At 41.0% G+C, this 143,038-nt stretch overlaps 10 protein-coding genes and 1 pseudogene across 10 annotated transcripts in view; 10 read left to right on the top strand and 1 right to left on the bottom strand.

Annotated features, from left to right (window-relative positions):
• LOC114582071 (vomeronasal type-2 receptor 26-like) overlaps positions 1-582 on the bottom strand; it is a 12,097-nt gene extending 11,515 nt beyond the window's left edge. The window contains exon 1 of the mRNA XM_028702849.2: positions 292-582. Coding sequence (XP_028558682.2) covers positions 292-582 — 291 coding nt within the window. The remainder of the gene's footprint in view (positions 1-291) is intronic.
• Positions 583-13,223: 12,641 nt separating this feature from the next.
• LOC114583667 (vomeronasal type-2 receptor 26-like) lies at positions 13,224-17,819 on the top strand. The gene is made up of 4 exons (XM_077917985.1): positions 13,224-14,012; positions 14,382-14,609; positions 15,655-15,781; positions 16,918-17,819. Exons 1-4 carry the CDS (start codon positions 13,224-13,226, stop codon positions 17,817-17,819), a joined length of 2,046 nt encoding a protein of 681 aa, XP_077774111.1.
• A 4,279-nt stretch (positions 17,820-22,098) lies between these two features.
• Positions 22,099-27,401, top strand: LOC114583590 (vomeronasal type-2 receptor 26-like). Its single transcript, XM_028704882.2, has 5 exons — positions 22,099-22,389; positions 23,540-24,397; positions 24,815-25,042; positions 25,650-25,776; positions 26,500-27,401. The coding sequence occupies exons 1-5, from the start codon at positions 22,099-22,101 to the stop codon at positions 27,399-27,401; spliced, it is 2,406 nt and encodes an 801-aa protein (XP_028560715.2).
• An 11,263-nt stretch (positions 27,402-38,664) lies between these two features.
• Positions 38,665-48,092, top strand: LOC114583591 (vomeronasal type-2 receptor 26-like). The gene is made up of 5 exons (XM_077917374.1): positions 38,665-38,955; positions 39,390-40,235; positions 40,944-41,171; positions 41,487-41,613; positions 47,191-48,092. The coding sequence occupies exons 1-5, from the start codon at positions 38,665-38,667 to the stop codon at positions 48,090-48,092; spliced, it is 2,394 nt and encodes a 797-aa protein (XP_077773500.1).
• Positions 48,093-58,236: 10,144 nt separating this feature from the next.
• On the top strand, positions 58,237-64,985 carry LOC114608059 (vomeronasal type-2 receptor 116-like). Its single transcript, XM_077917972.1, has 4 exons — positions 58,237-58,527; positions 60,392-60,619; positions 63,213-63,339; positions 64,084-64,985. Exons 1-4 carry the CDS (start codon positions 58,237-58,239, stop codon positions 64,983-64,985), a joined length of 1,548 nt encoding a protein of 515 aa, XP_077774098.1.
• A 4,019-nt stretch (positions 64,986-69,004) lies between these two features.
• LOC114583592 (vomeronasal type-2 receptor 26-like) lies at positions 69,005-79,131 on the top strand. Its single transcript, XM_077917821.1, has 7 exons — positions 69,005-69,084; positions 69,237-69,354; positions 71,724-72,053; positions 72,708-73,562; positions 73,954-74,181; positions 75,861-75,987; positions 78,230-79,131. Exons 1-7 carry the CDS (start codon positions 69,005-69,007, stop codon positions 79,129-79,131), a joined length of 2,640 nt encoding a protein of 879 aa, XP_077773947.1.
• Positions 79,132-87,866: 8,735 nt separating this feature from the next.
• LOC114581460 (vomeronasal type-2 receptor 26-like) lies at positions 87,867-93,214 on the top strand. Its single transcript, XM_077916941.1, has 4 exons — positions 87,867-88,157; positions 90,254-90,481; positions 91,086-91,212; positions 92,313-93,214. The coding sequence occupies exons 1-4, from the start codon at positions 87,867-87,869 to the stop codon at positions 93,212-93,214; spliced, it is 1,548 nt and encodes a 515-aa protein (XP_077773067.1).
• Positions 93,215-97,090: 3,876 nt separating this feature from the next.
• On the top strand, positions 97,091-103,138 carry LOC114583596 (vomeronasal type-2 receptor 26-like). The gene is made up of 6 exons (XM_077917971.1): positions 97,091-97,381; positions 98,017-98,034; positions 98,411-99,235; positions 99,680-99,907; positions 101,398-101,524; positions 102,237-103,138. The coding sequence occupies exons 1-6, from the start codon at positions 97,091-97,093 to the stop codon at positions 103,136-103,138; spliced, it is 2,391 nt and encodes a 796-aa protein (XP_077774097.1).
• Positions 103,139-107,587: 4,449 nt separating this feature from the next.
• LOC114583597 (vomeronasal type-2 receptor 26-like) lies at positions 107,588-112,753 on the top strand (annotated as a pseudogene).
• A 3,898-nt stretch (positions 112,754-116,651) lies between these two features.
• Positions 116,652-121,807, top strand: LOC144325218 (vomeronasal type-2 receptor 26-like). The gene is made up of 5 exons (XM_077917820.1): positions 116,652-116,942; positions 117,738-118,595; positions 118,824-119,051; positions 119,849-119,975; positions 120,906-121,807. Exons 1-5 carry the CDS (start codon positions 116,652-116,654, stop codon positions 121,805-121,807), a joined length of 2,406 nt encoding a protein of 801 aa, XP_077773946.1.
• Positions 121,808-125,631: 3,824 nt separating this feature from the next.
• LOC114608068 (vomeronasal type-2 receptor 26-like) lies at positions 125,632-131,435 on the top strand. The gene is made up of 5 exons (XM_077917819.1): positions 125,632-125,922; positions 126,740-127,597; positions 127,836-128,063; positions 128,855-128,981; positions 130,534-131,435. Exons 1-5 carry the CDS (start codon positions 125,632-125,634, stop codon positions 131,433-131,435), a joined length of 2,406 nt encoding a protein of 801 aa, XP_077773945.1.
• Positions 131,436-143,038: the final 11,603 nt, after the last annotated feature.

Below are 143,038 nucleotides of genomic sequence, written 5' to 3'. Positions count from 1 at the left end.
ATCACATGTCTGTGGCCACAGCATGAAGCACAAAAATGATACATCCACTGTTTCATTCAGAATGTTTTTTCCCTTGTTTTCCTCCTCTAAAAACGATGTGCGTGTTATGGTCAGGTGCGTGTTATAGAGCGAAAAATACGGTAATATTCCAAAAGGAATCCCAGCCAGTAATCTTGCTGCTATATTGATGTTTAAGTCTTCTTCCTAGGGAGCCTCAGTGACAGCCTTATTGGCAATGCAAGAATGTAAAATATGAAAATCCATATATCTCCCCCCGTTCATAGCTCCTACCTGTGGAATTTTGTAGAGGCCTATGGTGTCGGCAATAAAAAAGGAGGTAACAGAGCTAAGTCCTCCAATGATGGCTACGAGGTTTTTTTGAGTGTCACATATATAGTTGGGGACAAATCTGCGTGATTTGAAAAGTAGGTCCAGAGTAGTCCGATAGGTCATCATTGCATTGTAATAACTATCATAGATGTGGAATCCAAGGGTGATATTTGGCAAGATCTTTTGATTCTTGTTGATTTCTTTTACAGCAAATGCCAAGGCAAGGGTATGCTGATAGAATTTTGTCACCATGCTGCAAAGAAAGTTATATTTTCAAAATTTCAAGTGGAAATTGTGGGTTTCTGGGTTAGCCAGAAATACACCCTGCAGCTTTGTCCCAGGTGGCCAATGTGCCCCTTTAAACACTCTGATGGTTTTTGGAGTAGGCTTGAGATCCCCCAAGTATGTTGCAATCACCATTCCTTGACCTGGATAGAGTCAGAGGATATTTATTTATTTATTTATTAAAAAAGAAAGTACACTGTCACAGAAACAGTGAGGTATTTACTGCAAATTTCCCATACAAGAAGAAGAGTTTTAGCTTTAATGGAAGCTGAAAAGAAAACTGATTTAAATGAGACTCTGGCAGCATTGAAAATGATCCTGGGACCAACACCAGTGCACTGCCTCAGCTTTCTTTAAATATACAGGGGTTAAGAAAAAGACCAGTCTCTGTTGAGGAGACAGTCAAAAAATGGGGTGAGAAGAATTACCAAGTTAAGAAAAAAAACTGGATATTATAGCATTGAAAGGTGTAAAAGAAAAACCAAAATATCAAATAGTGGTTCTTGAAATGCCTCAAAAAGTATTCTTCCTAAAAAAAATATTGGAAATCCAAGAACAACATGAAGACAACTTAAATCGAGATTAGCATAAGAAGTTCAAATTTCTTGAGATGGAGGAAACTTGATGCCCTCATTGACAGTCTTCCATATTAAGTCAGAAAATGCCAAAGCAAAAAACTGTCAGGATATGGTTTGGTACAATTTACATCAAGGGCTATAAAGGATAGAATTTTACAAACTCTTCAAAAACAACCTACACATTGAAGGACATATAATTACAAGTCTGAAAGAAACTCCTTGAAGAATTTTAAAGAAAAAGGATTATATCTGTCCAGCAACTACTCTCAAAAATAAAGGATTGGTCTGTTAATCTTTTTAAGTTTATTTAAATGCTGAAAATAACTTTCTGTCTCCACTTAAATTATGTACAATACATAATACTTTAAGAAAGACTTGAAATCAGTTAGACATAACACGAAAGAAATGGGGATTTGAAGGGATAAGTGGGGAGACACTTACTATGGAGCTTTGAACATATTCTGTGAAGGCTGTTCTTCGAACAAAACTTCATCAAATACATAAAAGATTTGAGAAGAAATCCCACCAATGATGAGGTCACCTGGCTGGTACCACTCATGGGGAACAGGAACAGGATAACTGGTGGGACACCTGGTAGTATTTGCTTTGTAGACAAAAGCCACTTGCAAAAGCAGCAACAGAAATAGATCAAGCATCCTTGCAGTGCAGCTTATTTCCTCTTCCCACAAGCCTCTTAAGAAGTGGCTGCTGGAAAGTCTCATGAGTTTTGCTTAATTGGACAAATTATAATAAATTGGATAATTGCATGGAGAGATAATAACTTTTTCAGAGTTTTAACTCATAGTGACACTTTTTAAAAATCACCATCATCATAATGACTCCATGTTGCCTCTGCCCCTGAGTGGCCCACAAAGTGGCAATTGGCATGAAATCTTCTGTGGTAAGTGAAAATCAGCCAAAAAAATACGAGTGAAGTCATTTGTGGATGCAAAGCAACAAATCTTGCAACAAAGACCACTTCTGAAACTTTAGTTTAATGAAAGGACTGGGAAACCAACATTTCTCTACACAATAAATCTGTGGCAACACGCTTCTCCAAACACCCCCCCCTCCCCTCCCAGATTCATCTACAAGAGAAGAATTAATCAATTGCTTTCTCAAACTTTCTTTCATTTTTCTAACTCCCCCCCCCCCCCCCGATTTTTATGTTAATATTTCCATACATGCCAAACATTTCCCACATATACAAAACTGGGATTATACAAACCCCTCAGACTTCCCCCTGTCCCACCCTGGTTTCCATATTTTACCCTCTTTTCTTGCATATAATTATCCATTCTATTTCATCTCCTTATTTACTACTTTAATTCATTTTACTTCATAAATGTTATATCAAGCCTGCTAATGTTTCTAAATAGCTACAGTGGATTTTAAGGTACTCAACCAAATTGTCCCATTCTTGTTTAAAAACTTTATCATCTTGATGTCTGATCTTCACGGTCATCTTTGCTCATTCAGCATAATCCATCATTTTGGTAATCCACTCTTATTTTGTTGGGACCTTCTCTTCCTTCCACATGCTTTTCCAGGCCTTCAAGCCCTTCGGATAGTGTTTCATTTGCACTGGTAGCCTTCAGAATGAATTGCTCCTGCAATGCACATTTTGTGGGGCTGCCCCTGAGGCTGGCTTTTGCAGCTAGTGCAAAAGGCAGTGGCTCAGTTCCTGACTGGGGCAGAATTTCACCACCATGTTATGGCACTGTTGATGAAAGAACTGAACTGCCTGCAAATAAGGTCAAGGTGCAGCTTGGGATCGGAATACATAAAAGATGCTCTTCCCAAAGTGAACAATGGAACTTAAGGATTGAATTTTCTGTCAAATGGTTTTCACCAAACTCCTCTCAAAAATTACCACAGAGGCCAAAAGAAACAGCCTTCATGTCTCTTCTGCAACCATCTCTCATTTTCAATATAATGTACAACTATGTTGCTGTTTAGTCGTTTAGTCGTGTCCGACTCTTCGTGACCCCCTGGACCAGAACACGCCAGGCACTCCTGTCCTCCACTGCCTCCTGCAGTTTGGTCAGACTCATGTTTGTAGCTTCGAGAACACTGTCCAACCATCTCGTCCTCTGTCGTCCCCTTCTCCTTGTGCCCTCCATCTTTCCCAGCATCAGGGTCTTTTCTAGGGAATCTTCTCTTCTCATGAGGTGGCCAAAGTATTGGAGCCTCAGCTTCAAGATCTGTCCTTCCAGTGAGGGAAGCCCATGGGACTCTCAAGAGTCTCCTCCAGCACCATAATTCAAAAGCATCAATTCTTCGGCGATCAGCCTTCTTTATGGTCCAGCTTTCACTTCCATACATCACTACTGGGAAAACCATGGCTTTAATTATACAGACCTTTGTTGGTAAGGTGATGTCTCTGCTTTTTAAGATGCTATCTAGGTTTGCCATCGCCTTTCTCCCAAGGAGCAGGCGTCTTTTAATTTCGTGACTGCTGTCACAATCTGCAGTGATCATGGAGCCCAAGAAAGTAAAATCTCTCACTGCCTCCATTTCTTCCCCTTCTATTTGCCAGGAGGTGATGGGACCAGTGGCCATGATCTTCGTTTTTTTGTGTGTTTTTTTATGTTGAGCTTCAGACCATATTTTGCGCTCTCCTCTTTCACCCTCATTAAAAGGTTCTTTAATTCCTCCTCACTTTCTGCCATCAAGGTTGTGTTATCTGCATATCTGAGGTTGTTGATATTTCTTCCGGTGATCTTAATTCTGGCTTGGGATTCATCTAGCCCAGCCTTTTGCATGATGAATTCTGCATATAAGTTAAATAAGCAGGGAGACATTATACAGCCTTGCCGTACTCCTTTCCCAATTTTGAACCAGTCAGTTGTTCCATATCCAGTTCTAACTGTAGCTTCTTGTCCCACATAGAGATTTCTCAGGAGACAGATGAGGTGATCAGGCACTCCCATTTCTTTAAGAACTTGCCATAGTTTGCTGTGGTCAACACAGTCAAAGGCTTTTGCATAGTCAATGAAGCAGAAGTAGATGTCTTTCTGGAACTCTCTAGCTTTCTCCATAATCCAGCACATGTTTGCAATTTGGTCTCTGGTTCCTCTGCCTCTTCTGAATCCAGCTTGCACTTCTGGGAGTTCTCGGTCCACATACTGCTTAAGCCTGCCTTGTAGAATTTTAAGCATAACCTTGCTAGCATGTGAAATGAGTGCAATTGTGCAGTAGTTGGAGCATTCTTTGGCACTTCCCTTCTTTGGGATTGGGATGTAGACTGATCTTCTCCAATCCTCTGGCCACTGCTGAGTTTTCCAAATTTGCTGGCATATTGAGTGTAGCACCTTAAAAGCATCATCTTTTAAAATTTTAAATAGTTCAGCTGGAATATCATCACTTCCACTGGCCTTGTTATTAGCAATGCTTTCTGTTATGTACTGAAGTTCTCACCCTGGGCCAGCAGGGGGATACTGTAGATAGTTTTCACTCAGGTCCACGTCAGTTATTTTAGGCGGGAAACCCTGGGTTGTTGTTGCTACAATGTTGACAGCTGGCTGCCTATAAAAGCAGGCCGGCTGAGCTGTTTGCTGTTCAGTTTCTGTTCCAGCTTACAAAATAAAGAGCTGCTTTGGAGAAATCGCTGTGTCGTCTGCCATGTCTACCCACTATTCAACACTTTCTAAGGCCCATTTGACTTCACTCTCCAGGATGTCTGGCTCAAGGTCAGCAACCACACTACCTGGGGTATACGAGACATCCATTTCTTTCTGGTATAGTTCCTCTGTGTATTCTTGCCACCTCTTCTTGATGTCTTCTGCTTCTGTTAGGTCCTTTCCACTTTTGTCTTTTATTATGGAAATCTTTGTACGAAATGTTCCTTTCATATCTCCAATTTTCTTGAACAGATCTCTGGTTTTTCCCATTCTATTGTTTTCCTCTATTTCTTTGCATTGCTCGTTTAAGAAGGCCTTCTTGTCTCTCCTTGCTATTTTTTGGAAATCTGCATTCAATTTCCTGTATCTTTCACTATCTCCCTCGCATTTTGCTTGCCTTCACTCCCCTGCTATTTGTAAGGCCTCGGTGGACAGCCACTTTGCTTTCTTGCATTTCCTTTTCATTGGGATGGTTTTAGTTGCTGCCTCCTGTATAATGTTACGAGCCTCCATCCATAGCTCTTCAGGCACTCTGTCCACCAAATCTAAATCCTTAAACCTGTTCCTCACTTCCACTGTGTATTCATAAGGGATTTGACTTAGATTGTATCTTACCGGCCCAGTGGTTTTTCCTACTTTCTTCAGTTTAAGCTTGAATTTTGCTATAAGAAGCTGATGATCTGAGCCACAGTCAGCTCCAGGTCTTGTTTTTGCTGACTGTATAGAGCTTCTCCATCTTTGGCTGCAGAGAATATAATCAATCTGATTTCGATGCTGCCCATCTGGTGATGTCCATGTGTAGAGTCGTCTCTTGTGTTGTTGGAAAAGAGTGTTTGTGATGACCAGCTTGTTCTCTTGGCAGAACTCTATTACCCTTTGCCCTGCTTCGTTTTGAACTCCAAGGCCAAACTTGCCAGTTGTTCCTTTTATCTCTTGACTCCCTACTTTAGCATTCCAATCCCCTATAATGAGAAGAACATCCTTCTTTGGTGTCATTTCTATAAGGTGTTGTAAGTCTTCATAGAATTGGTCAATTTCAGTTTCTTCAGCACCAGTGGTTGGTGCATAAACTTGGATTACTGTGATGTTAAAAGGTCTGCCTTGGATTCGTATCGAGATCATTCTATCATTTTTGAGATTGCATCCCAGTACAGCTTTCGCCACTCTTTTGTTGACTATGAGGGCCACTCCATTTCTTTTACAGGATTCTTGCCCACAGTAGTAGATTTGATGGTCATTCAAACTGAATTCACCCATTCCCGTCCATTTTAGTTCACTGATGCCCAGGATGTCAATATTTATTCTTGCCATCTCATTTTTGACCACATCCAGCTTACCAAGGTTCATGGTTCTTACATTCCAGGTTCCTATGTGTCAGGGAACTGACATCGGAGCCAGAGGCGGAGGCAAGGCTCCCAAGCGATGCTGGAGAAGGGCCAAGCAGGGAGAGAGGCAGCTCATCAGCTGGGGAAGGAAATGAGCGTAACACCAGGGATAAAGGGGGGCAGATGGGAGAATCGGCGAGGGGGCTCCAGGACTCCTCGCCAGAGACCAGCGAGGAGAGCACGGGTCCTCCGCTACCCACACCCTCTCTGCGCAGAAGACTTCCGCGCAGAGAGAGTAGGAGGAGACTTGGAGTCAAACAGCTTTTATGCTGGAAAAGGTTTAAGAAACGCCCACTGACGGATTCTGCTAGCGACTGAAACAGCCACGAAGTGAAGGGCTGTCCAGACAGAAAAGGCTTAACCAGGCACACTAGCCAGGAGTGGCGGCAACTTACGCACGAGCAACCCCCTATAATCATTACACTATGCAATATTTTTCTTTACAGCATTGGACTTTCCTTTCGCTTCCAGGCATATCCGCAACTGAGCGTCCTTTCAGCTTTGGCACAGCCGCTTCATCAGCTCTGAATCTACTTGTACTTGTCCTCCGCTCTTCCTCAGTAGCATGTTGGATGTCTTCCGACCTGAGGGGCTCATCTTCCAGCGTCATAACTTTTATATGCCTGTTGTCTTTGTCCATGGAGCTTTCTTGGCAGGGATACTGGAGTGGCTTGCTGGTTCCTGCTCCAGGTGGATCACGTTTGGTCAAAACTCTCCACTATGACCTGTCCATCTTGGGTGGCCCTGCACGGCATAACTCATAGGTCTCTGAGTTATTCAAGCCCCTTCGCCACGGCAAGGCAGTGATCCATGAAGGGGATGTACAACTATAGTTTAAACAATTTCCTCCTTCATTTTTATTCAGCTCTTAGAAAGGAGACTTTAACCTTTATAATGCAATGACAGAAGAGTAAAATGATTTTCATGACTGATGTGCAAAAATATCTGTGAATCCCTCCCAAAAGAATCATGGGGAGAATTGTGGCATTTCATAAGATGAAATCTGGGGAAAAAATCAGATTTTATGGAGCAATGTAGAGCTGAGTTTCTAATAGTAGTACAGCACACCATAAGATCACCATCAAGCTTGCAGATCCTGAAATCCAAAACTTTCTTCCCCCTCAGTTGCCCTGTACTTTTATCTGGACTAGTAAATGGGATGCAAAGCATGTGCCACAACATAGACACCCTTGTAGATCTTCTATCTGTTGCCAGTCATGAGCAGTTCAAACTGAGGTCCAGTAAGGCTTTCCAGCCTCTTCTCTCCAGAACACACTTTATTATCTTCCATTGGCACATGAAGATTTGGATATACAGTCAAATGCAAAGGGGGGCTGTATATGGCTGTTTCCCCTGGAGCTCAGGCCAGAGAGCTCCAAACGGACTCTTCCTCATTCTTTGGTATGCCACACCCCCACCACTGCAAGGCCATAATTCAGTGGTAGAACATCTGCTCTGCATGCAGAAGCCCCAGATTCAATCCCATGCATCCCCAGGTAGGGTTAGGTGGGACCTTGTCTGAGGCCTTGGAGTGTTGCTGCCAACTCAAGAGAAGGAAATACAGAGCTAGAAGAAAAAACAGATCTGTTTCAGTGTAAGGTGGCTTCTCTTGTTAACCGCCGGCCATGGTGGATATTGTGGTCTAACAAAAAAAGAAGAAATGGAATTGGGCAGGGTCAGCATAGTATAGGGGGCTGTAACCAGTCTGAGACGCATTTAAAGTGAAAGGTCAGACCCAACTCTTTTCTTCTGGGTTCTGCGGCCTGTTGACTGAATGCAGATTACCTTTGGAGCTAACCTTCTTAGAGTTGCGGGGCCCCATTATGAGGTGGGCCAGCAAGGCCTCCCTGCCCCCTTAGGTGGGAACAGATGGAAATAGGTGGAGTTAAATCCAACCCTGTCTAGGTGGCAGTGTGTGACTTGACTGAGTAGTTAGCAGCTGAATTCCAACACAATCAAATTGAAGATAATTTAAACAATTTACATAAAAACGCCCTGACTTCACTTGTGTCACACACCTTTATTTCATGTTTACTGTTGCAATAGTATAATTTTCCTCTTATGGATGACGCATCTGTTTCTTTGTCGCAAATTTATTGTGGAGAGAAATAATAGCTGTCAGGTCATGCGGTGAAACGGGCATTGGGTAGTGATCTTTCTTTCAACTTTTGCTGCTTTGATTTACAAAACAAAATAGATTCACTTTGACTTTCTTGCTGGTGTCCACTTATCATGGAAGACTTCAAGCTAAATGCCACTTTTTGTGCCTCTAATGGGTAGAGGTAACATGTAGGTCTTTTTGAGAATAAACTCACAACTCAACATGTTGTTTTTTAAAAAATGACCCTTGGAACTAAAACTAAATCTTTTACTAATTTTTCAACCTACAATTATTCAAATCACTATATAATTTGTGCACCTGGTCGGAACTCCAGAGGCATTTCTTTCTCCCATTTTATATATATATATTTATAATATTGCTCAGATTAGCAATCAGAGTGTTGGAAATCTCACCTATTGGCCAAAGCATGTGCTTATACTGCTTTGATTCTAAAATAAGGTGTGCCAATTGTTCTTATCTTATTCACTTATCTTATCTTATTCACTTATCATGGAAGACTTTTAACTAAATGCCACTTTTTGTGCCACAAAGGGGCAGAGGTAGCATGTAGGAAGATTTGAGAATAAACACAGAACTCAACATGATAAAAAAAAAAAACCTCATTGGAACTAAAATATTTTAAAAGTTATTAAGTCACTGTACAATTATCCAAATCACCATAATTTGCGCACCTAGTCAGAACACCAGAGAAATAAGAAAACTGTCAATAAACAGCCATAAAAGATATTATATTAATGCACATCTGTATCATAAGGAGATAGAAATAGTGGCAAGAAGCAGCCAGGGCTCTCAATTTCTTTTCTCCCATTTTGTATTTTCTTCATATTATTGGTCTGTCTTCAAATCAGAGTGTTGAAAATCTCACTTAGCATGCAAAGCATGTGTTTATACTGCTTTGCTTTTTAAATAAGGTGTGCCTATCTCTCTTGTTATGCTCTATTGACAGAGACAGGTATCATGAAATCTAGTTTGCTTAAGTCATTCTGCAGGGACTGATAGGCAAAGAGCATCCAAGATTTCAAAGAAGCTTGCCTACAAGGATGCTGTGGTCATTCACTTTGCTTTTTCTGCTGCCTCCTGTTTTGTGCAAAGCAGCTATGAGTTGCCCTGGGACTGATACATTTCCTGTTCCACATGAGTGGTACCAGTCAGGTGGCCTCATCATCGGTGGGATTGCTTCTCAATTCTATTATTCCTTCTCTGAAGATTTATTCAAGGAAAACCCTTCACATAAGCTTTTTGATGATGATCCACAGTAAGAGACTCTCCCTCCCCTTTCATTTTTAATCATTCCAGCATTTTTTAATAGTATTGTGTATTCTACTAAGCTGATTAGCAATAAATAATGGCTTTGCTCTCAGTGATAATAATATGTTCAATTTTGAGAAACAATGTGGAGAAAGGGTGGGAGACTTTGTATACCTTGTTTTAACTCCACCACAAGGACCAACAAGAGGGTTATGGAGGGGTTAGTGCTTTACATGTTCTTGGGGCACCTAATCTGAAAGTGTCTACTCTTCCTACAACAAATGTCATGAATCAGACACTGTTTGAGTCTGCTTTGTGAGATATTGACCTCATGGTTTGAGAATTGCTTTGTGAGATATAAACCTGTTTCAATATATTTCATTCATCTATGAAGTGATACATGGCACTGGCTGATAAGTGAAACAGAGAAATCTAGAAATTTTAACAAAATGTAGTGTGTGTTGGGAGTCTGTTAAACTGATTGTAGCAGCAGCAAGTTGATGGGAGATTAATTCCTATTCCAAGGCATGAGTGACAAAAAGGTATGAGCTTTGCTGTAGATAGCATGATGTATAAATAATAAATAATCAAGATATGCTCTTCGAGCATGCTACTTGCAGGTATTTGCAAGCACTAATATGGATGTTTCCTTTATTCTAATACCCATTCTAATACTCTAATACTTTTACCTTCACCTTTTTAAAAAATACCCCAAATTCCCATTTTTTGTTTGAATTAAAATGCTTTAATTATATGAACTTGTTTTCAAAAACATTTGCTTTCTCCATCTTCCTTGAACTGCAAATGCAAGCTGCAAAAATCTTTGAACCCTGTGGAGGTTTTGTGGTTTAACAACTCAGCCATTAAATTAGTGAAATATAGAGCAGTATGCTCAGTATGCATTTCTGACCATGGTATAGTGATAGAGAAGTGAAGATAAGATAAGTCTAGAGGAGTTAGTTTATTCTTCTAGTAAGTTTAGAACTGAATATATTTGATAGTTGTGATGGAAAGCTGAAGAACCTTAAAACTGAGATTAAAAGAAAACATTTCACCCCGTTTTTCTATGCCTGACTTACATAGCAATCTAAGAGGTGACTTCTGGTATGTTAAAAGTGATTGATTGCACCTAAACCAAGTCTGCAATTTTATACAAAAACATTGGAAGTTATTCCCATTGAACTCATTTGGACTTGCATTTGAGTAGAAATGAATGAATGAATAAAACTTTATTTGTGTCAGCCACCAGCCATAGCAACAAAAGAACATTGTGGTATAGATAGAATAAAATAAAAAGTCAGTTATATAAAACACAGTTTAGAGTCCTGAATCAGCAGTCAAATAGTGGAGCTTATTCTTAAATCCCCCAGCTAAAAACCTTGCAACCTTTGCTGTCATCTGCTCCTCTTGATCTGCCAGGAGAAAAGAGACTGTGGCAGGGGTGGGCGGCCTGGAATAGACAATAAAAGAGGGTGATAATGTCATTCCTCAGGCCTTTGTAAAGAGTGCAAACCAGGAGGACATGCGCCACTGATTCGGTGTTGCCGTCTCCGCAAGGACATAAGGGATTTTCGTATGGAATCTGTTGGAATCATCCCTCAGTCCAATAAATGAATACCAGAAACTGCCTTGTATAAGGATGGTAGTAACTGTAACTAATTCAAAGAAGCATTGATGCTTTCCTGGGCTAGATGCATAGAATTGTCACCTTCATGGCCAGTTTGAGTATAAAGAGAAACAAGTGGACATTGTTGTAGTCTTTTTTGGGGGGGGGGGGATGAATATTAAAGATCACACAAGGATTAACTAAAAGATGGTCAAAGTAATATAGAAATGGCAGGATAAGTAATTCATTTCATTTAGGCAGAAGAGTTTGATATTTATTATTTCAGAGCCACCATAAAAGATAACAAAGTTGTAGTTCAATATGTATCAGTTTGAGACATACAAGGCAATTTGTTTTGCTAACTTTCTGCATTGTAGAACTCTCCTCTGAAATTTTAAACTAATCTCATTTGCAGCATGATAACAAAATTCTACCAGCATATCCTTGCCCTGGCATTTGCGGTAAAAGTGATAAATGAGAATTCCAACATCTTGCCCAATGTCACACTGGGGTTCCACATCTATGACAGCTATTATGATGCAAGGATTACTTATCGTAACACTCTGAACCTGCTCTTTAAAATGCGTAGATTTGCTCCCAACTACAAATGTGACTCGCAGAGAAACCTCATAGCAGTAATTGGAGGACTTAGCTCTGATACCTCCTTCCATTTGGCTGATACCTTAAGCCTCTACAAGATTCCACAGGTAGGTTTTATGAGTAGGGACATGCATATTTGTCCCACAAATCACACTCATCTCTTCCCATTCTGAAAATGATTTTAAGACTCAGAAAGTGAATATGACTGATGTTGAAGCATTAAAAGCTAGACTGTCTATCAGAAATGTAGATTACTTCTTACTAGTAGAGATTGCTACACCAGTGAAAGTCTGAGTCAAGCAGAGAGCAATCAGCACCTTGGACACTTCCAACACCACCACCATGTGCCTCACATCAACTACAAGAGAAGTTGTTTCTGCAAGGAACCGGGTTAAACTGAAGACTTACAAAGCTCAATTATTTTGCACAATTAGACATCTGCAGGGTTAGAGAGGTTCTGTATGTTACTCATAATCTGACTCAGATGACTATAAGGAGATGTATCATCCAGCTAATGTAGCTCTGAATTAGATGTTGGTAGTTCTGCTGCATTACCAACAAAGGTCCGTATAGTTAAAGCCATGGTTTTCCCAGTAGTGATGTATGGAAGTGAGAGCTGGACCATAAAGAAGGCTGATCGCCGAAGAATTGATGCTTTTGAATTATGGTGTTGGAGGAGACTCTTGAGAGTCCCATGGACTGCAAGAAGATCAAACCTATCCATTCTTCAGGAAATCAGCCCTGAGTGCTCACTGGAAGGACAGATCGTGAAGCTGAGGCTCCAATACTTTGGCCACCTCATGAGAAGAGAAGACTCCCTGGAAAAGACCCTGATGTTGGGAAAGACGGAGGGCACAAGGAGAAGGGGATGACAGAGGACAAGATGGTTGGACAGTGTTCTCGAAGCTACAAACATGAGTCTGACCAAACTGCAGGAGGCAGTGGAAGACAGGAGTGCCTGGTGTGCTCTGGTCCATGGGGTCACGAAGAGTCGGACATGACTAAATGACTAAACAACAACAACAGTTCTCCTGCAATGAAAATAGTACATTTTAAGCCACGTTTCCTGCCATGCACTCTATTTCCCCATTCATAGATCATTCTCCTTTGAAGAGACCCCAGGGAGCTGGCATGTACCCTGGCATCCACAAAACAACCACCACAAACACACACAACACCTTAAACATGCAAACCACAGGTCTTCCATAGATAAGTATCACCACAACTGTAGAAACTGGAAGCATCCTGAAACTCGAAGCATCCATCAATTTAACTGTCTGGAAAACTATCAGATGTGTCAAGAAACATTTGCTGAATTAACAGCCAAATGCTAAAAGTAATTGTTTATACTTATCTTTATCATGTCTGTTCTTTTCCTGTTAGCTTGCATATGGCTCATTTCCCCAAGAGGAGGGTGATAAAAATCACTTCCTTTCCTTGTACCGCATGGTGCCCAATGAAGCCCATCAGTATATGGCGATTATCAGTTTGCTTCAGCATTTTGGCTGGACATGGGTTGGACTCTTTGTTACGGATGATTACGGAGGAGAAAAATTCTTGCAGGTACTGGAGCACTTGTTCTACCAGCATGGGATCTGTTCAGCCTTCACACAAAGAATGGAAAAAGCAGCTCATTCCGATATGCTCATTGAACTTTATGGCATACTTGAAAGTTATTATGTGGGTCTCACAAATGACAAAGCCAATGCATTCATTGTCTATGGAGATTCTCAGACATTGACCTGGCTGAGAACTGTTATATTTCTACGAGATCCTGGAAATAAGGAAAGCACATCATTTAGAAAGGTGTGGATCATGACAACACAAATTGATTTTGTATTGCCGAGTTATCAAAAGGTTTGGGGTCTTGAGCTCTTTCAAGGTGCCATTTCCTTCACCATTCACTCAAAAGAGCTTCTCAAGTTCAATGACTTTCTTCAGATCATAAAACCTTACTGGAACCCAGCAGATGGTTTTCTCAAGGACTTCTGGGAGCAAGCATTTGACTGTACATTTCCAGATCTGCTCATGCAAGATATTGAAACATGTACAGGGGAGGAAAAGTTAGAGTGTCTTCCTGGGCATCTGTTCGAAATGGGCATGACTGGCCACAGCTACAGTATCCACAATGCTGTCTTTGTTGTGGCTCATGCTTTGCATGCTATTTATTCATTCAGATCAAAGCACAGAGCAGGAGACAAAAGGTTTCAGCTGCAAGATCTGCAGCCTTGGCAGGTAACACGTACTTTAATATTTTAATATCATAAAATGGTATTTTAATATTTTGCTGGAAGCTGCCCAGAGTGGCTAGGGAAACACAGCCAGGTGGATGGGGTATAAATTATTATTATTATTATTATTATTATTATTATTATTATTATTATTATTATTTTGCAAGCAGTGAGGCAATTTCTTCAAGACCAATTATCAAGTGATTACATTTTGTGAGTGTCCCCCTTTCCTGTATATCTACCATGTACAGAATTTTTGCCATCTATTGCTGTGTTATAACTTTTCCATCTGCTATATGAAAATAGCTCATTGTTTAGAATTGGTCTTCATTATATATATTTTTCTTATTTTTCCTTTTTCTCTTTGAATCAGCTCCACTATTTTCTGCAAGGCATTTTATTTAACAACTCAGAAGGAGAAACAGTGTCCTTTAATGAAAAAAGGGAACTGAGAGGTGGATTTGACATCACAAACATGATCACATTCCAAAACAAGTCCTTCCTTCAAATGAAAGTTGGACGAGTTGATCCTGATGCTCTTGAAGGAGAAGCATTTGTCATTCATGAGGATTTGCTTGTATGGCACAGAGGTTTTAATCAGGTCTGCGTCCTTGGAATCCTCCTGTTACTCGCTGTTCTTATGACGTGTTCTTCAGATGTCGGAAATTCAATTTTGTTTAAAAATGTTGTTTCCATCTGATATTGCCAAGGAAAAATGTGGCTGCCTAGCACATTCAAAGTGGATACCGCTTAGAAATGCCAAGGGGGAAAAAACAGTGTACAGTGGTACCTCGGGTTAAGAACTTAATTCGTTCTGGAGATCTGTTCTTAACCTGAAACTGTTCTTAACCTGAAGCACCACTTTAGCTAATGGGGCCTCCTGCTGCCGCCGTGCTGTCGCCACGCAATTTCTGTTCTCATCCTGAAGCAAAGTTCTTAACCCAAGGTACTATTTCTGGGTTAGCAGAGTCTGTATCCTGAAGCGTCTGTAACCTGAAGCGTTTCTAACCCGAGGTACAACTGTATAACTATATCTTCCATATACATAAAGCAAAGCGTTGGAGTATCTAAATGAAATTTCGATGTAGACGCCTATTCGGTAACTTCTTTTTATAATGTATAGAGACAAAAACTCAGTAATAGAACACATACAGCTTGCAAAAGGTCTCAGGTTCAATCCATTGCATCTCCAAGCAGGGTTAAAATGAAGTCCTGGTGAACTGTTTTTCAATTGTTTTGCAGCATTTTGCAAAAGAAACTTTGCATTTTATTGAGCCCTAAAACTGTGTGGCTGACCTGCCAAACCGAGGACCCTACAAGTCACCCCCAATCAACTAATACAATATTTTGGCACAGGTTTGGTGTGAATTGAACAATATTGGAATTGGGGTGACCAGTATAGCACCATGTTGGGGAAGTCAGACACTATTTTGGGACACCTCGGAATGTGGGGGTTTTTCATGATTGCAAACTTCGGAATAGGTTTGGAGGGGATCCCAAATAATGTGACCCATAGTTAATGCAACTGCATAATGCAGCTTTTTTTATATTAAACCTTTGTCTGCTGTGTAGTGAACTTCATTAATAGAAGTCAAATAAGCAATTAGTTTCTCTGATCTCCTAAACTGCTTTTCTGCTATGGATAGGTGATTCCCCTTTCTCTGTGTAATGACCACTGCCACCCTGGGAATCAGAAGAAAAAGAAAGAAGGGGAAAAGTTTTGCTGCTATGGTTGTGCTCCATGTCCAGAAGGGGAAATTTCAAACCAGGATGGTGAGTTATGTAGCACTCATATTTGTCAACCTGTGAGGAAACTGGTAAGGCTAGATAGTAGCATTTGAGGGAGTTCTTTTAGTGCAAAAAGGAGTAAGGAGTGACATGATAAAAAATTGATAAAATTGTTCAATGCATTGGAAATTAGGGTAAACATAATACAAGATCTCAGGGACGCGGGTGGTGCTGTGGGTAAAAGCCTCAGCGCCTAGGGCTTGCCGATCGAAAGGTCAGCGGTTTGAATCCCCGCGGCGGGGTGCACTCCCGCTGCTCGGTCCCAGCGCCTGCCAACCTAGCAGTTCGAAAGCACCCCCGGGTGCAAGTAGATAAATAGGGACCGCTTACCAGCGGGAAGGTAAACGGCGTTCCGTGTGCTGCGCTGGCTCGCCAGATGCAGCTTTGTCACGCTGGCCACGTGACCCGGAAGTGTCTCCGGACAGCGCTGGCCCCCGGCCTCTTGAGTGAGATGGGCGCACAACCCCAGAGTCTGTCAAGACTGGCCCATACGGGCAGGGGTACCTTTACCTTTACCTTAATACAAGATCTCAGGGATATCAGAGGAAACTGAGTGTCCGATAATTCAGAACAGGTAAAAGAAAACTAACATCTTCATGAATTACATGATTAATCTGTGGAATTTGTTCCCTCAAGAGGCATCGATGGGCACATATTTTGAAGCCTTCAAAGGAGGATTACACAAACTCATGGAGAATATCAGTGGCTATTATCTCTTATGGCTTTGCTGTGCCTACATGGACAGAAGCTGAATTCTTCCAAATACGAATTGCTGGGAAGTGTGGGGGTCGGGGGAGACTTCTGTTTCACTCAGGTCCTGCTTGCAGGCTTCCCATAGATATCTGGTTGGCCACTGTGAAATCAGGAAGCTGGATGAGACGGATCCAGCAGGCTCTTATGTTCTTATCCAAAAGAGGAAATAAATTAGAAGGCAAAATGCTGTTTAAAAGTAAGAAGGGAATCAGTATAATGGCTTTCAGAATAAGTGATATCAAAGCATTTATATCTGAACATTAAAACACATGGAACCAATAGGTTTAATTTCATGTCAGTGAAGCAGTCACATAGAAGACAAAGTACTGTTTAAGCACTATTGAAATTTGACCTTGTTTATTTTTCAGATATGAATGACTGCTTCAGATGCCCAAAAGCTCAGTATCCAAACAAGAACAAAACTGCCTGCATTGAGAAAACGATGACCTTCCTTTCTTATGAAGAACCTTTAGGAATTAGTTTAGCATCAGTTGCCCTTTCTTTCTTCCTCATCACAGCTTTGGTGCTAGGAATATTCATTAAGTACAGAGACACTCCCATAGTCAAGGCCAACAACCGGGACCTCACCTACTCTCTCCTTGTCTCTCTCCTGCTCTGCTTCCTCTCTTCATTGTTATTTCTGGGTGAACCTAGCAAAGTCTCCTGCCTCCTCCGGCAACCAACGTTTGGCATCATCTTCTCTGTAGCCGTTTCTTGTGTGTTGGCCAAAACTATCACTGTAGTTCTAGCTTTCTTGGCCACCAAGCCAGGGTCCAGCATGAGGAAGTGGGTAGGGAAAAGACTGACAAATTCCATTGTATTTTCCTGTTCTCTTATTCAAACAATTATTTGTACTGTGTGGTTAATGACATGTCCACCATTCCCTGATTTGGACATGCACTCTTTAACAGAAGAAATCATTGTGCAATGTAATGAAGGCTCAGTCACCATGTTCTACTGTGTCCTGGGCTACATGGGCCTCCTGGCCATTTCCAGCTTCATTGCCGCATTTGCGGCCCGCAAATTACCTGACAGTTTTAACGAAGCCAAATTCATTACCTTCAGCATGTTGCTCTTTTGCAGTGTTTGGCTGTCTTTTTTTCCAGCCTACCTGAGCACAAGTGGAAAATACATGGTGGCTGTGGAGATCTTCTCCATCTTGGCCTCCAGTGCTGGGTTATTGGGCTGCATCTTTGCCCCTAAATGCTACATCATTATTCTGAGGCCAGAACTGAACAACAGGGAGCAACTTATAAGAAAAAAGAATTAAACAATCCCCCCTATGTGATAGGTAAGAGTTGAAAACCAAAATCTCTCTCTCTCTCTCTCTCTCTCTCTCTCTCTTCCAGCAGCAAAAGTACTTTTTGACATTTGTTTAATTTTATTTTATACATGCAAGTCCCAGTATCCAAATGTTTTTATACGAAAATTCACTTACTCCAACATGGGTAATTAGTACCCAAACCTTGTTGTATACACCACAGATTCAGATAGCCAAGCCGTTGGAACTGTGTTTAATACTTTAACAAATAAGCAGAGTTTTCTTCCTTGTTTGCCTTTTACAAGGCTTCAGTAGGTTTTTCTGGGTTTTTCACCCTTTGGGGCATCAAAATTTTGAGGCTGAGAACACATTGGAAATATTTCCATAGGAATTAATGGAAATTGTTTACTTGTTATTCAAATGGCCACCTAACAAATGATTTTCTAAGAATGCATTGTGTTTGGATAGTGATATTTGTGAGGATACAAATGAAATAGCTCAGGAGTGTTAAGTACCACAGCTGTATGTTCGTATTTGGCTTTAGTCTAGTTCAAAGTTACCCTTTAAGTTATTTTTTTGAAATAAACATTTTTAATTGTTTTTCTTCCAACATGAAACCCTTTGTAATTTCAGACAGCACATTCTTTTCTTCTTGGTATGTTTTATTATTGACTTAGATTATCACTTAGCTATATCCAAATTTCTTTATTGCCAATTGTGACAGTTTATTCTCTCCCCCCCCCCCTTTTCTTTAAAAGCTAATTTCTTTTTCTTTTCTTTTCTTTTTATGTATCTTTTTCGTGTTACTAAAATTTAATAAAAAAATTTTTTGGAAAAAGACAAACACATTTTGGAATGTGAATTATTTATTTTAGAAGCCAAACTTATTCAACCTTTTTGCTCATAGTTTGCTCCGACATTTTGCCAGATGTACGGCAGCCCTATTGTACCACCTCTGGTGGCCCCACAACTTTAAGAAGGTGTTACATGTCAGCTGTAAAGGACTCCCCTTGGAACAAAAACTTTAAAAATGTTATTAAATCACCCTACAATTATCAAAATCACTATGATTTGTTCACCAGGTCAGAACTCCAGAGGCATTTCAGAAGACACCAGAAGGCACCAGATAACAGCCAATAAACGGCTTTGAAAGTGATTTTTTAAATATTTATTTATGTTATTGTTTAGACTTTCTTAGAGTGCTTTTTTATTTCAAACTTTACAGAGACAGGCCATAGAACCCAGCCTCTTGGATAATGGTGTTGCTCCATGTGAATCTCCCCTCCCCCATCTCTCCCACTTCCTCATTCGTAATCATCATCACCTCCTCTATGGGTGCCGCTAAGTGCTCTCCAGCCTCTTCCCTCCAGTACACACGTTATTGTCTTCCATTGGCACATGGAGATTTGGATATACAGTAAAATGCAAAGGGTGCGGGGGGGGGGGACTGTATATGGCTGTTTTCCCTGGAGCTCAGGCCAGAGAGCTCCAGGCGGACTCTTCCTCATTATTTGGTATGCTACACCCCCACCAATGCCAGGGCATAATTCAGGGGTAGAACATCTGCTATGAATGCAGAAGGCACCCGGTTCAGTCCCTGGCATCCCCAGGTAGGGTTAGGTGGGACCTTGTCTGAGGCCCTGGAGTGTTGCTGCCAACTCAGTAGAAGGAAATACAGAGCTAGAAAGACAGTTAGGTCTGATTCAGTGTAAGGTGGATTCTCCTGTGAAAAAGGCAACCATTCAATAAAATAAATTAAAAAATTAAAAGAAAATAATGAATTAAAAAATATTTCCACCCATTTTGTAGTTGTGTGGGTAACTGGCTGCTGAGTGAGAGGGCAAATAGCGCCTTATTAAGCTGGCCACATGTTCGCTCCTCAGCCTCACAGTTGGAATTCTTTCTTTCTCCCCCGTTGCATTTGTATTTAGCAACTCTTAATGACTTAAAGGACGCGGGTGGCGCTGTGGGTTAAAGCCTCAGCGCCTAGGACTTGCCAATCGAAAGGTCGGTGGTTCGAATCCCCACGGCGGGGTGCGCTCCCGTCGTTCGGTCCCAGCGCCTGCCAACCTAGCAGTTCGAAAGCACCTTCGGGTGCAAGTAGATAAATAGGGACCGCTTACCAGCGGGAAGGTAAACGGCGTTCCGTGTGCTGCGCTGGCTCGCCAGATGCAGCTTCGTCACGCTGGCCACGTGACCCGGAAGTGTCTGCGGACAGCGCTGGCTCCCGGCCTATAGAGTGAGATGAGCGCACAACCCTAGAGTCTGGCAAGACTGGCCCGTACGGGCAGGGGTACCTTTACCTTTACCTAATGACTTAAAGGGACACTGGTGGCGCTGTAGTCTAAACCACTGAGCCTAGGGCTTTCCAACTGGAAGGTCGGCAGCGATGGCGTATGTTCCCATTGATCAGTCCCTGCTTCTGCCAACCTAGCAGTTCGAAAACACATCAAAGTGCAAGTAGATAAATAGGTATCTCTCTGGCGGGAAGGTAAATGGAGTTTCCATGCACAGCTCTGGTTTCGCCAGACACGGCTTAGTCATGCTGGCCCCATGACCTGGAAAAAACTGTCTGTGGACAAACTAACCCTGTCTAGGTGGGACAGTGTAATTTGACTGAGTTGTTAGCAGCTAAGTTCCAACACAATCAAATCGAAGATTATTTGCACAGTTTACACAAACACCCTGACTTCACATCATTTCATTTCATGTTTATTGTTGCAATAGTATAGTTTTCCTCTTATGTACAATGCATCTGTTTTTTTGCCACAAATTTTTTGTGGAGAGACATAATAGTTGTCAGGTCATGTGGTAAAACGGGCACTGAGTAGTGACCTATCTTTCAACATTTGCTGCTTTGAGTCACAAAACAAAACATATTCACTTTGACTTTCCTGCTGGTCTTCACTTACCATGGATGACTTCAAGCTAATTGCCACGTTTTGTGCCACTAAGGAGTAGAACAAGCCCATAGGAAGATTTGAGAATAAACACACAACTCAACATGTTAAAAAAAAAGAACATCCATTGGAACGCAAATTAAACCTTTTAATAACTTTACAATTATTCAAATCACTATAATTTGTTCACCTGGTCGGAACTCCAGAAGCATTTCAGAAGGCACTAGAAAGCTGTCAATGAACAGCTATGAAAGTGGTTATATTTGATGAAACTCTGTACAATCTCCCATTTTATTTTATTTTATATTATTGGTCAGACATGAAATCAGAGTGTTGGAAATCCCACCTATCGGCCAAAGCATGTGGTTATACTGCTCTGATTCTAAAATAAGGTGTGCCTATCTCTCTTGTTGTGCTGTATTGACAGAGCCAGGCATCATGTACTCTAGTTTGCTGAAGTAATTCTGCAGGTGCTGATGGGCACAAGAGCAACCACGTTTTCAGAGATGCTTGACTACAAGGATGCTGTGGTCATTCACTTTGCTTTTTCTGCTGCCTCCTGTTGTGTGCAAAGCAGCTATGAGGTGCCCTGGGATTGATACATTTCCTGTTCCACATGAGTGGTACCAGTCAGGGAGCCTCATCATCGGTGGGATAGCTTCTCAGTTCTATTATTCCATTATTGAAGATTTATTCAAGGAAAACCCTTCACAGAATCTGTTTGATGATAATCCACAGTAAGAGACTCTCCCTCCCCCTTCATTTTTGGGATTAATCCTTCCCAGTACTTTATTTAGTATTGTGCAGCCTACTAAGCTGGCAGGCTGTAAATGATGGCTTTGTCCTTTGTGAGAATGAGAATCCTTTCTATTTTGAAAAGCAATATGTAGATGTAGTTCGTATGCTTAGTTTTAATTGCACCAAATGGATGTGTAATAAGGACCAACAAGAGGAGGATTGAGATGATACTGCTGCACCTAGTCTTGGGGCACAGACTGTTTAATCTTCCTTGATCATATATCATGAATCAGGGACTGTTTGAGGGAATTTCTTTGATATGTTTTTGCTTTCCTGGGCTACATGCATAGAATGGTCACCTGTATGGCCAGTTTGAGTACAAAGAAAGAGAGGGAGAGATTGTTGTTGCCTTTTGAGGGGGGCGGGCAACTGAGATTAAAGGTCAAACAAGACATAATACAGAGATGGCACGGTGAATGATATATATTTTATTTGGGCTGAGGAGTTTAATATTTATTATTTTAGAACCACCATAAAAGACAAGGTTAGTTCAGTATGTATCTGTTTGAGACAGAAATGGCAATTTGTTTTGTCTACTTCCTGCATTGTAGAATTCTCCTCTGAAATTTTAAACTAACCTCATTTGCAGCATGATAACAAAATTCTACCAGCACATCCTGGCCCTGGCATTTGCTGTAAAAGTGATAAATGAGAATCCCAACATCTTGCCCAATGTCACACTGGGTTTCCACATCTACGACAGCTATTATGATGCAAGGGTGACCTATCGTAACACTTTGGACCTGCTCTTTAAAATGCATAGATTTGCTCCAAACTACAAATGTGACTCGCAGAAAAACCTCATAGCCGTAATCGGAGGACTTAACTCTGATACCTCTTTCCATATGGCTGATACCTTAAGGCTCTACAAAATTCCACAAGTAGGTTTTATGCATGTGGATAAGAATTTTTATCTCACAAATCTCACTTTTCTATTACCATTACAAAAATGATTTTGAGATTCAGAATGTGAATATGACTGATGCTGAAGCATTACAAGCTAGAATGTCTATCAGAAACATAGATTACTCCTTAACAGTAGAGATTGCTAGACCAGTGAAAGCAGAGAGCATTCAGCATCTTGGACACTTCCAACACAACCATCCTGTACCAGCCATCAACTGCAAGTGAAGTTGTCTTTGCAAGGAGCCAGGACCACGTGAAGACTTACCAAGTTGACCTTAGGCTCTGCCTCCCTGGAGAGCCTGGATGACTGATAAAACGGCCCTACTTTATCTTGTACTATTTGAGTTCTGCAAGTCTGGAGAGCCAGACATTTTTGCACAGTACTCATCACCATCTGACTCAGAGGACTACGGGGAGATGTATCCTCCAAGCAATGTGGCTCTGAATTAGACAATGGTAGTTCTCTTGCCAAGGAAATAGTCTGTGCTCAAGCAATAGTCCGTCCTCCGCCATGCATTCCATTGCAGCAGTCATAGGTCATGACAACTCTCCAACTTTGAAGAGACCCCGGAGAGACTAGCTGGAAGGAGCACAGGGCACCAACATACCAACATGCATGGAAGTACACTGGCATCCACAAAATATCTGCCACACATAAATACAGCACTTTGAGTATGTGAACCACAGTTTTCAACCCATGCAGATCAAAGATAACTGTTATATCTTCCTCTGCCATGTGCATCTTATACATGATTTACCACAGTTGAACTAGAGTAGCATTCTGCTGGTGCACTGAAGAATTTTGCCAGCCTATCTGACATGTGTGACTAGTGTGGTTTCTCCCAAATCCTAAATTTCCACAGAGTAATTACACAATAGGATTGCACTCTACAAATGAAACAAAGGGACATTTCTGACAAGACATAAATACTTTATGAAATAAAATATCCAGAAATTGGAAAATGTCGCCACAACTCTAGAATATTCAGCTGGCAGCATCCTTCAGTTTAACTGTCTGGAAACTGCAAAATTGCTTCAACAAACATTTCTTGAATGAAGACCCACATGCTCAAAATAATTGTTTATACTTAGGTACCCTTATTATGTCTGTTCTTTTCCTTGTAGCTTGCATATGGATCGTTTCCCCCAGAGGAGAATGATATAGATCACTTCCTTTCCTTGTACCGCATGGTGCCCAATGAAGCTCATCAGTATATGGCAATTATCAATTTGCTTCAGCATTTTGGATGGACATGGGTTGGACTCTTTGTTACAGATGACAATGGAGGAGAAAATTTCTTGCAGACTATGGAGCCATTGCTTTACCAACATGGAATCTGTTCAGCCTTCACAAGAAGAATGGAAAAAGTAGCTCATTTTGATTTGGTGGCTGAAATTTTCGACATGCTCAATGAATATTATGTGGATGTCACAAATGATAAAGCCAATGCATTCATTGTCTATGGAGATTCTCTGACACTGGCCTGGCTGAGATCTGTTATATTTCTACGAGATCCTGGAAATAAGAAAAGCACATCATTTAGAAAGGTGTGGATCATGACAACACAGATTGATTTCGTATTATTGAGTTTTCAAAAGTCTTGGGATCTTGATCTCTTTCAAGGTGCCATTTCCTTCACCATTCACGCAAAAGACCTTCTCAATTTCCATGAATTTCATCAGATCATAAAACCTTACTGGAACCCAGCAGATGGTTTTCTCAAGGACTTCTGGGAGCAAGCATTTGACTGTACATTTCCAGATCTCCTCATGCAAGATACTGAAACTTGTACAGGGGAGGAGAACTTAGAGTGTCTTCCTGGGCATCTGTTTGAAATGGGCATGACGGGCCACAGCTACAATGTCTACAATGCTGTCTTTCTTGTGGCTCATGCTTTACATGCTATTTATTCATACAGATCAAAGCACAGAACAATGGCAAGAGACAAAAGGTTTAAACTTCAAGATCTGCAGCCTTGGCAGGTAACATGTTGCAGAATATTAAAGCCCGAACTTTATGAAATAGGACATCTTTAGAGTGATACCATTTTGTAACTTTTCTATCTGCTACATGAAAATAGCTCATTTTTTATACTCGTTCTGTGTTAGGGGCAGATCCATAAGCAATATTCATAAAGAAGGGAGTAACACAATGCAAAAAGATAGTATTTCAGTTAGCCAATTACTCCAAGGCCACACATCATGAAATGTGATGTTTTTATAGAGATAACATTTTGAGATTGCCCCTTTTCCTGTATGTTTAGCATGCCCAGTATTTTAGCCTTCTGTTGCTTTCTTATAACTTTTCCATCAACTAGACTGAAATAGCTCATTTTTTATATTTGGCCTTCACTATATGTATATATGTTTCTTTTTCCCCCTTTCCCCCCTTTGAATCAGCTCCACTATTTTCTGCAAGACATTTTATTTAACAACTCAGCAGGGGAAACAATGTCCTTTAATGATAAAAGGGAAATGAGAGGTGGATTTGACATCACAAACATGATCACATTCCCAAACAAGTCTATCTTTCGAAAGAAAGTTGGTTGTGTTGATCCTGAAGCTCCTGAAGGAGAAGCATTCATCATTCATGAAGATATGATTGTGTGGCACAGAGGTTTTAATCAGGTCTGATTTCACCATGGGGAGAGTGGACCCTGAATTTATGTAGAAGTAATTTATTTATTTATATTTACTATACCTTCCATATATAAAAAAGCAAAGCTTTGGCATATCCAAATGAAATTGCTTCATAGCTGCCCATTCGCTAATCTCCTTTTCTATTGTATAGAGACAATAACTCAGTAAGAGATCCCATATTTCTGGTGAACGGTCCTGGTTCAATCCCTTGCATCTCCAGGCATGGTTAAAATGAAGTCATGGTGAGCTGTTTTTCAGCATTTTGCAGAACAAACTGCATTTTGGTGAGCCCTCAAACAGTGAGGCTTACCTGCCAAACCAGGGGCATTACTGGTCACCCAAATCCACAAATGCAAAACTTTGGCACAAGTTTGGAGTAGATTGAACAGTATTGCATTTGGGGTGACCAGTGTACCACCTTGTTGGGGAAATCAGGCAGTGTTTGGAGGGCACTGCAAAAAGTGGAGTTTGTTCAGCAAAATGATTGCAAAGTTTGTCATAGATTTTTTAGGGGATCCCAAATAATGGGGTTCATAGAAGTCAAATAAGCAATTACCTTCTCCGATCTCCTTAACTGCTTTTCTGCTATGCATAGGTGATTCCCCTTTCTCTGTGTAATGACCACTGCCACCCTGGGAATCAGAAGAAAAAGAAAGAAGGGGGAAAGTTTTGCTGCTATGGTTGTGTTCCATGTCCAGAAGGGGAAATTTCAAACCAGGATGGTGAGTTCTGTAGAAATCATATTTTTTATCCTACAGGGACACTGGCCGGAATGGTTTGTGTGAGTTGGGGCACATGATAAAAATGCATAAAATCATGCAAGGCATTGAGAAATCAGATAAAAAAGTTCTCATAACACTATAGCATGGGGGCATCTAAGGAATTTGGGTGTTGGATGATACAGAACGGGCAAAAGAAAACTAACTTCTTCATGAAGTACTTGATAAAGCTATGGAATTTCTTCCCTAAAGAGTCAGTGATGGGCACAAATTTTGAAGGCTTCAAAGGAGGATTAGACAAACTCATGTAGGATAAGGTTATCAGTGGCTATGACCTCAGATTACTTTGCGGGGCCTTCATGCTCAAAGGCTGTATTTCCCCAAATACCAGTTTTTGGGAAGTGTTGGGGTCGGGAAAGACTTCTGTTTCACTCAGGTCCTGCTTGCAGGATTCCCATAGGTACCTGATTGTCCACTGAGAGATCAGGAAGCTGGATGAGGTGGGTCATTGAATCTTATGTACTTATTCCAAAGACAGTTTGAAGGATTTCTACTCAGATATTATCAACTTATAATAACCTTAAGAATAAGTGAGAACAAAGCATTTATATATAAACACTAAAACACATGGATCCAATAGATTGAATTTCATGTCAGCAAAGCGGTCACATGCAAGACAAAGTACTGTTGAATCAATACTGAAATTTGACCTTGTTTATTTTTCAGATATGAATGACTGCTTCAGATGCCCAAAAGCTCAGTATCCAAACAAGAACAAAACTGCCTGCATTGAGAAAATTATAACCTTCCTTTCTTATGAAGAACCTTTAGGGATTAGTTTAGCATCAGTTGCCCTTTCTCTCTTCCTCATCACAGCTCTGGTGCTAGGAACATTCATTAAGTATGGAGACACTCCCATAGTCAAAGCCAACAATCGGGACCTCACCTATTCTCTCCTTCTCTCTCTCCTGCTCTGCTTCCTTTCTTCATTGTTATTTCTGGGTGAACCTAGCACAGTCTCCTGCCTCCTCCGGCAACCAACTTTTGGCATCATCTTCTCTGTAGCCGTTTCTTGTGTGTTGGCCAAAACTATCACTGTAGTTGTAGCTTTCATGGCCACCAGGCCAGGGTCCAGCATAAGGAAGTGGGTAGGGAAAAGACTGGCCTACTCAGTTGTGATTCCCTGTTCTCTTATTCAATCAACTATCTGTACTGTGTGGTTGATGACATCTCCCCCATTTCCTGATCTGGACATGCACTCTTTAACAGAAGAAATCATTGTGCAATGTAATGAAGGGTCAGTCATCATGTTTTATTGTGTCCTTGGCTACATGGGCCTCCTGGCTTTCTTCAGCTTCCTGGCAGCATTCCTGGCCCGCAAATTACCTGACACTTTCAATGAAGCCAAGTTCATTACCTTCAGCATGTTGCTCTTTTGCAGTGTTTGGTTGTCATTTGTCCCAACCTACCTGAGCACCAAAGGGAAACACATGGTGGCTGTGGAGATCTTCTCCATCTTGTCCTCCAGTGCTGGGTTGCTGGGCTGTATCTTTGCCCCTAAATACTACATCATTATTCTGAGGCCCGAGCTGAACAACAGAGAACAACTTATTAAAAAAAGGTATTAAACTATTGTTTCCCCCCTCACTCTGATAAATTTTAAATATGTGATAAATAAGAGTTCAATACCAAACACTCTCTCCACACACACCCTATGTATTACAGTAGCGAACGTACTTGAGATTCCTTTTTCGCCACTTGCTTATTTTTATTTTATGCACACATATCCCAGTATCCAAATGCTTTTTATACAAATATTCACTTACTTTACCGTGAGTAATTAGTACCCAAATCTTGTTATATACACCATAGATTCAGCTCTCCAAACAATTGGACCTGTGCTTAGTACTGTTTACAAATACGCAGTATTTTCTTCCTTCTTCAGAGGGTTTTCCTTTGTTTTTCACCCTTTGGGGTTGTCAAAAATTTGAGACTGACAACACATTAGAAATATCCCCATTGGAATGCATGGAAATTGTTGACTTGTTATGTAAATGGCCACCTAACAAACAATTTTCTGAGAATGCATTGTATTCAGATAGTAAGATTTTTTAAGAGTGTGTTGTACAACAGCTGTATGTGAGTATTTGGCTTTAGACTAGTTCAAGGTTGTCTTTTAAGTTCTTTTTTAAATAAACATTTGTAAGAATTATTCTTTCAAACATGAAACTCTTTGTAATTACAGATAGCACATTCTTCTCTAATAGCACATTCTTCTCTACTTGATATGTTTTATTATTGACTTAGAATATCTCATAGCTATATACAAATCTCTTTATTGCCAATTATTGACAGCTTATTCTTCCCCCCTCTTTTTCTTTAAAAGCTAATTTCCTTTTTTTTTCTTTATGTAGCCTGTTTCTGGTTACTAAAATTCATTAAAAATATTTGAAAAGAACAAACACATTGTGGAATGTGAATTATTTGTTTTAAAAGCAAAATTAAAGATTAGCCATGTCCCAGGACTACATCTGGGATGGGATATGGGTGGTCCTCAGTTTGACCCATTATGGCTGTGATTCAGACTGTGGCTTGAATCCCCATGTCATGAAGCAGACTCAATATCAGAGTTTTCCAAACTTTCTTTTTATTTTATAAATAATTTTTATTATTTTCCAACACAAATATACAATTCTATCCAATTTTCACAAATTTGTTTCTTTTTAGACTTCCTTCGGCTTCTCTGACAATCATCCATAATTACCTCTCAGTTTACGCATGCCTCTGTTTATATTGCCATTAAACTTCCCTCCCACTCCTATTTCTTTTTAACAACATATCTCGACTTTCACAGTGCTTCTTGAAATCCCACCAGTGTTGTTTGCACATCACATGTTCTTTTCAGATACTCAACAAATTTCCCCCAGTCCTCGATGAACCTTTGGTCTCGAAGATATCTAATTTTCCCGGTTAATCTGTCCAATTCTGCATAATCAGTCAGGTTCAGTCTCCATTCTTCTATTGTCGGTATTTCCTCTTGTTTCCATTTCTGGGCTAATAGAATTCTTGCTGCTGTGGCTACATATTGAAAAAGTTTACAGTCTTTTCTTCTAATTTCATTCCCTATAATTCCTAACATAATTTCCAAACTTTCGATTTGGTGACTCATTTTTTAAACATGCATCATTTTCCAACATAATAATTCAGTTTTACTTGCAACCTGAATGTTAAAGTAACCCCTTTCCAGCCCTGGGAGCAGTGTGGGGACCATTTGTGTGACACACCTACACACTGCAGCCGAAACACTAACATGTTACGACACAAAGTTCAGAAAGCTCTGCTCTATGTCCTTGGGCTGACTGTTTTCTTAAAATGTGGATGGAGAGAACCATGTACATCACCTTGACTTCCACAGAGGATAAGGCAGTCAGATAGATCAGTTGGTTTGAGTGTGGTGCTGATAATGCCAAGGTTGCAGGTTTGATTCATGTAAACGACAGCTGCACAGGCCTGAATTGCGGGGGTTGGACTAGATCAGGCACAGGCAAACTCCAGCCCATTAGATGCTTGGGACAACTCCCATCATCTCTAGCTAACAGGACCAGTGGACATGGATGGTGGGAATTGTAGTCCCAAACATCTGGAGGGCCAGAATTTGCTTATGCCTGGACTAGATGATCCTCAGGGTTCCCTCAACTCAGATTCTATATAATCTGTTTGATTTTTAGCTATATATTTGAATTTCAATTTTATTGAACTGCATGCCACTGTTCAGGGCCAACAGGATGCAAGTGTCAAGGAAGTTATAAGCCACAAGAAAGCCTTCCTTCAGAAAAAAGGTGGTTTTGTTGGAATGAGGAAAATGAAATGAAAAGAAGTGTGAGCACAATTCAAAGAGGACTTTGCAAAAATACAAATACCAACACCAACACCAAAATATAATTTAAATGCATTAGAAACAGGTGACCAATTGAAAGGGAGTTAGGCCTTTCAATGACAATGAAGGGTTTGTCCACAAGGGACAAATGTCTAATGAGACAAAGGTTGGGTATGGCTGTGGTAGTGTCTAATTTCTGCTTCTCTACAATGTTAGAAGGGGGATCAGTGCAGTTTATTTCCCTTACTGAGACCCACATATTACAGAGATCCATCACATGTGATTTGCTAATTTCCCCCACACTTACGTTGCCAGAAGGAAAGGAAGTATATGTTACAGCTGTCATCCAATGCCTATATTAAGATGCATGAATCTGCTTTGGGTGATTTAGCTAAGTAGGCCATTTAACTGGGTACTGGGAATTCTCCCACAGCAAATTGTATCTTGAGTCCCTAAATTAGAAGTAAAATATTTCTTCTAGTGACAGTTATGTGATGCAGACAATTGGTGCAGCAGAAGAGGGGAAATGGGAAGAACACCAGAAACTTTCTGGAGAGACTAGTAGATGACTTTAATTAAATATATGTGATTAATATAATTAATGGTGTTGACTTCTCCGCGACCCTTCCCCTCTGCAGGGAGGTAGGACCAATTCGGATGGTCCGCCCCCGCCACTTAATGGATCCAAATGGTTTCCAGAGAGTGGTAGGGGATGCTTTATCCCATGTTGATGGCCTTTCAGCCGATTCCCTGGTGGCCCGCTGGAATGCGGAGTTAACCAGGGCTATCGACTGTCTGGCTCCGAAGCGCCCTCTCCGATTGCATGGAGCCCGGACAGCCCCGTGGTTTTCTTCGGAGCTGAGGGCGATGAAACAATCGCTGAGACGGCTAGAGCGTCGGTGGCAGAAAACTCACTCCGAATCTGACCGGACACAGGTTAGAGCTCAACGTCGAGCCTACCAAGTGGCGATAGCGACGGCGAAGAAGACTTTCTTCGCCGCCTCTATTGCATCTGCAGAAAATAGTAGCAGGAGACTCTTTCAGGTGGTTCGCAATTTAACGGAACCACCTTTACCACCGGGGCCTTGTAAAGACCCCAAGATCTCCTGCAACGATTTTGCAAAGTTTTTTGCAGATAAAATCACTCATATTCGGAAGGAGCTAGACACCACCGTGGGAGCAGGGCTGGGGCGGGAGAGTGCTGGAGCTCTGTCTGGTCAAGTTGCATGGAATCAATTTCAATCCGTTACCCCCGAGGATGTGGACAGGCTGCTTGGACGCGTGAAACCAACCACCTGTCTCCTTGATCCTTGCCCATCCTGGCTAATAAAAGCAAGCCGGGAAGGGCTGGGCGATGGGCTCTGCGGGGTGGTGAATGCTTCCCTCTGTGAGGGAACATTCCCAGATCCGCTGAAAGAGGCGGTCGTTAAACCGCTTCTTAAAAAACCATCTTTAGACCCGGCCAGTATGGCCAACTATCGCCCAGTCTCAAATCTTCCATTCTTGGGCAAGGTGATTGAGCGCGTGGTTGCTGAACAACTCCAGGCACGCCTGGAGGATGCGGACCATTTGGATCCCTTCCAATCGGGATTCAGGCCTCACCATGGGACTGAAACTGCCTTGGTCGCACTGGTTGATGATCTCCGGCGAGCTAGGGACAAAGGTGAGAGTTGTTTCCTAGTTCTGCTGGATCTCTCAGCGGCCTTTGATACAATCGACCATAACATCCTTCTGGACCGCCTAGAGGGGCTGGGAGCTGGGGGCACTGTCATACAGTGGTTCCGCTCCTTCCTCCTGGGCCGTGTTCAGAAAGTGGTGGTGGGGGATGAGTGTTCAGACCCCTGGGCCCTCACTTGTGGGGTGCCTCAGGGTTCTGTCCTCTCCCCCATGCTTTTTAACATCTATATGAAGCCGCTGGGAGAGATCATCAGGGGGTTTGGACTGGGTGTTCATCAATATGCAGATGATACCCAGCTCTACCTCTCTTTTAAATCAGAACCAGTGAAGGCAGTGAAGGTCCTGTGTGAGTGCCTGGAGGCAGTTGGAGGATGGATGGTGGCTAATGGATTGAGGTTGAATCCTGACAAGACAGAAGTACTGTTTTTGGGAGACAGGGAGCGGGCTCGTGTGGAGGACTCCCTGGTCCTGAATGGGGTAACTGTGCCCCTGAAGGACCAGGTGCGCAGCCTAGGAGTCATTCTGGACTCACAGCTGTCCATGGAGGCGCAGGTTAATTCTGTATCCAGGGCAGCTGTCTACCAACTCCACCTGGTACGCAGGCTGAGACCCTACCTGCCCGCGGACTGTCTCGCCAGAGTGGTGCATGCTCTAGTTATCTCCCGCTTGGACTACTGCAATGCGCTCTACGTGGGGCTACCTTTGAAGGTGACTCGGAAACTACAACTAATCCAGAATGCGGCAGCTAGACTGGTGACTGGGGGCGGCCGCCGAGACCACATAACACCGGTCTTGAAAGACCTACATTGGCTCCCAGTACGTTTCCGAGCACAATTCAAAGTGCTGGTGTTGACCTTTAAAGCCCTAAACGGCCTCGGCCCAGTATACCTGAAGGAGCGTCTCCTCCCCCATCGTTCTGCCCGGACACTGAGGTCCAGCTCCGAGGGCCTTCTGGCGGTTCCCTCATTGCGAGAAGCCAAGTTACAGGGAACCAGGCAGAGGGCCTTCTCGGTAGTGGCGCCCGCCCTGTGGAACGCCCTCCCATCAGATGTCAAAGCGATAAATAACTACCTGACATTCAGAAGGCATCTTAAGGCAGCCCTGTTCAGGGAAGTTTTTAATCTGTGATATTTTACTGTATCTTTGGTTTTTATGGAAGCCGCCCAGAGTGGCTGGGGAAACCCAGCCAGATGGGCGGGGTACAAATAATAAATTATTATTATTATTATTATTATTATAAATACCTGTGATTAATATAATACTGCCTGGGCAATATTAAGTTGAGAAACCTGCATTGCAGCATGTTGGACTTTTTGGAAGTCCAACTTTACAATTGTATATTTCCATTATTCTATGGCTTGTCCTCTTATGTGGGCAGTACCTTTGGAGGTAAGTGGTGAGTTCTCTAAGACACCTTTAAAGAGAAAGATGAGATCCTATTATTTTCTTCTGGGTTCTGGCATCTGTACAGATCACATTTGAAGCTGGCATGTAACCTTCTTAGAGCTGTGGGGACCCAAGAGGGGGTAGGTCAAGAGTAGGGCTGTCATATATTGGGCAAAATGTTTGGGAAAACCCAGATGCATGGCAAAAACCCATTCTGGGGGTTTTTTGCTCCCTCCCCTCAAAAAAGCTGAATAACTTTGAGCAAAGTTCAACAACTTTTTCACTTTTCACTTTGGGAATATGGCAACCATAGTCAAGAAGGCCTTCTTCCCCCATAAGATGTGGGGCTGATGGAAATAGGTGGCAGTGTGCAACTTACATATGTGGTTAACAGCTAACCACAGTGAAAATAATTTCCACAATTTAAATGAAAACGGCCCTGACTTCTCTTTTGCCACACCTCTTTTTTTCATGGTTATTGTTGCAATAGTATAATTTCCCCCTTCTGGATGACACATCTGGATCCTGTCACAAATTTATTGTGTATTATTCCTCAGGGTGGGAGGCTGAGAAAGGAGGAGGCTTTACTAGATGAGAGCCAGTAAGATTCCTTTCTTAGTATGTCAATCAATGATTGCGATAGAAAAGTGATGGAAGCTATATAGATATTAAATTTTTCTTCTTCCTCTTTCTTCTTTTTCTTGCATTCCTGTTACTCCTTCTCTCTCTTTGTAGTATTTTCTTTAGTAAGTCATATTTAACATGCTTAATTTTTATTGTGTCATATATTGCAAAACAATAAAGTGTGTACCAGGGACGCGGACTTATAAAAAATATTGGGGGGGCCCGGGAAAGCTCATGAATAATAAATAAGCTCATGAATATGCAAATAAAGTGGCGCCGCCTCCTCGTGAGCGAATAGGGGAGAGCGTGCTGCGCCTATTAATCAGCTCCAAAGGAAATTGGGTGGAGCTTTTGCTCGGGAGGGAGGGCAGGAGGCATGCAGCCCGCCCCTCCCTGTGCATTTTGGGCTGGGGGAGGGGCGGCGATGGCGCTCTGCTGGAGGGGCGCCGGAGATTATTGGGGGGGCGGAGCCCCCCCAAACGAATTTTTGAGGGGGCTCGGGCCCCCTCAAGCCCCATGGAGTCGGCGCCTATGGTGTGTACTGGAGAGAAGAGGCTGGAAAGCCTTACTGGACCTCTGTGTGAACTGCTCATGACTGTTCACAGACAGAAGATCTACAAGGCTGTCTATGTTGCAGCACATGCTTTGCATCCCATTTACTAGTCCAGATCAAAGCACAGAGCAATTGAGGGGAATGAAAGTTTTGGATTTCAAGATCTGCAAGCTTTGTGATAATCTTATGGGGTGCTACACTGCAATTAGAAACATAGCTCTACTTTTCACAGTATCATCTGAATTTTTCAGCTTTTCATCTCATGAAATGCCACAGTGTTCCCCATGATTATATTTGTAGGGGTCCAGAAATATTTTTCCACATCAATAATGAAAATAATTGTACTCTTCTACCATCATTGCATTATAAATGTTTAAAACTCCTTTCCAAGGGCTGAATGAAAATGGAGGAGGAAATACGTAAAACTATGGTTGCTACATTATTTTGAAAATGAGAAATTGTTGCAGAAGAGACAGGAAGGCTATTTCTTCTGGTCTCTGTGGCAATTTCTGAGAGGAAATTGATGAAAACCATTTGACATATCTCTCTAATCTGAAGATTTCTCTCATGGAAGCACTGAACCATCTCCCCTCAAAACACAACATGGGAATCAAGAGACCATTCCCACCTTCCCACAGACATTCACATCCTTCTGCTCAATACACTTTGAAGACTGGTCCCTTCTTCCCATTGCAGGAGCAATTCATTCTGAAGGCTACCAGTGCAAAGGAAACACTATCCGAAGGGCTTGAAAGCCTGGGAAAGCATGTGGAAGGAAGAGAAGGTCCCAACAAAATAAGAGTAGATTACCAAAATGATGGATTATGCTGAAATGACAAAGATGACTATGAAGATCAGACATCAAGATGATGAAATTTTTAAACAAATTTTAAAACAAGAATGGGACAATTTTGTTGTGTACCTTAAAATCCACTGTAGCTATTTGGAAACATTAGCAGGATTGATATAACATTTATGAAGTAAAATGAATTAGATTAGTAAATGAGGAGATGAAACAGAATGGATAATTTAATTATATGCAAGAAAATAGTATAAAATATGAAAACCAGGGTGGGACGGGGGCAAGTCCGAGGGGGTTATATAATCCTAGTATTGTATATATGAAATTTTTTTGGAGTGTATAGCAATACAGTGGTGCCTCGCAAGACGAAATTAATCCATTCCGTGAGTCTCTTCGTCTTGCGGTTTTTTCGTCTTGCGAAGCACGGCTATTAGCAGCTTAGCGGCTTAGCGGGTATTAACGGCTTAGCGGCTATTAACGGCTTAGCGGCTTAGCGGCTATTAACGGCTTAGCGGCTTAGCAGCTTAGCGGCTATTAACGGCTTAGCGGCTTTAAGAAAAAGGAAACAAACTTGCAAGAACTCGCAAGACATTTCGTCTTGCGAAGCAAGCCCATAGGGAAATTCGTCTTGCGGAACAACTCAAAAAACGGAAAACCCTTTCGTCTAGCGAGTTTTTCGTCTTGTGAGGCATTCGCCTTGTGGGGCACCACTGTATTGTTAACATAAAAAACTGGGGGGGGGTTAAGAAAAAAGAAATCAATTGATTAATTCTCCTCTTGATGATGAATCTGGGTTTGCGGTTTTTTTGGTGTGTGGTTTTTTTTTTTTTTGGGGGGGGGAGGTTTGCCATAGATTTATTGTGTAGAGAAATGTTGGTTTCCCAGTCCTTTCATTAAACTAGAGCGGTCTTTGTTGCAAGATTGTTGCTTTGCATCCACAAATGGCTTCACTCTTTTTTCTTTTTCTTTTTTGCTGAGTTTCACATACCACAGAAGATTTCATGCCAATTGCCACTTTGTGGGCCACTCAGGGGCAGAGGTAACATGGAGTCATGATGATGATGTTTTTTTAAAAAAAGTGTCACTATGAGTTAAAACTCTGAAAAGGTTATTATCTCTCCATGCAATTATCCAAATTATTATAATTTGTTCCATTAATCAAAACTCAGGTGGCTTTCCAGTATCCACTTCTTAAGAGGCTTGTAGGAACAGGAAATAAGCTGTGCTGCAAGGATGCTTGATCTATTTCTGTTGCTGCTTTTGCAAGTGGCTTTTGTCTACAAAGCAAATACTACCAGGTGTCCCACCAGTTATCCTGTTCCTGTTCCCCATGAGTGGTACCAGCCAGGTGACCTCATCATTGGTGGGATTTCTTCTCAAATCTTTTATGTGTTTGATGAAGTTTTCTTCAAAGAAGAGCCTTCACAGAATATGTTCAAAGCTCCATAGTAAGTGTCTCCCCACATATCCCTTCAAATCCCCATTTCTTCCGTATCATGTCTTACTGATTTTAAGTCTTAAAGTAGTGAGTTTTGACCACTGATGTATATAAACTGCTTTGGTGATCTTTTCTGCCTAAAATAGGGCCAATAGGGCCAACCATGAGTGCTTCTCATTCTCAGTCACTGTCTGAGTCTTCTAAGCAGACAGACATCAAAGAGACTTTCGTTCTCCCATATTAAAAATCTTTCTATTCTGTAAAGCAACAGAGGAATGGACAAGGAAACATTCACCAGGGGGTATTCTACAAACAAAAACTATATCATCTGAAAATGCTTTAATTTATAGGTTTGCTGTCCCACTTTGATACCTTGTATCTCATCACTTTCCCTTATCTTTCTTAACTTTTAACACCAATATTAACAATAATAGAGACAAGGGTCAACCTTGTCAGATTTTATATCCAAGGCCACCAAATTTTACAGTTCCTCAGCCAATGCTTCCAGGGCAGCTGTGTCAAGCTCCTTTTTGTATTTTCTTCAGAATTCTTATGATTCAGGCAATTCAGTACACCAATGTCTCTTGACTATGTAGGTAAATGATATTCCTTCTGGATATTCCAACCAGAATTGTATTCATTCATTCAGTCATTCATTCTATTATTCTCACATTAGGTTTTAAGCAGAACCCAGAGAAATAATTGCAGGTTTAAAATGTGTATACTCAATCAAAGCTGGTTCTTCGGAACTAGTGTTCAGAGCTGGGGGCACTTCTGAGCACTGCTGGGCACATCTCTTGATTCTAGGAATGTGTTGAAAATGATTTGCTGAAGTGTGATAATGTATTGTACATGATTTAAGTGGGGAGAAAAGGTTATTTTCTGCATTTAAATCAACTAAAAAAATCACATGTATGGAGATTCTATAACATTATATATATTGACAGTGACTGATTAAGAGACCAATCCTTTATTTTTGAGAGCTGTTGCCGGACATAATAATCCTTCTCTTTCTTTAAAAATCCTTCATGGAATTTATTTCAGAATTGTAGTCCTGTGTCCTTCAAGGTGTAGGTTGTTTGTAAAGTGAGTTTGTAAAATTCTATCCTTTATAGCTGTTAACGTTAACAGTATCAAACAATGACCGCTCCACGCTTAAAACGGGGGGTGCCCTTTGCGTGGACGCGCGCAGCCCCTAGATCTGGAGCGGCCCCAACAGCATAGGCTTGGTTTGCCTTCCCTCAGGTGGGATACCTGGAAGTCTCCGCCTACCTCAGTCAGTTGTCCAATCCCACCTGGGGGAAGCGTTGCCAAGGAGACCAGGGCAGGTAGGGGAGGGATTACCTGCCCACACAATAGAGGGAGGATCTTACCTGGGAACCCTCACTTGTTTGCGGCGGCGATACCAGGGTTCCCCGTTAAAGGGGTTTTCTGAAGGGAGGCTTTGACCGTACGCCGAAAGGTCGTCATTGCTCTCCCCTGCGGCGGCGGCGTTACGGGGGCGGCTATCTCTGCTTGAACATATGTTCTCCAGAGCCGGCCCATCCCTCACACACTCACTGGATAACCCTGATGCTCCCTAGGTCCCCGGCTGGGGACTGGGGAGGGAGAACGCCCAATGCCTGAGCCAAGGTCTACCCACATTTGAAATTTAATAAAGTTGTGGCGAATTTAATCCCATAGCACGTAGTCTTGAGTCGTTATTCCACATGACAGGGGGACCGCGGGGGATCTGGGGACTCCGCCTGTCCACGCAATATCTTTTATTTGCTTTGGCATATGCTGACTTAATATGGAAGAATCCAATTGTTTGACTGTCTCCTCAACAGAGACTGTTATTTTCGTTAACTCCTGTATATTTATAGAAAGCTGAGGCAGGGCACTGGTGTTAGTCCCCAGGATCATTTTCAATGATGTTAGAGTCTTATTTAAATTGTGATGCGGGTGGCACTGTGGGTTAAACCACAGAGCCTAGGACTTGCCAATCAGAAGGTCAGTGGTTCGAATCCCCGCGACGGGGTGAGCTCCTGTTCCTCAGTCCCTGCTCCTGCCAACCTAGCAGTTTGAAAGCACATCAAAAGTGCAAGTAGATAAATAGGTACCGCTCTGGCAGGAAGGTAAACGGCATTTCCGTGTGCTGCTCTGGTTCGCCAGAAGCAGCTTAGTCATGCTGGCCACCTGACTCGGAAGCTGTCTGTGGACAAACGCCGGCTCCCTTGGCCTGTAGAGTGAGATGAGTGCACAACCCCAGAGTCGGTCACGACTGGACCTAATGGTCAGGGGTACCTTTACCTTTTCAACTTCTATCACAGCTGAAGCTCTCCTTCCTGTCCTGGCAGTTTGCAGTAGATACTTCATGGTTTCTGTTACAGTGTCCTTTCTTTTCTTTCTTTTTTTTTTTTAAATCTAATTTAAATCAAGTTAGTGGAAGTAAGCCACTTAAGCGCTTGCATTCTGAGACTTACAATGGCAGACTCAGTGAAGAAATCCCCAATTTCAACTGGAAATTTTGAAAATATAACTTTATTTGCAGCATGGTGACAAAATTCTATCAGCATACCCTGGCCTTGGCATTTGCTGTAAAAGAAATCAACAAGAATCAAAAGATCTTGCCTAATCTCACCCTTGGATTCCACATCTATGATAGTTATTACGATGCAATGATGACCTACCGGACTACTCTGGACCTACTTTTCAAATCACGTAGATTTGTCCCCAACTATATATGTGACACTCAAAAAAACCTCATAGCCATCATTGGGGGCCTTAGCTCTGTTACCTCCTTCTTTATTGCCGATACTATAGGCCTCTACAAAATTCCACAGGTAGGAGCTATGAATGGGGGAGGTATGTGGATTTTCATAATTTACATTCTTCCTTTGCCAATAAGGCTGTCACTGAGGCTTCCTAGGAAGAAAACTATGAAACATCAATATTGCAGTCAGATTACTGAATGGGGTTCCATTTAGAATATTCATTTTAATAGTAGTAGTAGTAGTAGTAGTAGTAATGAAGCTATCCTTACAAGCTATGCTAGATTCCCAGAAATCATATGCAGAATGAAGGAAAATTATCAGAAAATAATAATAATAAAAGGAAGAACAACAATAATAATTCACAATAACTATAGAACATTAAGCTTGAAAAGTCCTTGGATTGAACTGTCCTAAACCCTTATCTTTGTTGAATGAAAAGGCACATACTCAAAATTAAGTTTTATCCTGACATAAATCTATCATTTCTGTTCATTTCTTTTTAGCTCACATATGGATCTTTTCCTCCTGAGGAGGGTGATGCAGATCAGTTCCTTTCTTTTTACAACATGGTACCCAATGACAGAAACCAGTATATGGGGATCATCAACTTGCTAAAGCATTTTGGATGGACATGGGTTGGATTTTTTGTTGCAGAGGGTCATGGTGGAGAAAAATTCTTGCAGACCCTGGAACCATTGCTTTCTGAGCATGGAATCTGTTCAGCCTTCATCCAAAAAGTACCACGAGTAGGTCATATAGATAACCTGAGTGATACATTTGGTTTGTTCTCGGATTTTAATTTGTCTTTAACAGATGATAAAGTCAGTGCATGTATACTCTTTGGAGAATCATTGACCATTATATGGATGAGAGGTATTATATTTCTACGAGATTTTGAAAATAAGGAAGGTTCATCATTTAGGAAGGTATGGATCATAACAACCCAGATTGATTTCATATTAAAGGATCTTGAGCTCTTTCAAGGGGCAATTTCTTTCACAATTCACTCAAAAGAGGTTCTAAAATTCAATGAATTTCTTCAGAATTTAAAACCTGATAAAACAGAAGGAGATGGTTTTCTGCAAGAGTTCTGGGAGGAAGCATTTGACTGTACATTCCCAAACTCCAGTGTGCCATTGGAAGGCAATGAGCCATGTACTGGGGAAGAGAGGCTGGAGAGCCTTCCTACGCCTCAGTTTGAGATGGGCATGACTGGCCAAAGCTACAGTATCTACAATGCTGTCTATGTTGTGGCTCATGCTTTGCATGCCATGTACTCAAGCAGATTGAAGCAAAAAGGAATGGTCTGGGATAAGAAATTTGAACTTCAAGACCAGCAGTCCTTGGAGGTAATGTGTTGAAATCAAAATCTTCTTTATCCAATGTATTGAATAGTCCAAGGTGGGGCTTCATCCAATTTTTTCTCCACAAGCAGCTGATGAAATGGGATTATTCATTTTATTTACTGACAAACTTAGAATCGTAGAATAGTATAGTAGTAAAGGAGCCCAAGGTTCAACTCCCTGCAATGTAGAGTTGTATGTTGTGTATGTTCACATCATCTCATGTACATTTTGCTTGAAATTACCATCTGTTTAGGGAACAAGAGCTAAATTTCCACACAAGATCCCACCCAAGATCTGCTGGGATAAGGGCAGATACAATGCTATATTCTCTCCATCCCAGGTTATCTTTGCCTCACTGGCTGAGCCAAGGGTATGATAGGTTATAAAAGAGGGGTCTTGCTGAGGTGGTGCAAGAGAGGGTCAGAATTATCCCCATTGTAAAACCCTTTCAGTTCATTCACATGACCCACCAACCCGGCAGAATCTACACTAGGGGGAAATGGTGGTATAAGTCAAATTGTGTTGTAAAGCAATTTTGCGGTATTTATATTTGTTAAACTTAAATAGGTATGAATTATGTTGGTTTCCTATTGTTTAGATTACTTTATAATACCTAAAGCATATTTGAAAACGAGGGACTTTCTAAATCACTGCCTTATGTCATATATCAATTTTCAACGCATTTATGGCTTGTTGTTATGATTCAATTAGCTCCACTCTTATCTTTCCGAGATTACATTCAACAACTCTGTTGGAGAAACCATGAGCTTCAATGGGAAAAAGCAAATGGGGGGTGCATTTGACATCATGAACATAGTTACATTCCCAAACAAGTCCTTCCTTCGAGTGAAAGTTGGACAGGTGGATGACGATGCTCTTGAATCAAGAAAAATCATCATTCATGAGGACATGATAACATGGCACAAGGGTTTTAACCAGGTATGGGTCCAGGGGTATTACGGTGGGCCCTGCTCTCTCTCTCTCCCTATTCCATTGAACAGAATCCAAAGCTCATTTGTATATCAAAATGCTTGATATGCAAAGCCCTCAGGTTCAATCCTCTGCATTTCCAAATAGGAATTGAAAATATCCCTGACCTGTAATAATAAAGAGCAAGATAAATCAATGATTTGGACTCTAAAATTATATTTAAAGTTCCTGGGATGGGTTGATTTCAAGTTCACAAGCAAAAATAAAACAAGGCAATTAAATAATTTACAATTAAGAAAATAATTCTTTCTTGGTTGTGGGTAGGTGGTGCCTATTTCTGTGTGTAACGACTGCTGCTCCCCTGGTCATCAGAAGAAAAGGAAGGAAGGGGAAAAATTTTGCTGCTATGATTGTGCTCCATGTCCAGAAGGGAAGATTTCAGACCAGAATGGTATGTGACAAAGAATTCATTTTTATTTTCATAAGAGAACTTCTTTGTGGCCTAAGATATACTTATTAATCTTTGATTACATGCTGTTTGGAATGTTTCTTTGTGGACTTGCATTATCTTCCTAAGGACATTTTGAAAAATGAATGAGCCTCAAGCAATACATTCTACATTGTTTTGAGTGTAAGCTTTAAAATAGTCAAAATGATCTAGTTGCAGACCTATTTTAAAATATCTTAAACAGAAGAATATTAAAATGGCCAAAACAAAACTATTACAAAGTCGGCAGACATATGTCAACAAAACTCATGATGCTCATGATGATGACCATGAAAATGTTAACAAAATTCTGGGGGATTTTTTGGTGGGGAGGGACAAAGTGTGAATATAATTAGTAGATGCAGTTACAGTTTAACAGATGGCATGTTAGGGAGGAAAGATAGTTCTCCTCTGTAACAGCACATGGAAAATTTGAGTCAAGAATGTGTACCTCCTTTTACTGTTATGTAGGCGGCTGGATTTTTTGGTTCATTTTTGAAATGGTGTTCATTGATTGAGTCTGGGAAATTCAAAGTTTTAGAATAATTATGCCTACTCAGCTATATCCTTCTGTAAAGCTTATCATTTTATAACTGGAGATGCAGAAAGTTACAGATAGGAACTAGTGAAGTGATGATGTACCAGGAATGTATGTCTGGTCAACCATTGGTTCCCAGGTAAATAAATTTCACTGTGCTGCACTGGGATTTATTCATCTCTTTATTATTATTGAATAGTCTAAGGTGGGGCTATCTTTTTCTAAGGTTAGTCACTTTATATATATCTTTATGGAGTTTATTTTACAACCCATACAAACACATTTATCAAACTAAACATAAAAATAATAATGCCCAGTCAAAAAACAATCAAACAGCAACAGAACAAAAGACGAAAAGATACAAATAAAACATAATAACCAATGGAAACTTATAGAAAACAACTCGTCCACGATATATATATATATATATATATGCAGGTTTTGGTGTCCTCGGGTGTCTTCCCGTGTAAAAGTTGGGGTGTCTAGGCGACGTTTCGACGAGGTCTCACTCGTCATCTTCAGGCTGGTGCTTTCGGCTTCTTGTTACTGGAACAGAGCAGGATCTCAGTGTTTGAGTTCCTATAAATACTGTTGAGGAGGTGTGGCCTCTAATGTTCTTGGGCAGAGAGGAAGTTCCCAGGCTAGTGTGCCTTTTCTTCTTTTGTTTCTTAATTACTTGAGGGATATCTTGAGTGATTTCTTGAGTTGTATCCTGAGTACCACTTAGGTGGGTCATTAGGTGTGGATTAGTTGCTAAAGCCTTTGTGTCTTGACCTCTTGAACTTTGTGAAGAGTTTTTCTGGGAAGATGGTTGTACTGCATTTTGTTGTGCTCTGGCTTGGCTTCGTGTATAGGGGCGAGCTGTGGTTTTGTGGTCTGTGCCAGCCAGATCTGTGTAGGGATTGCAGGGGGGTGCAGCATCCGGAGGTGCCACCATGGTTTGGCTACTGGATGGTATCTGTAATTCATCTGTGGAGAGGGTCTGGGTTTGGGTCTGGTGTGGTTGATTGGTGATGGCGTTCTGTGTGCCTCTGGCTCTGGTGTCAGTTTTTGTGGGGAGGGCTAATTTCCAGATGTCTGGCAAGCGGGATGTGTCGTCACGCTTGTTCATGTTGTGAGGGTGTTTCTCTATCTCGATGGCTTCCATGATTATTCTCTTGTGGTGATGTTCCATGTTAAAGAGCAATTTGGAATCTGCAAAATTAATTTCGTGTCCTGTTTCTTTCATGTGTTGGAAAAGAGAGGAAGTTTTTTCTTCTTTTTTGACGGCATTCTTGTGTTCTGCGATACGTGCATTTATTCGTCTGTTAGTTTGTCCAATGTACGTGGCTGGGCAGACTTTGCAGGGTATTTCATAGACCCCTTGGTTTTCCAACTGGATTTTATCCTTGGGGTTTCTGAGGATATTGGCTATTTTTTGGTTGGTGCAAAAGGCTGTTTTGATATTGTGTTTATGGAGGATTTTGCTAATTTTATCTGTAGTGCCCTTGATATAAGGAAGGAGGGCCATGCCATTGTTTTCTTCTGTGTCTTGGTTTTTGGGGGGTGTTTCTTTTTGGATTAGCTTCGTAACCCTGTTTTGCTGGTATCCATTGGCAATTAACACATTTGAGAGATTCTGTAACTCAGTTGTCAAGTGGTTTTTGTCAGCCAGGCGTTTGGTTCTGGAGATGAGAGTCTTGGCTACGGAGTTTATTTGTGCAGGGTGGTGGTGTGATTGTGCATGTAAGTAGCGGTTGGTGTGTGTTTTTTTCCGGTAGATAGTGTGTCCTAGGGAGCCATCAGGTTTTTTGTAGATTAGGACGGCAAGGAAGGGAAGTTGGTTGTTGGCTTCTATTTCCATAGTGAATTGTATTTTGGGGTGTAGGCTGTTGAGATGTGTGAGGAAGCTATCCAGTTTTTCCTTCCCGTGTGGCCAAATTACAAAGGTGTCGTCAACATATCTGAGCCAAAGTTTGGGTTTGTGTTCTGACTTGTCTAAGGCATTGGTTTCAAAGTGTTCCATGTACAGGTTTGCGATGACCGGTGAGAGGGGTGATCCCATAGGTGCTCCTTCTATCTGTTTGTATCTTTGTCCATTGTGGATGAAGTACGTGTTGGTTAGGCAGTGCTTGGTCAGGTCCAAGATGTATTTGGGGGGATTGTATTTGTTTTGAATGGCTGTCAAGGCTTCATTAATGGGCACTTGTGTGAAGAGAGATACAACATCGAAGCTCACAAGTAGGTCATTGGGATGTAGGTTTTGCTTCTTTATTGTTTCTATGAACTGGAAGGAGTTTGGAACGTGTGAAGAGATGGATTCTGCATAGGGCTGAAGTTGCTTGGCGAGAAATTTAGCGAGATTTTGTAGAGGTGAGCCTATGGAGCTGACTATTGGTCTGAGTGGTGTTCCTTCTTTGTGTATCTTGGGGAGGCCGTAGAGTTTGGGGCATCTGGATGATTTTTCTCTGGGGATGATTCTTAGCTGGATTTCTTCACTGATAGGAGAGGCTTTTATTTTGGATTTGGTGGTTTTTTCCAGATAGGTGGTGGGATCTGTTTTTATAGGTTGGTAGGTAGGGTCTTGGAGTAGATTTGATAGTTTTGCTTGGTAGTCCGATGTGTTCATCACAACAGTGGCATTACCTTTGTCTGCTGGGAGAATGATTATGTTGTTGTCTTTCCTCAGGTCGGTGAGTGCTTTCTGTTCTTCTTTGTGTAAATTGCTTCTGGGTGGTTTGCTGGAGCAGAGGATGTTGGTGACTTCAAGTCTGATTTTATTGGCTTCATCTGGGTTGATTTTGGTTAGGCTAGCTTCGACTCCGCATATGATGTTTTCCGTGGGGATGCGTCTCGGGGCGACTGCAAAGTTGAAACCTTTGGAGAGTACTTTGGTTTCAGTTGAGGTGAGGATCCTGTCTGATATGTTATGTACTGTTTGCTTCATTAGAGGCCACACCTCCTCAACAGTATTTATAGGAACTCAAACACTGAGATCCTGCTCTGTTCCAGTAACAAGAAGCCGAAAGCACCAGCCTGAAGATGACGAGTGAGACCTCGTCGAAACGTCGCCTAGACACCCCAACTTTTACACGGGAAGACACCCGAGGACACCAAAACCTGCATTCCTGTACCCGTGAAAATCTACGAAAGCATATATATATATATATATATATATATATATATATATATATATATATATATTAAGAAGAGAACCATGTTGAGGATGAAGGAAGTCAATTGGAAGAAAAAAAGAGTTGAAATATGGTGTGTGTATATATATATATATCCACACACCATACTTCAACTCTTTTTTTCTTCCAATTGACTTCCTTCATCCTCAACATGGTTCTCTTCTCAATTTTTGGTAAACTGTCCCCTTTTTAGGTTTTATATTATTCCTTATTCTTTCTATATTATTTCTTTCTATATTATACCTTATTCTATGGTATTTAAGTACCATAAATTATTTTGCAGAAATTATTAGAAACAAGTCCAAGTATTAATTTGAGGGTACTGCTTTTTAAGATAACCTTTTCATTTTTGCCATTCTTTTTGATATTTTTGTTTGGGCTGGCCCACAATTGCCTCTGTCAACCTAGCCAATTCCATATAATCAAATAATTTGTCTTCCCATTCTTTTTTTGTCGGTATTGTTTCTTTATTCCAATTTTTATCAATTAGTGTTCTCACAGCCCCTGTAACGTAAAGGGATATTTTCTTATTTTCTCTGGCAATATCTGTGTCTAATATCCCCAATAAAAAAGATTCTATTTTCTTTAGCTCTTCGTATACCGTATCACAGAAGCCTTTTATTTTATTACATGTCCACCACATACGTATGAGTGTCCCTTCTACATTGTTACACCTCCAACACAGATTTGATTTTGTTTTATACATTTTACATATTTTGGTTGATGTTAAATACCATCTATAAAACATCTCTATTAAATTTTCCTTTATCACTTCACAAGCCGTAAATTTCCAACTCTCTCTCCATAGCTTTTCCCGTGATGCTAATTTGATAGTTTTATCTATATCTATAGCCCATCTAATCATTACCTATTTAACTTGTTCATCTTTCACCTCCCACTCCAGTTTTGTTTCATAAATTTTAGAATTTTGTCTTATTTTGTAGTAGCTCTTTATCTAGTAATGGGATTTCCTTTGCAAAGCCTCTTTTCTTGTCAGCCTTGAACACCTCATTTAGTTGATGATACTAAATCTACCCTGTTAGATGATGTCTTATTTCCTCGCAATCGTTTAATATCAGCCTGTTATCTTTTTCTTTTAGTAGATCCTTAAATGTAGCCCAATTTAATTCCATGTTTTTCTTTTTTACCTTCTAAGGGTGAAATCCACCAGGGTGTCTTTGTTTCTAATCATTCTTTATATTTTATCCATACTCATATAGATTGATGGGGGGAAGGTGATCAATATATAGATTGATGAGGGTAAGGTGCCAGTCTATATGTTCAAGCTTACCTTTGCGTATATATACATTATAACAGCACACATATGGGCACTCTAGAAGGAAATTAACACCTACAGTTCTGGTACAATGCCTGCCTCCTATCAACTGAACTGAGTTGGACAACATACACACTAACAGCCTTACAGTGCTTTAAAAGTTTAACACAAACATTTATTTGTGACCTGACAACTTACCCAGGGGTTACATTCATGGGATCACACCTACAGCCCAAATTGTGTATAGTTAAAAGACACAGGATTCAAGCGTGGGTGTGATGGCCAAAGTTCTTTTTTGCAGATGCCCGCACACTTTCTTCTCATTTTCCACCCCCTTATCTTTTAAAATTTTGTTTGCCATGTGTGTGAAGCAAAATGCACCTGAGTTAAATGTACGTAGATTGGGGACTTATTTTAACACTCACATTAAGTAATTTTTATATTACTCCAGTTCATTAAGAATGATCAGGCTAAACTCCAAAAACGGTCACATGGGAGGCAGGGGACGTATATGAATTGCATTTGGAATGTGACCTGTTTTTCCCCCCTTCCAGATATGAATGACTGTTTCAGATGCCCAGAAGACCAATATCCAAACAGAAACAAACATGGTTGCATCTCCAAAACGATCACCTTTCTTTCTTATGAAGAACCATTGGGGATCAGCTTAGCCTCAATTGCTCTTTCTTTCTCCATTTTCACAACTTTAGTGTTATTAGCTTTTGTGAAGCACAGAGACACCCCAATTGTCAAAGCCAACAACCGAGACCTCACCTACACTCTTCTCATCTCTCTACTGCTCTGCTTTCAGTCTTCTTTGTTATTCCTTGGCAAGCCAGGGGAAATGGCTTGCCTTCTCAGACAACCTGCTTTTGGCATCATCTTCTCCATGGCTGTTTCTTGTGTGTTGGCCAAAACTATTACTGTAGTTGTAGCTTTCATGGCCACCAAACCAGGGTCCAGCCTGAGGAAGTGGGTAGGGAAAAGACTGGCCAACTCCATTGTCCTTTCCTGCTCCCTCATTCAAGCAAGTCTTTGCACTCTCTGGTTGGCCACTACTCCTCCATTCCCAGATTTAGACATGCACTCACTAATAGAAGAAATCACTGTGCAATGCAATGAAGGGTCTGTGACTATGTTTTCCTGTGTTTTGTGCTACTTGGGCCTCCTTGCTTTCTTCAGCTTCCTGTCAGCATTCCTCGCCCGCAAATTACCTGACAGTTTCAATGAAGCCAAATTCATTACTTTCAGTATGTTGCTGTTTTGCAGTGTTTGGCTGTGCTTTGTCCCTACCTACCTGAGCACCAAAGGGAAATACATGGTGATGGTGGAGATCTTCTCCATCTTGGCCTCCAGTGCTGGGTTACTGGGCTGCATCTTTGCCCCAAAATGCTACATTATCATTCTGAAGCCTGAGCTCAACAACAAAGAACAACTAATAAGGAGAAAGAATTAAAGTCTCACTTTGTTTTGCCACCATTATATCCTAAATGAAGGGTAAGGTTTAAGCACAGTTCATTTATACTATTTACACGAGTTCATTTGAAATGATTTGCCTGTCTCCTCACACAGTTTCTGTTGGTTCTCTAAATCCTATTTGGTCCCCTCACCTCATATCTCTCTCAATTAAGTGCCACCAGTCCCATGAAGGATTTGGGGTATTTAAATGAGCTAATCAGAGAAGAGCGGGTGTTTTCTATGAAGTGAGAGCCTGGTACACTAAAGTGAAATAAAGCTTTCATTTAATTAGCATAGCCTAAAAAAACAGTAAGCAAAACAATATCAATAGAAAATGATGAAAAGGAAAAAGAATGGAGGAATCAGAGGAAAGCTGAGCTCCATACCAGGTCAACAGAGAAGCAGTGCCTGGCAAGAGTAATGTATTCTGATCATTTGCTATATGGAGTAAAGCTACAGATTACATAGAGATGATTCCCTCCATTTCTTTGCTCCCTTTGGTTTATTGAGACCTGGTTTTGATCTGACAAAACATTCTAGTCCCAAATTACAGATTCACAAGACAAGTCATACCAGAGGAATCCTTGCTCAAAGGAAGAGGAAATAGTTGTACTGCTGCAAAGAACAGAAATTTATCATATTGAAAATGGTAGAGGGTAACAAAAGAGACATGAAAATTGTTTCTTTATGCCTTTGTGGAATGAGTGAATGGGAGCTTGTTGAGCTCCACTTTATTGCCCTGCATTTGACTTCCCTCTGCCCTCTCTAAGGGAAACATCTATCTATCCCACGTCAAACGTTGAATGAGAAATACATCTCTCCCCTTTCAATATAATCACATTAAAGTTTGGAGTTTTGTTCCCATATTCCTAGTTCAGCCTTTAATTCCCATATTCCTAGTTCAGCATTCTGAGTTTTGATTGCCTGGTTTAAATGAGCTTCTGCCGTGGATGCTTCCTTAAGTACAAAGGAATATAACCTTATATCTATATCAGGAAACAGGCCATGAATTCCAACAGTTTGATTTCCTGATCTTCAAGTTGCTAAAGTAGGATATGGAAGCCATAAGGTTATAAGATAAGAAGACCATCAACTCAGTCATGAAGGGATTTCCACAGATAATGTGGGGTATCAGGTACAAGGAATGAATTAATTGTAATACACATAAGAACCTAAACACAGGAACTTGCCTTATACCATGATTTGGTTTGGAGCAGGAGATATAATGTTTCCTTCCCCTGCCCCCTTCCTGGTAGAATGTTTAATTAAGATGTTTTCTCCAAATGAATAACCCAGATAAATTTATGATTTATTTTGGATAAATATGCTGTCGGTTAATCCAGGGTGAGTCAGCTTGATGCCTGTCCTGGTATCCTGTTGATTATTTTTCACTGTCCTGGAAGTTTAGTTTGGGGTGCTGCAGTTTTCCATTTTCCATGTGTCTCCAGTGCTAGTTAGCATCTACAAAAAGTGGTCGTTTGGAGATTTGGCTTAATGTATCATAAGAACTCTTGTGGTCCTAGCTGCATTTCTAAGTAACGTCTAAATAATAAAAAGCTATTGAACCCCTGGATGACTTGGACGTGGGTTAGATGGGGGCCAGCAAGCTACGTTTGCTTTCTGGCAAGCTGAAGGAAATGCTAAAGTACAGAATGCATCACTTGATGAGATAGTATTTGCAAGATGTTATCTCCTGCAGAATGCAGTGATCAGTAGGATACAGAAGGTGAAAAACAATCATTTGGGATTGTGGTTCCAAAATATATATGGCTATGCCTAGCCATACATTGAACTCATTAGCAGCTGTTGCAATTCTTTCAGCAGCACCATAACATTATTGTTGAATTCTGCCCTAGTCAGCTGTCCAGCAACTGCATTTTACACTAGGTGCACTTGGTCAGAACAGCTGGTTCTCTCCATCTTTGGGCTAGTAGCATCCTTGCTGCTGTTGCATACATTCCTGGTCTTTTAGAATATTGGAACCTGTAATTCATAATAGAAATGCTTCTGGTTTTTTACCAAACGTTAATTTAAACATTCCCCCCCCCATTCATTGTATATCAATTCCCAAAAAGACTTTGTTATCTTGCATGACCACCATATATAATAAAAGGTACCCTCCTTTTCTTTACATTTCCAACAAATATTGGAGCTTGTTCTATACATTTTAGATAAATGCTTCCCTAAACAGGAATGCCTTCAGATGTCTTCTAAAATACAATGTCTTGTATGCCATTCTAGGAGCAAATTATACATTTTTGACAGAGTTTTAATATTATTTTCCAGAAGTTCTTTTTGGAAGCCTGATATTTCATAACTAAAACCTCTCCGTTTCTCTGTCTTGAAGATATCAGTTATTTACTTCATTTTTGAAGTGCTCTTCATGAGACTAGGAATTAAAAAGGCATTGTTTTCCATTCCTCCCTGTAATTGTCACTTGAAGTGCTGGTTCTGTTCTGCTAAACTTTGTCTTCCACCAAAAACTAAATTCTTCATCTGGCTATCCACTGGGGTAAATTCATGTAACATATGTAATTTACTTTGAAAATGTAAAGTATGTTGCCATTTCATTTCAATGTACAGGAAAATGCAATACAAATGGGTGGGCAGGGTATGAAATAAATTCCTTTCTGGACATGGGGGGAATGAATAAACATTGGTGATTATAGTGATTTTGATAATTGTAGTTTGATTAAATAACATTTTAATTTTTTTTATTCCAAGCAAATCCTAGAATAGAATTCAAGTACAGTGGTTCCTCGGGTTACATACGCTTCAGGTTACAGACTCTGCTAACCCAGAAATAGTACCTTGGGTTAAGAACTTTGCTTCAGGATGAGAATAGAAATCATGCTCCGGCGGGGCGGTGGCAGTCGGAGGCCCCATTAGCTAAAGTGGTGCTTCAGGTTAAGAACAATTTCAGATTAAGAATGGACCTCTGGAACGAATTAAGTACTTAACCCGAGGTACTACTGTAACACTGTACATCTCAATGCAATTCTCAAACAGGAGAAATATGCATTTGCGCCACTAGGAGGCACTGCAGGGAAAAACCTCCAGTTCAGTTTACTTGTGTACCTCGGACCTCCTACAGCTGAGTAATTGTTGGTACACAAGAGGTGATAGTTTCTGTCCTCCTCTCAGGCTTTAACTGACAGGTAATAGGGTAAATCTGTCTGACATATTAGTTTCTCTTTTGTAACCCTTAAATGATTCCTATTAATATTCTCCACCATCACAGCATAATATTTACCTGTAGTCTGGTCAGTAAATTGATTTTTCTTTTCCTCCTCTCAGTAAAATCGTGAAACCAACACCTAGAGTTTGGAAACATTTCCACAGTGCAATTTCTGCTGAGAGCAAAGCTGCAATTTGCAAATATTGTGAGAATAAATATTCTTTTCCAAATGTTGCAAGGATGACAAAACACATTCTTGCGTGCCAGAGGTGCCCTAAAGACATTAAAAAAATACTTTATGGAATTAAATGAAGAGGACCCAAATGAAAATGCAAGTAGCTTTTCCTTCCAGAGTTCTAATTCCAGAAACACGATTTCTGCTGCTTCTGGGTCATTACAAAGTGTTTCTTCACCAACAGCATCTTAAAGTAAAGAAGTGTTGCAAACCACTGCCTCACAAAATTGCACCATACCTTCATTTATAGATAAAATGACACTTGAAAATCAGGAGTAAAGTGATCATGCACTTGTAAGAGCAATATATGCTTCTGGATCAACATTGTCAAAAACTGAAAATGCACATTGGCAGGAAGCTTTTAAATTATTATGACCATCATATCATTTGCCAAGCAGACATTCACTGAGTAAGCCTCTTTTGGAGTCAGAATATGAGCATGTGATGGAATCTGTACAAGGAAAAATCAGTGAAGCACTATGTCTTGCAAATCCGCTCCACTTCCCAGTGGAGAGGAGTTGCGGTGGACCGCATGGCCCCCTACTCCCCACCGGGGGCGGGGGACCTTGTTCCCCCATTGCCTGGGGGATCCTGGCCACGTCAGAGCCCGGTCAGCCAACCCACTGGCTGGGGGGTATGGCCGGGGCCATTTAAATGGAGGAGCGACTTCCTCTTTGGCTCGCTTCCTCAATCACCTGCCCTCCCTCCCTATTTTGCAGGTTAGGCAATGGCCTTGCTATGGACTTCGGTTGGTCGCCTTGGTTGTCTGAGGGGCCTGGTAGGAACTTTTCCTCTTGGCAAATTGGCACTGACCACTTGGTTTTCGCCTACCTCGTAGCAATCATCACAACTTTGTTAGGGTTGCAGTTAGGCATTGTTTGACCTTGTGTGGGGGAGGGGAGGTGTGGCCATCACCTGCCCCTCCATGCTTAAGGGTATTCTGTTAAAGGAATCCAGGGGTGTTGTTCTAGTCTGAAGCCCGGCTGGAGGGCCTAGGGCCTTGACACGACCCCGACGGGAACACCAGGGGGAGCTTGAGTTGGTCCGCATCGACAGGGCTCCCCCTAACGGTGGCTTACCCTTATGGGGGACTTCCTGCACAATGGGCAGGAGTCAGATATGTTGTTGTTGTTTAGTCGTTTAGTTGTGTCCGACTCTTCGTGACCCCATGGACCAGAGCACGCCAGGCACTTCTGTCTTCCATTGCCTCCCGCAGTTTGGTCAAACTCATGCTGGTAGCTTCGAGAACACTATCCAACCAACTCGTCCTCTGTCGTCCCCTTCTCCTTGAGCCATCCATCTTTCCCAACATCAGGGTCTTTTCCAGGGAGTCTTCTCTTCTCATGAGGTGGCCAAAGTATTGGAGCCTCAGCTTCACAATCTGTCCTTCCAGTGAGCACTCAGGGCTGATTTCCTTAAGAATGGATGCGTTTGATCTTCTTGCAGTCCATGGGACTCTCAAGAGTCTTCTCCAGCACCATAATTCAAAAGCATCAATTCTTCGGCGATCAGCCTTCTTTATGGTCCAGCTCTCACTTCCATACATCACTACTGGGAAGACCATGGCTTTAACTATACGGACCTTTGTTGGCAAGGTGACATCTCTACTTCTCAAGATGCTGTCTAGGCCTGTCATTGCCCTTCTCCCAAGAAGCAGGCGTCTTTTAATTTCGTGGCTGCTGTCACCATCTGCAGTGATCATATAGTCAGGTCCAATCAATGCCTAAGCCAATACCGCTCACATTCTGTAATTTCAATAAAGTTGTGGCCAAAATTTGCCCAATAACATAAACCTAATATCCGTGTCCTTGTGTGAGTTATTTCCAACAAGGGGGTGGCTGTGGGGTCTCGACACGCAATACTTACAGATGGATGGACAAATGTTCGGGGAGAAGGAATCATCAACTTTGTGATAACAACACCTCAACTAGTCTTTTGTAGAAGTATTGAAACTGGAGAGAACAGACATACTGCAGAGTATATCAGCAGTGAAATATGTGCAGTTTTAGAGAAAATTGAGAGTGGTAAAGTATTTGCTTTGCTGACTGACAATGCAAGTAATAGAAAGGCTGCATTGGAAATCACAATGGACAAGTATCCACATATTACTGCAATAGGATGTGCATCTCATGAACTAAACTTACTTCTTAGTGACTTCATGAAACAGGACACCCTTCAAAGGATTTACAGAAGAGCTAAAGAAGTTATCAAATATGTAAAAGCTACTCATGTTGCCACCGCAGTCTTCAAGAAGAAGCAAGCAGGAAAAAATGCACAGAATAAAATAGTGATACTGAAGCTCCATAGTAAAACACGTTGGGGTGGAGTGGTGATCTCCTTTGAAAGTTTGCTTAGAAACAAAGAAGCTCTGCAAGCAACAATAATGATTTTGTTGCCATCCAATACATGCTGCTGCAAATCTACAGGATCCAAGATTCAAAGGCAGTTGTGTGAGTAGAGATGGAAAGGCCTGGGAAAAAAGTGGAAAAATGGGGGGGGGGGTAGTTTTCACCCTGGTTTTCCCAAAGCCATTTTTTTTCCTGGGGAAAATGAAGTAAAAAAAAGTGTGTGGGATATTCAAACTATATCAAATTCGTTTGTTTTTGTTTTTTCCATTTTTTCCGGGGGGGGGACAGCTTTGTAAAAAAATGGGGGGGAAACCTGCTCTCCCCCAATTTTTCTGTTTATCCCCCAGGCCTTCCCATCTCTAGGTATGAGTGATGAGAATATAGCTGGTGAATTTGACAAACAAGTTGCACGCTTAGGACCTGATGTTGGAAAAGTACTTTCAAAAGCTGCAGAATATAGAACAGAATATAGATTTGGGCCACGAGTGCATTCTGGGATTCTGCAAAACATCCCTCCTGCAACATGGTGGCAAAGTCCCTGCACCACACAACCTTTGACACTTCTTGCATCTCGCTTACTGCAGATTCCTGCATCTTCTGCTGCATGTGAAAGAATCTGTCCTATATTTGGTAGTATTCATAGCAAATCAAGAAACAAACTGACCTGTGAAAGGGTAGAAAAGCTGGTTTCAATCTGTGCAAACCTAAAGTTTTTAGAAGTCCATGAGAAAAATGACAAAGAGGAGGGGGAAGTAGAAACGGAAAATGTTAGCAGTAATAGAGTAATAAGGGCTGCCCAGTCATGTGGCAAAACTGGAGTTGGGCAGTGACCTTTCATTCAAGATTTGCTGCTTTGAGTCACAAAACAAAATGGACTCACTTTGACTTTCCTGCTAGTGTTCACTTAAAATGGAAGACTTCACGCTAATTGCCACTTATTGTTCCACCAAGGGGCAGAGGTGGCACGTAGGAAGATTTGAGAATAAACACAGAACATGATGGGGGAGGAGGGAAAACACCACACCTCATTGGAACTAAAACTTTTCAAAAGTTATTATGTCACCATACAGTTATCCAAATCACTATAATTTCTGCACCTCATCAGAACACCAGAGACCTACCGTAAATTTCGTTCCATAACACGCGCTTTTTTGCTCCTAGAAAGTAAGGGAAAATGCCTGTGCGTGTTATGGGGTGAATGCACTGGACCGGAGCCATGGCTGCCGTCAGTTAAGCAAAGCGGGAGCCGCTTGCAGGGCTTCTGTCTCGCTTTGCAAGGCTCTAGCTTTGCCTGCTTTACAGCCAGGAGGAGGGGCTCTCTGAAAGTAAGCAAAGCGAGAGCCGCTTACACGCTCTACGAGGCTCTCGCTTTGTTTGCTTTAAAGCGACCTACGGAGGAGCCGGGGAGGAGGGAGGGAAGGAGAGGCATGGCAGCAAAGTGGGCAGCAGCTGCTTACACGGGAGGAGGGACAGACAGGAGCCATAGCGAGCCGGAAGGAGGCAGGCAATTCAAAGCCAGCAGGCACTTTTAAAAGCGTTGCGTAGCCAGCAACAGCTGCTGCAGCCTCAGCTAGCAAAGGTCTGTGCACTCTCTAAATGGAGCAATGAGGCTGCGCGCCGGGGACAGGAGGGCATGGGATGAGGGAGAGGGGGAAATGACGCGTCCCCAGCGTCTCAGCTGATCCGCTGGCTGCTTGAGCGCGCTGGGGACGAGAGGGCACGGGATGAGGGAGAGGGGGAAATGCATGTCTCCCAGCGTCTCCCCTGATCCGCTGGCTGCTTGAGCGCGCTGGGGACAGGAGGGCATAGGATGAGGGAGAGGGGGAAATTATGCAGGATAGACAGGATAGGTTTGAGCACATGAGCAGGACTTGGATTGCAGGGGATTCGCCATTAGCTGTGTAAAGCAGCAAAGAGGGAGAGAAGGAGCAAAACGGGAGAGAGGAGCTGCTTACACTGCTGTAAGCGGCTGCTGTCCGGTTGGCTCCTTTAAAGCAACAGTGCTCTTTCCCTCCCTCCTCCCCGCTCAGCTCCCGGAAAAGCTCCTTCTCCACACACCCCACACTGGTTCCTTCTGCCCTTAAACCCATCGCCTGCATTATTAGCAGCATCCTTCTCCACACCCCCCATGCGTGTTCCTTGTCCCTTGAGTGCTTTTCCTTCCCTCCCCACTTAAAACGTGGTTACAAAGTATGGATCCACATGGATCCTCAGGATTTTTGCATTGGGCTACCCCAAACTCACCGTCAGATCACATGTCTGTGGCCACAGCATGAAGCACAAAAATCATACATCCACTGTTTCGTTTAGAATTTTTTTTTCTTGTTTTCCTCCTCTAAAAAGTACATGCGTGTTATGGTCTGGTGCGTGTAATAGAGCGAAAAATACGGTAAGTAAACTGTCAATAAACAGCCAGGAAAGGGATTATAATAACGAACCTCTGAACCTTGAGGAGATAGGAGTAGTGGCAAGAGGCAGCCAGGGCTCTCAATTTTCTTCCTCTCATTTTGTATTTTTTTCATATTATTTGTCTGACTTGAAATCAGAGTGTTGGAAATCTCACCTATCTGCCAAAGCATGTTTTTATACTGCTTTGATTTTAAAATAAGGTGTGCCAATCTCTCTTGTGCTCTGTTGATAGAGCCAGGTATCATACTATCTAGTTTGCTTAAGTCATTCTGTAGGTACTGATAGGCAAAGAGCACCCAAATTTGCAGAGAAGCTTGTCTACTAGGATGCTGTGGTCATTCGCTTTGATTTTTCTTCTGCCTCATGTTTTGTGCAAAGCAGCTATGAGGTGCCCTGGGACTGATACATTTCCTGTTCCACATGAGTGGTACCAGTCAGGTGGTCTCATCGTTGGTGGGATTGCTTCTCAGTTCCATTATTCCATCATGGAAGAAGGCTTCATGGAAAACCCTTCACAGAATCTGTTTAACCATGATCCACAGTAAGAGTTTCTCTCCCTTCTCATTTTTGCGATTAATCCTTCCAGTATTTTATTTATTTATTTATTTAGTATTGCGTATTCTCCTAAAGTGACTCGCAGTAAATAGTGGCTTTGCTCTATGTGATAATGAGAATACTCTCTATTTTGAAAAGCAATGTGGAAAAAGGGAGGGAGACTTTGTATGTCTTGTTTTAACTCCACCAACTAGGACCAGCAAGAGGGGGATGGAAGGGTTCCTGCTGTGCATGTTCTTGGGGCACCTAATCTGCAAGTGTCTAATCTTCCTAGAACAAATGACATGAATCAGACACCGTTTGAGTCTGCTTTGTGAGATATTGACCTGTTTCAATATATTTCATTCATCTATGAAGTCACACCTGGCACTGGCTGATAAGTGAAATACAGAAATCTAGAAATTTTAACAAAATTGTAATGTGTGTTGTGAGTCTGCTAAACTGATTGTAGCAACAGCAAGTTGATGGGAAATTAATTCCTTTCCCAAGCCTTGGGCGATAATAAAAAGGTATGAGCTTTACTGTAGTTCGCATGAGGTATAAATAATAAATATTCCACTAAAAAAAACTCTTAGAGCATGCTACTTGCACTTATTTGCATGCACTAATATGGATGTTTCCTTCATTCTAATACTCAAAATTCCAATTTTTGGTTGGAATTAAAATACTTCAATAACATGAATTTGTATTCCAAAATTTTTGTCTTCTCCATCTTCCTTGAACTACAAATGAAAGTTTGAAAAATCACTGAATCCTGTGGAGATTTTGTGGTTTAACAACACAGCCATTAAATTAATAAAATATAGAGCAATAAATTCTGTATGCATTACTGACCATGGTATAGTGATAGAGAAGTGAAGATAAGTCTAGAGGAGTTAGTTTATTTTTCTATGAAGTTTAAAATTGAATGTATTTGATAATGGTGATGGAAAGCTGAAGAACCTTAAAATTGTGATTAAGAGAAAACATTCCATTCCCTTTTTCTATGTCGGTCTTACACAGCAATCTAAGAGGTATCTTCTGGTATACTAAAAGTGAATGATTGCACCTAAATGAAGTCTTCAATCTAATACAAAAATACTCGGAAGTTATTCCCATTGAAGTCTCCTTCATGGCCAGTTTGAGTACAAAGAGAAAGAGGTGGACATTGTTTTAGTCTTTTTTGGGAGGGAAGAGATATTAAAGATCAAACAAGAGCTAACTAAAAGATGGTCAAAGTAATATAGGAAAGAAATAGTGAGTGATACATTTTATTTGGGCTGAAGAGTTTGATATTTATTATTTTAGAAAAACCAAAAAAGTTAACAAGGCTATACGTCAATATGTATCAGTTAGAGACAGAAATGGCAATTTGTATCATCTACTTCCTGCATTGTAGAACTCTTCTCTGAAATTTTAAACTAACCTCGTTTGCAGCATGATGACAAAGTTCTACCAGCACATCCTTGCCTTGGCATTTGCGGTAAAAGAGATAAATGAGAATCCCAACCTCTTGCCCAATGTCACACTGGGGTTCCACATCTACGACAGCTATTACAATGCAAGGATTACATATCGTAACACTCTGGACCTGCTCTTTGAAATGCATAGATTTGCTCCCAACTACAAATGTGACTCACAGAGAAACCTCATAGCAGTAATTAGAGGACTTAGCTCTGATACCTCCTTCCATTTGGCTGATACCTTAAGCCTCTACAAAATTCCACAGGTAGGTTGATGAGTAGGGAGATGAATTATTGTTCCACAAATCACACTCTTTCGTTACCATTCTGAAAGTGGTCTTAATATTCAGGAAGTGAATATGACTTATGCTGAAGCATTACGAGCTGGAATGTCTATCTACGTAGATTACTCCTTACCAGTAGAAATTGCTACACTAATGAAAGTCTGAGTCAAGCAGGCAGCAGGCAGCACCTTGGACACTTCCAACACCAACACCCTATGGCACATATCAACTGCAAGAGAAGTTGTCTCTGCAAGGAGGCAGGAACATCTAAAGTCTTAGAAAGCTGAGGATAGACTATGCCTCCTTGGAGAGCCTTGGCAACTGATTAAAGGGTCCTAATTTACTTTGCACTATTGGACATCTGCATGGTGATAGTTCTCCTGCCATGGAAACAGTACATTTTAAGACAAGTCTACTGCCATGCACTCTATTGTCCCATTCAAATATCTTGACAAATCAATCTCCTTTGAAGAGTCCGCAGAAAGCCTGCTTGCAAGGAGCGTATGATTTCCCACCATGCATGTACCCTGGCATCCACACAACACCCCCCCCCCAAACACACACACAACACCTTAAACATGCAACCCACAGCTCTTCAATACTTAAGTATCACCACAACTCTAGAAAATGGAAGCATCCTAAAACTGGAAGCATCCATCAATTTAACTGTCTGGAAAACTACCAGTTCTGTCAACAAACATTTGTTGAATGAACAGCCAAATGTTAAAAGTAATTGCTTATACTTATCTTCATAATGTCTGGTCTTTCCCCCTTGTTAGCTTGCATATGGCTCATTTCCGCAAGAGGAGAGTGATATAGATCACTTGCTTTCCTTTTACCGCATGGTGCCCAATGAAGCTCATCAATATATGGCGATTATCAGCTTGCTTCAGCATTTTGGATGGACATGGGTTGGACTCTTTGTTATGGATGATGAAGGAGGAGAAAATTTCTTGCAGGCCTTGGAGCCCATGCTTTACCAGCACGGGATCTGTTCAGCCTTTACACAAAGAATGGAAAAAGTAGCTCATTTCGATAAATTGGATGAACTTTTTGACATACTTGAAAGTTATTATGTGTGTCTCACAAATGACAAAGCCAATGCATTCATCGTCTATGGAGATTCTCAGACATTGACCTGGCTGAAATTTCTTATATTTCTACGAGATCCTGCAAATAAGGAAATCAAATCAATTACAAAGGTGTGGATAATGACAACGCAAATTGATTTTGTATTATTGAATTATCAAAAGTCTTGGGATCTTGAGCTCTTTCAAGGTGCCATTTCCTTCACCATTCACTCAAAAGAGCTTCTCAATTTCCATGAATTTCTTCAGATCATAAAACCTTACTGGAACCCAGCAGATGGTTTTCTCAAGGACTTCTGGGAGCAAGCATTTGACTGTACATTTCCAGATCTCCTCATGCAAGATACTGAAACTTGTACAGGGGAGGAGAAGTTAGAGTGTCTTCCTGGGCACCTGTTTGAAATGGGCATGACTGGCCACAGCTACAATATCTACAATGCTGTCTTTGTTGTGGCTCATGCTTTGCATGCTGTTTATTCATACAGATCAAAGCAAAGAGCAGGAGACAAAAGGTTTGAACTTCAAGATCTGCAGCCTTGGCAGGTAACAAGTTGCAAACAAAATATTATTACTCCAAGGTCAGACATCAAGTGATAACATTTTGTGAGTGCACCCTTTCCTGTATATTTATATACAGAATATATCTATCTGTTGCTTTGTTATAACTTTTCCATATACTATATGAAAATAGCTGATTGTTGATACTTGGTCTTCATTATATATATTTTCCTTCTTTTTCCCTTTTCTCTTTGAATCAGCTCCACTATTTTCTGCAAGGCATTTTATTTAACAACTCAGCAGGAGAAACAATGTCCTTTAATGACAAAAGGGAACTGAGAGGTGGATTTGACATCACGAACATGATCACATTCCCAAACAAGTCCTTCCTTCAAATGAAAGTTGGATGTGTTAATCCTTATGCTCTTGAAGGAAAAACATTCATTTTTCATGAAGATGTGATTGTGTGGCACAGAGGTTTTAATCAGGTCTGCATTCTAGGGTTCCTTCTGGTTCTCACTGTTCTTATGATGTGTTATTTGGGTGTCGGAAATTCTGTTCTTTCTATCTGATATGGCCAAGGAAAAATGTGGCTGCCGAGCACATTCAAAATTGATTCTACTCAGAAGTGCCAATGAAAAAAACCCAGTACATTTTTGTATAAATATATCTTCAATATACATAAAGCAAAGCCTTGGAGTATATAAATGAAATACTACATAGGAGCACATTCGGTAATCTCTTTTTTTATTGTATGGAGACAATAACTCGGTAATAGAAAACATATTGCTGGGTAAAGTCCCAGGTTCAATCCATTGCATCTCCAGGCAGGATTAAAAATAAATACTGGTTTGTTGTTTGGACCAAGAACCATACTTGGCACAAGGCAGCTGTCTCAACAATGAACCCTCAAATTTGGGACTCCCTGCTAATCTATGCCAAAGTTTTTCAATTGTTTTGCAGCATTTTGCAGAACAAACTGCATTTGGGAGAGGTCTCAAACCGTGTGGCTTACCTGCCAAACTTGGGGCCCTACCAGTCACCCCAATCCACTAATGAAAAACTTTGGCACAGGTTTGGAGTGAATTGAATAATATTGGATTTGGGGTGACCAGAATAGCACCATGTTGGGGAAGTCAGACACTATTTGGGGGCACCTCAGAATGTGAGTTATTTTCTGCAAAATGATTGCAAAGTTTGCAATAGGTTAGGAGGGGATCCCAAATAATGGGATTCATAGTTAACACAGCTGCATAATGCAGCTCTTTCATACAGTGGTACCTTGAGTTACAGACGCTTCAGGTTACAGACTCTGCTAACCCAGAAATATTACCTCGGGTTAAGAACTTTGCTTCAGGATGAGAACAGAAATCATGCAGCAGCAGCGCAATGGCAGCAGGAGGCCTCATTAGCTATAGTGGTGCTTCAGGTTAAGAACAGTTTCAGGTTAAGAACAGATCTCCAGTGGAAGGGTTTGACAATGCTTTTGGTTGGCATGCATATCTGTGGTATGACAAGGCAAAGGTTCATAAAATGTTCAAAAACCATATTGTCAGAAAAGCAATATTTATGGTCTGGACAAAATACAAAGACTTATTAGAAGGTAAGACCCCGAGGTGGCTTTCACCAGCAGAGGCCAAGGCCTGGAAAAAACCCAATATGGAGGTTGGTTGGCCGAAATATGGGGAAATCATAGAAAAAGTTGGAGAAAATTGGAGGCTGCAGAGTTATGAAAAATTAAAGAACAAGGTGAAAAATTGGTTCCATTATGCTCAAATACAAGAGGTTTTTAAGTTGGATAAAAAAACAGGCTTCCAGGTGGAAAAATCGAAACTAGAGACAGAATTGTTAGAACCAAAGACTAAAGTACTTTCGAGAATGTATAACTTGCTGCTTAAATGGAACACTCAGGATGAGACAGTCAAATCAGCAATGATAAAATGGGCTCAGGACATTGGGTACAACATTATGTTTGAAGACTGGGAAAGGTTATGGACCACTGGTATGAAATTCACGGCATGTAATGCCTTGAAAGAGAATATTATGAAAATGATATACAGGTGGTACATGACCCCAGTCAAACTTGCTAAGATATATCATTTGTCTGATAATAAATGTTGGAAATGTAAGGGGGCTGAAGGGACATTATTTCACCTCTGGTGGACTTGCCCAAATGTGAAGGTCTTCTGGGAAATGATTCACAATGAGTTAAAAAAGGTGTTTAAATACACCTTTCCTAAGAAACCAGACGCCTTTCTCCTGGCCATTGTCGGCCAGAAGGTGCTAAAGAAGGACAGAACTTTTTATATGTATGCAACAACAGCAGCAAGAATACTAATTGCAAAATATTGGAAGACACAAGATTTGCCCACACTGGAAGAGTGGCAGACGCAGTTGATGGACTACATGGAATTGGCCGAAATGACTGGCAGAATCCGAGATTTGGGAGAAGAAACAATTGAAGAGGATTGGAAAAAATTTAAAGACTATCTACAAAAATATTATAAGTTATATGAATGTTAAGAGTTTGCATGATTTAGAAAATTTAGCTTCAGCAACAAGACTCGGTGATATGGAAACTAAGTTATAATTATGAAAGGACTAATGTTTAAAGTAACATCATATTTATTTTAAGATAAAGTAATCAGATAAGTATCTTAAACATAAAGTATAACTATTTGAAAGTACAAAGGAATGCATGAAACAAGGTAATAATTTGCTGATATCTTTATTGTAAAGAATGCAGGGTGAGGGAGATGTGGGGAAGTCCAGTTGGTTATGAGAAAACATTCTGGAAAGATGGTTTTCTTTTGTTTTTCTTTCTTTTTCTTTTTTCTTTTTCTATTACTGTTATTTTTCTATGCTGACTGTATACTCTATCTGGAAAAAAGCAATAAAAATATTTTTAAAAAATAAAAATAATAATAATAAAAAAAGAACAGATCTCCAGAACGAGTTAAGTTCTTGACCCAAGGTACCAGTGTATTAAACTTATTTTGCTGAGTGGTGAACTTCATTTATAGAAGTCAAATAAACAACCAGTTTCTTTGATCTCCTAAACTGCTTTTCTGCTATGGATAGGTGATTCCCATTTCTCTGTGTAATGACCACTGCCAACCTGGCAATCAGAAGAAAAAGAAAGAAGGAGAAAAGTTTTGCTGCTATGGCTGTGCTCCATGTTCAGAAGGGGAAATTTCAAACCACGATGGTAAGTTATGTAGCACTCACATATTTCTTCCTCCAAGGAAGCCTAGACATTTGAGGGGGATATTTTAGAGCAAAAAAACAATATGATAAAAAAATAGATAAAATTGTTCAATGGATGGGGAAAGTAGGATAAAAATGACACTAGATCTCAGGGGTATCCAAGGAAATTGAGTGTTGGATAATTTAGAACAGGCACAGGAAAATTAAGCTCTTCAGCAAGTACAAGCTGTGGAATTTGTTCCCTCAAGAGGCAGTGATGGGCACAAATTTTGAAGGCCTCAGGGGAGGATTAGACAAACTCATGGAGAATATCAATGGCTATGATCTATGATGGCTTTGCTGTGCCTCCATGGACAGAAGCTGAATTCTTCCAAATACGAGTTGCTGGGAAGTGTGGGGGTCGGGGAAGACTTCTGTTTCACTCAGGTCCTGCTTGCAGGCTTCCCATAGGTATCTGGTTGGCCACTGTGAAATCAGGAAGCTGGATGAGATGGGTCATTGGCCAGATCCAGCTGGCTCTTATGTTCTTATCCGAAAGGGGAAATAAATTAGAAAGCAAAATACTGTTGAAAAGTAAGAAGGGAATCAGTATAATGGCTTTCAGAATAAGTAAGATCAAAGCATTTACATCTGAACATTAAAATACATAGAACCAATAGCTTTAATTTCATGTCAGTGAAGCAGTCACATAGAAGACAAAGTACTGTTCAAGCACTATTGAAATTTGACCTTGTTTATTTTTCAGATATGAATGACTGCTTCAGATGCCCAAAAGCTCAGTATCCAAACAAGAACAAAACTGCCTGCATTGAGAAAACGATGACCTTCCTTTCTTACGAAGAACCTTTGGGGATCAGTTTAGCATCAGTTGCCCTTTCTTTCTTCCTCATCACAGCTTTGGTGCTAGGAATATTCATTAAGTACAGAGACACTCCCATAGTCAAAGCCAACAACCGGTACCTCACCTACTCTCTCCTTGTCTCTCTCCTGCTCTGCTTCCTCTCTTCATTGTTATTTCTGGGTGAACCTAGCACAGTCTCCTGCCTCCTCCGGCAACCAACGTTTGGCATCATCTTCTCTGTAGCCGTTTCTTGTGTGTTGGCCAAAACTATCACTGTAGTTCTAGCTTTCATGGCCACCAAGCCAGGGTCCAGGATGAGGAAGTGGGTAGGGAAAAGACTGGCCTACTCAGTTGTGATTCCCTGTTCTCTTATTCAATCAACTATCTGTACTGTGTGGTTAATGACATGTCCACCATTCCCTGATTTGGACATGCACTCTTTAACAGAAGAAATCATTGTGCAATGTAATGAAGGCTCAGTCACCATGTTCTACTGTGTCCTGGGCTACATGGGCCTCTTGGCCATTGCCAGCTTCATTGCCGCATTTGCGGCCCGCAAGTTACCTGACAGTTTTAATGAAGCCAAGTTCATTACTTTCAGCATGTTGCTCTTTTGCAGTGTTTGGCTGTCTTTTTTTCCAGCCTACCTGAGCACAAGTGGAAAATACATGGTGGCTGTGGAGATCTTTTCCATCTTGGCCTCCAGTGCTGGGTTATTGGGCTGCATCTTTGCCCCTAAATGCTACATCATCATTCTGAGGCCAGAACTGAACAACAAAGAACAACTTATTAGAAAAAAGAGTTAAATAATTGTTTTCCCCCTCACTTCTGTAAATTTTAAATATGTGATAGTGTGTGTGTGTATTCTAGTAGCAAAAGTACTTGAGATCACTTTTTTGCCACTTGTTTAATTTTATTTTATATACCAAGTCCCAGTAACCAAATGCTTTTCATACAAAATTCACGTATACTTACTTGAGTACAGTGGTACCTCTGGTTATGTACTTAATTGGTTCCAGAGGTCCGTTCTTAACCTGAAACTGTTCTTAACCTGAAGTACCACTTTAGCTAATGGGGCCTCCTGCTGCTGCCGCACCACTACTGCACGATTTCTGTTCTCATCCTGAAGCGAAGTTCTTAACCTGAGATACTATTTCTGCGTTAGTGGAGTCTGTAACCTGAAGCGTATTTAACCCAAGGTGCCACTGTAATTTGTACCCAAAGCTTGTGATATGCACCACAGATATCCAAACCATTGGAACTGTGTTTTGTACTGTAAACAAATAAGCAAATTTTCCACCTTGATTGCCTTTTACAAGGCTGCAGAGGGTTTTTCTGGGTTTTTCACCCTTTGGGACATCAAGATTTTGAGGTTGAGAACACATTAGAATTATTCCCATAGGAATTAATGGAAATTGTTGACTTTTTATGCAAATGGACACCTAACAAACTATTTCCTGAGAATGCATTGTGTTTGGATAGTGAGATTTGTGAGGATACAAATGAAACAGCTCAGGAGTGTTAAGAACCACAGCTGCATGTGAGTATTTAGCTTAGTCGAAAGCAAAATACTCACATACAGCTGTGGTACTTAATATTTGTATTCTCACAAATTTCACTATCTGGACACAATGCATTCAAGGTTACCATTTAAGTTATTTTTTGATATAAACATTTGTAATTGTTATTCTTTCGAACGCAAAACCCTTTGTAATTCCAGACAACACATTTTTTTCATTTTTGTATGTTTTATTATCAACTTAGAATATCCCATAGCTATATCCAAATTTCTTTGTTGCCAATTGTGACAGCTTGTCACCCCCCCTTTCTCCCCCCTTTAAAGCTAATTTCTTTTTCTTTTCTTTTTCTTTTTTTATGTAGCCTGTTACTGGTCACAAAAAATAAATAATAAGTATCTGAAAAAGACAAACCCATTGTGAAATGTGAATTAGTGATTTTAAAAGCCTGGTTAAAGATTAGTCATGTCGCAAAATGTATTCAGGAGTACATCTGAGATGGGGTGTGGGTGGTCTCCAGTTGGACCCAGGGTGGGTCAACCTGATACCCCCAGATCTGAGCTATTGGGCTGATGGGGTTGAAAACTGTTTAAAGCCCTAACATATATATAATCAAGTATGGTTGTGATTCAATCTAGGGTTCCAATGCCCGTGGAGTCACGAAGCTCACTCTGTGTCAGAGCTCTCCAAACTTTTCATGTTGGTGACACAGTTTTTAAACATGCATCATTTTCTGACATAATAATTCAGTTTTATTTGCAAACCAGAGGTTAAACTAACCCCTTTTGAGCCCTGGGAGAAGAGTGGGGACTGTTTGTGTGACCAATTGGAAGGGAGTTAGGCCTTTTAATGACAATGAAGAGTTTGTTCACCAGGGAGCAATAGGCACAAATATGTCATGAGACAAAGGTTGGGAATGGCTGTGGTTGTGTCTAATTTCTGCTTCTTTCCCTTCCTTCTCTACAACGTTAGAAGGGGGATCAGTGCACTTTATTTCCCTTTCTGAGACCAACATACTACATAGATCCATCACATGTGATTCACTAATTTTCCCCACACTTACGTTGCCAGAAAGAATTAAAGTATATGTTACAGCTGTCATCGAATGCTTACATTAAGATGCATGAATGTGCTTTGGGTGATTTAACTAAAAAGGTCATTAAACTGTGAAGCAGGAACCCTCTCATGCAAATTGTATCATGAGACCCAAAGTTAGATGTAAAATATTTCTACAAGTGACAGTTATATAATGCAGACAATTGGTGCAGCAGCGGAGGGGAAATGGGAGGACCACCAAAACTTTCTGGCGAGAATAGTAGATAATTTTAAATAAATATCTGTGATAAATATACCGTATTTTTCGCTCTATAGGACGCACCCAACCATAGGACACACCTTGTTTTAGAGGGGGAGAAAAAGAAAAAGAAATTCTCTCCCTCTCTGCGCAGTGCCCCTTCAGTGAAGTGGCAGGAGAAATGGAGCCCCTTCCGTTTCTCCTCCTGCTTCGCTGAAGGGGCACTGCACAGGGAGGGAAAGCTGTGCAGCACCTCTCCAACAAAGCGAAGCAAGGAGAGCAAGAGGGATTGGTGCACACCGATCCCTCTGGCTCTCCTGGCTTCAGCGAAACCAACCCAAAGCCTCCGGAGAGCAGCGGGAACTCCAGAGGCTTCAGGCGGCTATCCCTGAAGCCTCCAGAGTGAGAGGTCTGTGCGCACCAACCCCTCTCGCTCTCCAGGCTTCAGCGAAAGCAACGCGAAGCCTCCGGAGCGAGGGGGGAACGCTCCCACTGCGCTTTGGGGGCTTCGCATTGCTAACGCTGAAGCCAAGAATCCTGCATTCGCTCCATAAGACGCACACACATTTCCACTTAATTTTTGGAGGGGGGAAAGTGCGTCTTATAGAGCAAAAATATGGTAATTAAATATCTGTGATTAATATAATATTGCCTGGGCAATATTAAATTGAGAATCCTGCATTGCAGTGGGTTGGACTTCCTGACAACTTTTTCACTTTTCACTTTGGGGAATATGGCAACCCTAGTCAACAAGGCCTCCTTCCCCCCTTAAACACGGGGCTGATGGAAATAGGTGGCATTAAATCCAACCCCTTCTAGGTGGTAGTGTGCCACATACATGTGTGGTTAACAGCTAACTACAGTGAAGATAATTTGAACAATTTAAATAAATGCAGCCCTGTGTTTCACTCTGACTTCACTTGTGTCACACCTTGACATCTGGTGGGAGGGTGTTCCACAGGGCATGCGCCACTACCGAGAAGGCCCTCTGCCTGGTTCCACATGTGATGACACATTTGGATTCTGCCACAAATCTATTGTGTATTATTTACCAGAGTAGTTTTTCTCAGGGTGGGAGGCTGAGAAAGGGGGAAGCTTTACTAGATGAGAGCTGGTGAGACGCCTTTGTAAGTCCATCGATGATCAAGATAGAAAGGTGATGGAAGCTATATACATATTAATTTTTCTTTTTCTTACTTCTTCTCTTTCTTCTTTCCTTTTCATTGTGTCATATACTGCAAAACTTTAATAGAATTGGTTTAAAAAAAACGAAGTTGGGCAGTGACCATTATTAGATTTGTTGCTTGAAGTCACAAAACAAAACGGATTTAATTTGACTTTCCTGCTGGTGTTCACTTACAATGGAACACTTCAAGCTACCGGTAATTGCCACTTTTTGTGCCTCTAAGGGATGGAGTAACAGGTAGGTAGAATAAACACACAACTCAACATATTGCAAAAACTAAAACCACACAAACCCTCGGGGCAAAACACTTTAAAAACTACAATTATCCAAATCACTATAATTTGTTCACCCGGTCAGATCTCCAGAGACATTTCCGAAGGCACCAGAAAACAGCCAATAAACAGCTATAAAAATGATTGTATTAAACGAAACTCTGTACCATGAATAGATAGGAAGAGTGGCAAGAGGCAGCCACGACTTTCAATTTTCTTTCTCCCATTTTTATTTTCTTCATATTATTGGTTGGACTTGAAATCAGAATGTTGGACATCTCACCTAGCACCCAAAGCATGTGTTTATATACTATTTTGATTCTAAAATAAGGTGTACAAAAATCTCTTGTGCTGTATCGACAGAGCCCAGCAAGCTAGTTTGTTTCAGTAGGTACATTTTCAGTGAAACTTGACTACAAGGATGTTGTGGTTATACACTTTGATTTTTCTGCTGCCTCCTGTTGTGTGCAAGGCTGAAACTATGAATTGCCCTGCGACTGACACATTTCCTATTCCACATGAGTGGTACCAGCCAGGTGGCCTCATCATCGGCGGGATGAGTTCGCAGATCTATTATATTTTCTATGAAGCTTTCTTCAAGGAAAAACCTTCACAGAATCTGTTTGAGGTTCCATGGTAAGAGAATCTCCCCCACCTGCATTTTTCGGATTGATACTTCCGAGTAATTTTTTTGGTTGTGCATTCTATTAAGCTTACAGGCAATAAATGATGGTTTTGCTCTCTGTGACAAGAAATGTGATTATGAGATTCCTTTCTCTTTTAAAAAGCAATGCGGAGATGGCTATGGAGACTTGGTATGCTAAGGACCACCAAGAGGGGCATGTAGGTGATACTGCTGTACCTGGTCTTGGGACACAGGATCTGCGAGTGTCTAATCTTCCCAGAGTAAATTTCTTGAATCAGTCACTGTTTGAGTGAATTGCTTTGTGAGAAATGCGCCTTTCTCTGTAATTTTCACTCAGCAGTGAAGGAACAGTTGGCACTGACTGATAAGTGCAATAGAGAAATCTAAAGTTGCACACGCCCCAGAGAAGATTCAAAAACAGCATCCACTTGATATGATAAGTCTCTTTTCCAAACTACATGTAGTGTACTGCCTTGTTCATTTCGACGGGACGTCATGACATCTCCCCCCCACCCCCCGCCCCACACGTGCCAATCTTCCCCATAAAACAGATGATGGTTGCCCAGGATTTTAGGATGTTCACTCAAAACAAGAAGGTAGTAGGAAGGACATAGAATCCAAGAACTACACTGTTGGAAGGGACCAGAAGGGTCATCTAGTCAAACCCACTGCAATGCAGGAATCTCAACTAATGCATCCATGACTATCCAACAACTGCTTAAAACCCTCCAATGAAGGAGATTCCACATCCCCCTCAAGGGAGTGTAGTCCACTGTCAAAAAACTCTTCCTGGGAGAAAGTTATTTGTGATGTTTAGTCAAAATCTCTCTCTCTCTATTTTTTTTTGTAACTTGAATCTATTGGTTCGAATCCTACCCTCCAGAGCATAGAAACCCAGCTTTCTTCATCTTCTACTACTAGTGAGCCAGGTGTTTCCCATCTTATATTTGTGCATCTGGTTCTTTCTGCCTAAGTGCAGAACCTTACATTTGTCCCAAGTGAAATTCATTTTGTTAGCTTGCGCCCAGTTCTCCAATCTGAATCCTGATTCTGTCTTCTGCAGCATACGTTACACCTCTCAGTTTGGTGACATCTGTAAATTTGATGAGCATCCTCTAAATTTCTTTGTTCAAGACACTGAACATCAATCTACAACCCCACTTCTTACTTTTTTTCAGGATGACAAAGAAGCTTAAATGAGTACTCTTTGGGTTTTGTCAGTTGACCAGCCTTGCTAAAATCAAGTTACACCATGTCCACAGCATCCCCCTCATCCACCAAGCTATGAGTTATTAAACTTCGTAACACAGGTCTAAATCTATGTATTTTAAAAACAAACAAAAAAACCTACAAAAGAGTGTGTTAACTTTTTAAATAAAAAATCTGCAATGCAGATGTGGATAGATTTAATAATTTCTATATGGAAGAGTTTTGTTTTGTGTATGGTCAAAAACAGTTTACATCATCTCTGCAAGGAAAAATATGCTTTACAGATATAGTTTGTATACAGATCTAGTCTTTCTTCTGTTTCTATTTTAACAATATGTGCTGTGTGTTGAGGGACGCGGGTGGCGCTGTGGGTAAAACCGCAGTGCCTAGGACTTGCCGATCGTATGGTCGGCAGTTCGATTCCCCGCGGCGGGGTGAGCTCCCGTTGTTCGGTCCCAGCTCCTGCCCACCTAGCAGTTCGAAAGCACTGTTAAGTGCAAGTAGATAAATAGGTACCGCTGTATAGCGGGAAGGTAAACGGCGTTTCTGTTTGCTGCGCTGGTGCTGGCTCGCCAGAGCAGCTTCGTCACGCTGGCCATGTGACCCGGAAGTGTCCTTGGACGGCGCCGGCTCCCGGCCTCTAGAGTGAGATGAGCGCACAACCTTAGAGTCCGACATGACTGGCCTTCGGGCAGGGGTACCTTTACCTTTACCTTCCTGTGTGTTGGGAGTTTATAAAGTTGACTGTAGCAGCAGCAAGTGTTTGGAAGATTAATTCCTTTCCCAAGCCATAGGGGATAGGAGTAGGAGGATAGTTGAGGTGGCTTGTTCCTGCTGCTATAAACACTTAAACGTTATTGTAGATAGGTAAAATTTATTTTTATTTTTTTGCTAAGTTAAAGAAATCTAGGAGTGTATGAGCTATACTGGTAGCTTTGCTGTAGTTGGCATGAAGTATAAATAATAAATGACCACAGCAAATACATGCAACTTGTACTTGCAAGCACTAATATTGATGTTTCCTTCATCGTAACAGAATGACCAGCTTGTCTCATTTTAACTTCCCATGTTTGTTTGATAACTATTTTTAATGCAAATTTATAGTGCAGTCCTATAAATGAACATCAGAAATTGCCTTGTATAATTATGATAGCAGCTCTGTAACTATTTTTTTTTTAAAAAAAATGTTGTTTTCCTGGGCTAGATGCACTGCCAGTTTGAGTACAAAGAGAAAGAGGTGGGGATTATAATTGTCTTTTTTGGAGGAGGAAACTGAGATGGCATGATGAGTAAAACATTTTATTTGTGCTGAAGGGTTTGATATTTATTGTTTTAGAACCACCATAAAAGATAACAAAATATAGTTAGTATGTATCAATATGAGACTGAAATGGCATTTTGTCTACTTCCTGCATTGTAGAATTCTCCTCTGAAATTCCATGCTAACCTCATTTGCAGCATGATAACAAAATTCTACCAGCACATCCTGGCCTTGGCATTTGCGGTAAAAGTGATAAATGAGAATCCAAACCTCTTGCCCAATGTCACACTGGGCTTCCACATCTATGACAGCTATTATGATGCAAGGATGACCTATCGTACCACTCTGGACCTGCTCTTTAAAATGCGTAGATTTGCTCCCAACTACAAATGTGATTCCCAGAAAAACCTCATAGCCATCATTGGAGGACTTGGCTCTGATACCTCATTCCATATTGCTGACCTCCTAAGCCTCTACAATATTCCACAGGTAGGTTTTAATGAGTAGGGACATGAACTTTTGCCACACAAATCACACTCTTCTCTAACCATTCTGAAAGTGATTATGAGATTCAGAAGGTGAATACGACTGATGCTGAAGCATTACAAGTTGGAATGTCTATCAGAAACATAGATCCTAGATCATGACTACTTTCCTACTTTGAAGACACCAAAAAGCCTGGAGGACTTCACGGCCCCAATGCCTAATGACACACACACACACAGCACCTCGAACATGCAAAGCACAGGTCTTCTCAACAAATGAGAACAAAAATTTTGGATCTAGGGTAGCTATTATACTTCCCTATGCCATATACATCTTATTCATGATTCCCAACAGTTGAACTAGAGGAGGAATCTGCTGGTGCATTGGTTGAATTTTGCCAGCATTTCAGACATGGCAAAGATATATCTGGGATTCATCCAAAGAGTGCGGCTCCTTCCAAATCTTAAATCTCCACAGACAGAGTAATTCCAGATTAAAATTGCACCTTATAAATGAAACACAGGGACATGCCTAACAAGACATAAATAAAATACCCTGAAATTGAAAAAATACCATCACAACTAGAAGAATCATTCAGTTTAACAGCCATATCCTCAAAATGAGTTACCTTTATAATGTCTGTACTTTTCCTTTTAGTTGGCATATGGTTCATTTCCCCAAGAGGAGAGTGATGTAGATCACTTCTACTTTTACCACATGGTTCCCAATGAAGCTTATCAGTATATGGCAATTATCAGTTTGCTCCTTCAATTTGGATGGACATGGGTTGGACTCTTTGTTATGGACGACAATGCAGGAGAAAAATTCTTGCAGACTATGGAGCCATTGCTTTACCAGCATGGAATCTGTTCAGCATTCACAAACAGATTGCCAAAAATACTTCGTTTAGATAATTTGGATGAACTTTATGACATACTCAAAAGTTTTTATGTGGATGTCAGAGATGATAAAGCCAATGCATTTATCCTGTACGGAGATTCATTGACAATTAACTGGCTGCCAACTTTTATGTTTATACGAGATCCTGAAAATAAGGGAAACACATCACTTAGAAAGGTGTGGATCATGACAACACAGATTGATTTCATATTATTGAATTTTCAAAAGTCTTGGGATCTTGAGCTCTTTCAAGGTGCCATTTCCTTCACCATTCACTCAAATGAGCTTCTCGAGTTCAATGAATTTCTTCATATCATAAAACCTTACTGGAACCCAGCAGATGGTTTTCTCAAGGAATTCTGGGAGCAAGCATTTGACTGTACATTTCCAGAACTCCACCTGCAACTTAATGAAACATGTACAGGGGAGGAGAAGTTAGAGTGTCTTCCTGGACATGTGTTTGAAATGGGCATGACTGGCCACAGCTACAGTATCCACAATGCTGTCTTTGTTGTGGCTCATGCTTTGCATGCTATTTATTCATACAGATCAAAGCACAGAGCAATGATGGGAGGTAAAAGGTTTGAACTTCAAGATCTGCAACCTTGGCAGGTAACACGCTGCAAGCAAAATATTATTTTTTAGAGTGATATAGAGTGATATAGGACATTTTTAGAGTGATATAGTTTTGTAACTTTTCTGTATGTTTATATGAAATGCAATATTTGTATGTTTATATGAAATGTATGTATTTGTATGTTTATATGAAATGCAATATTTTTAAAGTGATAACATTTTGTTAGCGCCTCTTTTCCTATATATTTAGCATGTACAGAATTTTAGCCTTCTATTGCCATGTTATAACTTTTCTATCCACTGGATTGAAATAGTTTATTTCTCTATATTTGTCCTTCACTATATATATATATATATATATATATATATATATATATATATATATATATATATATATTTCTTATTTTCCTTTTTCTCTTTGAATCAGCTCCATTATTTTCTGCAAGGCATTTTATTTAACAACTCAGAAGGGGAAACAATGTCCTTTAATGACAAAAGGGAACTGAGAGGTGGATTTGACATCATGAACTTGATTACATTCCCAAACAAGTCCTTCTTTCGAATGAAAGTTGGAAGAGTTGATCCTGATGCTCTTGAAGGAGAAGCATTCATCATTCATGAAGATATGATTGTGTGGCACAGAGGTTTTAATCAGGTCTGCATTCTAGGAATCCTTCTGACCCCACTGTTAAGGTTTGCCATATTTCAACAGTTGTTCAGGTTTTTTTTTAGGTTTTTTTTAGGAAGACCCCAAAATTTTTGAGGTTTTTTTTTACTATGAGACCAAGAAAAATATTTTTGGGGTTTGTGCCTAAGATCCATGACAAACCAGTTGGTAGATATATAGGTAGAGCAAAGCTTTGGAATATCCACATGAAATTACTTGAAATTCCCCCATTTGTCAACCTCTTTATCAATTTCTTAGTAACAACACATGTGCTGCTGGGAAAGGGTCCCTTGCATCTCCAGGCAGGGTTAGAAAGGAAATACTGGTGAAATTTTTGGACCAAAAGTCAGGCTTGGCAATAAGGCAGCTGTGTGAACGATGAAAAAAAATTGGGATCCCCTCCTAAAGGTAAAGGTACCCCTGCCCGTACGGGCCAGTCTTGCCAGACTCTAGGGTTGTGCGCCCATCTCACTCAAGAGGCTGGGGGCCAGCGCTGTCCGGAGACACTTCCGGGTCATGTGGCCAGCGTGACATCGCTGCTCTGGCGAGCCAGAGCCGCACACAGAAACGCCATTTACCTTCCTGCTAGTAAGCGGTCCCTATTTATCTACTTGCACCCGGGGGTGCTTTCGAACTGCTAGGTTGGCAGGCGCTGGGACCGAACGACGGGAGCGCACCCCGCCGCGGGGATTCAAACCGGGATCCCCTCCTAACCTATGCCAAAGTTTTGCAATTGTACAGTGGACGCTAGGGTTACGAATGCGATCCTTGTGGGATGCATATTCACAACCTGCAGCATTCGCAACCCGCGTCTGCGAGACTGCGCATGTGCAGGTTGCGATTTTGTGCTTCTGCACATGCGCAAAGTGTGATTTAGTGCTTCTGTGCATGTGTGACCGCCGAAACCTGGAAGTAACCTGTTCTGGTACATCCGGTTTTGTCGGTCCGTAACCTGAAAAAATGCAACCTGACGCATCTGTAACCTGAGGTATGACTGTATTACAGCATTTCATAAGTCAAATTGTGAAGTTTGACGTACGAAATGCTGTAATACAATTGCAAAACTCTGGCATAGGTTACCCCCAATCCATGTTTGCAAAACTTTGACAGTTTTGAAGTGCATCTGAAAGTTCTGAATTTTGAGTGGTGTTAAATAGGAACCAAGATTGATGTATCAGTTACTCTTCCCCCCACCCTGGTTCTTCAAACTGCATGAGTTACGCTATAAACACTGCAAGACTATTACAAAACTATAGCACAGGGTGGAGTGAATTGGACAATATTGCATTTGAGGTAACAATTAGAGCACTGTGCTGAGCATATCAGCCATACAGTTTTGAGGGTATGGCAAAATTTAGGGTTTGTGCAGCGAAATAATTACAAATTTTGTCATAGGTTTGGAGGGGATCCCAAATAATGGGATTGCCTTATATAAGACAATTCTCATATATATATATATATATATATATATATATATATATATACACACACACACACACACACACACACACACACACACACACACACATATATATATATATATATATATATATATATATATATATATATAATGTATAAACTGTGCTGAGTGGTGAAATTCATTAATTGAAGTCTAATAAAAAATCAGCTTCTCCTATTTCCTGAAACTGCTTTCCTGCTATGGATAGGTGATTCCCCTTTCTCTGTGTAATGACCACTGCCACCCTGGGAATCAGAAGAAAAAGAAAGAAGGGGGAAAGTTTTGCTGCTATGGTTGTGCTCCATGTTCAGAAGGGGAAATTTCAAACCAGGATGGTAAGTTATGTAGAAATCATATTTTTCATCCTATGAGGACACTGGCAAGAATAGACAGTAGCATTTGAGGGGGTTATTACAGATCAAAAAGTGGGTAAGGGGCAATAATAATAATAATAATAATAATAATAATAATAATAATAATAATAATATTTATACCCCACCCATCTGGCTGAGTCTCCCCAGCCACTCTGGGCAGCTTCCAATCAAGTGTTAAAAACAATACAGCATCAAATATTAAAAACTTCCCTAAACAGGGCTGCCTTCAGATGTCTTTTTTTAAAAAAAATAATAATAATTTTTATTAAATTTTATCCGGTGGCTAAAGAGATCCTGCTTCTTTTTAATATCAATATTTGGAGAGTTTTTTATCTTCTTCCAAGCATTTTTTTTAAAAAAAGCTTTAGGTATATAGTTTTGTGATTTTCACACAGTTTATATAACTTGCTACAAGTAATGTAACAGCTTGCTATAAGTAATGTAAACGGTTATTCGGGGGGGGGTTGTCAGGTATTGTAATAAATCGTAGTAAAAAAAAAGCTTTACGCCCCCCCCCCTTTCCATTCCATTCCAACGTACCGGCTTAGACGTTATTCTTTCTTCCTCTCAGTTACTCTTGGCCCCTCAGTGGCAGGCTTAATTGGTAGATTAATTTCCCCCTCTTTGCTTGAAGCATGTCCAAAAACCTAAATCCAATTTTTATCTTAAGAAATGGAACTTGGTGCACTCGCGGGGACAGCGTCCAGGAGATCCGAACTCCCTCGGGGGCTTTCCATCCAGTGCCCCCACCCCCTCCTTCTTTACGAACTTGGGGGTGGTTTATTGGCCATCCGCGGATGAGACTGCATCTTCCCTTACACCGGGAAGAATTTGGGAGGCTGATTACTCCCATCTCAGCCTCTAAATTACCTCGTGGGAGCTGGAGAGATGGCATTGTCGGCCATCTCCCGTGGCGCCTTCAGATGTCTTTTAAAGAGAAGATAGCTGCTTATTTCCTTCACATCTGAAGGGAGGGCGTTCCACAGGGCAGGTGCCACTACTGAGAAGGCCCTCTGTCTGGTTCCCTGTAACCTCACTTCTCACAATGAGGGAACCGCCAGAAGGCCCTCGGCGCTGGATCTCAGTGTCTGGGCCGAACGATGGGGGTGGAGACGCTCCTTCAGGTATACAAGACCGAGGCCATTTAGGGCTTTAAAGGTCAGCACCAACACTTTGAATTGTGCTCAGAAACATACTGGGAGCCAATGCAGATCTCTCAGGACCAGTGTTATGTGGTCCTGGCAGCCACTTCCAGTCACCAGTCTAGCAGCCGCATTCTGGATTAATTGCAGTTTCTGGGTCACCTTCTATGGTAGCCCTACATAGAGCGTATTGCAGTAGTCTAAGCGGGGGATAACTAGAGCATGCACCACTTTGGCAAGACAGTCCACAGGCAAGTAGAGTCTCAGCCTGTGTCCAGGTGAAGCTGGTAGACAGCTGTCCTGCACACAGAATTAACCTGTGCCTCCATGGACAGCTGTGAGTCCAAAATGACTCCCAAGCTGTGCAACTGGTCCTTCAGGGGCACAGTTACCCCATTCAGAACCAGGGAGTCCCCCACACCCACCTGTACCCCTGTCCCTCAAAAACAGTACTTCTGTCTTGTCAGGATTCAACATTCATTAATCTGTTAGCCGCCATCCATCCTCCAACTGCCTCCAGGCACTCACACAGGACCTTCACCACCTTCACTGGTTCTGATTTAAAAGAGAGGTAGAGCAAGATGATGACAATGCATAAAATTATGCAAAGCATTGAGAAATCAGATAAAGGGGGGTATACCCCTCTCATAACGAGAGCACAGGAGCATCTAATGAAATTGGGTGTTGGATGATTCAGAACAAACAGAGGAAAATTATCTTCTTCATGCAGTATATGATTAAACTATGAAATTTCCACCCAGAAGAGGCCAAGATAGTCATCGACATGGAAGGCTTTAAAAGAATTTTAGACAAACATAGGGAGGAGAAGGCTATCAATGGCTACAAACTCTGGTGGCTCTACTATGCCTCCATGGTCAGAAGCTTATCCAAAAAAGAATACAATTTGGCACACACATGATTATAAGAAGCCAAAAAATAAATGAGATCAAAAACTAAAGAACAAGGATCCAATAGGTTTAATTTCATGTCAGTGAAGAAGTAATATGGAAGGCGATGTACTGTTCAATCAGTATTGAAATTTGACCTTGTTTATTTTTCAGATATGACTAATTGCGCCAGATGCCCAAAAGCTCAGTATCCAACCAAGAACAAAACTGCCTGCATTGAGAAAACGATTACCTTCCTTTCTTACGAAGAACCTTTAGGGATCAGTTTAGCATCAGTTGCCCTTTCTTTCTTCTTTATCACAGCTTTGGTGCTAGGAACATTCATTAAGTACGGAGACACTCCCATAGTCAAAGCCAACAACCGGGACCTCACCTACTCTCTCCTTGTCTCTCTCCTGCTCTGCTTCCTTTCTTCACTGTTATTTCTGGGTGAACCTAGCACAGCCACCTGCCTCCTCCGGCAACCAACTTTTGGCATCACCTTCTCAATGGCTGTTTCTTGTGTGCTGGCCAAAACTATCACTGTAGTTCTAGCTTTCATGGCCACCAAGCCCGGGTCCAGGATGAGGAAGTGGGTAGGGAAAAGACTGGCCTTCTCAGTTGTAATTTCCTGTTCTCTTATTCAATCAACTATCTGTACTGTGTGGTTGATGACATGTTCCCCATTCCCTGATTTGGACATGAACTCTTTAGCAGAAGAAATCATTGTGCAATGTAATGAAGGCTCAGTCACCATGTTTTATTGTATCCTGGGCTACATGGGTCTGTTGGCCATTGCCAGCTTTGTTGCCGCATTTGCAGCCCGCAAGTTACCTGACAGTTTTAATGAAGCCAAGTTCATTACCTTCAGCATGCTGCTCTTTTGCAGTGTTTGGCTGTCTTTTATTCCAGCCTACCTGAGCACAAGTGGAAAGGGCATGGTGGCTGTGGAGATCTTCTCCATCTTGGCCTCTGGTGGTGGGTTACTGTGTTGCGTCTTTGCCCCTAAATGCTACATCATTATTCTGAAGCCCGAACTGAACAACAGGGAGCAACTTATAAGAAGAAATAATTAATTAATAGTTTTAGTTTTACCTCATTCTGGTAAAATTTAAATATATGAAAGTTATGGGTGTAAATAGTACTTGCCAAAAACCTGTATCTTGGCAGGCACCCAGAAATTATGCAGTGTTCCATGGAATGTGAAGCAAATTCACAACGGTATTATATAGGTGATATTAGAAAAAAATCATTAGACTAAAGGATGAAACAGAGCTGTAGGATACTTTGGAAGGTAGAAGTACAAAGCAGGTTCATAGAAAGCAGACACCTGGCAAGGGTTTTTTTTTGTTCTGTTTTTTAGAAAAATAGAAATAACTTCTGGTGCCTTCGTCAAGTGAATTGTGTCGCACAGTAAATGGAAATCATTTCCTTGAGTTCCCTGCTGCCCTTTTTGTATTTAATTTTATGTGGTACATACTTTTGATCTCAGCAAAATATTCTACTCCAAATTTGAGTTTCAAAAGATAATTGGCATGAGAGGATTCTCTTTTACTGATGCAAAGTAGGCTGATAGGCTTAAAAGTAGGCTTAAAACATGGGAAGAGCCATAGAAGCCTGTTTACTCCTGGCTCAGTTGTTACAAGGCTTGACCTTTCCAGTGAGGTCCTGAGGATCCAGAACTTTCATTGTTTGAAATATCAGGGAACTAGGCTGCAAATAATGGTAATCAAGTTAAACGTTTGGTAAACAAAAGCTCAACAAATATGGGTTTGGTAACTCAAAGCTTATCCAGAGACAAGCTGCCTCCATTGACCAGAAATTCTATAACAATTTTAGTGCAGACCTATTGGAACAGTTGCATCTACAGGGAATCAAGAAAGCTGAAAACACACCTCTTTGCGCCTCCTCCTTATACGACATTCGCCCACCAGGCCACACTACTCCACATGGCCTCTCCAACATTGTGTGGCCCAGGGCAACATCCTGTCAGGCTGCACAGCATCAAGAGATGCCACACAGCCCAGGGTGACATCCCGCTTGGACACTCAGTGTTAGGAGATGCCACACAGCCTCAGGCAACTTACCACCAGGCCTCCTCAACTCCCTCAAGATTGAGGGGGCTGAGCCCCATCCCTTCAGAAATTCAGTGGGGAGCTGTAGAGGTCTCAGCCCCAAGGAGTTGGCACCGCTGTTCTTTTTTCTTTTTGTATAATTTTTATTTCTATTTTTCATACAAATTCAATAAAGGACACAATATCACAATGCCAAATTATAATCCAATTAAAAGAAAACAAAGCCAATTATTCAAAAGTCTTATACCTGTGTGTGGACTTATACCTATACGTGTACTGAATTTCAGGATATAGAATTCTTATTTCTTCCTGCTTTCATAAACTTGATTAATCCATATATGACAGTTCCGATCTTTATCCTTTGTTTAGTAGGCACTGGTTTCTTGACTTTCATTCATAGTTACGTATTTATTAACTTTATTTCTGCAAGAGGAATTCATTTCTAATAAATTTCCTGTGTGAGATATTGATTCTCCATTTGTTTCTTCATTTTTCCTGATGTAATCCAATCTTAATAGACATCTATTCTTCCACATTCTCGCTCTGTCTCCTGCTCTCAAACATTCTTTTCGCTGTGTCACTGAGCCATGTTTGTCTGAGCAGAGGTCTGGCACTCCACTATAGCTCCAGGCAGGCCTCCTTTCTCATCCAATACTTATTTAATGACCTGATGTTCTGCCAGGGCTACCGTAGATCAAAGAACCATAGCTTTAATTGCAATTCAGTGGGAGCTCTGTTTGATCAATAATCTCAACATTCTGACAAAGTCCGGCTCCAAATAAAATCCTTAAATATAGTTCATGTGCATTTTAGAGCCATGCCGCCACTGTCTGGGGGTGCCCTACTGCCAGTAATTCTAGCTTGTTTGTTTGCTTGCTTTTTTGTTTGTTTGCTTTCAGACCGCAAACAGGTGTGTGTCATTGGGCTCAGTAAAGTGCACTGGGCAGAATGACACACAAGGTTAACGCTGTAGTCTCAACAGCTATGCCTTCCATGTTGGGCACATGTTTCTTGGGGGCATGTTTCCTGGGTTTTTGAGTGGGTTGTAGTGGTGTGAGTGTAGATCAATGCTTTACAAGCACATTCAATGCTTCTGGCTGCGTGATCTGCAGGTCATTCTTCTGGCTGAGAATGACCTGTGTACACAGAAGGCTGTTGGTTTAGAGTTGGCCATTTAAAAAGATGTTTGGTTTTCTTACAGCCACCTTGAAGTGTGTATCACCTGGTCATCTTGGTTGCAGCAAGGCTATTGGAGGGGAGCTTGGGCCTCACAAAAAGCACTAAGGCAGTGGCATGTGATGTATTTGCACAGGGGACCCTGGAAATCTGTCACCCCCAATCAGGTTTGAGCTTGTGAACTTGTTTCACCTGGATGGAGGAGCAATCACATTTGTTTGGAAGATATTTATTCAGTCCTTCTGGATTGGCTGTGGGAACTGTGCAATTGATTTATTGGTTTGACGTGACCCCGCTAATTGATTTACGATCCCCAATTAGCTCTTTATGGCAGCCGGGTCCGGCGCGCTTCCGTCAGCTGCGCCACTCAGCTCCGTCGACCAGTCACGCTCTAGCAGAGTTGAACACAGCGGTGAAAAACTGTCACGTAGCTTCACTTGCTTCCAGACACACACAGAGTCCAGGTTTGTCCATTTCAGTCCTTTATTCTGACATTCCCCAGGGAACTCCTGGGCTCACCGCAGCCATGATAAAAACTGCATCCTTCTCCCTCAAAGACCAGAGAGGAAGAGAACAGAAACTCCTCCCAGCTTCTAAAGCTGACGTCAGAATGCTGAGGCATCATGGGAACAACTTAACCAGTTAAGTTCCAAACTCTACACCCCCTCTTGCCGAACCATTCTGACAAGACCTTTTTGAGTTCAACACCTTTCCCTTTGCCTTGTGCCCCTTCCCGGCATCTTTCCCAGGCACCTGTTGAACCCCTTCAACACTCCCAGAATCACACTGTGCGACACTTTTCCACGCACCTGTGACCTGATACCCTACTGACCCATTTGGGCCAGCAGTTGTGTCTTCTCCGTCAGACTCTTCCCCCTCTGACTTGACAACCCATCTGTGAGCTTTCTCCATTACGCTAACCGGAGATGAAGCCTCACACCTGGACACTCCTTTCACAACCCTTGGAGATGCCCAAACCTGCCCTGAACCCTGACCCTGGACTTGGTCCCCATCACCGGGTTCTGAACCCTGATCCTGGACCTGATTCCCATCACCGGGCTCAGCCTCTGCCTCCCTTCTCCCTTGAGAAGACTTTGCACCCGTCACCTGGTGACGTATTCCCTTTTCCTTGAAAAACTCCTCCAGAGCAGACCCAGTAAACTGTGACCCTCGGTCGCTCTTGAACCCTTGCACCCTGGTGGAAAACCTTAGTTCCACCTCCGCAACCCAATCCTTGATCAGTTGCGCCGCCTCCCCCTGTGATTTGAGAGAGAAACACCAGCCAACCTGGCTGTGGTCATCTGTCAGCGTCAGCACAAACCTGGCCCCACCCAGACTCTCACACCTCATGGGTCCTGACAGATCTGTGTGAACAAGCTCAAAGGGCTCTTTGGCTACCCTCCCAAACCCGGGAAAAACATGTACCTTTGCACCTTTGCATGCCCTGCACCCTAGGGACCTCCCACATTTCCGGAGTTTACACCCTTTTGTGCACCTGTGCAACTTTTGCACATCTTCCAAACTGCATGAATCATGACTGGGAACCTTAGCACACTGCGCCTGTGCTTTTCCGGCACTCCCACCACCCTCCAGAGGTGACTCCAGAACAAAGAGATTGTCTTTGCTCTTCATATTGACCAGTTGTTTCCCCCCTCTGAAAATGGAACAGGTGTCATTTTCAAAGCAAACATTGTATCCCTGCTTCATTAGAGCTGATACAGATAACAAACAACAATTCAGTCCCGGCACAACGTAGACCTCTAGCTCCTCCTGTAAAGGAGAAAAAAAACATGTTAGCCACAGCACAGACTGATTTTTTCGTTCCGTCTGCTAACATAACAGTTGTTCCAGTTGAAACAGCCCTGCAGTTCCGCATTTTGCCAGCAGGCTCGCTTAGCAGGTGCTGACCAACAGTAGTATCCAACACCCAGTGTGTCACCGTGTCCTGGCTGGAGTTGTTCTTCACAGTTGCCATAGAAGCAGTGATAAGAAAACAACCCTCCCCAGCGTCTGAGCCATGTCCTTCCCTTGCGTTCCCACGCTGGCCTCCTCTCCGAGACTGATTCCCATGGAAACCCAGCTGGTTGACCTTGGCAACATCCTGCCTTGCCTGTCTGCTCCGGTGGGGGCAACAGCGACGCAAATGTCCCGTTGCATTACACACGTGGCAACGACGAACTCCAGTGGAAAAACACTGCCCGGGGCTCCTCCCAGCTGGCCTCCTTCTCCTTCTTCCGGAAAAGCACTCCTTGCCAGCTCCGCCCACTCTGAACCGCCACTTCATTCCAGCACGTACAGTGGAAAAGTCTTTGGATCTCTTCGCCCCCCCCCCCACTTGCTCACCAGCGCTCCTTGCGGCTAAAGCATCAGGAACAGGGGCTCCACCAGCCATCTCTAGGCTGCTCATTCCTTCTCCAGGGCTCTGGCCTCCTGCTGAAGCTTCACAGCACATCCCCAGGCAGCCCTTGCTGACTTTACGCCCTTGCTCAACTTCTTAGAGTGAGCTTTTAAACGGAATGTCCTCCAAGACCTGGCTGCCTGCCATTGCCTTCCGTTCTCCCAAGGGGCCCCAAGCTTACTCACAGCTTATCCAGCAACCCGTCCGGAGAGACGATTTCCTGCTGCTTCCAGCTCCCAGCTCCAGAGCTCCAGCTGGTCCCAGCACTCAGCAACACAGGCAGCCACATTGTGTCTTTCAGTCAGCTGCTCTCTTAGCTCCGCAGCTACTCCTTTTGCCTCTTAGCAACAGGCAAAAATCTCAGCATCTCCTGCCGCAGCTCCGTTGCTCTGAACCGCAACTTCAAACGCATTCCGGCAGCTCCAGTGACAGTTTTACGAGCGGTAATTAAGTGCCCATAACCTGTGCAATTGATTTATTGCTTTGACGTGACCCCGCTAATTGATTTACGATCCCCAATTAGCTCTTTATGGCAGCCGGGTCCGGCGCGCTTCCGTCAGCTGCGCCACTCAGCTCCGTCGTCCAGTCACGCTCTAGCAGAGTTGAACACAGCGGTGAAAAACTGTCACGTAGCTTCACTTGCTTCCAGACAAACACACACAGAGTCCAGGTTTGTCCATTTCAGTCCTTTATTCCGACATTCCCCAGGGAACTCCTGGGCTCACCGCAGCCATGATAAAAACTGCATCCTTCTCCCTCAAAGACCAGAGAGGAAGAGAACAGAAACTCCTCCCAGCTTCTAAAGCTGACGTCAGAATGCTGAGGCATCATGGGAACAACTTAACCAGTTAAGTTCCAAACTCTACAGGAACTGATCGGTTTGGCAGAAATTGGACCACAGTTGCTATTACCTTGTTGCAGAAATGACCTTGGGAATGATTAGAGTAGTATAGATGGGCTATAAATGACCTGAGGGGTGGATTGACATGGCACCCCCAAGCTTGGTTCTGGAGTTTCTGTCTGGTGGGAATCTGCATCTTGGTCACCCATTGAGACAAAGGAAGGGTGGGTCAACGAGGCCTCCTTCTCGCATTAAAGGTAAAGGGACCCCTGACCATTAGGTCCAGTCGTGGCTGACTCTGGGGTTGCGGCGCTCATCTTGCTTTATTGGCCGAGGGAGCTGGCATACAGCTTCCAGCTCATGTGGCCAGCATGGCTAAGCTGCTTCTGGTGAACCAGAGCAGCGCATGGAAATGCCGTTTACCTTCTTGCTGGAGTGGTACCTATTTATCTACGTGCACTTTGACATGCTTTTGAACTGCTTGGTTGGCAGGAGCAGGGACCGAGCAACAGCAGCTCACCCCGTCACAGGGATTCGAACCACCGACCTTCTGATTGGCAAGTTCTGGCTTAATGGAAGTAGTTAAATCCAACCCCTTCTAGGTGGCAGTGTGTGGCTTGGCAGAATGGTTTACAGCAGCTGAGTTTGAGGAAAAACACACTGAAGAAAATTTGCACAATTTAACCAAAAACAGACCTGTGTTTCACCCTTACTTCACTTGTGTCACGCCTCTTTATTTCATGGTTTTTGTCAGAAGAGTATACTTTTCCTCTCCTTGATGACACATCTGTTTTTGCCACAGATTTATTCTGTAGATAGATAAGAACTGCCCAGTCATGTGACAAAACTGGAGTTTTACTTTTATTTCAAGATTTTCTGCTTTGAGTGACAAAACTAAATGGATTCACTTTGACTTTCCTACTGGTGTTCAGTTACCATGGAAGACTTCAAGCTAATTGCTACTTTTTGTGCCACCAAGGGGCAGAGGCAGCACGTAGGAAGATCTGAGAATAAACACACAACTTAACATGATGAAAAAAAACACACCAAACCAAAACACCTCATTGGAACTAAAACTTTTCAAAAGTTATTAAGTCATTGTACAATTATCCAAATCACTATAATTTCTCCACCTTGTCAGAACACCAGAGGCATAAGTAAACTGTCAATAAACATCCATGAAAGGGATTATATTAATGCACCTCTGTACCATGAGGAAATAGGAGTAGTATCAAGAGGCACCCATGGCTCCCAGTTTTCGTCCTCTCATTTTGTATTTTTGTCAGATTATTGGTCTGTCTTGAAATCTGAGTGTTGGAAATCTCACCTAGCATCCAAAGTATGTGTTTATACTGCTTTGATTTTTAAACAAGGTGTGCCAATCTCTCTTGTTGTGCTCTGTTGACAGAACCAGGTATCATTCAATCTAGTTTGCTTAAGTCATTTTGCAGGTACTGATAGGCAAAGAGCATCCAAGATTGCAGAGAAGCTTGTCTACTAGGATGCTGTGGTCATTCACTTTGCTTTTTCTGCTGCCTCCTGTTGTGTGCAAAGAAGCTATGAGGTGCCCTGGGACTGATACATTTCCTGTTCCACATGAGTGGTACCAGTCAGGTGGCCTCATCATCGGTGGGATTGCTTCTCAATTCTATTATATCTTCTCTGAAGATTTATTCAAGGACAACCCATCACATAATCTTTTTGATGATGATCCAAGGTAAGAGAGTCTCCCTCCCCTTTCATTTTTGGGATTAATTCTTCCAGTATTTTTTTTTTTAATATTCTACTAAACTGACTAGCAATAAATAATGGCTTTGCTCTTTGTAATAATAATACTTTCTATTTTGAAAAGCAATGTGGAGAAAGGGAGGGAGACTTTGTATGCCTTGTTTTAATTCCACCAACAAGGACCAGCAAGAGGGGGATGGAAGGGTTCCTGCTGTGCATGTTCTTGGGGCACATAATCTGAAAGTGTCTAATCTTCCGAGAACAAATGCCATGAATCAGACCCTGTTTGAGTCTCCTTTGTGAGATATTGACCTTGTGATTTGAGAATTGCTTTGTGAGATATAAACCTGGTTCAATATATTTAACTCATCTGTGAAGTGACACCTGGCACTGGCTGATAAGTGAAATAGAGAAATCTACAAATTTTAACAAAATGTAGTCTGTTTTGGGTGTCTGTTAAACTGATTGTAGCAACAGTAAGTTGATGGGAGATTAATTCCTTTCCCAAGGCATGGGTGATAAAAAGAAGATATGAACTTTGCTGTAGATAGCATGAGGTTTAATAATAAACCATCAAAAAAAAGCTCTTGGAGCATGCTACTTGCAATTATTTGAATGCACTAATACAGATGTTTCCTTCATTCCAATACTCAAAATTCCCATTTTTTGTTTGAATTAAGATGCTTCAATGACATAAACTTGTATTCAAAAACTTTTCTCTTTTTATCTTCCTTGAACTGCAAATGCAAGCTGCAAAAATCATTGAACCCTGTGGAATATGCTGTGTATGCATTTCTGACCGTGGTATAGTGATAGAGAAGTGAAAATAAGTCTGGAGAAGTTAGTTTATTCTTCTATGAAGTTTAGAAATGAATATATTTGATAGTGTTGATGGAAAGCTGAAGAACCTTCAAACTGTGATTAAAAGAAAACATTTCACCCCATTTTTCTATGCCTGTCTTACACAGCAATCTAAGAGGTGACTTCTGGTATATTAGAAATGCATGATTGCACCTAAAACAAGTCTCCAATCTTATACAAAAATACTTGGAAGTTATTCACATTGAACACATTTGCACTTGCATTTGAGTAGAAATGTATAGGATCACACTGGGGTAGGTTGGATCTGATTAGTTCTTTTTTAAAAAAACAATGTTGCTTTTAAAGTAATCAGTAGCTTCTCTCAGTTTAGCTTGATTTTTTATCTGAAAACTATTTTTAAAGCAAATGCATAGTGCAATCCAATAAATGAATACCAGAAACTGCCTTATATAAGGTTGGTAGTAACTGTAACTAATGCAATGAAATATTATTGAATTTCTGGGTTGTAGTCTTTTTTTGCGGGGGGGGGGGGGTATTAAAAATCAAAGAAGTACTAGCTAAAAGATGGTCAAAGTAATATAGAAATGGTATGATGATAATTCATTTTATTTAGGCTGAAGAGTTTGATATTTGTTATTTTAGAGCCACCATAAAAGATAACAATGTTTAGTTCAATATGTATCAGTTTGAGACTGACAAGGCAATTTGTATCATCTACTTCCTGCATTGTAGAATTCTCCTCTGAAATTTTAAACTAACTTCATTTGCAGCATGATAACAAAATTCTACCAGCACATCCTTGCCTTGGCATTTGCTGTAAAAGTGATAAATGAGAATCCCAATATCTTGCCCAATGTCACACTGGGCTTCCACATCTATGATAGCTATAATGATGCAAGGATGACCTATCGTAACACTCTGGACCTGCTCTTTAAAATGCATAGATTTGCTCCCAACTACAAATGTGACTCGCAGAAAAACCTCATAGCCATAATCGGAGGTATTAACTCTGACACCTCCTTCCAGATGGCTGATACCTTAAGCCTCTACAAGATTCCACAGGTAGGTTTTATGAGTAGGGACATGAATTTTTGTTCCGCAAATCACACACTTCTCTTACCATTCTGAAAGTGGTCTTAATATTCAGACGGTGAATATGACGGATGCTGAAGCATTACAAGCTGAAATGTATATCAGAAACGTAGATTACTCCTTACCAGTAGAAATAGCTACACCAGTGAAAGTCTGAGTCAAGCAGGCAGCAGGCAGCACCTTGGACACTTCCAACACCAACACCCTACGGCACACATCAACTGCAAGAGAAGTTGTAAGGAGCCAGGACCACATGAAGACTTAGAAAGCTGAGCATAGACTTTGCCTCCTTAGACAGCCTGGATAACTGATTAAAGGTCCTAATTTATTTTGCACTATTGGGCATGTGCAGGGCTAGAGAGTTTCTGTATGTTGCTCTTGACTCAGATGTCTATAGGGAGATGTATCCTCCAGCCAATATAGCTCTGAATTAGATGGTGGTAGTTCCCCTGCCATGAAAATAGTCCATTTTAAGACAAGTCTTCTGTCTTGAACTCTATTGTCCCATTGATAGGTCGTGACAACTCATTCTCCTCTTCTTTGAAGAGACCCCAGCGATTCTGCCTGGATGTAGTTCAAGATCCCACCATGCATGTACCCTGGCATCCACAACAACACATCCACCACAAACACACACTCAGAGCACCTTGAACATGCAAACCACAGTTCTTCAATACTTCAGTATCACCACAACTCAGATTAAATTTCAACTGGAAGCATCTTTCAACTTAAATGTCTGAAACACTAGTAATTGTTTCAACAAACATTTGTTGAGTAAACAGCCACATGCTAAAGGTAATTCTTTATATTTATATTTAACTTTATAATTTCTGTGCCCCCCATTAGCTTGCATATGGCTCATTTCCACAAAAGGAGAGTGATATAGATCACTTCCTTTCCTTTTACCGCATGGTGCCCAATGAAGCCCATCAGTATATGGCGATAATCAACTTGCTCCAGCATTTTGGATGGACATGGGTTGGACTCTTTGTCACAGATGATGATGGAGGAGAAAATTTCTTGCAGGCCCTGGAGCCTCTGCTTTACCAGCATGGGATCTGTTCAGCCTTCACAAAAAGAATGCAGAAAACATATCATTTCGAAATGATGCGTGTTGTTTTTGACATACTCATAAGCTATTATGTGGGTCTCACAAATGACAAAGCCAATGCATTCATCGTCTATGGAGATTCTCTGTTACTGAGCTGGCTAAGATTTCTTATATTTCTACGAGATCCTGAAAAGAAGGAAAGCTCAACATTTAGAAAGGTGTGGATCATGACAACACAGATTGATTTCGTACTATTGAGTTACCAAAGGTTTTTGGATCTTGAGCTCTTTGAAGGTGCCATTTCCTTTGCCATTCACTCAAAAGACGTTCTCAAGTTCAATGAATTTCTTCAGATCATAAAACCTTACTGGAATTCAGGTGATGGTTTTCTCAAGGACTTCTGGGAGCAAGCATTTGACTGTACATTTCCAGATCTGATCATGCAAGTTAATGAAACCTGTACAGGGGAGGAGAAGTTAGAGTGTCTTCCTGGGCACCTGTTTGAAATGGACATGACTAGCCACAGCTACAATATCTACAATGCTGTCTTTATTGTCGCTCATGCTTTGCATGTCATTTACTCAACGAGAGCAAAGCAGAGAGCACTGGGGGAAGAAAAAACATTTAAACTTCAAGATCTGCAGCCTTGGCAGGTAATCTGTTGCAAACAATATATTATTTCAGTCAGTCGATTTCTCCAAGGCCAGATGTCAAGAGATAACATTTTGTTAGTGCCCCCTTTCCTGTACAGAATAGATCCATCTATTGCTTTGTTATAACTTTTCCATATGCTATATGAAAATACAGTGGTACCTCGGGTTAAGAACTTAATTCATTCGCGAGGTCCATTCTTAATCCTAAACTGTTCTTAACTTGAGGTACCACTTTAGCTAATGGGACCTCCCGCTGCTGCTGCACTGCTGCCACATGATTTCTGTTCTCATCCTGAAGCAAAGTTCTTAATCCAAGGTACTATTTCTGGGTTCCTTCTGTTCCCTTTTTCTTTTTGAATCAGCTCCACTATTTTCTGCAAGGCACTTTATTTAACAACTCAGCCGGAGAAACAATGTCCTTTAATGAAAAAAGGGAAATGAGAGGTGGATTTGACATCACAAACATGATCACATTTCCAAACAAGTCCTTCCTTCAAATGAAAGTTGGAGAAGTTGATCCTGATGCTCTTGAAGGAGAAGCATTCATCATTCATGAAGATATGCTTGTATGGCATAGAGGATTTAATCAGGTCTGAATTCTAGGAATCCTTCTGGTCCCCACTGTTCTTATGATGTGTTCTCTGTGTGTCAGAGGAGCCCATTCGGTAACGTCTTTTCCTCTTGCATGGAGACAATAACTCAGTAACAGAACACATACTGTTTGCAAAATGTTTCAGGTTCAATACCTTGAATCTCCAGGCAGGGTAAAAGGAATTCCTGTGAGAGGTTTTTCAATTATTTTGCAGAATAAACTTAACATTTTGGAGAGCTCTCAAACTGTGTGGCTGACCTGCCAAACTTGGGGCCCTACCAGTCTCCCCAGTCCATGAATTCAGAGGTTTGGCACAGGTTTGGAGTGAATTGAACAATATTGGATTTGGGGGGAGCAGTATAGCACCATGGTGGGGAAGTCAGACACTGTAAAAAGGGGAGTTTGTGCTGCAAAATGATTGCAAAGTTTGCCATAGATTTCAATGGGATTCCAAATAATGGGATCCATAGACAACACAGTTGTGTAAAGCAGCTATTTATATCGAACCTCCCCCCCCCCCCTGAGTGGTGAACTTCATTAATAGAAGTCAACTAAACAATCAGTTTCTCTGATCTCCTAAAAGACTTTTCTGCTATGGATAGGTGATTCCCCTTTCTCTGTGTAATGACCACTGCCACCCTGGGAATCAGAAGAAAAAGAAAGAAGGGGAAAAGTTTTGCTGCTATGGCTGTGCTCCATGTTCAGAAGGGGAAATTTCAAACCAGGATGGTAAGTTATGTAGCACTCATGTCTTTCATCCTACAAGGACAATGGCAAGTCTAGACAGTAGCATTTGAGGGGGTTATTTTACTGCAAAAGGAGTAAGGAGGAACATGATAAAAATAGGATAAATATAACATTAGACCTTGGAGCATATGAGGAAATTGAATGTGAGATGATTCAGAACAGGCAAAAGAAAATTAAATTCTTCATAAAGTACATGATTAAGCTATGGAATTTGGTACCTCAAGAGGCAGTGATGGGCACAAATTTTGAAGGCTTTAAAGAAGGATTCAACAAACTCATGAAGGATTAGGCTATCCATGGCTATGACCTCTGGTGGCTTTGCTGTGCCTCCATCATCAGAGACTGAAGTCTTCAAATACCACTTCCTGGAAGGTGTGGAGGTTGGGGGAGACTTCTGCTTGTAGGCTTCCCATAGGCATCTGGTTGGCCACTGTGAAATCAGGAAGCTAGATGAGATGGGTCACTGTCCTGATGTAGCAGGTGATTATGTTATTATGTGAAAAAGAAAGGCAGTTAGAAGGATATCAACACAGATATCATCAACTTTGCACACTAATGATTTTAATAAGCCTAAAAATACACTGAACGTGAAGGCTGCTCCCTGCAAGGCCGTTTCCAATGTGCAGGCAGCTCCCTTACCAACTGGCCTAGGGGACGAGGTCCAGACTCAGCAGTCCTGCTAAAGAGGGCCCTCATGAGGCTAGAAGACCATCACCCTGCTATTGTTTTATTGTTTTATTGATTTAATATCATGTAAACAACTTTGAGATTTTTATTAAAAACATAAAACAGAATATAAATTTTAAAACCGAAAAACCAAAATAAAAAACACTCATATATGTACACTTAAAACACATGGAAGAAATAGGTTGAATTTCATGTGAGCAAAGAAGTAATATGGAAGGCAAAATATGCTTGAAACGTAATAACATAATCAGTATATTAGCTTTCAGAATAAGGAGATCAAAACATTTATATCTGAAAACTAAAACACATGGATCCAATAGCTGTAATTTTATGTAAGTGAAGAAGACAAAAAATTGTTCAATCAGTATTGAAATTTGACCTTGTTTATTTTTCAGATATGACTAATTGCTTCAGATGCCCAAAAGCTCAGTATCCGACCAAGAACAAAACTGCCTGCATTGAAAAATCAATTACATTCCTTTCCTATGAAGAACCTTTAGGGATCAGTTTAGCATCATTTGCCCTTTCTTTCTTCTTCATCACAGCTTTGGTGCTAGGAACATTCATTAAGTACAGAGACACTCCCATAGTCAAAGCCAACAACCGGGACCTCACCTACTCTCTCCTTGTCTCTCTCCTGCTCTGCTTCCTCTCTTCCTTGTTATTTCTGGGTGAACCTAGCACAGTCTCCTGCCTCTTCCGGCAACCAACTTTTGGCATCACCTTCTCAATGGCCATTTCTTGTGTGTTGGCCAAAACTATCACTGTAGTTGTAGCTTTCATGGCCACCAAGCCAGGGTCCAGCATGAGGAAGTGGGTAGGGAAAAGACTGGCCTACTCAGTTGTGATTCCCTGTTCTCTTATTCAATCAACTATCTGTACTGTGTGGTTGATGACATCTCCCCCATTCCCTGATTTGGACATGCACTCTTCAACAGAAGAAATCATTGTGCAGTGTAATGAAGGGTCCGTCACCATGTTTTATTGTGTCCTGGGCTACATGGGCCTCTTGGCCATTATCAGCTTCATTGCCGCATTTGCAGCCCGCAAGTTACCTGACAGTTTTAATGAAGCCAAGTTCATTACCTTCAGCATGTTGCTCTTTTGTAGTGTTTGGCTGTCTTTTATTCCAGCCTATCTGAGCACAAGTGGAAAGGGCATGGTGGCTGTGGAGATCTTCTCCATCTTGGCCTCTGGTGGTGGGTTACTGTGTTGCATCTTTGCCCCTAAATGCTACATCATTGTTCTGAGACCTGAACTGAACAACAGGGAGCAACTTATAAGAAGGAATAATTAAATAATAGTTTTGGTTTCACCTTATTCCGGGGGGGGGGGGGGGGAATATATGGAAGGTAAGGGTTTAAATTCTTTTTTTAAATTTTTCTGTCTATTATTACTAATATTCGTTTAAAATGATCTGTCTTGGTGCATCATTTCCATTGCTGCTCCAAGTCCTGTTCTATTTTTCTGGATTTGTTAACCAGCCTCATATCACCAACATACTTAAATCTAATTAGTGCATGAATTAAGTCTAATTAAGAATAAGCTGTTCTTCAAGGCTTTGCTCACCCTGGAACAAAGCAGGTAATCAAGATTTTGTTCCCCTTCAGTCTACCTGAGAAACTCCATGTATGAAAAGGTTTGAGCTGGTTAGTATGTGGCTGTCTCTAGCCAGTCTTGAGTTTCTATACCAATAATTGAGGAACTTTCACCACTTTGTAACTAAATTGTACTGCCTGTTTTCTTAAGCAGTGTATTTGACCTTTGAAGAATTTTTTAATAAACTGTTTCTAACTTACCAAACTTGTGCTCATTTTCCTACACTGGGGGAAGTGGGAAACATTGGAACTCACTTTAAAGGGGACATTTTAAGGTTTTACTGCCTGTATTTCCATGCTATACTTTGCTGCATAATTTGTTTACTCAGGGACATGCATGGCTTTTGAACTTTCAGCCCACCATTAGCAGCCAGCTGTTCATTCAGCAGGATGGATCACGGTTGGTCAGGTATAAGGTGGCCAGAGTGCTATGATCAGCCCTGGAGGCCTTGGGGCTACCCCTTAAGGCAGGCTTCCGTAAAGATGGAACATCGGCCCTTCAGGTGTTTTTGGCCTACAGGTCCCATAATCCCTAGCTTGAAGGGATGATGGAAATTGAAGTCTCAAAAAATCTGGAGGATTGAGTTTAAGGAAGCCTGGCTTAACGGATATGGGACTCACTCTTTTCAAATTGGTGCTGCTAATTCTGCAACTTTTTGGTGGCTTAGTGAGAAGTGGATAATGACTATGGGCCTTTGGAGATCATGTGCGTTTTGGAGCCATTCTGCCCCTTTCTGGTGGTGCCCTACTGCCAGTAATTCTGGTTTGTTTGTTTGTTTGGACCTTCTGAATTGGTTTGTGGGAACCGGCTCATTTGGCAGAAGGTGTACCACAGTGGGTCATCCCTTGAGGTGGAAATGGCATTGGATGGATCATCATAGTATGAGGGGAGGATTGAACATTGCCCCCCCCCCCCAAAGCTTGGTGTTGGGGTATCTGCCTGGTAGGAATCAGCATCTCAGTCACCCATTGAGACCCTGCTTGCGTGGCTTGCACCACCACAATTTTCATCAGTGGCTGACTCGCATGGAATAGGTTTGGGGCTGTCTAAACCCAGCAAATTCGCTCCATCAAAATGTGTTGTCTGGCATAATAAAAATTATTATTATTATTATTATTATTATTATTATTATTATTATTATTATTATTATTATTTATACCCCAGCCAGTCTGGGCGGCTACCAACCAAAACTAAAATACAGTCACCTATTAAACATTAAAAGGGCTGCCTTCAGGTGTCTTCTAACAGTTTGGTTGTTATTTTTCTCTTTGTAATCTGGTGGGAGGGCGTTCCACAGGGCAGGTGCCACTACTGAGAAGGCCCTCAGAATAAGGAATTCTGTCATACCTGCTGCTGTCAATAAAGATTTCAACTGATTATATCCCCCCACTGTTGTACAATCTGCTTATTTTGTTGCTCTCATGGCTCACATAATGCACCTGCCTGGGCAATATTAAGTTGAGATTCCTGCCTTGCAGAGACCCTCAAGGTCCATTCAAACTTTACAGTTCTATGATTCTATGGCGTGTGGCTCTTATGTGGCTGATAAGGACAGTATTTTAGCAGCTAGTTGTTTGGTGAACACCCTTAGAAACCGTTAAAGAGAAATGTGAGACCCAGTTATGTTCTTCTGGGCTCTAAGACCTGTTTACTGAGTACAGATCACAATTGGAACTAACATGTAACACCTTCTTAGAGTTGTGGGGCCCCAAGAAGGGGTGGGTCCGCAAGGCCTCCTTCCCCCCTTAGGTGTGGGGCTGATGGAAGTAGATGAAGTTAAATCCAATTTCTGCTAGGTGGCAGTGTGTGGCTTGGCAGAATGGTTTACAGCAAAAGAGTTTGAGAAAAATCACACTGAAGAGAATTTGCACAATTTAAATAAACCCAGTCCTATGTTTCACCCTTACTTCACTTGTGTCATGCCTCTTTATTTCATAGCTTTTGTCACAAGAGTATACTTTTCCTCCCCTTGATGACACATCTGTTTTTGCCACAAATTTATTCCATAGATAGATAACAGCTGCCCAGTCATGTGGCAAAACTGGAGTCGGACATTGACTTTTATTTCAAGATTTTCTGCTTTGAGTCACAAAACTAAATGGATTCACTTTGACTTTCCTACTGGTGTTCAGTTACCATGGAAGACTTCAAGCTAATTGCCACTTTTTGTGCCACCAAGGGGCAGAAGCAGCACGTAGGAAGATCTGAGAATAAACACACAATTTAACATGATGCAAAAAAAGAAAAAGAAAAAACCCAATCCAAAACACCTCATTGGAACTAAAACTTTTTAAAAGTTATTAAGTCATCATACACTTATCCAGATCACTATACTTTGTCCACCTGGTCAGAACACCAGAGGCATAAGTAAACTGTCAATAAACATCCATGAAAGGAATTATAATAATGGACCTCTGTACCATGAGAAAATAGGAGTAGTATCAAGAGGCAGCCATGGCTCCCAATTTTCTTCCTCTCATTTTGGGTTTTCTTCATACTATCTTTCTGCCTTGAAATCAAAGTGTTGGAAATCTCACCTAGCATCCAAAGCATGTGTTTATACTGTTTTTATTTTAAAATAAGGTGTGCCTGTCTCTCTTGTTGTGTTGTATTGACAGAGCTAGGAATCATGCAATCTACCTTAAGTCATTCTGCGGGTACTGATAGGCAACGATCATCCATGTTTTCAGAGAAACTTGTCTACTAGGATGCTGTGGTCATTCACTTTGCTTTTTCTGCTTCCTCCTGTTGTGTGCAAAGCAGCTATGAGGTGCCCTGGGACTGATACATTTCCAGTTCCACATGAGTGGTACCAGTCAGGTGACCTCATCATTGGTGGGATTGCCTCTCAGTTCTATTATTCCTTCTTTGAAGATTTATTCAAGGAAAACCCTTCACAGAATCTGTTTGATAATCCACAGTAAGAGACTCTCCCTCCCCCTTCATTTTTGAGATTAATCCTTCCCAGTACTTTATTTAGTATTGAGCATCCTACTAAGCTGGCAGGCAGTAAATGATGGCTTTGTCTTTTGTGATAATGTGAATGCTTTCTATTTGGAAAAGAAATATGGAGATGTGGTTAGTATGCTTGGTTTTAATTGCACCAAACGGATGTGTAATAAGGACCAAGAAGAGGAGGATTGAGATGATACTGCTGTACCTAGTCTTGGGGCACAGACTCTGTTTAATCTTCCTAGAACATATTTCATGAATCAGAGACTGTCTGAGAGAATTTCATTGAAATATTGTTACTTTTCTGGGCCAGATGCAAAGAATGGGCACCTGCATAGCCAGTTTGAGTATAAAGAGAAAGAGGTGGAGATTATTGGTTTTTTGGGGGGAGGGGGGCCACTGGGATTAAGATTCAAACAAGACATAATACAGAGATGGCATGATGAATCATATATTTTATTTGGGATGAAGAGTATGATGTTTATTATTTTAGGACCACCATAAAAGATAAGAAGGTTATAGTTCTATATGTATCAGTTTGAGACAGAAAGGCAATTTGTTTTGTCTATTTCCTGCATTGTAAAATTCTCCTCTGAAATCTTAAACTAACCTCATTTGCAGCATGATAACAAAATTCTACCAGCACATCCTGGCCTTGGCATTTGCTGTAAAAGTGATTAATAAGAATCCCAACATCTTGCCCAATGTCACACTGGGTTTCCACATCTACGACAGCTATTATGATGCAAGGGTGACCTATCGTAACACTCTGGACCTGCTCTTTAAAATGCATAGATTTGTTCCAAACTACAAATGTGACCCGCAGAAAAACCTCATAGCCATAATCGGAGGACTTAGCTCTGATACCTCCTTCCATATGGCTGATAGCCTAAGCCTCTACAAGATTCCACAGGTAGGTTTCATTAGTTGGGACATGAATTTTTTTCTCACAAATCACACTCTTCTCTTCCTATTCTTAAAATGATTTTGAGATTCAGAAAGTGAATATGACTGATGCTTATGCATTATGAGCTGGAATGTCTATCAGAAATGTAGATTACTCCTTACCAGTAGAAATTGCTACACCAGTGAAAGTCTGAGTCAAGGAGACAGCAGGCAGTGCATTGGACACCTCCAACACCAACACCCTGTACCTCCCTTCAACTGCAAGGGAAGTTGTCTCTGCAAGGAGCCTGGACCACCTGAGGACTTATAATCAGTGTGGCCCTGAATTAGCCCTGAATTTCCTGCTAAGGAAATAGTCTGTTCTCAAGAAAGTCCCCAGCCATGCATTCCATTGCAGCAGACATAGGTCATGACAACTCATGCTCTCCTTCTTTGGAGAGATCCCATAAAGCCTGGCTGGAAGGAGCACAGGACACCAACATACCACCATGCAAGGAAGTACAATAGCATTCTACCACACACACACACACAACACCTAGAACAGGTGAACCACAGTTCCTCAATCCAGTTGCAGGGTAACTGTGATACTTCCCTGTGCCGTGTGCATCTCATTCATGATTCCAAACAGCTCAACTAGAGTAGCATTCTTCTGGTGCATTAGTGGAATTTGGCCAGCATATCAGACATGGCATAGATATATCTGGGGTTAATCCAAGTAGTGCAGCTTCTCCCAAATGCTAAATCTCCACAGACAAAGGAATTCAAGATTAGGATAGCACCCTACAAATGAAACAAAGGGACATGTCTGACAAGACACAAATACTTTATGAAATAAAATATTCAGAAATTCTAAAATATCACCACAACTCTAAAAATTTAAACTGGAAGAAGCATTCAGTTTAACCATCTCGAAATTTCTTCAACAAACATTTGTTGAATGAACAGAAAAATGATCAAAAAAATTGTTTAGACTCATGTACCTTTATAATGTCTGCACTTTTCCTTATAGCTTACATATGGCTCGTTTCCACGAAAGGAGAGTGATATAGATCACTTGCTTTCCTTTTACCGCATGGTGCCCAATGAAGCCCATCAGTATATGGCGATTACCAGCTTGCTTCACCATTTTGGATGGACATGGGTTGGACTCTTTGTTACAGATGACAATGGAGGAGAAAATTTCTTGCAGACTGTGGAGCCATTGCTTTACCAACATGGAATCTGTTCAGCCTTCACACGAAGAATGGAAAAAGTAGCTCATTTTGATTTGGGAGGTGAAATTTTCAACATGCTCAATGACTATTATGTGGATGTCACAAATGATAAAGTCAATGCATTCATCATCTATGGAGATTCTCTGACACTGAGCTGGCTAAGATTTCTTCTATTTATACGAGATCCTGAAAATAAGGAAATCACATCATTTAGAAAGGTGTGGATCATGACAACACAAATTGATTTCATATTACTGAGTTATCAAAAGTCTTGGGATCTTGAGCCCTTTCAAGGTGCCATTTCCTTTACCATTCAATCAAAAGAGCTTCTTAAGTTCAATGAATTTCTTCAGATCATAAAACCTTACTGGAACCAGGCAGATGGTTTTCTCAAAGACTTCTGGGAGCAAGCATTTGACTGTACATTTCCAGATCTGCTCATGCAAGATAATGAAACATGTACAGGAGAGGAAAAGTTAGAGTGTCTTCCTGGGCATCTGTTCGAAATGGGCATGACTGGCCACAGCTACAGTATCCACAATGCTATCTTTGTTGTCGCTCATGCTTTGCATGCTATTTATTCATTCAGATCAAAGCACAGAGCAGGAGACAAAAGGTTTCAGCTTCAAGATCTGCAGCCTTGGCAGGTAACATGTTGCAAACAATATATTATTTCCATGAGCCAATTACCCCAAGTCTGAACTTCGTGACACAGGACATTTTTAAAGTGATATCATTTTGTAACATTTCTATCTGCTATATGAAAATAGCTCCTTTTTAATACTTGGTCTATGTTAGGTGCAGATTCCTAAGCAATATTCATAAAGAAGGGAGTAACACAATGCAAACAAAATATTATTTCAGTTAGCCAATTACTCCAAAGCCACAAATCATGAAATATGATATTTTTAAAGTGATAACATTTTGTGCGCACCCGTTTTCCTGTATATTTAGCATGTACAGAATTTTAGCCTTCTACTGCAATATTCTAACTTTTCTATGCACTGGATTGAAATTGCTCATTTTTTATATTTGGCCTTCAGTATATATTTTCCTTTTTTCTCTCCACCCCCTTGTTCTCTTTGAATCAGCTCCACTATTTTCTGCAAGGCATTTCGTTTAACAACTCAGCAGGGCAAACAATGTCCTTTGATGAAAAAAGGGAAATGGGAGGTGGATTTGATATCACGAACATGATCACATTCCCAAACAAGTCCTTCCTTCAAGTGAAAGTTGGACGTGTTGATCCTGATGCTCTTGAAGGAGAAGCATTCATCATTCATGAAGATATGATTGTGTGGCACAGAGGTTTTAATGAGGTCTGCATTCTAAGAATCCATCTGGTGCCCACTGTTCTTAAGACATGTTCTTTGGGTGTCAGAAATTCCCATCTTTAAAATTGCTGTTTCTATCTGATAAGGCAGAGGGGGGAAATTGGTTCTCTGGCACATTCAATGCAACTTTAAAGGTAAAGGTACCCCTGTCCATTAGGTCCAGTCATGGATGACTCTGGGGTTGTGCACTCCTCTCGCTCTATAGGCCGAGGGAGCCGGCGTTTGCAGACAGCTTCTGGGTCATGTGGCGAGCATGACTAAGTTGCTTCTGGAGAAACCAGAGCAGCACATGCATACGCCTTACTGCCAGAGAGGAACTCATTTATCTACTTGCACTTGACGTGCTTTCAAACTGCTAGGTAGGCAGGAGCTGGGACTGAACAACAGGAGCTTACCCCGCCGCGAGGATTTGGACCGCCAACCTTCTGATCAGCAAGCTCTAGGCTCTGTGGCTTAGACCACAGCGCCCAATAAATAACACCCGCATCCCTAATGCAACTTTAGGGTTGCCATATTTCAACTGTTGTTGAGCATTTCCTTAGCAAGATCCCAAAATTGATGACTTGGGGTTTTTTTAACCCCCCCCCCCAAAAAAAAACCAACAATTTTTTTGTTTACTTGCCTAAGATCCAGGAGAAACCACCGCCTTCCGTAAAGTCCCGTCCCCACCCCGACATAACTTCCACCTTTGAAATCCCTGTAATGTCCAGGAAAATCTAGAGGTATGGCAGCCCTATGTAACTTTGAACAGCTGAATTTGGGGTTTATATTTACAGTGCCTTGCATATATATAAAGCAAAGCTCTGGAATATCCACATGAAATTTATTCAGATTCCCCCATTTGTCAATCTCTTTGTCAATAGCTTAGTAACAACACATGTGCTGCTGGGAAAAGGTCCATTTCATCTCCAGGCAGGGTTAGAAAGGAAATAGTGGTGAAATTTTTGGACCAAAAGTCAGACTTGGCATAAGGCAGCTGGGTGAACTATGAAAAACATTGGGATCCGCTCCTAACCTATGCCAAAGCTTTGCAATTGTATTACAGCATTTCATAAGTCAAATGGTGAAGTTTAACTTATGAAATGCTGTAAAACATTTGCAAAACTTTGGCATAGGTTACCCCCAATCCATGACTGCAAAACTTTGGCACAGTTTTGAAGTGCTGAGTTATGCTATAAACACTGCAAAACTATTGCAAGACTATAGCACAAGGGGGAGTGATTTTGGCAATATTGCATTTGTGGTAACCGATAGAGCACCGTGCTGGGAATATCAGCCATACAGTTTTGAGGACACTGCAAAATTTAGGGTTTCTGCTGCAAAATAATTGCAAATTTTATCATCGGTTTGGAGGGGATCCCAAATAATGGAATTTTACAGCTGTATAGGAAAATTATTTTAAAAAGACCTGTGCTGAGTAGGGAACTAAACATAGTTTCTCCTATCCTCTGAAACTGCTTTCCTGCTATGGATAGGTGATTCCCCTTTCTCTATGTAATGACCACTGCCACCCTGGCAATCAGAAGAAAAAGAAAGAAGGAGAAAAGTTTTGCTGCTATGGTTGTGCTCCATGTTCAGAAGGGGAAATTTCAAACCAGGATGGTAAGTTATGGAGCACTCATATTTTTCATCCTATGAGGACAATGGCAAGAATAGACAGTAGCATTTGAGGGGGTTATTATAGATCAAAAAGTGGGTAAGGGGCAAGATAATGACAATGTATACATCTAGGCATTGAGAAATCAGATAACGGAATTGAGAAATCAATTCAATTGGGCATTGAGAAATCAGATAACGGGGGGGGGGGGTATCCCTCTCTAATACCATGAGAGCTCAGGGGCATCTTATGAAATTGAATGTTGGAACAAACAGAAGAAAATTATGTTCTTCATGCAGCACATGATTAAACTATGAAATTTCCGCCCACAAGAGGCCAGGATAGACATGGACATGGAAGGCTTTAAAAGAATTTTAAAAGAATGTTAGACACTAAGGGAGGAGAAGTCTATCATGGTTATGAACTCTGCTATGCCTCCATGGTCAGAAGCTGTATCATTCCAAAGACCAGTTCCTGGGAAGTGTGAGGGGTCAAGGGAGACCTCTGTTTCACTCAGGCCCTGCTTGCTGGATCCCCATAGGCATCTGGTTGGCCACAGAGAGAAAAGGAAGATGAATGAGATGGGTCATTGGCCTGATTAAGCTGACACTTATGTTCTTATCCAAAAAAAGAAAAATACAATGTCAGTGAAGCAGTCACATAAAAGACAAAGTACTGTTCACTCAGTATTGAAATTTGACCTTGTTTATTTTTTAGATATGAATGACTGCTTCAGATGCTCAAAAGATCAGTATCCAAACAAGAACAAAACTGCCTGCATTGAGAAAATTATAACCTTCCTTTCTTATGAAGAACCTTTAGGGATTAGTTTAGCATCAGTCGCCCTTTCACTCTTCCTTATCACAGCTTTGGTGCTAGGAACATTCATTAAGTACAAAGACACTCCCATAGTCAAAGCCAACAACCGGGATCTCACTTACTCTCTCCTTGTCTCTTTCCTGTTCTGCTTCCTTTCTTCACTGTTATTTCTGGGTGAACCTAGCACAGTTTCCTGCCTCCTCCGGCAACCAACATTTGGCATCACCTTCTCAATGGCCGTCTCTTGTGTGTTGGCCAAAACTATCACTGTAGTTGTAGCTTTCATGGCCACCAAGCCAGGGTCCAGTATAAGGAAGTGGGTAGGAAAAAGACTGGCCTACTCAGTTGTGATTCCCTGTTCTCTTATTCAATCAACTATCTGTACTGTGTGGTTGATGACATCTCCCCCATTCCCTGATTTGGACATGCACTCTTCAACAGAAGAAATCATTGTGCAATGTAATGAAGGGTCCGTCACCATGTTTTATTGTGTCCTGGGCTACATGGGCCTCTTGGCCATTGCCAGCTTCATTGCTGCATTTGCAGCCCGCAAGTTACCTGACAGTTTTAATGAAGCCAAGTTCATTACCTTCAGCATGTTGCTCTTTTGCAGTGTTTGGCTGTCTTTTTTCCCAGCCTACCTGAGCACAAGTGGAAAATACATGGTGGCTGTGGAGATCTTCTCCATCTTGGCCTCCAGTGCTGGGTTATTGGGCTGCATTTTTGCCCCTAAATGCTACATCATTATTCTGAGGCCAGAACTGAACAACAGGGAGCAACTTATAAGAAAAAAGAATTAAACAGGTTTTTCTTCCTTCGCTCTGGTACATTTTAAATATGTGATAGTTAAGAGTTGAAGACAAAATACTCTCTCTCTCTTTCTCTCTATCTCTCTCTCATATATATATATATATATATATATATATATATATATACCAGTAGCAAACGTACTTGAGATCACTTTTTTGCCATTTGTTTATTTATATTTTCTATACACAGGTCCCACTATCCAAATGCCTTTTATATGAAAAATCTCTTACTCTAACATGAGTAATTAGTACCCAAACCTTGTTATATGCACCACAGGCTCAGATATCCCAAAGGTTGGAAGTGTGTTTAGTACTGTAAAGAAACAAGGTGATCTTTCATGTATGCCTTTTGGAAGGCTTCAGAGTGTTTTCATGGGGTTTTCACACTTTGAGGGTCAACATTTTGAGGTCAAGAACACATTAGAATGTTCTCATAGGTATTAATGGAAACTGTTGGCTCCTTAGGGAAACACTCACCTAACAAACAGTTTTCTGAGAATGTATTTTGTTCAAATAGTGTGATCTGTAAGTAGACAAATACAACAGCTTAGGAGTGTCAGATATCACAGCTATACCTGAGTTCCTTGTGGAACACCCTCCCTTCAGCTGTAAAGGAGTTAAGAACTACAGAACTTTTAGAATACATCTGAATGCGGCCCTGTATCGGGAGGTTTTTAATGCTTGATGTTTTTATTATAACTTGAGATATGCTGTAAGCTGTCCAGTGTGGCTGGGGAAACCCAGCAAGATGGGTGGGGTATAAATAAAATAATGGTGGTGGCTGTGGGGCCCCAAGAAGGGGTGGGTGAAGAAGGCCTTCCTCCTGCCTTAGGTGTGGATCTGATGGAAGTAGGTGAAGTTAAATCCAACCCCTTCTAGGTGGCAGTGTGTGCTTTGCCAGAATTGTTAACAGCTGAGTTTGAGCAAAATCACACTGAAGAGAATTAGTACTGAAGGAATGGGTTTCCCAAATCCCAAAACTGACTGTGCAGGCCGTTTTAAACTGCACCCAAATCCCTATTTTTCCTTAGCTAAAATGCATAAACTTGAGCCGTTGAGCAAATGCATTACAACAACGCAGCTCTCTCCTTTATCAGTTTGTGACATCAAGGATGACCCTGACTGTACCAGCAGAACAGAGAAAACACGTTTGTGCCTTATCTTATGTTCTGACCACAAAGACGCACAGACCCAAGTCTTGGAATAATGCCAGAGTGTGTTCTCGGAAATGGTGACCTCTGGCTCCAGGATAAGAGTAGGAACAGGAATATCCTTTTATGGTCAGGAGTGCAGGAAGGAAATCCCTTCTTTGGTTAAGAGTGCTGGAGCAGGAACATCTGTGATGTCAACCTGCGTGTACAAGCTGACGTGGCTGGGGAGAGGGTGCCTGGAGAATATATATACTGCATGAAACTTCTCATTTCTTTGGACTTGCTGTGGACTCACCACGCAAGTGCCTCCTGCTATCCGGAGAGCAGAATAAACTCTTTCTTGGAATCAACCTCCGTGTCATTTGACTTCCTCCTTCCTGTCCCGGAGCAACGCAGACCCAATCAGTGAACTCCAATAAGGCTACAGTACAATTTAAATAAACACACTTCACTTGTGTTGCACCTCTTTATTTCATGGTTATTGTCATCATAGTATAGTTTCCCTCATCTTGATGGCACATCTGGATTTTGCCACAAATTTATCACGTAGAGAAATAAGAGCTGCCAAGTCATGTGGCAAAACTCTAGTTGGAAAGTCACCTTTCATTCAAGATTTGCTGCTTTGAGTCACAATACAAAATAGACTCATTTTGACTTTCCTGCTGATGTTTTCACATACCATGGAACACTTCAAGCTAATTGCCACTTTTTGTGCCACAAAGGGGCATAGGCAGCGTGTAGGGTGTTGTAGGCAGATTTGAGAATAAACAGAGAACTCAACATGATGCAATAAAAGAAAAAAAACACCAACCCTCATTGGAACTAAAACTTTTCAAAAGTTATTAAGTCACCATACAATTATCCAAATCACTATAATTTGGCCACCTGGTCAGAACACCAGAGGCATAAGAAAACTGTCAATAAACAGCCATGAAAAGGATTATAATGATGAATCTCTGTATCATGAGGAGATAGGAATAGTATCAAGAGGTAGCCATGGCTCCCAATTTTCTTCCTCCCATTTAGTATTTTCATCATATTATTGGTGTGCCTTGAAATCTGAGTGTTGAGCATTGGAAATCTCACCTAGCATCCAAAGCATGTGTTTATACTGCTTTGATTTTTAAATAAGGTGTGCCAATCTCTCTTGTTGTGCTCTATTGACAGAGCCAGGTATCATGCCACCTAGTTTGCTTAACTCATTCTGCAGGGACTGGTAGGCAAAGAGCATCCAAGATTGCAGAGAAGCTTGCCTGCAAGGATGCTGTGGTCATTCACTTTGCTTTTTCTGCTTGCTCCTGTTGTGTGCAAAGCAGCTATGAGTTGCCCTGAGACTGATACATTTCCTGTTCCGCATGAATGGTACCAGTCAGGTGGCCTCATCATTGGTGGGATATCTTCTCAGTTCTATTATTCCATCATTGAAGAACGCTTCATTGAAAATCCTTCACAGAATCTGTTTGATAATAATCCACAGTAAGAGACTCTCCCTCCTCCTTCATTTTTTGGATTAATCCTTCCAGTGTTTGTTTGTTTGTTTAGTATTGTGTATTCTCCTAAAATGACCGGCAGTAAATAATTGCTTTGCTCTCTGTGATAATAGGGTTACTGCTGTGCATGTTCTTGGGGCACCTAATCTGAAAGTGTCTAATCTTCCTAGAACAAATGCCATGAATCAGACACTGTTTGAGTCTGCTTTGTGAGATATTGACCTCATGGTTTGAGAATTGCTTTGTGAGATATAAACCTGTTTCAATATATTTCATTCATCTATGAAGTGACACCTGGCACTGGCTGATAAGTGAAATCTAGAAATTTTAACAAAATGTAGTCTGTGTTGGAATCTGTCAAACTGATTGTAGCAACAGTAAGTTGATGGGAGATTAATTCCTTTCCCAAGCCTTGGGTGATTTAAAAAAAGGTATGAGTTTTGCTCTCGTTAGCATGAAGTATAAATAATAAATCATCAAAAAATACTATTAGAGCGTGCTAATAGCAATTATTTACATGCACTAATATGGATGTTTTCTTCATTCTAATATGCAAAATTCCTATTTTTTGTTTGAATTAAAATACTTCAATGACATGAACTTGTATTACAAAACTTTTATCTTTCCAATTCCTTGAACTCCAAATGCAAGCTTCAAAAATGATTGAATCCTGTGGAGATTTTGCGGCTTAAGAACACAGTCATTAGAATCATAGAATCATAGAGTTGGAATAGACCACAAGGGCCATCGAGTCCAACCCCCTGCCAAGCAGGAAACACCATCAGAGCACTCCTGACATATGGTTGTCAAGCCTCTGCTTAAGACCTCCAAAGAAGGAGACTCCACCACACTCCTTGGCAGCAAATTCCACTGTCAAACTTGCATATTGCTCTATATTTCACTAACATTAAATTAGTGAAATATAGAGCAATATGCTCTGTAAGCATTTCTGACCATGGTATAGTGATAGAGAAGTGAAGATAAGTCTAAGGGAGTTAGTTTATTCTTCTATGAGGTTTAGAATTGAATATATTTGATAGTGGTGATGGAAAGAACCTTAAAATTGTGATGAAGAAAATACATTTCACCCCATTTTTCTATACCTGTCCTACATAGAAGAGGTGACTTCTGTGATATTAGAAGTGAATGATTGCACCTAAATCAAGTCTGCAATCTTATACAAAAATACTTGGAAGTTATTCCCATTAAACTCTTTTGCACTTGCATTTGAGTAGAAATGTATTGGAGCACACTGTGGTAGGTTGGTTCTGATTAGTTCTTTTTAATAACAATATTGCTTTTAAAGTAATCATTAACTTGTCTTATTTTAACTTGTTTATTAAACTGATAACTATTTTTAAAGCAAATGCATAGTGCAATCCTATAAATGACTACCAGAAACTGCCTTGTATAAGGATGGTAGTAACTGTAACTAATTCAATGAAATACTGTTGCTTTCCTGGTCTAGATGCATAGAATAATCACCTTCATGTCCATTTGGAGTAGAAAGAGAAAGAGTTGGATGTTGTTGCAGTCTTTTGGCGGGCGGTGGGGGGTGGATAGTAAAGACCAAACAAGAGCTAACTAAATGGTGGTAAAAGAAATATACAAATGGCATGATGAGTAATACATTTTATTTGGGCTGAAGAGTTTGATATTTATTATTTTAAGACCACCATAAAAGATAAGAAGGTCATAGTTCAATATGTATCAGTTTAAGAGAGAACGGCAATTTGTTTTGTCCACTGGCTGCATTGTAGAATTCTCCTCTGAAATTTTAAACTAACCTCATTTGCAGCATGATAACAAAATTCTACCAGCATATCCTGGCCTTGGCATTTGCTGTAAAAGTGATAAATGAGAACCCCAACCTCTTGCCCAATGTCACACTGGGGTTCCACATCTATGACAGCTATTATGATGCAAGGATGACCTATCGTAACACCATGGACCTGCTCTTTAAAATGCATAGATTTGCTCCCAACTATAAATGTGACTCGCAGAAAAACCTCATCGCCATAATCGGAGGACTTAACTCTGATACCTCCTTCCATATGGCTGATACCTTAAGCCTCTACAAGATCCCACAGGTAGGTTTTATCAGTAAAAGGTACCCCTGACTTAGGATCAGTCTCGGATAAGTCTGGGGTTGCATGCTCATCTCGCTCTATAGGCCGAGCGAGCCGGCGTTTGTCCACAGACAGCTTCCAGGTCATGTGGCCAGCATGACTAAGCTGCTTCTGGTGAACCAGAGCACCACACAGAAATGCTGTTTACCTTCCTGCCGGAGTGGTACCTAATTATCTACTTGCAGTTTGACATGCTTTCGAACTGCTAGGTGGGCAGGAGCAGGGACTGAACAATGGGAGCTCACCCTGTTGTGGAGATTTGAACTGCCAACCTTCTGATTGGCAAGCCCTAGGCTCTGTGGTTTGGACCACAGTGCCGCCTGCATCCAGGTTCTGATTAGTTCTTAGGTTTTATGAATTGGGTCATGAATTTTTGTTCACACTCTTATTATTCTGAAAGTGATTTTGAGATTCAGAAAGTAAACATGACTGATGCTGAAGCATTGCAAGCTGGAATGTCTGTCAAGATTACTCCTTACCAGTAGAGATTGCTACACCAGTGAAAGTCTGAGTCAAACAGGCAGCAGGTAGCACCTTGGACACTTCCAATACCACCAACCTGTTCCACACAACAACTGCAAGAGAAGTTGTCTCTGCAAGAAGGCCAGATTGACCTGAAGACTTACAAAGCTGACCATAGGCCCTGCCTCCTTGGAGAGTCTGGGTAACGGATTAAAGGGCCCTAATTTATTTTGCACTATTGGTCATTTGCAGGGCTAGAGAGGTTCTGTATAATACTGATAATGTCTGTTCTTTTGCTGTTAGCTTGCATATGGCTCATTCCCCCAAGAGGAGAGTGATATAGATCACTTCCTTTCCTTTTACCGCATGGTGCCCAATGAAGCTCATCAATATATGGCGATTATCAGCTTGCTCCAGCATTTTGGATGGACATGGATTGGACTCTTTGTTACAGATGATGATGGAGGAGAAAATTTCCTGCAGACCCTGGAGCCCATGCTTTACCAGCATGGGATCTGTTCAGCCTTCACACAAAGAATAGAAAAAATAGCTCGTTTTGATATGGTGGGTGAAATTTTTGATATGCTTGATAAGTATTATGTGGGTGTCACAAATGATAAAGCCAATGCATTCATTCTCTATGGAGATTCTCTGACATTGAGCTGGCTGAGATCCGTTATGTATCTACGAGATCCTGAAAATAAGGAAAGTGCATCATTTAGAAAGGTGTGGATCATGACAACACAGATTGATTTCGTACTATTGAGTTATCAAAAGTCTTGGGATCTTGAGCTCTTTGAAGGTGCCATTTCCTTCACCATTCACTCAAATGAGCTTCTCGAGTTCCATGAATTTCTTCAGATCATAAAACCTTACTGGAATCCAGGTGATGGTTTTCTCAAGGACTTCTGGGAGCAAGCATTTGACTGTCCATTTCCAGATCTGCTCATGCGAGATATTGAAACCTGTACAGGAGAGGAGAAGTTACAGTGTCTTCCTGGGCATGTGTTTGAAATGGACATGACTGGCCACAGCTACAGTATCCACAATGCTGTCTATGTTGTCGCTCATGTTTTGCATGCTCTTTATTCATACAGATCAAAGGAAAGAGCAATGGTGGGAGGCAAAAGGTTTGAACTTCAAGATCTGCAGCCCTGGCAGGTAACCTGCTGCAAACAAAATATTATTTCAGTGAGTAAATTTCTCTGAGGCAAGACATCACATGATAACATTTTGTGATTGTGATTATTTCCTATATATTTTGTATGTACAAAATTTTTGCCTTCTGTTGCTTTGTCATAACTTTTCCATAAATTTAGCCCATTATTGATATTTGGCCTTCATTCTAGATATATGTATTCCTTCTTTTCCCTTTTCTGTTTGAATCAGCTGCACCATTTTCTGCAAGGCATTTCATTCAACAACTCAGCAGGTGAAACAATGTCCTTTAATGATAAAAGGGAAATGAGAGGTGGATTTGACATCACAAACATGATCACATTCCCAAACAAGTCCTTCCTTCAAATGAAAGTTGGACGAGTTGATCCTGATACTCTTGAAGGAGAAGCATTCATTTTTCATGAAGATATGCTTGTATGGCACAGAGGTTTTAATCAGGTCTGCAATCTACGAATCCTTCTGTTCCTCACTGATTTTATGACGTGTTCTTTAGGTGTTGGAAATTCCATTTTGTTTAAAACTGTCGTTTCTATCTGATATGGCTAAGGAAAAATGTGGCTGCCTAGCACATTAAAAATTGATAACAGGGAAAAAAACATTACATTTTTGTATAACTATATCTTCCAAATACATAAAGCAAAGCCTTGGCATATATAAATGAAATTACTACATAGGCGTCCATTCAGTAACCTCTTTTTATAATATATGGAGACAATAACTCAGTAATAGAACACATACGGCATGCACAAGTTCCCAGGTTCAATCCATTTCATCTCCAGGCAGGGTTAAAATGAAGTCCTGGTGAGCTGTTTTTCAATTGTTTTGCAGCATTTTGCAGAACAAACAAAACATTTCGGAGAGCCCTTGAACTGTATGGTTGACCTGACAAACTTAGTGCCCTACTGGTCAACCCTCGCCATTAATGCAAAACTTTGGCACAGGTTTGGTGTGAATTGAAGAATATTGGAACGGGGGTAACCAGCATTGCACCTTGTCGGAGAAGTTCGACAATATTTTGGGACACCACAAAACTTGGGGATGTCGCTGCAAAATGATTGCAAAGTTTGTCATAGGTTTGGAGGGAATCCCAAATAACGTGATTCATAGTTACACAACTGCATAATGCAGCTCTTTTATATTAAACCTTTATTTGCTGAGTAGTGAATTTCATAAATACAAGTCAAATAAACAATCAGTTTTTCCAATCTTCTGAACGGCTTTCCTGCTATGGATAGGCAATTCCCCTTTCTCTGTGTAATGACCACTGTCACCCTGGCAATCAGAAGGAGAAAAAAGAAGGAGAAAAGTTTTGCTGCTATGGTTGTGCTCCTTGTTCAGAAGGGGAAATTTCAAACCAGGATGGTAAGTCATGCAGCGCTCATATTTTTCTTCCTCTAAGGACAGTAGCAAGGCTAGATGGTAGCATTTCAGGCAGTTATTTTAGAGCAAAAAGCAAGAAAGGAGCAACATGATAAAAATGATTAAAATTCTTCAATGCATGGGAAAATACGATAAACAGAAAACTAGAGCTCGTGGGCATCTTTGGAAATTGAGTGCTGGATGATTCAGAACAGGCTAAAGAAAATTAACTGCTTCATGAAGTTCGTGATTTAACCATGGAATTCATTCCTACAAGATGCAGTTGGAAGCAATCACTTGAAAGCCTTAAAAGGAGGAGAAGACAAAGTCATGAAGGACAAGGCTATCAATGGCTATGACCTCTGATGGCTTTGCTCTGCCTCCATCATCAGAGACTAAAATCTTCAAAATACCAGTTGCTGGAAAGTGTGGGCATTGGGGGAGACTGCTGTTTCACTCAGCACCTGCTTGCAGGCTTCACATAGGAATCTGGTTGGCCGCTGTGAAATCAGGAATCTAAATGAGATGGGTCACTGTCCTGATGTAGCAGGCGATTATGTTCTTATGTGAAAAAGAAAGGCAGTTAGAAGGATTTCAACACAGATATTATAAACTTAGCACACAAATGATTTTAATAAGCCTAAAAAATACACTGAGTTTAAAACACTCATATATGAACACTGAGAAACATGGAACCAATAGGTTTCATTTCATGAGAGCAAAGAAGCAATATGGAAGATAAAATACTGTTGAAAAGTATGATAGCTTTCAGAATAAGTGAGATCAAAGCATTTATATTGGAGCACTAAAATACCTGCGTTTCAATTCACTAAAATACATGCATTTCAATGCATTTCATGTCAGTGAAGCAGTCACATAGCAGACAAATTGCTGTTCAATCAGTATTTAAATTTGACCTTGTTTATTTTTCAGATATGAATGACTGCTTCAGATGCCCCAAAACTCAGTATCCTAACAAGAACAAAACTGCCTGCATTGAAAAAACGATGACCTTTCTTTCTTATGAAGAACCTTTAGGGATCAGTTTAGCATCGGTTGCCCTTTCTTTCTTCTTCATCACAGCTTTGGTGCTAGGAACATTCATTAAGTACAGAGACACTCCCATAGTTAAAGCCAACAACCGGGATCTCACCTACTCTCTCCTTGTCTCTCTCCTGCTCTGCTTCCTCTCTTCCTTGTTATTCCTGGGTGAACCTAGCAAAGTCTCTTGCCTCCTCCGGCAAAACAACTTTTGGCATTATCTTCTCTGTAGCCGTTTCTTGTGTGTTGGCCAAAACTATCACTGTAGTTCTAGCTTTCATGGCCACCAAACCAGGGTCCAGGATGAGGAAGTGGGTAGGTAAAAGACTGGCCTACTCAGTTGTCCTTCCCTGTTCTCTTATTCAATCAACTATCTGTACTGTGTGGTTGATGACATCTCCCCCATTCCCTGATCTGGACATGCACTCTTTAACAGAAGAAATCATTGTGCAATGTAATGAAGGGTCCGTCACCATGTTTTATTGTGTCCTGGGCTACATGGGCCTCTTGGCCATTGCCAGCTTCATTGCCGCATTTGCGGCCCGCAAGTTACCTGACAGTTTTAATGAAGCCAAGTTCATTACCTTCAGCATGTTGCTCTTTTGCAGTGTTTGGCTGTCTTTTTTTCCAGCCTACCTGAGCACAAGTGGAAAGGGCATGGTGGCTGTGGAGATCTTTTCCATCTTGGCCTCCAGTGCTGGGTTATTGGGCTGCATCTTTGCCCCTAAATGCTACATCATTATTCTGAGGCCAGAACTGAACAACAGGGATCAACTTATAAGAAAAAAGAATTAAAGAGGTTTTTCTCCCTTCACTCTGGTAAATTTAAAATATGTGATAGTTAAGAGTTGAAGACCAAATTCTCTCTCTCTCTCTCTGTATATATTCCAGTAGCAAATGTACCTAAGAACACTTTTTTGCCATTTGTTTATATTTTCTGTACACAGGTCCCACTATTCAAATGCCTTTTATATGAAAAATCTCTTATTCTAACATGAGTAATTAGTGCCCAAACCTTGTTATATGCACCACAGGCTCAGATATCCCAACAGTTGGACATGTGTTTAGTACTGTAAAGAAACAAATTGACTTTCCTTCCATGTATGCCTTTTGGAAGGCTTCAGAGTGTTTTCATGGGGTTTTCACACTTTGAGGGTCAAAATTTTGAGGTCAAAAACACATTAGAATGTTCTCATACGTATTAATGGAAACTGTTGGCTCCTTAGGGAAACATTCACCTAATAAATGGTTTTCTGAGGATGTATTTTGTTCAAATAGTGTGATCTGTAAGTAGACAAATACAACAGCTTAGGAGTGTCAGATATGACAGCTATACCTGAGTTCCCTGTGGAACAGCCTCCCTTCAGCTGTAAAGTAGTTAAGAACTTCACAACTTTTAGAGTACATCTGAATGTGGCCCTGTATCGGGAGGTTTTTAATGCTTGATGTTTTTATTATAATTTTAGATATGCTGTAAGCTGTTCAGAATGGCTGGGGAAACCCAGCAAGATGGGTGGGGTATGAATAAAATAATGGTGATGGTGATGGTGATGGTGATGGTGATGGTGATGGTGATGGTGATGGTGATAAGGCCCAGTTCAAGGGCCAGTTCAAGGTTACTTTTAAACTTCTTTTTTTGAATAAACATTTGTAATTGTGATGATATAGATCCTGAAACATTTTTTAATTAAAGATGCAGATAGATATGAGACCCAATTATTTTCTTCTGGGTTCTGCGGCCTATTCGTTGAGCACAGATTACCTTTGGAACTGCCGTGTAGTTCAAGCAAAATCACACTGAAGAGAATTAGTGCAATTTAAATAAACACACTTCACTTGTGTCACACCTCTTTATTTCATGGTTATTGTCACAATAGTATAGTTACCCTCATCTTGATGGCATATCTGGATTCTGCCACAAATTTATCATGCAGAGAAATAAGAGCTGCCAAGTCATGTGGCAAAACTGGAGTTGGAAAGTCACTTTTCATTCAAGATTTGCTGCTTTGAGTCATAATACAAAATACACTCACTTTAACTTTCCTGCTGATGTTTTCACATACCATGGAACACTTCAAGCTAATTGCCACTTTTTGTGCCACAAAGGGGCATAGGCAGCACGTAGGGTGTTGTAGGCAGATTTGAGAATAAACACCGAACACAACATGTTGCAAAAAAAGGAAAAAACACCAACCCTCATTGGAACTAAAACTTTTCAAAAGTTATTAAGTCACCATACAATTATCCAAATCACTATAATTTGGCCACCTGGTCAGAACACCAGAGGCATAAGAAAACTGTCAATAAACAGCCATGAAAAGGATTATAATGATGAATCTCTGTATCATGAGGAGATAGGAATAGTATCAAGAGGTAGCCATGGCTCCCAATTTTCTTCCTCCCATTTAGTATTTTCATCATATTATTGGTGTGCCTTGAAATCTGAGTGTTGAGCATTGGAAATCTCACCTAGCATCCAAAGCATGTGTTTATACTGCTTTGATTTTTAAATAAGATGTGCCAATCTCTCTTGTTGTGCTCTATTGACAGAGCCAGGTATCATGCCGCCTAGTTTGCTTAACTCATTCTGCAGGGACTGGTAGGCAAAGAGCATCCAAGATTGCAGAGAAGCTTGCCTGCAAGGATGCTGTGGTCATTCACTTTGCTTTTTCTGCTGCCTCCTGTTGTGTGCAAAGCAGCTATGAGGTGCCCTGAGACTGATACATTTCCTGTTCCGCATGAATGGTACCAGTCAGGTGGCCTCATCATTGGTGGGATATCTTCTCAGTTCTATTATTCCATCATTGAAGAACGCTTCATTGAAAATCCTTCACAGAATCTGTTTGATAATAATCCACAGTAAGAGACTCTCCCTCCTCCTTCATTTTTTTGATTAATCCTTCCAGTGTTTGTTTGTTTGTTTGTTTGTTTGTTTGTTTGTTTAGTATTGTGTATTCTCCTAAAATGACCGGCAGTAAATAATTGCTTTGCTCTCTGTGATAATAGGGTTACTGCTGTGCATGTTCTTGGGGCACCTAATCTGAAAGTGTCTAATCTTCCTAGAACAAATGCCATGAATCAGACACTGTTTGAGTCTGCTTTGTGAGATATTGACCTCATGGTTTGAGAATTGCTTTGTGAGATATAAACCTGTTTCAATATATTTCATTCATCTATGAAGTGACACCTGGCACTGGCTGATAAGTGAAATCTAGAAATTTTAACAAAATGTAGTCTGTGTTGGAATCTGTCAAACTGATTGTAGCAACAGTAAGTTGATGGGAGATTAATTCCTTTCCCAAGCCTTGGGTGATTTAAAAAAAGGTATGAGTTTTGCTCTCGTTAGCATGAAGTATAAATAATAAATCATCAAAAAATACTATTAGAGCGTGCTAATAGCAATTATTTACATGCACTAATATGGATGTTTTCTTCATTCTAATATGCAAAATTCCTATTTTTTGTTTGAATTAAAATACTTCAATGACATGAACTTGTATTACAAAACTTTTATCTTTCCAATTCCTTGAACTCCAAATGCAAGCTTCAAAAATGATTGAATCCTGTGGAGATTTTGTGGCTTAAGAACACAGTCATTAGAATCATAGAATCATAGAGTTGGAATAGACCACAAGGGCCATCGAGTCCAACCCCCTGCCAAGCAGGAAACACCATCAGAGCACTCCTGACATATGGTTGTCAAGCCTCTGCTTAAAGACCTCCAAAGAAGGAGACTCCACCACACTCCTTGGCAGCAAATTCCACTGTCAAACTTGCATATTGCTCTATATTTCACTAACATTAAATTAGTGAAATATAGAGCAATATGCTCTGTAAGCATTTCTGACCATGGTATAGTGATAGAGAAGTGAAGATAAGTCTAAAGGAGTTAGTTTATTCTTCTATGAGGTTTAGAATTGAATATATTTGATAGTGGTGATGGAAAGAACCTTAAAATTGTGATGAAGAAAATACATTTCACCCCATTTTTCTATACCTGTCCTACATAGAAGAGGTGACTTCTGTGATATTAGAAGTGAATGATTGCACCTAAATCAAGTCTGCAATCTTATACAAAAATACTTGGAAGTTATTCCCATTAAACTCTTTTGCACTTGCATTTGAGTAGAAATGTATTGGATCACACTGTGGTAGGTTGGTTCTGATTAGTTCTTTTTAATAACAATATTGCTTTTAAAGTAATCATTAACTTGTCTTATTTTAACTTGTTTATTAAACTGATAACTATTTTTAAAGCAAATGCATAGTGCAATCCTATAAATGACTACCAGAAACTGCCTTGTATAAGGATGGTAGTAACTGTAACTAATTCAATGAAATACTGTTGCTTTCCTGGTCTAGATGCATAGAATAATCACCTTCATGTCCATTTGGAGTAGAAAGAGAAAGAGTTGGATGTTGTTGCAGTCTTTTGGCGGGCGGTGGGGGGTGGATAGTAAAGACCAAACAAGAGCTAACAAAATGGTGGTAAAAGAAATATACAAATGGCATGATGAGTAATACATTTTATTTGGGCTGAAGAGTTTGATATTTATTATTTTAAGACCACCATAAAAGATAAGAAGGTCATAGTTCAATATGTATCAGTTTAAGAGAGAACGACAATTTGTTTTGTCCACTGGCTGCATTGTAGAATTCTCCTCTGAAATTTTAAACTAACCTCATTTGCAGCATGATAACAAAATTCTACCAGCATATCCTGGCCTTGGCATTTGCTGTAAAAGTGATAAATGAGAACCCCAACCTCTTGCCCAATGTCACACTGGGGTTCCACATCTATGACAGCTATTATGATGCAAGGATGACCTATCGTAACACCATGGACCTGCTCTTTAAAATGCATAGATTTGCTCCCAACTATAAATGTGACTCGCAGAAAAACCTCATCGCCATAATCGGAGGACTTAACTCTGATACCTCCTTCCATATGGCTGATACCTTAAGCCTCTACAAGATCCCACAGGTAGGTTTTATCAGTAAAAGGTACCCCTGACTTAGGATCAGTCTCGGATAAGTCTGGGGTTGCATGCTCATCTCGCTCTATAGGCCGAGCGAGCCGGCGTTTGTCCACAGACAGCTTCCAGGTCATGTGGCCAGCATGACTAAGCTGCTTCTGGTGAACCAGAGCACCACACAGAAATGCTGTTTACCTTCCTGCCGGAGTGGTACCTAATTATCTACTTGCAGTTTGACATGCTTTCGAACTGCTAGGTGGGCAGGAGCAGGGACTGAACAATGGGAGCTCACCCTGTTGTGGAGATTTGAACTGCCAACCTTCTGATTGGCAAGCCCTAGGCTCTGTGGTTTGGACCACAGTGCCGCCTGCATCCAGGTTCTGATTAGTTCTTAGGTTTTATGAATTGGGTCATGAATTTTTGTTCACACTCTTATTATTCTGAAAGTGATTTTGAGATTCAGAAAGTAAACATGACTGATGCTGAAGCATTGCAAGCTGGAATGTCTGTCAAGATTACTCCTTACCAGTAGATATTGCTACACCAGTGAAAGTCTGAGTCAAACAGGCAGCAGGTAGCACCTTGGACACTTCCAATACCACCAACCTGTTCCACACAACAACTGCAAGAGAAGTTGTCTCTGCAAGAAGGCCTGAAGACTTACAAAGCTGACCATAGGCCCTGCCTCCTTGGAGAGTATGGGTAACGGATTAAAGGGCCCTAATTTATTTTGCACTATTGGTCATTTGCAGGGCTAGAGAGGTTCTGTATAATACTGATAATGTCTGTTCTTTTGCTGTTAGCTTGCATATGGCTCATTCCCCCAAGAGGAGAGTGATATAGATCACTTCCTTTCCTTTTACCGCATGGTGCCCAATGAAGCTCATCAGTATATGGCGATTATCAGCTTGCTCCAGCATTTTGGATGGACATGGATTGGACTCTTTGTTACAGATGATGATGGAGGAGAAAATTTCCTGCAGACCCTGGAGCCCATGCTTTACCAGCATGGGATCTGTTCAGCCTTCACACAAAGAATAGAAAAAATAGCTCGTTTTGATATGGTGGGTGAAATTTTTGATATGCTTGATAAGTATTATGTGGGTGTCACAAATGATAAAGCCAATGCATTCATTCTCTATGGAGATTCTCTGACATTGAGCTGGCTGAGATCCGTTATGTATCTACGAGATCCTGAAAATAAGGAAAGTGCATCATTTAGAAAGGTGTGGATCATGACAACACAGATTGATTTCGTACTATTGAGTTATCAAAAGTCTTGGGATCTTGAGCTCTTTGAAGGTGCCATTTCCTTCACCATTCACTCAAATGAGCTTCTCGAGTTCCATGAATTTCTTCAGATCATAAAACCTTACTGGAATCCAGGTGATGGTTTTCTCAAGGACTTCTGGGAGCAAGCATTTGACTGTCCATTTCCAGATCTGCTCATGCGAGATATTGAAACCTGTACAGGAGAGGAGAAGTTACAGTGTCTTCCTGGGCATGTGTTTGAAATGGACATGACTGGCCACAGCTACAGTATCCACAATGCTGTCTATGTTGTCGCTCATGCTTTGCATGCTCTTTATTCATACAGATCAAAGGAAAGAGCAATGGTGGGAGGCAAAAGGTTTGAACTTCAAGATCTGCAGCCCTGGCAGGTAACCTGCTGCAAACAAAATATTATTTCAGTGAGTAAATTTCTCTGAGGCAAGACATCACATGATAACATTTTGTGATTGTGATTATTTCCTATATATTTTGTATGTACAAAATTTTTGCCTTCTGTTGCTTTGTCATAACGTTTCCATAAATTTAGCCCATTATTGATATTTGGCCTTCGTTCTAGATATATGTATTCCTTCTTTTCCCTTTTCTGTTTGAATCAGCTGCACCATTTTCTGCAAGGCATTTCATTCAACAACTCAGCAGGTGAAACAATGTCCTTTAATGATAAAAGGGAAATGAGAGGTGTATTTGACATCACAAACATGATCACATTCCCAAACAAGTCCTTCCTTCAAATGAAAGTTGGACGAGTTGATCCTGATACTCTTGAAGGAGAAGCATTCATTTTTCATGAAGATATGCTTGTATGGCACAGAGGTTTTAATCAGGTCTGCAATCTACGAATCCTTCTGTTCCTCACTGGTCTTATGACGCGTTCTTTAGGTGTTGGAAATTCCATTTTGTTTAAAACTGTTGTTTCTATCTGATATGGCTAAGGAAAAATGTGGCTGCCTAGCACATTAAAAATTGATAACAGGGAAAAAAACATTACATTTTTGTATAACTATATCTTCCATATACATAAAGCAAAGCCTTGGCATATATAAATGAAATTACTACATAGGCGTCCATTCAGTAACCTCTTTTTATAATATATGGAGACAATAACTCAGTAATAGAACACATACGGCATGCACAAGTTCCCAGGTTCAATCCATTTCATCTCTAGGCAGGGTTAAAATGAAGTCCTGGTGAGCTGTTTTTCAATTGTTTTCCAGCATTTTGCAGAACAAACAAAACATTTCGGAGAGCCCTTGAACTGTATGGTTGACCTGACAAACTTAGTGCCCTACTGGTCACCCCTCTCCATTAATGCAAAACCTTGGCACAGGTTTGGTGTGAATTGAAGAATATTGGAACGGGGGTGACCAGCATTGCACCTTGTCGGAGAAGTTCGACAATATTTTGGGACACCACAAAACTTGGGGATGTCGCTGCAAAATGATTGCAAAGTTTGTCATAGGTTTGGAGGGAATCCCAAATAATGTGATTCATAGTTACACAACTGCATAATGCAGCTCTTTTATATTAAACCTTTATTTGCTGAGTAGTGAATTTCATAAATACAAGTCAAATAAACAATCAGTTTTTCCAATCTTCTGAACGGCTTTCCTGCTATGGATAGGTGATTCCCCTTTCTCTGTGTAATGACCACTGTCACACTGGCAATCAGAAGGAGAAAAAAGAAGGAGAAAAGTTTTGCTGCTATGGTTGTGCTCCTTGTTCAGAAGGGGAAATTTCAAACCAGGATGGTAAGTCATGCAGCGCTCATATTTTTCTTCCTCTAAGGACAGTAGCAAGGCTAGATGGTAGCATTTCAGGCAGTTATTTTAGAGCAAAAAGCAAGAAAGGAGCAACATGATAAAAATGATTAAAATTCTTCAATGCATGGGAAAATACGATAAACAGAAAACTAGAGCTCGTGGGCATCTTTGGAAATTGAGTGCTGGATGATTCAGAACAGGCTAAAGAAAATTAACTGCTTCATGAAGTTCGTGATTTAACCATGGAATTCATTCCTACAAGATGCAGTTGGAAGCAATCACTTGAAAGCCTTAAAAGGAGGAGAAGACAAAGTCATGAAGGACAAGGCTATCAATGGCTATGACCTCTGATGGCTTTGCTCTGCCTCCATCATCAGAGACTAAAATCTTCAAAATACCAGTTGCTGGAAAGTGTGGGCATTGGGGGAGACTGCTGTTTCACTCAGCACCTGCTTGCAGGCTTCACATAGGAATCTGGTTGGCCACTGTGAAATCAGGAATCTAAATGAGATGGGTCACTGTCCTGATGTAGCAGGCACTTATGTTCTTATGTGAAAAAGAAAGGCAGTTAGAAGGATTTCAACACAGATATTATAAACTTAGCACACAAATGATTTTAATAAGCCTAAAAAATACACTGAGTTTAAAACACTCATATATGAACACTGAGAAACATGGAACCAATAGGTTTCATTTCATGAGAGCAAAGAAGCAATATGGAAGATAAAATACTGTTGAAAAGTATGATAGCTTTCAGAATAAGTGAGATCAAAGCATTTATATTGGAGCACTAAAATACCTGCGTTTCAATTCACTAAAATACATGCATTTCAATGCATTTCATGTCAGTGAAGCAGTCACATAGCAGACAAAGTGCTGTTCAATCAGTATTTAAATTTGACCTTGTTTATTTTTCAGATATGAATGACTGCTTCAGATGCCCCAAAACTCAGTATCCTAACAAGAACAAAACTGCCTGCATTGAAAAAACGATGACCTTTCTTTCTTATGAAGAACCTTTAGGGATCAGTTTAGCATCGGTTGCCCTTTCTTTCTTCTTCATCACAGCTTTGGTGCTAGGAACATTCATTAAGTACAGAGACACTCCCATAGTTAAAGCCAACAACCGGGATCTCACCTACTCTCTCCTTGTCTCTCTCCTGCTCTGCTTCCTCTCTTCCTTGTTATTCCTGGGTGAACCTAGCAAAGTCTCTTGCCTCCTCCGGCAACCAACTTTTGGCATTATCTTCTCTGTAGCCGTTTCTTGTGTGTTGGCCAAAACTATCACTGTAGTTCTAGCTTTCATGGCCACCAAGCCAGGGTCCAGGATGAGGAAGTGGGTAGGTAAAAGACTGGCCTACTCAGTTGTCCTTCCCTGTTCTCTTATTCAATCAACTATCTGTACTGTGTGGTTGATGACATCTCCCCCATTCCCTGATCTGGACATGCACTCTTTAACAGAAGAAATCATTGTGCAATGTAATGAAGGGTCCGTCACCATGTTTTATTGTGTCCTGGGCTACATGGGCCTCTTGGCCATTGCCAGCTTCATTGCCGCATTTGCGGCCCGCAAGTTACCTGACAGTTTTAATGAAGCCAAGTTCATTACCTTCAGCATGTTGCTCTTTTGCAGTGTTTGGCTGTCTTTTTTTCCAGCCTACCTGAGCACAAGTGGAAAGGGCATGGTGGCTGTGGAGATCTTTTCCATCTTGGCCTCCAGTGCTGGGTTATTGGGCTGCATCTTTGCCCCTAAATGCTACATCATTATTCTGAGGCCAGAACTGAACAACAGGGATCAACTTATAAGAAAAAAGAATTAAAGAGGTTTTTCTCCCTTCACTCTGGTAAATTTAAAATATGTGATAGTTAAGAGTTGAAGACCAAATTCTCTCTCTCTCTCTCTGTATATATTCCAGTAGCAAACGTACCTAAGATCACTTTTTTGCCATTTGTTTATATTTTCTGTACACAGGTCCCACTATTCAAATGCCTTTTATATGAAAAATCTCTTATTCTAACATGAGTAATTAGTGCCCAAACCTTGAAATATGCACCACAGGCTCAGCTATCCCAACAGTTGGACATGTGTTTAGTACTGTAAAGAAACAAATTGACTTTCCTTCCATGTATGCCTTTTGGAAGGCTTCAGAGTGTTTTCATGGGGTTTTCACACTTTGAGGGTCAAAATTTTGAGGTCAAAAACACATTAGAATGTTCTCATACGTATTAATGGAAACTGTTGGCTCCTTAGGGAAACATTCACCTAATAAATGGTTTTCTGAGGATGTATTTTGTTCAAATAGTGTGATCTGTAAGTAGACAAATACAACAGCTTAGGAGTGTCAGATATGACAGCTATACCTGAGTTCCCTGTGGAACAGCCTCCCTTCAGCTGTAAAGTAGTTAAGAACTTCACAACTTTTAGAGTACATCTGAATGTGGCCCTGTATCGGGAGGTTTTTAATGCTTGATGTTTTTATTATAATTTTAGATATGCTGTAAGCTGTTCAGAATGGCTGGGGAAACCCAGCAAGATGGGTGGGGTATGAATAAAATAATGGTGATGGTGATGGTGATAAGGCCCAGTTCAAGGGCCAGTTCAAGGTTACTTTTAAACTTCTTTTTTTGAATAAACATTTGTAATTGTGATGATATAGATCCTGAAACATTTTTTAATTAAAGATGCAGATAGATATGAGACCCAATTATTTTCTTCTGGGTTCTGCGGCCTATTCGTTGAGCACAGATTACCTTTGGAACTGCCGTGTAGTTCAAGCAAAATCACACTGAAGAGAATTAGTGCAATTTAAATAAACACACTTCACTTGTGTCACACCTCTTTATTTCATGGTTATTGTCACAACAGTATAGTTTCCCTCATCTTGATGGCATATCTGGATTCTGCCACAAATTTATCATGCAGAGAAATAAGAGCTGCCAAGTCATGTGGCAAAACTGGAGTTGGAAAGTCACTTTTCATTCAAGATTTGCTGCTTTGAGTCATAATACAAAATACACTCACTTTAACTTTCCTGCTGATGTTTTCACATACCATGGAACACTTCAAGCTAATTGCCACTTTTTGTGCCACAAAGGGGCATAGGCAGCACGTAGGGTGTTGTAGGCAGATTTGAGAATAAACACCGAACACATGTTGCAAAAAAAGGAAAAAACACCAACCCTCATTGGAACTAAAACTTTTCAAAAGTTATTAAGTCACCGTACAATTATCTAAATCACTATAATTTGTCCACCTTGTCAGAACACCAGAGGCATAAGAAAACTGTCAATACACAGCCATGAAAAGGATTATAATGATGAATCTCTGTATCATTAGGAGATAGGAATAGTATCTAGAGGTAGTCATGGCTCCCTATTTTCTTTCTCCCATTTAGTATTTTCATCATATTATTGGTCTGCCTTGAAATCTGAGTGTTGAGCACTGGAAATCTCACCTAGCATCCAAAGCATGTGTTTATACTGCTTTGATTTTTAAATAAGGTGTGCCAATCTCTCTTGTTGTGCTCTATTGACAGAGCCAGGTATCATGCCGCCTAGTTTGCTTAACTCATTCTGCAGGGACTGGTAGGCAAAGAGCATCCAAGATTGCAGAGAAGCTTGCCTGCAAGGATGCTGTGGTCATTCACTTTGCTTTTTCTGCTTGCTCCTGTTGTGTGCAAAGCAGCTATGAGGTGCCCTGAGACTGATACATTTCCTGTTCCACATGAATGGTACCAGTCAGGTGGCCTCATCATTGGTGGGATATCTTCTCAGTTCTATTATTCCATCATTGAAGAACGCTTCATTGAAAATCCTTCACAGAATCTGTTTGATAATAATCCACAGTAAGAGACTCTCCCTCCTCCTTCATTTTTTGGATTAATCCTTCCAGTGTTTGTTTGTTTGTTTAGTATTGTGTATTCTCCTAAAATGACCGGCAGTAAATAATTGCTTTGCTCTCTGTGATAATAGGGTTACTGCTGTGCATGTTCTTGGGGCACCTAATCTGAAAGTGTCCAATCTTCCTAGAAAAGATGCCATGAATCAGACACTGTTTGAGTCTCCTTTGTGAGATATTGACCTCATGGTTTGAGAATTGTTTTTTGAGATATAAACCTGTTTCAATATATTTCATTCATCTATGAAGTGACACCTGGTACTGGCTGATAAGTGAAATCTAGAAATTTTAACAAAATGTAGTCTGTGTTGGGAATCTGTCAAACTGATTGTAGCAACAGTAAGTTGATGGGAGATTAATTCCTTTCCCAAGCCTTGGGTGATTAAAAAAAAGGTATGAGTTTTGCTCTCGTTAGCATGAAGTATAAATAATAAATCATCAAAAAATACTATTAGAGCGTGCTAATTGCAATTATTTACATGCACTAATATGGATGTTTTCGTCATTCTAATATGCAAAATTCCTATTTTTTGTTTGAATTAAAATACTTCAATGACATGAACTTGTATTACAAAACTTTTGTCTTTCCAATTCCTTGAACTCCAAATGCAAGCTTCAAAAATGATTGAATCCTGTGGAGACTTTGTGGCTTAAGAACACAGTCATTAGAATCATAGAATCATAGAATCATAGAGTTGGAATAGACCTCAAGGGCCATCGAGTCCAACCCCCTGCCAAGCAGGAAACACCACCAGAGCACTCCTGACATATGGTTGTCAAGCCTCTGCTTAAAGACCTCCAAAGAAGGAGACTCCATCACACTCCTTGGCAGCAAATTCCACTGTCAAACTTGCATATTGCTCTATATTTCACTACCATTAAATTAGTGAAATATAGAGCAATATGCTCTGTATGCATTTCTGACCATGGTATAGTGATAGAGAAGTGAAGATAAGTCTAAAGGAGTTAGTTTATTCTTCTATTAGGTTTAGAATTGAATGTATTTGAGAGTGGTGATGGAAAGAACCTTAAAATTGTGATGAAGAGAAAACATTTCACCCCATTTTTCTATACCTGTCTTACATAGAAGAGGTGACTTCTGGTATATTAGAAGTGAATGATTGCACCTAAACCAAGTCTGCAATCTTATACAAAAATAACTTGGAAGTTATCCTCATTGAACTCACTTGCACTTGCATTTGAGTAGAAATGTATTGGATCACACTGTGGTAGGTTGGTTCTGATTAGTTCTTTTTAAAAACAATGTAGCTTTTAAAGTAATCATTAACTTGTCTTATTTAAGTGATAACTATTTTTAAAACAAATGCATAGTGCAATCCTATAAATGAATACCAGAAACTGCCTTGTATAAGGATGGTAGTGACTGTAACTAATTCAATGAAATATTATTGAATTCCTGGGCTAGATGCATAGAATAATTACCTTCATGGCCATTTGGAGTACAAAGAGAAAGAGTTGGATATTGTTGTAGTCATTTTTAGGAAGGGAGGTGGATATTAAAGACCACACAAGAGCTAACTAAACGGTGGTAAAAGAAATATACAAATGGCATGATGAGTAATACATTTTATTTGGGCTAAAGAGTTTGATATTTCTTATTTTAGAACCATCATAAAATTCTAAGGTTATAGTTGAGTATGCATAAGTTTCAGAAAGAAAGGGCAATTTGTTTTGTCTGCATTGTAGAATTTTCCTCTGAAATTTGAAACTAACCTCATTTGCAGCATGATAACAAAATTCTACCAGCACATACTTGCTCTGGCATTTGCTGTAAAAGTGATAAATGAGAATCCCAACATCTTGCCCAATGTCACACTGGGGTTCCACATCTACGACAGCTATTATGATGCAAGGATGACCTATCGTAACACCATGGACCTGCTCTTTAAAATGCATAGATTTGCTCCCAACTATAAATGTGACTCACAGAAAAACCTAATCGCCATAATCGGAGGACTTAGCTCTGATACCTCCTTCCATATGGCTGATACCTTAAGCCTCTACAAGATTCCACAGGTAGGTTTTATGAGTAAAAGGTAAAGGTATCCCTGACTTAGGTTCAGTCTTGGATGACTCTGGGGTTGCATGCTCATCTCGCTCTATAGGCCGAGCGAGCCGGCGTTTGTCCACAGACAGCTTCCAGGTCATGTGGCCAGCATGACTAAGCTGCTTCTGGTGAACCAGAGCACCACACGGAAATGCCGTTTACCTTCCTACCAGAGCGGTACCTATTTATCTACTTGCAGTTTGACATGCTTTCGAACTGCTAGGTGGGCAGGAGCAGGGACTGAACAATGGGAGCTCACCCTGTCGTGGGGATTTGAACTGCCGAACTTTTGATTGGCAAGCCCTAGGCTCTGTGGTTTGGACCACAGTGCTGCCTGCATCCAGGTTCTGATTAGATCTTAGGTTTTAGGAGTAGGGTCATGAATTTTTGTTCACACTCTTATCATTCTGGAAGTGATTTTGAGATTCAGAAAGTAAACATGACTGATGCTGAAGCATTACAAGCTGGAATGTCTGTCAAAAACGTAGATTACTCCTGACCAGTAGAGATTGCTACACCAGTGAAAGTCTGAGTCAAACAGGCAGCAGGTAGCACCTTGGACACTTCCAATACCACCAACCTGTTCCACACAACAACTGCAAGAGAAGTTGTCTCTGCAAGAAGGCCAGGTTGACCTGAAGACTTACAAAGCTGACCATAGGCCCTGCCTCCTTGGAGAGTCTGGGTAACGGATTAAAGGGCCCTAATTTATTTTGCACTATTGGTCATTTGCAGGGCTAGAGAGGTTCTGTATAATACTGATAATGTCTGTTCTTTTGCTGTTAGCTTGCATATGGCTCATTCCCCCAAGAGGAGAGTGATATAGATCACTTCCTTTCCTTTTACCGCATGGTGCCCAATGAAGCTCATCAGTATATGGCGATTATCAGCTTGCTCCAGCATTTTGGATGGACATGGATTGGACTCTTTGTTACAGATGATGATGGAGGAGAAAATTTCCTGCAGACCCTGGAGCCCATTCTTTACCAGCATGGGATCTGTTCAGCCTTCACACAAAGAATGGAAAAAATAGCTCATTTTGATATGGTGGGTGAAATTTTTGATATGCTTGATAAGTATTATGTGGGTGTCACAAATGATAAAGCCAATGCATTCATTGTCTATGGAGATTCTCTGACATTGAGCTGGCTGAGATCCGTTATGTATCTACGAGATCCTGAAAATAAGGAAAGCGCATCATTTAGAAAGGTGTGGATCATGACAACACAGATTGATTTCGTATTATTGAGTTTTCAAAAGTCTTGGGATCTTGAGCTCTTTGAAGGTGCCATATCCTTCACCATACACTCCAAAAAGCTTCTCAAGTTCCATGAATTTCTTCAGATCATAAAACCTTACTGGAATCCAGGTGATGGTTTTCTCAAGGACTTCTGGGAGCAAGCATTTGACTGTCCATTTCCAGATCTGCTCATGCGAGATATTGAAACCTGTACAGGAGAGGAGAAGTTACAGTGTCTTCCTGGGCATGTGTTTGAAATGGACATGACTGGCCACAGCTACAGTATCCACAATGCTGTCTATGTTGTCGCTCATGCTTTGCATGCTCTTTATTCATACAGATCAAAGGAAAGAGCAATGGTGGGAGGCAAAAGGTTTGAACTTCAAGATCTGCAGCCCTGGCAGGTAACCTGCTGCAAACAAAATATTATTTCAGTGAGTGAATTTCTCTGAGGCCAGACATCAAGTGATAACATTTTGTGGTTGTGATTATTTCCAATATATTTAGTATGTACAGAATTTTAGCCTTCTATTGCTTTGTTATAACATTTCCATCTGCTATATGAATATAGCCCATTGTTGATATTTGGCCTTCGTTCTAGATATATGTATTCCTTCTTTTCCCTTTTTCTGTTTGAATCAGCTGCACCATTTTCTGCAAGGCATTTCATTCAACAACTCAGCAGGTGAAACAATGTCCTTTAATGATAAAAGGGAACTGAGAGGTGTATTTGACATCACAAACATGATCACATTCCCAAACAAGTCCTTCCTTCAAATGAAAGTTGGACGAGTTGATCCTGATACTCTTGAAGGAGAAGCATTCATTTTTCATGAAGATATGCTTGTATGGCACAGAGGTTTTAATCAGGTCTGCAGTTTACGAATCCTTCTGGTCCTCACTGGTCTTATGACGCGTTCTTTAGGTGTTGGAAGTTCCATTTTGTTTAAAACTGTTGTTTCTATCTGATATGGCCAAGGAAAAATGTGGCTGCCTAGCACATTAAAAATTGATAACAGGGTGGAAAACATTACATTTTTGTATATCTTCCAAATACATAAAGCAAAGCCTTGGCATATATAAATGAAATTACTACATAGGCGCCCATTCAGTAACCTCTTTTTATAATATATGGAGACAATAACTCAGTAATAGAACACATATGGCATGCACAAGTTCCCAGGTTCAATCAATTTCATCTCTAGGCAGGGTTAAAATGAAGTCCTGGTGAGCTGTTTTTCAATTGTTTTGCAGCATTTTGCAGAACAAACTTAACATTTTGGAGAGCCCTTGAACTGTATGGCTGACCTGACAAACTTAGTGCCCTACTGGTCACCCCTCTCCATTAATGCAAAACTTTGGCACAGGTTTGGTGTGAATTGAAGAATATTGGATTGTGGGTGACCAGCATTGCACCATGTTGGGGAAATTTGACAATATTTTGGTACACTTCAAAATGTGGGGATTTTGCTGCAAAATGATTGCAAAGTTTGTCATAGGTTTGGAGGGAATCCCAAATAACGTGATTCATAGTTAACACAACTGCATAATGCAGCTCTTTTATATTAAACCTTTATTTGCTGAGTAGTGAACTTCATTAATAGAAGTCAAATAAACAATCAGTTTTTCCGATCTTCTGAACTCTTTCCTGCTATGGATAGGTGATTCCCCTTTCTCTGTGTAATGACCACTGCCACCCTGGCAATCAGAAGAAGAAAAAAGAAGGAGAAAAGTTTTGCTGCTATGGTTGTGCTCCTTGTTCAGAAGGGGAAATTTCAAACCAGGATGGTAAGTCATGCAGTGCTCATATTTTTCTTCCTCTAAGGACAATAGCAAGGCTAGAAGGTAGTATTTCAGGCAGTTATTTTAGAGCAAAAAGCAAGAAAGGAGCAACATGATAAAAATGATTAAAATTCTTCAATGCATGGGAAAATAGGGTAAACTGAACACTAGAGCTCGGGGGCATCTTTGGAAATTGAGTGCTGGATGATTCAGAACAGGCTAAAGAAAATTAACTGCTTCATGAAGTTCGTGATATAACCATGGAATTCATTCCTACAGGATGCAGTGGGAAACAATCACTTGAAATCCTTTAAAGGAGGACAAGACAAAGTCATGGAAGACAAGGCTATCCATGGCTATGACCTCTGATGGCTTTGCTCTGCCTCCATCATCAGAGACTGAAATCTTCAAAATACTAGTTGCTGGAAAGTGTGGGCGTTGGGGGAGACTGCTGTTTCACTCAGCACCTGCTTGCAGGCTTCCCATAGGAATCTGGTTGGCCACTGTGAAATCAGGAATCTAAATGAGATGGGTCACTGTCCTGATGTAGCAGGCACTTATGTTCTTATGTGAAAAAGAAAGGCAGTAAGAAGGATTTCAACACAGATATTATAAACTTAGCACACAAATGATTTTAATAAGCCTAAAAATACACTGAGTTTAAAACACTCATATATGAACACTGAGAAACATGGAACCAATAAGTTTCATTTCATGCCAGCAAAGAAGCAATATGGAAGGTAAAATACTGTTGAAAAGTACCGCATTTTTCGCCCCATAGGACGCACCGCCCTATAGGACGCACCTAGTATTTTTTTTGGGGGGGGAATGAAAAAAAATTATCCCCCCCCCCCCGGCACAGGGCTGGCGCAGGTGAAGCCCGAGCTTCCCCCGACCCCAGCCCCCAGAACAGCCTGCTATCCGCAAGCCTAGGGAGCCGCGCCGGTCTCCCCAGGCTTGCGGACAGCTGTGCAAACCTGGGCATGCTTCTCAGCGCGCCCGAGGCTTCGGAATGCAGACAGCTCTGCGAGACCCTCCAGAGCCCGGCGCGGCTTGGCGCCGGGCTCCCAAGGGTCACGCAGAGCTGCACGGACCCCGGGAGGGCAGGCAGCTCTGCGTGACCCTCCGGAGGCTGACGCGGCTTGGCGCTGGGCTCTGGGGGGTCGCACAGAGCTGTGTGGACCCCGGGAGGGCAGGCAGCTCTGTGCGACCTTCCGGAGGCCGGCGCGGCTTCGCGCCAGCCTCCGGAGGGTTGCACAGAGCTTCCTGAAGCCTGGAGACTGGGAGCCTCTCGCTCTCCAGGCTTCAGCAAAAGCCTGTATTTGCCCCATAGGACGCACACACATTTCCCCTTCATTTTTGGAGGGGGGAAAAGTGCGTCCTATAGGGCGAAAAATACGGTATAATAGCTTTCAGAATAAGTGAGATCAAAGCATTTATACTGGAGCACTAAAATACATGCATATCAATAGGTATAATTTCATGTCAGTGAAGCAATCACATAGCAGACAAAGTGCTGTTCAACCAGTATTTAAATTTGACCTTGTTTATTTTTCAGATATGAATGACTGCTTCAGATGCCCACAAATTCAGTATCCTAACAAGAACAAAACTGCCTGCATTGAAAAAACGATGACCTTCCTTTTTTATGAAGAACATTTAGGGATCAGTTTAGCATCTGTTGCCCTTTCTTTCTTCTTTATCACAGCTTTGGTGCTAGGAACATTCATTAAGTACAAAGACACTCCCATAGTCAAAGCCAACAATCGGGACCTCACCTATTCTCTCCTTGTCTCTCTCCTGCTCTGCTTCCTTTCTTCATTGTTATTTCTGGGTGAACCTAGCACAGTTTCCTGCCTCCTCCGGCAACCAACATTTGGCATCATCTTCTCTGTAGCCGTTTCTTGTGTGTTGGCCAAAACTATCACTGTAGTTGTAGCTTTCATGGCCACCAAGCCAGGGTCCAGCATGAGGAAGTGGGTAGGGAAAAGACTGACCTACTCAGTTGTGATTCCCTGTTCTCTTATTCAATCAACTATCTGTACTGTGTGGTTGATGACATCTCCCCCATTCCCTGATCTGGACATGCACTCTTCAACAGAAGAAATCATTGTGCAATGTAATGAAGGGTCCGTCACCATGTTTTATTGTGTCCTGGGCTACATGGGCCTCTTGGCCATTGCCAGCTTCATTGCCGCATTTGCAGCCCGCAAGTTACCTGACTGTTTTAATGAAGCCAAATTCATTACCTTCAGCATGTTGCTCTTTTGCAGTGTTTGGCTGTCTTTTGTTCCAGCCTACCTGAGCACAAGTGGAAAATACATGGTGGCTGTGGAGATCTTCTCCATCTTGGCTTCCAGTGCTGGCTTATTGGGCTGCATCTTTGCCCCTAAATGCTACATCATTATTCTGAGGCCAGAGCTGAACAACAGGGAGCAACTTATAAGAAAAAAGAATTAAACAGGTTTTTCTTCCTTTGCTCTGGTAAATTTTAAATATGTGATAGTTAAGAGTTGAAGACCAAATTCTCTCTCTGTGTGTATATATTCCAGTAGCAAACGTACCTGAGATCACTTTTTTGCCATTTGTTTATTTATATTTTCTATACACAGGTCCCACTATCCAAATGCCTTTTATATGAAAAATCTCTTATTCTAACATGAGTAATTAGTGCCCAAACCTTGTTATATGCACCACAGACTCAGGTATCCCAACAGCTGAATGTGTGTTTAGTAGTGTAAACAAACAAGCTGACCTTCCTTCCATGTATGCCTTTTGGAAGGCTTCAGAGTGTTTTCATGGGGTTTTCGCACTTTGAGGGTCAACATTTTGAGGTCAAGAACACATTAGAATGTTCTCATAGGTATTGATGGAAACTGTTGGCTCCTTAGAGAAACGCTGACCTAACAAACGATTTTCTGAGGATGTATTTTGTTCAAATAGTGAGATCTGTAAGTAGACAAATACAATAGCTTAGGAGTGTCAGATATCACAGCTCTACCTGAGTTCCCTGTGGAACACCCTCCCTTCAGCTGTAAAGGAGTTAAGAATTGCATAACTTTTACAATACAACTGATTGCGGCCCTGTATTGGGAGGTTTTTAATGCTTGATGTTTTTATTATGATTTTAGATACTCTGTAAGCTGTCCAGAGCGGTTGGGGAAACCCAGCAAGATGGGTGGGGTATAAATAAAATAATGATGATGGTGGTGATGATGATGATGATGATGATGATGATAAGGCTTTAGACCAGTTCAAGGTTACTTTTATTTTTTTTTTTTTTAAATAATTTTTATTGCATTTTTTCAGACATAGGCAGAAAAAAACAAAAGAAAAAAAAAACAAAAAGCAAATACAAAGAATCATAACCTTTCAACAACTTATTTCTATCGAGCTTCCCCGCATCTCCCGCACAATGCATTCTTAACAATAAATTTATCAGCAAATTATAACCTTGTTTCGTGTGTTTCTTTTATACTTTCAATTGCAGTTTAAGTTTAAATCCCTTGTTGTCCATTTACTCTAAAAACAGAATATATTATCATTTTTAACATTTAAACATTGATTCTTTCAATAATGTTATCCAATTCCGTAAATGTTGCATTCTCATTGCTGGGGCTAGCATTTCAAATTATGCATCATTTTATAGTTCATATAACTTATAAAATTTTTGCAAGTAATTCTTAAATTTTTTCCAGTCCTCCTCCATTGCTTCTTCTCCCAGGTCTCGGATTCTGGCAGTCATTTCGGCCAATTCCATATAGTCAATCAGTTGCATTTGCCACTCTTCCAGCGTGGGTAAATCTTGAGTCTTCCAGTGTTTGGCGATCAAAATTCTTGCTGCAGTGGTAGCATACATAAAAAACGTTCTATCCTTCTTTAAAACCTTTTGGCCGACAATACCCAAGAGGAAGGCCTCCGGTTTTTTAGGGAAGGTGTACTTAAACACCTTTTTTAACTCGTTGTAGATCATTTCCCAGAAGGCCTTCACTCTTGGGCAAGTCCACCAAAGGTGAAAGAATGTTCCTTCAGCCTCTTTGCACTTCCAACATTTGTTATCAGACAAATGGTATATCTTAGCAAGCTTGACTGGGGTCATGTACCACCTGTATACCATTTTCATAATGTTTTCTTTCAAGGCATTACATGCCGTAAATTTCATACCGGTGGTCCATAACCTTTCCCAGTCTTCAAACATGATATTGTAACCAATGTCCTGAGCCCACTTTATCATGGCTGATTTAACTGTCTCATCCTGGGTGTTCCACTTAAGCAGCAAGTTATACATTCTCGATAAAACCTTGGTCTTTGGTTCTAACAATTCTGTCTCAAGTTTCGATTTTTCCACCTGGAATCCTGTTTTTTTGTCCAACTTAACCACCTCGTTAATTTGGGCATAATGAAACCAATCTCGCACCTTATCTTTTAAATTTTCAAAGCTCCGCAACCTCCAATTGTCACCTACTTTTTCTATTAGTTCCCAATATTTCGGCCAGCCGGTCTCCATATTGGGTTTTTTCCACGCCTTAGCCTCCACTGGTGATGACCACCTCGGAGTCTTACTTTCAAGTAAGTCTTTGTATTTCTGCCAGACCATAAAAATTGCTTTCCTGACAATATGGTTTTTGAACATTCCATGTGTTTTTGCCTTGCCGTACCACAGATAAGCATGCCATCCTAACGAGTTGTTAAAACCTTCCAGGTCTAGGACATCTGTATTCTCTAATAGAATCCAATCTTTCAACCAGCAGAAGGCTGCCGCCTCATAGTATAACCTTAAGTCTGGCAGGGCAAACCCCCCTCTTTCTTTTGCATCAGTTAGTATTTTGAACTTTATTCGGGGCTTTTTGCCCTGCCAGACAAACTTGAGATATCCCTCTGCCACTTTCCAAAACATTCCACTCTGTCCACGACCTGTTCAAGGTTACTTTTAAACTTCTTTTTTGGAATAAACATTTGTAATTGTGATGATATAGATCATGAAACCTTTTATAATTACAGATGCCACATAATTTTCTTCTTGGTATGTTTTTATTAGGGACACGGGTGGCGCTGTGGGTAAAAGCCTCAGTGCCTAGGGCTTGCTGATCGAAAGGTCGGCGGTTCGAATCCCCGCGGCAGAGTGTGCTCCCGCTGCTCGGTCCCAGCGCCTGCCAACCTAGCAGTTCGAAAGCACCCCCGGGTGCAAGTAGATAAATAGGGACCGCTTACTAGCGGGAAGGTAAACGGCGTTCCGTGTGCTGCGCTGGCTCGCCAGATGCAGCTTGTCACGCTGGCCACGTGACCCGGAAGTGTCTCCGGACAGCGCTGGCCCCCGGCCTCTTAAGTGAGATGAGCGCACAACCCTAGAGTCTGTCAAGACTGGCCCGTACGGGCAGGGGTACCTTTACCTTTACCTTTATGTTTTTATTATGGACTTAGTACATCACATAGCTGTATCCTATATTTCTTTATTGCCATTTTGACAGCTTATTTTTCCCCATTTTCTTTTAAAACTAATTTCTTTTATCCTATGTAACCTGTGTCTAGTTACTCAAATTTAATAAAATATTTTTTGGGGGAAACACACACTCTGGAATATGAATAATTTATTTAAATTAAGCACTAGTCATGTCCCAAAATTTATTCAGGAGTGCAGCTGGGATGGGGTGTTGTTTGTCCCCCACTTTGATTCATGGTGAACCAACCTGATGCCCCCATATCTGAGCTATTAGGCTGGTGGGGTTGAAAGCTGTGCAAAGCCATAATATATATATACACAATCCATTATGGTTGCGGTTCAGACTAGAGTTCCAATCCCCATGCAGTCACGAAGCTCACTCTGTATCAGAGCTTTCCAAACTTTTCATATTGGTGACACACTTTTTAAACATGCATCATTTTTTGACATAACAATTCAATTTTACTTGCAAACCAGAGGTTAAGCTAACCCCTTTCCAGCCCAGGTTGGGTGGGTGGGAGTGCTGGGACCGTTTGTGTGACACACCTGCACACTGTAGCCAAATAACTAAGCTGTCATGACACAAAGTTTGAAAGCCCTGTTCTATGTCCTTGGGGTAGCTGCTGCTTTCTCTCTCTCAGCCTACCCTACCTCATCAGGTGGACAGGAAGAATCATGTACATCACCTTGTTCAGAGTATGGTGCTGATAACTCCAAGGTTACAGATTTGATCCCTGTAAGGGACAGATGCATATTCCTTCATTTCAGGGGTTTGACTAGATGGTTCTCAGGGTCCCTTCCAACTCTATGATTCTGTGACTCCCTCTCTCTCTCTATATATATATATATAATCAGTTTGATTTGTATCAATATATATTTCAATGCAATTTTATTGGACTGCATACCACGTCTCAGGGCCAACAGGATTCAAGTATCATTAATGAGTGATGTCAAGGAAGCTATAAGCAGCAAGAAAGCTTCCTTCAGAAAAAGAAAGCCTTTTCCAAGTAGGAAAAATGAAAGGAAACATATCCTGCAAAAGAAGTGCAAGCGCAATTCAAAGAGGATTTTGCTAAATAAATAAATTCAAAGACCAACAATAAAATATTATTTCAATGCATAAGAAACAGATGACCACTTGGAAGGCAGTTAGGCCTTCCTTTCTTTTCCTTTTAGTAGTTTTTTAAGTAATAATTTCATTTTGATTTTGACAAAGTAGTAATAATAAATAAATAAGAATGAAAATGTGCACCCCACCCGCAAGACCATTGTAACAATCCAACCTCACAAAATTTCAACACCTCTTGCGATGGTTTGACCCCTTTCCACTTTAACAGTACAAATTCTACAAACGCCTTCCATATCACCTCAAAATCATTTCTCCTGCATATCCCCCGTCTTACCTTAATAGCACAAGTTAATTTATCATTAATAGCTATATCTCACACCTCTTTGTACAATTCTTCCATTTTATATTCACTTTGCCCCTTCCACTTCCTGGCTATAATAACTTGTGCAGCTGTCAATAAATATGTAAGCAAGTCCTTCATAGTCTGTGTACCTTACACCCCACCATATAATTGATAGTAATGCTACCTCTGGACTTTCAGTCAGCTTTAACTCAGTGACTTCACTTATCTCTTTAAACACCCTTTGCCAAAGTTAGGCCTTTCAATGACAATGAAGTGAAGGCTGGTAAAAGAGACTGTAGAAAAACTGAATGAATTCTTTCCATATGTTGTCACCACAGGAGAAGATTTAGGACAGGTCCTTTTGCCTGAAGTAACTTTCTCAGGAATGGAATGTGAGGAACTGAGGCAAAGGTGGTGACAAAAGGTAAACGTCTAGGACTTAATCAGTAGTGGATGGCATAGAGGGGCAGGAACACTCACCTTTCCTCTCATGCAAATTGGCTCATGAGTCCCTAAATTAGGAGGAAAATATTTTCCTTATACCTGTTCCAAAAGTAAAGTCTCAAGAATGAGAACAAGGAAGGAGGGAAATCCTACATTTGCTGTGTCTCAGCTCAATTAAATGAGCCATCAAAAGGCACCGATGTTTTGAAACCTTGTGTCTTGTGCCTGTTCTCTGCTACACATGTTTGTAGCTCTCCTCAGCATCATTTTGTTGTGTTGAATTCGATCTTTATCTTCATATTGTCCTGTTATTTAACAGCCATGCCATTCTATCCCATATTATGCTGCAATGAAGCTGGCTCTCCTGCAATAGAACACTGCAGCTGGCTCTCTGGCTCACTTAAATGTGCAGAATCCAACACATGGGGCAGGCCTAGTGACAGTTATGTGGTGCAGGCAATTGGTGCAGTAGCAGAGGTTAGGAGCATCAGAAACTTTCTGGAGAGATCAGTAAATAATTTTAGATAAAATTCTGTGATTAATATAATAGCCATATCATTCTATGCTAAACTGTTACTTTTTAAAAATAAAAATATAATAGCAGAAAAATGCACATAGCAGAAAAATGCACAGATTATTTTCTTCTTCTTAGTAGTTGTTGTTTGTTGTTCAGCTCAGGTTTCAGCAGAAGGATATAGCATTTAGGGGCAAAAATGCAACCCAGCAGCCCTGCACTTGAGGCCAAGATGGAGAAGATTTCCACAGCCACCATGTCTTTTCCACTTGTGCTCAGGTAGGCTGGAACAAAAGACAGCCAAACACTGCAAAAGAGCAACATGCTAAATGCAATAAACTTCGCTTCATTAAAACTGTCAGGTAATTCACGGGCTACAAATGCCACAATGAAACTTGCAATGGCCAAAAAGCCTATGTAACCCAAGACTAAGTAAAACATGAAAAGTGACGCTTCGTTGCATTTTACAATTATTTCTTTCTCTACCGATTGCATGTCTGAATCAGCAAAGGGGGGAGAGGTTGCCAGCCACACCGTGCAAATATTTGCTTGGATAAGAGTGCAGAGGAAGACGATGGAGTTGCCCAGTCTTTTCCCCACCCACTTCATCATTTTCGATCCTGGTTTGAAAGCTACGACCACTGTGATGGTTTTGGCCAAGATGCACGAAATAGCTGCTGAGAAGATAATGCCAGGTGTTGGTTGTCGGAGGAGGCAGGTCACTTTATTGGGTTTGCCCAGGAAAAGCAACGAAGAGAGGAAGCAGAGCAGGAGGCAGATGAGAAGGGTGTAAGTGAGATCCCTGTTGTTGGCTTTTACAATGGGGGTATTATGATACCTCAGAAAGGTTCCTAGCACCAAAACTGTGATAAAGGCAGAAGAAACAGCCGTTGAGGCTAAAGTGATCCCCAATGGTTCTTCAAAAGAAAGAAAGTGTATTGTTCTTGGGATGCATCTATCTCTGCTCATAATTGGATATTGATCATCAGGGCATCTGAAACAATATTCTGTATCTGAAAAGTAGGAATAGGTTGAACTTCAGTGACTTATGAACAATTATGTGCCTCCCTATGGAAGTTATTGCTCATGTTCCAAGCAAACCAGTCATCCTAAGTAAATAGGAACACGGGAATCTTCTTTACAGAAAGCCAGTACCAAGTGGATTACAATGTACATACACACATAACACCATAAGGGAATAAAAAAGGGCTAATCATATAATACGTTAATATATTGCCTAACATACCACTTATGGAAAAACAAAAACAACACACCCAGCATATAAATGATAACAAACAATATTAACTATACCCAAATGATAACCAAAGAATACTCCTATTCATGGATTAGCAGATAAACAACTATCCCCCCCCCCCTTTAAACTCCCATGCCACCCAAACGTCTGGTGTCAGGCCAGCAAATCAGGTCAGTGGGTCCAGGGATGGTCTAGCATCTCTTCTCTCCCTTCAGGGGGAAGCAGTAGCAAGGCAAAGCAAGATGGTAGTTTTACCTGCTTTGCATTTGGTCCAGCAACTGCTCCTCTCCTGCTGTCACATATTTATCATTTGCTACAATTATTCTTGTAAAAATAACACAAAAGCATCCGCAATGTTTATCTTCTGAATTAATCAGAATTGTGTTTGAACCACTTTAACTATATTTGTTCCTATGATATTTTGAAGTATATATGTACAAGTAACTCATTCTGAAGTGAGTGGGGCTTTATTTAGGACTGCAGCTTTATTCATCCTTAAAGACTTCCTTGAGAATTGCATTCATTGCATTTATTTAATTCCAGTTATGAATCACTTCCCATAAAATACCTCAAAGGAATTTAACAATAAATGCACTAACAATAAATATAATTATAACAATTTAATACAGTCAAACCTCGGTTCCCAAAGAGCTCTGTTTTGGAACGTTTCGGCTCCTGAAAACCCAGAAGTAAATGCTCTGGTTTTCGAATGTTTTTTGGAAGCTGAATATCCGACGCGGCTTCCGCTTGAGTGCAGGAAGCTCTTGCAGCCAATTGGAAGCTGCATTGTCAAACATTTCAGAAGCCGAACAGGCTTCCGGAAAGGATTACGTTTGACAACTGAGATTTGACAGTGCATGAAAATAATTAGATCAGTTTCACACATTAAAAAAAAATCAGATCCTATACAGATACAGAACAGATTTCCCCCCCCAAAAAATTCCAACTGAAAACCTTAGTGAAAAATACAGCTCTTCAATCAGGACCAAAAAGGCAGTATCAATGGTGACTGTAATGTACCAAAGGTTAGGGGGCCCCATGCTTAAAACCAATTCCTGTACTGTATAGAATGGACCTGTGATGACAGTAGTTACAGGAGGACCTGGAAGATACTGGAAGACAGTAAAGAAATATATTGATATTCTAAGCAGTGAGGTGTGGTTAAATGCACACCATAGTAATTTAATTATTGTAAATAGGTATAACATGATAATACATATTAACCCTGTATGGTGAAATTGGAAGGAGCACTCTATCACCTACCAGTTTGGTTTGAAACCTTCCCTTCTGGACATGGAACACAATCATAGCAGCAAAATTTTTCCCATTCCTTCCTCTTCTTTTGTTGACCAGGGAGACAGCATTCATTGCATACAGAAAGGGGATTTGTCTATCCATTAAAAGGAAAAGTTCATGGAAGAGTAAATACTATTTTTAAAAACCAAAAACAAAACCCACAACTGATTTTCCAGCGTTTATTTATTCCTTGCATTTATACCCCCCCGCCCATCCTGCAAGGAGCTCAATGTGTCACACGTGGTTATTTCCGTCTTCATTTAATCTCAACCACAACCCTGTGAGGTAGGCTAGGCTGAGAAGCAATGTATAAAAACATATTCAAAGGTAGGTTCTCTCCTTCCTTTAGTCAAGAAACCTTCGCTCAACTATCCAGTTCCGTGCTTCCTTTCTCCCAGACTGTCCATCCACTTACTGGCTTCATCCCAGAGTATTCGCCTCATTATATGTTGGCATAAGAAGAGTAGGAATCTATCTACCAGACCATGTCATATCCTGATAAGAACTCTGACCCAGCTGAATTTACTTTCTGCTGGGTCAGATGTGTAGGAGAATGGTGAATGGATCTGTGTCACCTAGTCCAGACACTTACCATTAGTCCCTCAACCTTCACATAAAGGTTTTCTTTCTTTCTTATCCTACTTGTTTGGAGACGGAAGAGATTAGACCTAAGAACTTCTCAATGCAATCCATGTGGTTTGCAACTAACCTAGGGGCCCTGTCCAACAAAAAATGAGATCACTGACTGGTGGCTGATTTTATCAGTTTCCCACAAAGCCATGTTTTTATAAGCAGTTTATACTTAATGCTATTCAGGTCTCACTTCTGCAGAAACCTGTGGAAGTTTTGTCAGTTCAACACTTCATCTACATTTGAATGTGCTTGGTAGCCACATTCAAATTATAACCCTATCCAATAGGGCATGACCCATCTGAAGAACATAGGGACCCCCAAGGAATACTGCAGAATCCATACCTGATTAAAACTTGCATGCCACACAATTAGATTTTCATTAAGGATGAATGCTTTCTCTTCAGAGGCCTCAAGATCCACCCTTCCAATTTTCACCCGAAAGACAGACTTGTTTGGGAATGTGACCATGTTCACAATGTCAAATCCATTCCCTGCTTTCCTTTTGTCATGGAAGAAGATTGAGTCCCCAGCACAGTTGTTAAACGAGACAGCTTGAAGAAATGGATGGAGCTATTGGAAAGACAAAAAGACACGAAGACGTAGCAACATAGTGGAAATTAAATGGAAGAACCATGTATGCTGTGATATAAATGCTGAGGGTGGATCTGGTAGTTAGTTGGTGTTTTGTGCCTCAAACTAAAACCAAGCTAGCACAAGAATCCTGTACAGTCAAACCTTGGTTCCCAAATGGCTTAGTTGCCCAACAAATTGGCTCCCAAGCAGTGCAAACCCGGAAGTAAGTGTTCCAGTTTGCAGACATTTTTCGGAAGCCAAACATCTGATGCGGTTTCTGCTTAAGTGCAGGAAGCTCCTGCAGCCAATCGGAAGGTGCACCTTGGTTTTCTAATGGTTTTGGGATTCGAACAAACTCCAGGAATGGATTAGGTTCAAGAACCAAGGTACCACTGTAGTCATTTTGGAATCATGAAACATTGTGGAGCAAAATATTGAAATGAATCCACAATTGGCACTCATTTTTTATATATTACTTTTAACAAAGATAATTTGCTAAATAACACAAATAACAAAGATATAATATGCTATTTGATAACAGGGACAAGTGGAAATTCCTGTTTAAAAAAGCTCCCCTAAAACTTTAAGAGAGTTTCATACAAAAAGGATCAAATTTGGAAAGGGAGCTAATTTGATACAATATATGGAGAGAGAAAATATAAAAACAGAATTAGAATATGAAAATTCTGTTCATTCTAAATGTCCAGGAGGAAAATGTGAACCCAGAAAAATCCTCCAGGTAATAAAATGTACCATACCATTTCAGCAACTATTTGTGAGTGTGAATCTTTTAACAGTATCACCTACTCATCAGCTAACTGACCTAAGAAGAATTTCTTTCAAAGATATTACCTGCCAAGGCTGCAGACTTTGAAGTTGAAATCTTTTGCTGCCAATCTCTGCTATGCGCTTGGATCTAAGTGAGTAAATAGCATGCAAGGCATGAGCCACAGCAAAGACAGCATTGTAGATACTGTAGCTGTGGCCAGTCATCCCCATTTCAAACTGAGGCCAAGGAAGGGTCTCCAACCTCTCCTCCCCAGTACATGTTTCATTCACCTCCACTGACACTCCAGGTTTTGGAAATATGCAGTCAAATGCTTGCTCCCAAAAGTTCTTGACAAAGCCATTTCCCTGGTCCCAGTAAGGTTTCCTGCTCTGAAGAAATTCCTTGAATCCTGGGATATCTTCCGAATGAATTGTGAAAGAAATGGCACCTTGGAAAGGCTGAAGATCCCAGTTCCTTTGCAAGCTTGATAATGTTAAATCAATTTGGGTTGTCATGATCCACACCTTCCCAGGATCTCGTGCAAATAAAAGAAATCTCACCCACATAATTGTTAAAACATCTCCGTAGAGAATAAATGTATTGGCTTTAACATCCGTACAGCTTGCATAAAAGCTTTTCAGCATAGCATACAGGTCACCCCATTTATCAATACGAGGAAGTTGTGGAACTCTTTGTGTGAATGCTGAGCAAATTCTGTTTTGAGAAAGCAAAGGCTCAAGGGTCTGTAAAAAATATTCTCCACGGTCATTATTCACAGCAAAAAGCCCAATCCATGTCCATCCGAAATGCTTAAGCAAGAGGATAATCCCCTTATACTGATGGGTTTCATTGGGGACCATATGGTAAAAGGAAGTGGCCTTATTACTAGTGCTTTTCTCTGGGGGAAACGAGCCATATGTGAACTGAAAGGAAATGTAGAGTTATTATATAGATAAGTTTCAAAATATGAAGCCATTGGGTAAAGTCATTACGATATTTGGATGAAAGTGTCATCAATGTTGTCAGGATTAAGTATCAGAAATTTAAATGAGTGCTTTCCCTCAAAATACATATAGAAAATTTATATACTTTTTCACATGCTACTATGTAGATGGATATTATAATATGGTTAAACTACATCACAGCAGCATCACAACATTCAGAGAAGTGCAAAATGCAGTGGATATCTCAGTTCAGATCAGCACATTAGCTTTGAAAGGTGTTATCCAGGCCATATTTTTTCTGTTATTTACAGTGACAGAATTCCTCAAGCTTTCCTTTGTATAGCACATTTGTGCATTGATTTGCTTTAAAGTATCTAGGAGGTTACCAGAACAAAAATAACCAAGGCTATCTTTAGCTGGTGCTAAAGAGATCTCAGTGTTACTCATGACACTTATGCCGAGCTTGTGCTGACAGAAACTGAAAACACAAGACAGTGTATCTGATGTTTCAGAGATAATTCATCTGGAGAAAGAACAAGCTAAGCCCCTGTTTACAAATTTGGAAACCATCCACCAACAGGACCAATAACATTGTTAGCTTTGAGCCACAATCATAACCTCTTGCTAAAGCTCAAAATAACATCCAGAATATCAAGAAAAGGGTGTAATTTGTGAAAATGCCCCTATTCGTAGATCCTACCTGAGGAATCTTGTAAAGAATTATGACATCACTCATATGAGAAGAAGTATCTGAGCCAAGCCCCCCAATGATGGCTATGAGGT

Source organism: Podarcis muralis, chromosome 13 (assembly GCF_964188315.1).
Source record: "Podarcis muralis chromosome 13, rPodMur119.hap1.1, whole genome shotgun sequence".
Taxonomy (NCBI): domain Eukaryota; kingdom Metazoa; phylum Chordata; class Lepidosauria; order Squamata; family Lacertidae; genus Podarcis; species Podarcis muralis.
This window is presented reverse-complemented; position numbering and strand designations above follow the sequence as displayed.

Bases quoted from the DNA above. Each gene is read 5' to 3' on its own strand.
- LOC114581460 (XM_077916941.1), top strand. From the start codon at position 87,867: ATGATAACAAAATTCTACCAGCACATCCTTGCCTTGGCATTTGCTGTA. The intron at 88,158-90,253 runs GTAGGTTTTATG...TTTTTGAATCAG, and splicing joins GCCTCTACAAGATTCCACAG to CTCCACTATTTTCTGCAAGG. The intron at 90,482-91,085 runs GTCTGAATTCTA...TGCTATGGATAG, and splicing joins GGCATAGAGGATTTAATCAG to GTGATTCCCCTTTCTCTGTG.
- LOC144325218 (XM_077917820.1), top strand. From the start codon at position 116,652: ATGATAACAAAATTCTACCAGCATATCCTGGCCTTGGCATTTGCTGTA. The intron at 116,943-117,737 runs GTAGGTTTTATC...TTTTGCTGTTAG, and splicing joins GCCTCTACAAGATCCCACAG to CTTGCATATGGCTCATTCCC. The intron at 119,052-119,848 runs GTCTGCAATCTA...TGCTATGGATAG, and splicing joins GGCACAGAGGTTTTAATCAG to GTGATTCCCCTTTCTCTGTG.
- LOC114583596 (XM_077917971.1), top strand. From the start codon at position 97,091: ATGATAACAAAATTCTACCAGCACATCCTGGCCTTGGCATTTGCTGTA. The intron at 99,236-99,679 runs GTAACATGTTGC...TCTTTGAATCAG, and splicing joins AAGATCTGCAGCCTTGGCAG to CTCCACTATTTTCTGCAAGG. The intron at 101,525-102,236 runs GTAAGTTATGGA...TTTATTTTTTAG, and splicing joins GGAAATTTCAAACCAGGATG to ATATGAATGACTGCTTCAGA.
- LOC114583667 (XM_077917985.1), top strand. From the start codon at position 13,224: ATGGTGCCCAATGAAGCCCATCAGTATATGGCGATTATCAGTTTGCTT. The intron at 14,013-14,381 runs GTAACACGTACT...TCTTTGAATCAG, and splicing joins AAGATCTGCAGCCTTGGCAG to CTCCACTATTTTCTGCAAGG. The intron at 15,782-16,917 runs GTGAGTTATGTA...TTTATTTTTCAG, and splicing joins GGAAATTTCAAACCAGGATG to ATATGAATGACTGCTTCAGA.
- LOC114583591 (XM_077917374.1), top strand. From the start codon at position 38,665: ATGGTGACAAAATTCTATCAGCATACCCTGGCCTTGGCATTTGCTGTA. The intron at 40,236-40,943 runs GTAATGTGTTGA...TGATTCAATTAG, and splicing joins AAGACCAGCAGTCCTTGGAG to CTCCACTCTTATCTTTCCGA. The intron at 41,614-47,190 runs GTATGTGACAAA...CCCCCCTTCCAG, and splicing joins GAAGATTTCAGACCAGAATG to ATATGAATGACTGTTTCAGA.
- LOC114608068 (XM_077917819.1), top strand. From the start codon at position 125,632: ATGATAACAAAATTCTACCAGCACATACTTGCTCTGGCATTTGCTGTA. The intron at 125,923-126,739 runs GTAGGTTTTATG...TTTTGCTGTTAG, and splicing joins GCCTCTACAAGATTCCACAG to CTTGCATATGGCTCATTCCC. The intron at 128,064-128,854 runs GTCTGCAGTTTA...TGCTATGGATAG, and splicing joins GGCACAGAGGTTTTAATCAG to GTGATTCCCCTTTCTCTGTG.
- LOC114583592 (XM_077917821.1), top strand. From the start codon at position 69,005: ATGAGTTCGCAGATCTATTATATTTTCTATGAAGCTTTCTTCAAGGAA. The intron at 74,182-75,860 runs GTCTGCATTCTA...TGCTATGGATAG, and splicing joins GGCACAGAGGTTTTAATCAG to GTGATTCCCCTTTCTCTGTG. The intron at 75,988-78,229 runs GTAAGTTATGTA...TTTATTTTTCAG, and splicing joins GGAAATTTCAAACCAGGATG to ATATGACTAATTGCGCCAGA.
- LOC114583590 (XM_028704882.2), top strand. From the start codon at position 22,099: ATGATAACAAAATTCTACCAGCACATCCTGGCCCTGGCATTTGCTGTA. The intron at 24,398-24,814 runs GTAACATGTTGC...CCTTTGAATCAG, and splicing joins AAGATCTGCAGCCTTGGCAG to CTCCACTATTTTCTGCAAGA. The intron at 25,043-25,649 runs GTCTGATTTCAC...TGCTATGCATAG, and splicing joins GGCACAGAGGTTTTAATCAG to GTGATTCCCCTTTCTCTGTG.
- LOC114608059 (XM_077917972.1), top strand. From the start codon at position 58,237: ATGATGACAAAGTTCTACCAGCACATCCTTGCCTTGGCATTTGCGGTA. The intron at 58,528-60,391 runs GTAGGTTGATGA...TCTTTGAATCAG, and splicing joins GCCTCTACAAAATTCCACAG to CTCCACTATTTTCTGCAAGG. The intron at 60,620-63,212 runs GTCTGCATTCTA...TGCTATGGATAG, and splicing joins GGCACAGAGGTTTTAATCAG to GTGATTCCCATTTCTCTGTG.